Raw genomic sequence first — 144179 nt, forward strand, 5'->3', positions numbered from 1 at the left:
CAAAAAATAAGCATCATACAACTTAATCGACGGAAAAATTAAAAAGTTATGGCTCTCGGAATTTGGCGACTCAAAATAAATTTTCATTTTTATACTTAGGTTTTTACTTGTAAAAGTAGTAAAATATAGAAAAAAACTATATATATTTGGTATTGCCGTAATCGTATTGACCCACAGAATAAAATTAACATGTTGTTTTAATTGCACAGTGAATTCCGTAAAAACGACGCGCAAAAAACTATGGAGGAATCGCTGTTTTTTTAATTTTCTACCCCACAAATAATTTTTCCCTGTTTCCTAGTACATTATATAGCATAATAAATGGTGTTACGAAAAACTACAACTCGTCCCGCAAAAATCAAGCCCTCATAGGACTATATCGACGGAAAAATAAAGAAGTTATGGCTTTTGGTATGTGGGGAGGAAGAAACAAAAATTCAAATCTGAAATTTGTTTACGACGGGAAGGGGTTCAATAGTCCAGGGTATCCAGGGATAGGCTGGAGACACTACAGGCACAGGCGGGAGAGGAGGAGAGAGCAGAACATACCGGAATCCTTGGGAAGGGAGACACCGGCGAAGATGCACAGTCCTGCGGTCGCTGCTGCTGGTAAGAGGGAGATGCCGGCGGTCAGCAACTGCGGACATGACATGGTGAATACTTCAAGCTAAGCTTGGTCCACTGTACCCATTATGAACTAAATACATTTTAGAAACAGAGGCAGCACTCACATGGTTTTTGAAGTAAAAATGTGACATTAATAAGAACCATAGAGCCAAAATGTTGCCTCAATGGACTTTTAAGTTTACACAATTTACTATAGACTAATACTGCTTGAAATGACTAATTCAAAAATTATTATTCATTTATGACTACTAGGACCTATTTTCAGCAGGCAGTACGCAAGTGTCCTAACTGCAAATGCTAGAAGAGCATACTCAATTTTTCATGTTTAAACAATAATTATTTTTTAGATAAACTTTTGTAATTGTGTTAGCTCAGCTGAAACCAATTATTTTGTTCAATAGAGGAAGTAAATTGTCTACTCTTGAATTGCAAGGCATGTACAGTGACATTTCTAAATTACAATTCTGGGTCCAACATTGGTCAGACAAATAGCTTTTTCAAGAAACATGTATATCTAGAGTTGAGTTGTAACATTTCAAGCATCTGACAGTCAAGAACCTCAAGATTTCATACAAATCTCCCAATTTTTCCCTTCTTATCCCCGCAGGGAGGTATAGACTTTGTTAGTCGGATTCCCAAGTTGTGGTCCCCAGAAGAGTCACCAATTTGTGGCAGGTGTGCGCTATAGCAAAGAACTTGTAGTGAAGTCAGGAACATACCCAAGGATCCCCAACGGATTCATAGTCAGGATGTAGCAAGCTAAAGGATGAGACTAAACCAGAAGTTGATACCAGGATTGGAACTACAGGAACCAGAAGATAAACTCAAAGTGCGAGACAGGAGTGTAATCCAGGAACAAGACCGAGGTCAAGGGACGGGTCAGGAATAGAGTAAATATAAAAGCCAAGCAGAGGGTATACTATGATCTGCAAGGCCGAGGTCTTCTTTAACCACTTCTCACATCATGTACATGTACGTCATGTGATGTTGATCATGCAGGCACAGAAACCCGTCTGTTTAACCCCTCAAATGGCATAGTCAATGGTCACCATCACATTTAAGTGGTGACTCAATTGCTGTCCACCACTTGAGTTGTAATTGTTGCTGGGGGCCTAGCAAGGCCTGCAGCCCTGCCATGGCTGTATGTTTATTGACACAGTCTAATAAAAAGTGGTTTTATTTTTTAAAAGTGTAAAATAAATATAATGGCATTATCACTATTGGAACGACCCAGACAACAAAGTTAATATGTTAATTAAACCTCATGGTGAACGCCGTACAAAAAAAAAGTAAAAAACTATAGTGGAATTGCTTTTTTTTCTATCCCTGCAAAAAAATTAAAAAAGTTAATCAATAACCATCACATACCTGCCAGTTGTTACAAAGGCAACAAAAGGAACGTCCTTTGGAAGGAATTCAAGAGAAATATTGGTAGCAGGAAGATTTATCTTAATAATTTTTCCCTGTTTCCTAGTACATTATATAGCATAATAAATGGTGTTACGAAAAACTACAACTCGTCCCGCAAAAATCAAGCCCTCATAGGACTATATCGACGGAAAAATAAAGAAGTTACGGCTTTTGGTATGTGGGGAGGAAGAAACGAAAATTCAAATCTGAAATTTGTTTATGACGGGAAGAGGTTCAATAGTCCAGGGTATCCAGGGATAGGCTGGAGACACTACAGGCACAGGCGGGAGAAGAGGAGAGAGCAGAACATACCGGCATCCTTGGGAAGGGAGACACCGGCGAAGATGCACAGTCCTGCGGTCGCTGCTGCTGGTAAGAGGGAGATGCCGGTGGTCAGCAACCGCGGACATGACATGGTGAATACTTCTAGCTAAGCTTGGTCCACTGTACCCATTATGAACTAAATACATTTTAAAAACAGAGGCAGCACTCACATGGTTTTTGAAGTAAAAATGTGACATTAATAAGAACCATAGAGCCAAAATGTTGCCTCAATGGACTTTTAAGTTTACACAATTTACTATAGACTAATACTGCTTGAAATGACTAATTCAAAAATTATTATTCATTTATGACTACTAGGACCTATTTTCAGCAGGCAGTACGCAAGTGTCCTAACTGCAAATGCTAGAAGAGCATACTCAATTTTTCATGTTTAAACAATAATTATTTTTTAGATAAACTTTTGTAATTGTGTTAGCTCAGCTGAAACCAATTATTTTGTTCAATAGAGGAAGTAAATTGTCTACTCTTGAATTGCAAGGCATGTACAGTGACATTTCTAAATTACAATTCTGGGTCCAACATTGGTCAGACAAATAGCTTTTTCAAGAAACATGTATATCTAGAGTTGAGTTGTAAAATTTCAAGCATCTGACAGTCAAGAAACTCAAGATTTCATACAAATCTCCCAATTTTTCCCTTCTTATCCCCGCAGGGAGGTATAGACTTTGCTAGTCGGATTCCCAAGTTGTGGTCCCCAGAAGAGTCACCAATTTGTGGCAGGTGTGCGCTATAGCAAAGAACTTGTTGTGAAGTCAGGAACATACCCAAGGATCCCCAACGGATTCATAGTCAGGATGTAGCAAGCTGAAGGATGAGACTGAACCAGAAGTTGATACCAGGATTGGAACTACAGGAACCAGAAGATAAACTCAAAGTGCGAGACAGGAGTGTAATCCAGGAACAAGACCGAGGTCAAGGGACGGGTCAGGAATAGAGTAAATATAAAAGCCAAGCAGAGGGTATACTATGATCTGCAAGGCCGAGGTCTTCTTTAACCACTTCTCACATCATGTACATGTACGTCATGTGATGTTGATCATGCAGGCACAGAAACCCGTCTGTTTAACCCCTCAAATGGCATAGTCAATGGTCACCATCACTTTTAAGTGGTGACTCAATTGCTGTCCACCACTTGAGTTGTAATTGTTGCTGGGGGCCTAGCAAGGCCTGCAGCCCTGCCATGGCTGTATGTTTATTGACACAGTCTAATAAAAAGTGGTTTTATTTTTTAAAAGTGTAAAATAAATATAATGGCATTATCACTATTGGAACGACCCAGACAATAAAGTTAATATGTTAATTAAACCTCATGGTGAACGCCGTACAAAAAAAAAGTAAAAAACAATAGTGAAATTGCTTTTTTTTCTATCCCTGCAAAAAAATTAAAAAAGTTAATCAATAACCATCACATACCTCAAAATGGTACCAATAAAAACGAAATCTCGTCACACAAATTACAAGCCCACATCGACGGACAAATACTAAGTTTGTGGGTCTAAGTTTATGGGAATGCGGCAACACAACAACGTATTATTTTTGTATAAAAGTGAATTTTATTATGCAAAAGTAGTAAAATATTAAAGAAACTATACATATTTGGTATTGCCTTAAATGTACCAACCTATAAAATAAAGATAACACGTTATTTACTTAGTGGAGGCATAGCTGTATTGTTCGATCACCCCCCCCCAAGTTAATCAATAAAATCTGACCTACCAATAAACTTGTATTTAAATCGCTGTCACCACTGTTGCACTACCAATATAAAAGACAGTTATCAGATAACCTTAAAGGGATTCGGTCACCAGAAATTGCCCTATAAAAGCAGCACAGTAAGATAGTGTAGCCTCACCTGAATATAATGCTGTTTTCATTTTTCAGATGCGTGGCTCCGTTGCAGAAATATAAGTTAATTTGTAATATGCAAATTAGCGGTTTAGAGCAATGAGGGCATCACCGATATATAGTTCATTACACAAGAAAATTGTGACAAAACTGGGATCCTGTCCCAGCAGCTTATAGGCTGTGGGCCTAACGTGGCCTATAAGCCTAGTGAATTGCGGAGAAGGGAGCTGATAGTTCTCTGTTCTGCCATCTGCCATTTACAATTGAATTTGTCAGTCATCCGGCGACGCCACTGGTCCGGACAACTGGTGTCCTCGGTCAGACCGCGGTCCACCAGTTGAGGACCCCTGCTCTATATCTTTATGTACTTCAACCTAAAATGTGAATATACGCTAGAATTCTTGAACTACAAAACCATGCAAAGTCTTGATGACTTCATCTTCCCACACCCTACTCCCATCCTTCGGTTTGGTTTTGAACTGTTCTCCTTGTTTTCTGTGATTTATAAAACTACCTCCTGTGTGGGGATTTTCTGCCTATCTTGTGCTATCATTAATTTTTTTTCAATAAAAGCCCTTGAAACTAAAAGTTAACCAATAAATTATATGCACTCAAAATAGTGCCAAAAATGTGCAAGAAAAAAAAGCCCTCATACAACTATGTTCATGGAAAAATAAAAAAGTTATGGCTCTTGGAATGACATTGGTTTAAAATTAGCCATTTTCGAGAATCGATACACCACCACCCAAATGGTAGTAAATCTGTGGGCAGGAGGCAAATCATTGACAAAGTCCATCGAGATCATGGTCCAAGTTTCAGTTGGCATGGACAAAGGCTGAAGGAGACCCAATGGTGTTTGCCTTGACTGTTTGGACTGAGCACAGTTGGTACAGGAGGCAACAAATACTTTAACTTCTTGTTTCCATTCAGGCAGAGATTCAGGCTGTAACGCTGATGGACGCCTAACACTGGTATCCTACCACTCCTGGTGGCCGCCAGCGTCTCTCACCTCAATGTCGGCATCTCTCTCCTCCCTGGGGATGCCCGCGTGTGTTGCCTCCTGGTCTCTGCTCCCATAGGGTGCGCGCGCGCTCTGGCGGTCTCTTAAAGGGCCAGCATGTGCAGCTCTAAAAGTTTCCCTAGCCTATCCCTGCACTTTCTGGGATATATAATCTGGCCTGCCCTCTTCTCCTGTGCCTGAGCAATGTTGTGTCTTTCCTATGTTTGTCTTGCAAATGGTTCCTTAGCTGTATCCTTTATCCAGTATCCTGAATCCCGTTTCCCGTATCCAGTATCTGTGTCTAGTTCCAGTGCCTAAGTCGAGTGTCTGAGAAAACTTCACCATCTGTGTCCTGTGCCCGTGCCAAGCCAAGTGTCCGAGGCCACTTCACCATCTGTGTCTGGTATCCTAGCCAAGTCCAGTGTCTGAGACGACTGCATTACTCCAATCCGGTGTCCTAGCCAAGTCCAGTGTCCAAGACGACTGCACTACTCCAGTCCAGTGACCTAGCCAAACTTCATTATCCTGCACAGGCCTGCTTTCCCTTGACTGTCTGACATATACCCACTTCCAGGTACTTTATCATTACTTAATCTCACAGACTCAGTTGACCAGCAGCTGCTCCGTAATGGCGGAGTGGCCCAGTGGGTCCACATACCTGCCAGTTGTTACAGAGGCAACAAAAGGAACGTCCTTTGGAAGGAATTCAAAAGAAATATTGGTAGCAGGAAGATTTATCTTAGGCTCTTAGTTTATCATCCTTTGTGTTAAAAAAAAATAATCTATTAATATCTTGCATGTATCACTTTAATAGAGTTATTAGAGTGAAACCAGCCATGTTTTTATAATCCTAGACAAGCCCTTTAAGGATAATGTTATTTTTAGATAGAAAGTTTGTTTCCTGTAAAGGGTTTGCCAGACACAGGTTCTGTGTCGACGCCCGGGGTTAATCAGCCCTCATCAGCTCCAAGGTCTGCTACAGTGACGCGATCTGTTACCACTCAGGCTTGCAGGCTGAGGAGACGGAGAACCTATCACAGCCTGGCCTGCCAGTTCTATCTCCCGCCCTTGGTCTATTTATACCCTCACTTGCAGCATGCTCCTTGCCTGTGATCGTCTGGTTTCCTGGCTCTGCGATTCTTGCTATTCACCCGATTGACCAGTGTTACTTGTTGACCCTGACTTGCCTGACTATTCTCCTGCTCTGATTTGCTATTACGTACTCCCCTGGTTTGATTTGGCTTCGGTGTCTCCGTGGGCAACTGCCCCAACCTCCCCCCCTTGCTTCTGTGTGCCCTTGTCTTGTGTTGTCTGTCTTGCACTTACTGAGCGTAGGGACAGTCGCCCAGTTGTACGCCGTCACTTAGGACGTACAAGTAGGCAGGGACTGAGTTGCGGGTAGATTAGGGCTCACCTGTCCGTCTCCCTACCCTGATTCATTACATTTCCATTGCACCCCTGGACAGCCAGACATAATGTCGGGAAGATGACATCTTTATATGCCTGGGCTATTATGGATCCTTGTTCAAACACATGGAGGGGTGTACGTGAATCCAATATGATTCCCCCCACACACACAATGACACCATCACCATGATAATAGTCTTGATTAAGGATGCTGGAGTTGCTGTACTTACTCTCTGGTTCTCTGCAAATGAAAACACATCTTTAGGCCGGATTCACACGAGCATGTGCGTTTTGCGCATGCAAAAAACGCGGCATTTTGCGCACGAAAAAGGTCCATAAAAGCTTTGTGTGTCAGCAGCATATGATGCGTGACTGCGTGATTTTCGCGCAGCTGCAATTATTATGACACTCTGTTTTTATGTTTGTAAACAGAAAAGTACGTGGTGCTTTTCTGTTTTCATTCATAGTTTTGACTATTGTAGCGCGCATCATGCGCGGCACACGGAAGTGCGCCCGTGTGCCGTGCGCGGTTTTCCCGCACCCATTGACTTAAATGGGTGTGTGATGCTCGAAAAACTGGCAAATATAGGACATGTCATTCGTGAGTTGTACGCAGCGGACACACGCTGCGTGAAAATCGCTGACAGTCTGAACGGCCCCATTGACTAACATAGGTCCGTGCGACGCGCTTGAAAATCACACGCGTAGCACGGACGTATTATACGTTCGTCTGAATAAGCCCTTAATCACACTGCATAGTGAATCTGGACTCCAGGACATACCACAGCACATAGCCCCACTATTTATATGTTCAAGCCCAATGCTCAGCTACTCTGTTGGCAGCAGTCAATGGAACGCATATTGGAAACATAAATTCCCTACCAGTGTCTAATGCTGTGACTTAAATTTATACTAGACACCGTGGCATAAATAATGTATTATGATTATTTCATGGGTCGGTATGATTATGGCGAATCCAAATATGTATAGTTTTTTATGTATTCATATCCCTGCATTCTCAAAGCTATAATTGTTTTATTTTTCTTTAGCCATATGTGGGCTTGTTTTTTGTTTAACAAGTCATATTTTAATTAAAACTATTATGGGGTACATATAGATCATTCATTAAATTTTATTGTTTTTTTTGGGAGGGAATGGAAAAAAAGCAATGCCACTTTCATTTTTTGTGGAGTTTTTTTACGTTATTCATCACACGGTTTAAGCCTTTCCCTGCCCCCTGGGGTTTTTGTTCATTTTGCACCTCTAGCAGCCAGGGCAATTTTCTCACTTCTGACATGTACAAATAAAGCCTAAATTACCATATAAAAAAATCATACTAAACCACCATACCTTTATATACTCTGAAAACAGACACCTGGTGTATTGTCAAAATGCAACTCATCCCTTTATGTACATAGGCACCGTCATTAATTTTGTGTCAAAGTGTCTTTCATACAAAATGCATAAAAAATTATATTTGTGGCTAAAAGTGTGACCCAATCAGAAAATTAGATGCACCACATTTTCTAAAAATAAAAGTTCAATATGTGCAGAGTTCAAACATTCTACTTATGCCTACAGATGTAGCGATCTTTATCTTGACTCTTAACACATTAAATACACAGTGGCAAGAAACTTTAACTTAACTTTTTAATGACTTTTCAATGTTGTGTGGTATCATGCTGCAGCAAGTTATCAGTTAAGATAAACTTGACTTCATCTGTATGTCTACATGTATATATCTTCATAAAATCACCAGAATTGAACAGATCAAAAATATGGTTTTAAACTGGAAATGTTAAAAAAGTAACAGTGTATAATAGATATGAATCTTAGCTATACAATAAGACCTAAATCATAGCTGCAATCTAGCATGAACTAGGGACTTTAGTAGCAAGGACCTATCAGATATGTCCTAGGCTACTGAAGTATCTCCCTGCCACGACGTATAAGATACGTTTGATGCTGCAAGAAAAGGGTTAAATCACACATTAACGTGATTATATGGTTCGTTATGATTGTGATGATACCATACCACTTTTACAAAATCAAAACACTTTTTATAAAGAATAAAAACACCCATGATGTGGCGGTCGCTATTTAAGTCCAGCTCCTGCCACTGATCTTATGGGTGCCCTGACATTATTTGTGAGTTCACCATGATGAAAATGTACTTCACGGTACGGGAACTAGCATCCGACCGTGACATACATTTTCGTCATAGGTCATCAAGGGGTTAAACAAAGCCACTGAACTGATACAGAAACTTACAGACATCACTCGATTATAATGATCATTTTATCATAATGACAAAGTCTATCCCTGCAACATTACCATTAAGGCCTCATGCACACGACCGTAGCCATGTGCACGGCCATGATTTCCGGGTCGGCCGGCCACGGAGTGACAGCCGCAAGAAGCAAGCAAATCGCGGGCCGTGCACATGGCTGCGGCCATTATTTTTAATGAGCAGAACACGGCTGTAATAAGGCTTGCCCGTTCTTTCTGCGGTCCGGGCTCCGGGGCCATGCATGGACCGTGAAAACCACGGTCGTGTGCATGGCCCCATAGGAATGAATGGGGCCGCAATTCTCCCGTGGATTTTCGGGGGAATTGCGGCCGCAAAAGCACGTTCGTGTGCATGGGGCCTAAAGGTTTTGTATACTTTTGAAGCCTTTTTTTCTATGTAACGTATGTATTTTATGATTCTTAATATGTTTCTAAAATACATTTATTAAAACTTGTATTTTATTTAGACGTTGCAGTTTGTCTTTATGCACTTTCATAGAAGCTGCAGAACACTGTTGTAAGCCAACTCCATCTGACTGTCGGTTCTGCTGACAGCAGCTTCTGTGTGCATCTGACACACAATAATAGCCTAATATTAATCAAATCTAAGTTGATCAACTTAGAATTGATCGGTATTATGCCACTTTCACACAGCAGTATATTGGTCAGTATTTTGAATCAGTATTTGAAAGCCAAAACCAGGAGTGGGACCTAGACAGAAAAAGTATAATGGAAAGATTTGTACCTCTTCCGTGTTTTGGACCCACTTCTGGTTTTGGCTTCCAAATACTGATGCCAAATACTGACCTAAGTACTGCTATGTGAATGTGGCCTTAGGGTGATGGTATGTGTCAGAGGAACACACGAGCTTCCGTCAGTCCAGCTGATTGACGGATTTAGCTTACAGCGGTGTTATGCAGCTTCTATTTATTGTGGATACATAAAAAAATTAAATGCAATTTTGAATAAATGTATATTAGAAAAATATTAAGGATCACAAAACACATGCATTATATATAAAAAGGCTTCAAAAGGTTTACATAATCTTTAACAGTAATGTTGCAGCGTTTCGCCCGAATTGGCTTCTTCTTGTGCATCAATGGCTTGAAATAAGCTGTGAGGGTAAGACTCGAGTTGGACGTTTGAGTTTGATGACGCTGTTATTTTATATATGCTTTTATCTTTTTGGAATCCTTTGAGTATAAAAAATACCTTGCACTATATAGGCTGTTGTGTCGCAGTACTTCTCCACAGGAGCCACACTGTCCCAATTGTTAATCATATAGGAATTTTTGGAATCAAATATCTGCAGTCTGGTGATGTATCTAAAATCTGAGGATAGGAACTGCAGAGTCTCCTGTTAACCCACATATGCCAGTGTGGGGAAAATATCTGCTAACTTTTCTCAAGTTCTCTATTTGCACGGATCACTTTTTTTATTAATCTCTAAGGCCCCATGCACATGGCCGTAATTTTGATCCACAATTACGGACCATAATTGCGAATCAAAGTACGGACTCATTAATTTTTATTCCCCACGGATATCTTCCCGTATATTTACAGGAAGGTGTCCAGGCCGTAGAAAGGCTCTGCAAAAAATAGGACATGTCCTATTTTTTTATTTTACGGACCGTGCTCCCATGCTTTATAATGGGAGCGCAATCCGCAAATGCGGGTGACTGTCCGCGGCTGCAGTATTGATTCACATTTCCTCCTAGGAACGGATAGGTAGGGATTGTTGTACTACCTTGCCAATTTTGAATCCTCGATACTGGTTGAGCGCAACAAATACTGTAAATAAGTGTTAATATAAAATTTACTTTTTTTCCACTTTCATACCCTGGCATTGGGGATTTGAAAAACTTTATCTAGGCTTCCAAGTCAATTAGTTGAAAATCCTGCTAATGTTGGAACAATATTGTATTTGCATAAGCAACAAAGAGGACACATAATACAAACGTCACAAGGGCAAGGTTTCTCCACATCATACAAAGCTGTAAGTGAGCCCAACGATTGCATAACTAAGGTAAAACTGCTGCTTACAATACCATACCTGGAAATACAGCACAGATTCAGGCCAGAAACATGGTTTATGTGGTCTGCAGTGTACATTAACTTTCCCTACTAGTACATGATTAAAAGTCAACAAACCCAATACTTTTTTATTCCTTTTGTGTAAATCAAAATCTAATTGAAAGAAAAATTTTCGTTGTTATTTCGCATGGAGAAACAGGAGATGCAATAAAGCAGCTTGCAGAGTTATATCACCGTGCACAGGAATGAAACCTAAGATCTCATCAGCGATTGCAGCTACAGCTGATATGTTTTTTCTTTCCTTTCAATTCTGCAATGACATCTCCAAGCAATCAGGATTAAAAGTGTCCTTACTGAGGCTTAAAGCCTATTGAAGTATCTCATTGCGGGGCCTTTAAAAGCGGCTTGTAAGTGTGATAGAACATGGAACGCTCTTTATTCTAGTCACGTGCCAATACATTACATCAGACTGCGTGCTTTTGTGTGTGTGCACTTTTCATTTAGTTCTACAGCTTGTTACAATTGGAAACCAACTGTTAAAAATGGATATGGATAGAAATTGATTATGGTATTTCATTTAATCCTTGCTTCCTATGGTGTAAGTGGATGGAAAAAGAGAAACTGTGCTTTACCATACTCAATTTAAACTGCACATCCCAACTGATCATGAAGAATGTGTACGACAGTCATGCTAATATTAAATAGAATGCACAATAGATCTTGACTGTCTAAGCCATATGGGTAAGGCAATGCAGATTTAGACGTGATTTTAAAACAGCAGACAGGTTTCTGCCACAACAAAAGTTCAATTATACAATAGAAGGCAACAGGAACGCTTACTAGGGGTGCAAACAACTCAGCAGAGAGGTACAGTCTGTTAAACGTTACACAGTACAATGGCGGTCAAATGCAGGTACAGGCTGACATTAGTGGTTCACCACTTGGCTTCCGGATAGAGCTTTAATTCACCCGCTTTATCTTTAGGCCTTCTTTCTTTCTCTGGCCTTTAGTAATCTCTATCACGGTGGGGCTCCCTGGCAACCCCACCCACAAGTTCAGCAGTTCACTTTTGGGGAGACTCCCTGGTATCTGCTGCCACCAAATCTCTGTTACAGCTTGTGGGGAGGCTTCCTGGCAACTTGAAGTACCATCAATAAATCCGCTATAGATTTAGGGATCCATCTTTCCCATTTAGTGTTCACCAGCACTACCGCTTACCAATAGCTCTCTAGGGCTGTAGCCTGTATACTGTGCCTTATTACAACAAAGCACCGCCCCAGTGTGGGGCACGCAGCGTCCCTAAGCTGGACACATCCTCACACTGCTATTGATCCAGAAAATCTACTCCAAGATGGTGCCCTGGGCGTTCTTCCCATCGCCGCATGCAACAGCTACAGTGAGAGACCATTACCTATCAATAAACAAAGATCACATAAAATAGAGCAATCTCAAATATATATATATATATATATATATATATATATATAGAGAGAGAGAGAGAGAGAGAGAGAGAGAGGAGAAGGCAGCAGCACTCACAAAGCAATCATTGGTCGGGTGCCAAGCAAAAACGTCCCGATCCTTGGACGGAATGTCAAATATAGCAAAAAGAAACTTCGCAGCACTCCAAGTTTTAAAAATGGTGGTTTATTCAATCCAAATATAACAGCAACGTTTCAATCCTACAATAGGATCTTACTTGAAACGTTGCTGTTATATTTGGATTGAATAAACCACCATTTTTTCAACTCAACTTGGAGTGCTGCGAAGTTTCTTTTTGCTATATATATATATATATATATATATATATATATATATATATATATATATATATATTTAGCACAAGCAAAGCATATATAATAATATATATAATATATAATGAGCTCCTAAATATATAATGAGCTCCTAAAATATTAACACAAACATAAATCAATGCATTTGAAAGAAACAGTAGCATTTTTTTCACGAGGGGCTGCTTCACCTTCTTACAACTGCTCCACACTAACATCAGTACGTTTTTAGAGAAGGTGTTAGTAAACCTTTGCCAATATAAAAACAGCCATCTTGGTGCCCTGTTTCTCTCTGACTAAAACCTTGGATTATCACACACTTTGATTTTGCCTTTCTTCTGTTAGTGTTTATTTCTGTGTTATATGCAAATTCTGTAAAAAGGATAAGTTAGTTAGTGAGTGTCTTGTATTGTTACAAGCAGCAGGCCTGTTCCTTCATGCTTGTCATCTACTAGCTATTAATCAGAAGCTAGTTGTCCCGGCTATGGAGTATGTGGACCCGCTAGGCCGCTGCGGATTAGCAGAGTAGCAGCTGGCCAAACAGCAATCAACGATAGTCCTTAGGACAAGAGTACCTGTATAGAAGATTTGGCAGACACTTGGTGTAACAGATACATGGAGAAACGACTCCAACACTAGACTTTGCACTAGAGCAAACACAATTATTGGATACGGGATACGGGGTACAGGAAACGGGAACACTGGATACAGAATACAACTAAGGGACAATTTGCAATGACGAATATGGGCAGACACAACAACGCTCAGGCAAGGAGAGAAAGGGCAGAGCTCTTTTTTAAGTCCAGGGTGCATAGGGATTGGTTCGGGAACTTAACACTGGTGCGCGCGGTGGGCCCCTTAAGGCCGGAAATGAGCGCGCGAGCGCACCCTAGAGGACTGAGTGGGGAGCTGCAGCCACGTTTGCCTGCGTCTCTGGGGAACGAGACACCGGCATGAGAGTGTCCTGCGGTCGCGACTGCCAGTGAATAGGACGTATAAGCGGTCAGTGACCGCAGGCACAACAGTGGTGAAGTTACTAAGACAACTGCTGCCCAGCTAAATCGTCAGTGCAGGTCAGATGACCAGACTGATGTGAGCCACTAAGGCTTGTTTGGAGAGAGCAACCTGATAGTCCTGCCTCTACGTAAGAATCCTTGGCCTCAGCCTTCGGGTATCAGTTATAGCGTATGCTATGTGTGTTTGCCTGCACTTCTCTGTGCAAGATTGTGTATTACTAGCACAGTCCAGTGTTTTTCAAGCTCTGTCGTTTATTTCTTTATTCCTTGTTTGCTTAAGTGTTTGGTCTTGTTTAGTTGTTCGGTTTTATCCTGTCTTAATTGCTTTCTGTTTTTCTGGCCTTGTTTCACTGGGTTTTGGATCTTTTTAGTTTTGTTTTTGTTACCTTTGGTTCCTACTGTTTTCCAAGTGTTTTGTTAGGAACAGTGTATATAGATTAGGGACTCCATTAGGAACAATGTTTGGGACAGTGAGGATTAGTGGTTAGATATAGGGTGAGCTAAAGTTAAAAAGACAAGGAAATTGCAAAAAGTGTGCTCATCAGATGCATCTTATGTTACATAGTTAGTACGGTTGAAAAAAAAACACATGTCCATCAAGTTCAACCAAGGGATGGGAAAAGAGGAAGGGATGAAACAAAAAGTCTACACATTAACATAGGAGCTGATATTTTTTCATTCTAGGAAATTATTGATGTATTTTTTAAAGTCATCCACTGTAGCTACTGTGACCAGCTCCTGTGGTAGACTATTCCACAGTAAAGAAGGCTTGTCGCCTCTGCAGATTGAACCTTTTTTTCTCCAGACGGAGGGAGTGCCCCCTTGTTTTTTGAGGGAGTTTTTACATGGAACAGGATTTCACCATATTTTTTGTATGTGACATTCATATATTTATACAAGTTAATCATATAATGTGATATATTTAGTTGCTCAATGACGGAGTGCAATGGAGGGGTGCTTGCAGGCTAACATGAAAAATCCATGTATAGAAGGAGAAAAAGAAGGAATCCTCCGGTACATCCTTAAAAAGCATAAATTTATTTCGCAAACATAGTTAAAAGAGCACAGGCTAGGTGTGTGGGTTTAGCTCCTTCTATACATGAACTAAAGTTAAGGTCAGCTTGTTTCCATTACCCATCATCCGCTTGTTCCCATCATGTCTGACATCATCATCTTGTTACCATCCCTGTATTCAATTGGTGTGTTCCTGTTTCTTGTATTTCTGTTGCCTGTTAGCATTGGGATATATGGTCCATATTTCCCTTTCCTTCGACAATCCGGTTGACTCCCAATTCTTCGTTGCTGTAAGTCCTCGGGATAACTGAGTACTGGGAGACACTATTGGTCCCCAGGAAAGTGAATTGCTATAGGCCAAGACAGCCGGCATGGTTACAAGTATCTGGCTTAGGCTATTTTCACACCTGCGTTGTGCTGTTCTGTTGCTCTGCTTTGTCAGAGGAGCAGAACAAGGAAATAACGGAACCCATTGACTTTAATAGGTTTCGTCGGGGTGTCCGTGATTTTACCAGACACAATAGCGCCGTATGCATACTGCGCAATTATCTCCGGTATACCCTGCCGGATCTGCGACGTAGGCCTCTAACGGAGCCTCTGACGCAGATGTAAACAGTGCCTTATTCGTCCAAAATATTTTCAAATAGAGATGAGCAAATTGATTCAAAATTGAAACATCACATTTGTAAATTGAACTCATCACGAATGGAGCTGTGTGAATAGATTTTGAGATTTTATTTTTAACAATTAATTTTTTGCCTCCTTGAAAGACCTCATTTAGTATATGGAGATTGGATGTTGTCCATGCACTTGTAACATGACCCATCTGCGCTTTCAATTAAGATTTTACCAATGGAATTAAAAGTGATTAAACAAGTAAATATGCCTATGTTAGAATGATTGACAAAAAAAGTTTTAATTAATCAATTAATTTAATTGAGTAATATATTTCCATAAATAAGCTTTTATTAACTGCTATAAGATTTGAGTGCATGTTTTTATGTGGTATATACTGTAGTTGTTCTCTCTGATGTTGTGAATTAAAATATTTATAGAATGGCTTCTAATAATAAGTTCTAAATTACATCACACACAAATCCAGGAATTGTTGATTTTTCTTTTAGCATTTAAATAGGTAAAACTAAAGCCAGAAAATTGTCAATTCAGCAAAACACATAATTACTTAATTATGGTTTTAATTCAGTACCTTTATACAAATTTAAGATTATTAAAAACAGTGTATTGGTTATTAATGTTGTCTACCTTAGACTATATTCACACATGAGGTTTTGTTGCCTTTTTCTCTGCTATATTTTCAAAACTTTGGCAAAAATGCTGTGGTTTTGCTTAAATAAGAGCAAAAACATGACAAAAATGGCACATGTGAATACTGCTTTACTAAAATTATTGATTTTGACTTATTTAAATTTGTTCTAGTGGTTTTACAAGACATAGGACTTTTTTCCCTATACAACAACAATACCAAGTATCTAAAGAGTCAAACATCAGTGCCTGGTGTAAACAATAGTACGGGAGTGCATAAATCCCTGTAAACACAGGGAAAATACAGGACCAAGTAGGCCACAATGTCAGCCTGTTCAAGTGTCCCAATTGCAAACAGAGTAAAATAAAGTAACCTATAGAACTAGTAAGAAGTAAAGAGGAGAAGAGTGAGAGTATAGAAAGTAGAATATAGAGTAACAAGAGAGAATAGAAGACTAAGGAAAGAGAAGACAAGGAAGCAGGGAATCGTGAGGGTAGAGAGTGTACATAGCAAGGGCAAGTTCGAGATGCCAGCTGGCACAAGAGGGATTTTTAGAGACATTTTAAAGACTGGCTACATGCAGGGGATGTAATAAAATGACAAAATTAGTATTACTCGGTTAATCCAATGCCGCTCCGGTACTCCCCATTGGTATGTGTCTCACTGTCCAGCAGCCAGTCACTGTCCTCAGCGGTGGTATCATGGTGGGCACGTGAGCTCTGAGGACAGTGATTGGCTGCAGCAGTCACCTGCAGGTAGTCGGAACATCATCACTGCAAAAGAGACTGCTGGGGAGCACCTCAGCAAGGACGCTAAATCCTTATGGGATTTACCAGGTGAGTAGTACTTATTTTGTTATTTTTTCACATCCCCTGCTTGCAGCCAAGTCTTTAAAATGTCACGGACATTCCATTAAAGTTAGATTAGTTATAAGGCAGATGTCAAGCTTTCTCACATAGAAAATCATTCCCATCGTCACAGATGTATTCTCTTTTAACAACCATCATCCAGAACATTGAAACACAGGTAAGATTGGAGCAAATTGTTCCATCCATGACTAGGTTAAGCTGGCTTTATTATGTCCCACACATCTTTACTCCCTCATAGATTGTCATTTCACTGTCAAAAGTTGTAATTTGCTAATTTACCATGTATAATCATTAGACTTCTATAGCTACAGAGGGTTCATTCTGCTTCTTGCCCGCACTGTTTTTGTAAAATAAATTTTTGGGTATAGCCTGTATTGCTCATGCAGACAAATTATTAATTGCATGAAATATTATGTATCTGTCTATTTGTTTAGCCATGTACTGTGCCACATTTCTCCTATATGGTTTGCCCTATACCCTGTTATTTTCTATACTCTGTATTTTTTTGTATTGAATTTGCTAAATAATCAGTTTTCAAATAATAAACACAACTACAAGATGGCAACAAGACTAAAACTGCAAACCTCTACAATGACAAACAATTTTTGATCATTCATTAGTAGACATTTGATAAGTGGATATTCCTGCTATATATACACACATAGTTTATGACAGTTTTGCACCTGGAAAGTCCTACAGTTTTAAAATATTTAATGAACTATTTGCAGTAAAAAGAGATTTGTCTGTGATAAATAGCAGTGCATGTCATCAATCCATCCATACATTTTAAACTGCCTGGTGATAAATGATTATTAACTTGGTATTATTTTACGTATACTTACTAATTAAATTGATAAATGTCACAAACCTTTTGACAGGCTTATTACAAAACTATATTTTAAAACGATGTTAAAATTACTTTTTGATAGAGTCTGCAGAAAAAGTGATATGAACAGTTGACGTTTCTGAATCACTATTAAATGACTTAATCACTGCTGAATAATATGTAAAGAAAAGTTTTTGAAGATTTTATCTGTTTCAAAAAAAACTATTCAAAACAAGGGCTCCTGCAAACAGCGGTGTGGTATAGATTCCTAATACAGTGCCCATAGAATTCTATGGACACATACTGTATATCCAGATGCCTCAGGGATGTTATCCTAAAGAAGAGAGTGCCAGTGCTATAATGTTTGAAGAGGTAGTAAGCAGCGGAGGCGTCTGGTTTGCACAATATTTGCAATTGTAGTCATAAAACTGAAAGTACTTAGACTGCGTAAGTGAATAGGGACTGTGTGCAGAAAAAAAAAAGATACAGAAATTGAGGCACTTGTTGCATACAGGTTTAAGCAAATCGTTACCAAATAAAACTATATTACTATAAAAACAGATTTTATGTTACATCTATTCAATCCATGACTCAGCAAGTGCTCAACTTCAATATGATTGATCTGTAATAATGATCAAATATTATACGGTATGTTTATGAAAAAACTTTGCTCAATAAGCTTGAGAAAATTACTGATCAGTAATACTTGTGTGTTCCAGGGTCATCGCAAGTGTCTAAGGCCTAATCCACACAAAAGTATTTCTCGTCTTGTGCTGTTAAATTTAACAACAGACAACATGATGACCCATACAAGTCAACGGGGCTATTCACGCATCTGTTTTTTCAACGAAGCGAGTGTCCATTGCAAGAAACTCACAGCATGCCCTATTCTGGTATGTTTTGCTAACCAGTCTCGCCCTTTGAGGTCTATGTGTGCGGGAAAAAAACAGACAGCACACAGACGTCATCTGCGTGCTGTCTGTTTTTCATGAATCCGTTGCTTAGCCATGCAGGAAAAAATATCTCTATGCTGTAAAAGCAATAGAAAATGGCATCTCAATGATCATGTGACCTTCCTGTGGGTGTTTTCAGTGGGTTGGGACAAAATGATGCCAAAATTTACAAAACTAGACTTACTTCCGTTTTTCTGCAGATGAAAGAAAAGTTATAGCATTGGGGTGAAAATAAAATAAATAAAGGAAACAAGGAAGGCACACTGACACAACAAGGTCATTCCTATAGGCGAAAAATGGTCCGTAAAAGTCTAGACCCAAAATAATTTGCCCTGTTATAATAAGTAATCTATGTAGGTAACAGGAACACCTACTAGAGGTGTAAACAGGGGCGTAACTAGGAAAGACTGGGCCCCATAGCAAACTTTTGACTGGGGCCCCCCTCCGCTGGGTATCACACAACTCCCCCCCTTGTAGATAGTGCCTCCCTATAGATTCCACCACACAGCGCCCCCCTATAGATAGCACTATACACAGCCCTCTGTAGATTACGCCTAACAGCCTCCCTGTAGAACGTCTTACAGCCCCAAATCCCCCCTGTAGATAACGCCATACAGCCCCACTGTAGATAACGCCATACAGCCCCCCCTATAACGCCATACAGACACCCCCTGTAGATAACGCCATACAGACCCCCCTGTAGATAACGCCATACAGACCCCCCTGTAGATAACGCCATACAGACCCCCCTGTAGATAACGCCATACAGACCCCTGTAGATAACGCCATACATACCCCCTGTAGATAACGCCATACAGACCCCCCTGTAGATAACGCCATACAGACCCCCTGTAGATAACGCCATACAGACCCCGCTGTAGATAACGCCATAGAGACCCCCCTTGTACATAACACCATACCTACTCCCTGTATATAACGCCATACAGACCCCCCTGTAGATAACACCATACAATCCCCCTGTAGATAACGCCATATAGACCCCCTGTAGATAACGCCATACAGACCCCCTGTAGATAACACCATACAGAGTCCCCTGTATATAATGCCATACAGAGTCCCCCTGTACATAACCCCATACAGACCCCCCTGTAGATAATGTCATACAGACTCCCCCTGTAGATAACGCCATACAGACCCCCCCTGTAGATAACTCCAAACAGACCATCCTGTAGATAACGCAATACAGACCCCCCATGTAGATAACGCTATACAGACCCCCCATAGATAACACCATACAGACCCCCCCTGTAGATAATGCCATACAGACCCCCCTGTAGATAACGCCATACAGACCCCCCTGTAGATAACGCCATACAGTCCCCCCTGTACATAACGCCATACAGACCCCCCTCTAGATAACGCCATACAGACCCCCCTGTAGATAACACCATACAAACCCCCCTGTAGATAACGCCATACAGACCCCCCCTGTAGATAACTCCATACAGACCCCCTTGTAGATAATGCCATACAGACCCCCCTGTAGATAACGCCATACAGACCCCCGCGTAGATAACACCATACAGACCCCCCTGTAGATAACGCCATATAGCCCCCCCACAAAAAAAACGGCCTATAGTTTGTCCTACAAAAGAGATGTATCCCCTGTAGATAACACCATACAAACCCCCCTGTAGATAATGCCATACAGACCCCCCCCCCTGTAGATAACGCCATACAGACCCCCCCTGTAGATAACTCCATACATACCCCCCCTGTAGATAATGCCATACAGACCCCCCTGTAGATAACGCCATACAGACCCCAGTGTAGATAACACCATACAGACCCCCCTGTAGATAACGCCATATAGCCATAACTACGGCTGCTCTAGCGGTAGTTACGCCACTGGGTGTAAATACTTCTCCAATAGAGAGGTTCAGTCTCTTAAACGTTACACAGCAAAATAGCGTTAAAATGCAGACATAGGCAGGCAATGGGGGCTCATCACTTGACTTCTGGACAGAGCTTTCTCTCCTTGAACCAGTATCTCGCTCACAGGGAAGCTCCCTGGCAAATTCCACCCGTCTAACCACAATCACTCTCATGTTATTGAAAAAATTAGCAGAAAAGCCACGGTGTGTTCACCCAATTTATTCATTCTGGGATCTGTAGTTCCTCAATGGAGTGCAGTGAAGAGGGGGCTTGCAGGATGGCAAGTGATTCATATATAACAGGACAAAAGAAGGTTCCTCAGCACATCCCTAAATATAAAAAAAAAGAGCTTTATTCGTTCATCCTTAAAAACCCAAGGAGGGCACAGGTCAGGCGTGTTACAGATTACGTGTTTTGAACAAGACTGTTCTTACTCATAGCACTGCTTGCGGGGGAAGGGGTGTTCCGTGGGAACTACACCCACCATGAATGGACCTCTTTCATGGCAACCACTCCCACCTTTAATGACCCTGCTACAGCTTCAGGGTACGTCTCTCCCATTTAGTGCTCGCCTGCACTACAGAATCCCAACTATAGGGACGTTGCCCATGCACTACGTGGGAACTGCTGCCTTATATAAAATAAGCACCGCCCCCCAGTGTGAGGCAATAAGTGTACACACACTAAATGTGCTCTCACCCTGTTATGGCAAAAAATATATTTAAAGATGCCATGTGGGCCGAATCTCCCTGTGCCGCATTTAAAGACTAAGAGAGTCACCTGCTTCAAAGAACATATCACCATGAAATAAACAATTAGAAATATATACATAAATAACATCTTCGACAGTTCTTATCTTCACGATCTGCACCTGTGAAGGAAAAACGCGTGTCGAGGTGCTTTTTCATCCAATTCCTGATGCTGCCGTCTCCACTCCCCACTATGTCTCAGGGTATGTGCTTACTTTCACTTCTGAATTTTTTATTACTTCTGACGATTACCTTAGTTACAGCTTTGGCCTTTTTGCCTGCATTTTACGTCAGGATATCCCACGTTATCCATTGTGTATTCAGTTAGCACTCTTACCATACATATGTGGGCATAGTATCCTAGTACATACCATTCACTGATTTAATTTGCTGTGGGTAATGTGAGTGGATTTCAGCCACCTACGGTTGGTTGTTTCTGTTCGTCACTGGTCTTTTACATCTGACCTCATTGTCTTTTTCTTTGTATATGGTCCATCCTTTTTATTCCGTATTATGTTATTGTCATTATATTTAACTGGTTGCCGACACAGGACGAGTATGCTCGTCCTGAGCGGCGAGCACTTCGCGCATTAGGACGAGCATACTCATCCTGTGTGACAGCCGTCTGTGCGCGCGATCGAGAGCGGGGCAATGGCTGTAATACACAGCCACGGCCCCGCTCTGACAGCGGAGAGGAGAGAAACATCTTCTCTCCGCCGTTAACTCTTTGAACGCCGCGATGAAAGCATTCAAAGAGGGGGGACTAGACATTGATCGCGTCACAGAAAATAACTGTGACGCGATCAAAGCCCACAACTCATATGGCCAGACAGCCCAAGGTCCATTGAAGGACCCCAGGGCTGTCTGAACATATTTCCTGTTGTTAGGGCATACTGAGGTACGCCCTAACAACTGCCTGTGTACAATCAGTACATAGGCTAATGTACTGGCATATAGATCTATGCCAGTACATTACAGTTACAGTTACAAAATCAAAATGATAAATCCCTTTATGGGATTAAAAAAAAAAGTTAAATGAATGTAAAAAAAAAAATTATGATAAATAAATAAATAAAAAGTAAAAAAAATACACAGAAACACACATTTTTTTATAATAAATAAACTTTTTAAAATATAAGTCCCAAAACATTAAATAATATAGACATATTTGGTATTGCCACGACCGTAACAACCTGTACAACAAATGTATAACATTATTTATGATGATCGTTGTTTGGTGTAAGAAAAAATATTAAAACTGCAGCGGAACTGATTTTTTTCTGCATTTTCGCCAAAATAAATATTTATAGAAATTAAACGATAATGTATTTGTACCAAAAAATGGTACCTACATAAAGTACAACTCGTCCCGCAAAAAACAAAGTCTCATACAACTACGTCGTACAAAAAAATAAAAGAGTTATGTAACAAAAATTGCTCTGTCTTCAAGGCCAAAATTGGCCGTGTCCTTAAGGGCTTAATAAAGATTTTCTACTTTTGCATATACTTTTGCATATGATTCTTTCAGGGGTTATGTTCCCTTATGATTTGTGTTTAGGTTGTCTAGTTGTTTTATAGGGACCCCTCTTTGATTTGGTTAGAGGTTTTTGTAGGTTGCCCAGTCATCATGCTGCCTGGAGATGCAGTCTTGTAGATAGTTCGCCATGATCTGATTGATTCTCTCGACTTGACCATTGGACTGGAGGGGGTAGGCTGAGGAAAAGTCAAACTTTACATCGAGGAGTTTACAGAGGGCTCTCCAGAACTTTGAGGTGAAATGAACCCCCTGATCAAACACGATATGCAGAGGTAAGCCATGCAGGCGGAAGATGTGTTAAATCCATTTTCAATCCATTTTGAATCCATGAAGCTATTTTCAGGAATCGGTCCACCACCACCCAGACCGTACAGCATCCAGCAGAGGGAGGCTGATCCGTGACAAAGTCCATTGCTATATGATGCCAGTGAGCATTGGGCATCGGCAGCGGCTGGAGAAGGCCAGCAGGCTTGGAGTGAGCAACCTTGTTAGCCGCGCACACAGTGCAGGACGAGACAAAGTTCATGATGTCTTTTGGCAGCATTGGTCACCATAACTGACAGGCAACTAGGTCTCGGGTTTTACGGGCACCCACGTGACCTGCCAGTATGGAGCTGTGTCCATGGCAAAGAATTCTTCTTCTGTCTGCCAGGTGTACAAAAGTCCTCCCCGGAGGGATGTCTCTAATTTGCAGAGGGTTGACAGAGACAATGCAGGATGGATCATTGATGTTTTGCGGAGACTCCATGGCATCCTCAGTCTCGAACGACCTGGGCAATGCGTTGGCCCTCACATTTTTGTCGGTAGGGCAGTAGTGGAGCTCAAACTGGAACCGGCCAAAGAACAGAGACCACCTGGCTTGCCGGGGATTCAGCCATTGGGCCGACTGGAGATAGGTGAGGTTCTTGTGGTAGGTAAATATCCAATCCTCCAGAGCCAACTTGATGGCCAGTAATTCCTGATCCCCAATCGAGTAGTTGCGCTCTGCAGAAGAGAAAAGTTTAGAATAATAGCCACATACCACTTCCTTGCTTTTGGGTCCTCTCTGGAACAGAAGTGCGCCTGCACTAACCGAGGAGGCGTCCACCTCCAACGAAAACTGTCGAGACATCAGGATGACGGAGGGTAGAGGCTGACGCGAAGGCACTCTTCAAGCTATTAAACACGGATTTTGCCTCTGGAGTGAATACCTTGGTGTTCATGCCAATTTTGGTGAGGGTAGAGATGAGCTCTGTCAGTGAAGAGAAGTTGAGGGCGTGGCCATTCCAGGATGGACTTTACCTTCTCAAAATCCATCTTGACTCCTTGAGCCGAGATGATATAGCCCAGGAAGGGTAGAGAATTTCTCTCAAACATTTCTCCAACTTGGCATATAGGCGATTCTCCCTTAATCGCAGCAGAACTTGACAGACGTGTCTCTGATGAGTCGTCGGGTCTGGAGAAAAGAGCAAGATGTCATCGAGGTAGACCACGACAAAGACATAGAGGAGATCTCGGAAGATGTCATTGACGAACTCTTGGAAGACCACGGGAGCGTTACACATGCCAAAGGGCATTACCAGGTATTCATAGTTCCTGTCTCGGGTGTTGAATGCCGTCTTCCATTCGTCACACTGGTGGATCCGGATTAAGTTGTAACCCCTCCAAGGTCTAACTTGGAAAAAATCTTGGCTCCTCGTATGCGGGCAAACAGTTCAGAGATTAGTTTCAGTGGATATCTGTTCTTGACCGTGATCTGATTGAGACCCCGGTAGTCGATGCAAGGTCGAATAGATCCATCTTTCTTTTTGACAAAGAAGAACCCGGCCCCGGTTGGTGAGGAGGACTTTTGTATAAAACCCCTCACCAAATTCTCCTGGATATAAACGGACATAGACTGGGTCTCTTGCAAGGAGAGTGGGTATATCCATCCACGAGGAGGGGATGCATAAGGAACCAGTTCAATGGGACAGTTATATGCCTGGTGTGGGAGCAGCGTCTCAGCCTCCTTCTTGCTGAAGACATCCACAAACTGTGAGTCGTGAGGGGGTAATCCTGTCAACGACCAAGGAAGAGGAGGTTGGGCCAGATGAATCTGTCCCAGAGAGTGGTTGAGAGACTTGGGGCCTCACTGGAGAACCTCACCGGAATTCCAGTCCAGGACTGGGCCATGTAGTCGAAGCCAAGGCAAACCCAGTGGCCCAGTGTTGATGGCCCTGGGCAGGATGAGGAAATAAATTAGGTCTAAAGTAAAGGCCCCAACTTGGAACCTCAGCAGTTTGGTCTTAGATACGACTGGATCGGGCAGAGGCAGACCGTTCACTGAGGCAACAGCCAAAGACAGGGCAACTGTGGGCAACTGGAGGAGATCCACTAGGTCTCTCTGGATAAAATTGGCTGCGGATCCAGAGTCCAGATAGGCAGAGACCCCATGGGTCTTCCCGCTGGACACTATGGTCATGGGGTTGAACAGTTCTGAGGAGAGTTTTTTTATCCAGCGCTGTATCGCCTAGGGTTGTCTCCCCAACCAATCCTAGGCATCAGAGTTTTTGGGCTTTTGCGGACACAGACGCACAACATGGCCTCCGAGGCCGCAATACTGACAAAGTCCCGAAGTGCATCTGCATTGTTTCTCCTGGCCGGATAACTTAAGCCGGTCCACCTGCATAGGCTTCTCAGGTGGGCCAACTGGCGACAGCAACAGGCATTGCTGTCAAGTGGGGGGACAGCCTAGGGAATCTTCTCTCCCGACAAACCTCTTGAGATCATTCCCAGAGCCTCATGTCATCCCGGGTGGCAAGCAAGATGATGGCATCCAGGGTAGATGGCAGATCACGAGCGGCAAGTTCGTCCTTGATCTCGGACCACAGTCCCTGCCAGAATGTAGCCACCAGAGCCTCGTTGTTCCAGGACAGCTCTCCTGCTAGGGTGTGGAAGTGAATGGCGTACTTGCCCACGGAAGTGTCTCAGTGGTGAAGGTTCAGCAGGGAGGCAGCTGCTGACGAGACCCATCCTGGCTCCTCTAAATACTGTGCGAAATATCCGTAGGAACCCCTGGAAGTCACGAGTCTCTGGTCCTTGATGCTCCCAAATAGGATTTGCCCATACTTTCCTTCCAGAAAGAAGCGAGATAATGAAAGTGATCCTTGCGCCATTAGAAGGGAACGCTCTGGCATGTACCTAAGTCGGGAATCGACATCTCCTCCCATCCGAACGGGAACTCCCTCTGTATGTCCTGGCGCAATGCTGTAGGAATCGGTAGACCCAGTTTCTGAGACTTGGAGGCATTAATTTTATAATATGAAACCCTACCAAATTGCGACAGAATCTCTGAGACCTTTCTGAGTGAAGCCAATGGGTTCGTAAGAGTTAATATAACATCGTCAGCAAATAAACCGATTTTATGCTGGCTATGAACTGTAGAAATACCACACACCTCCATATCCATGGGTATAATTTCTGCCATAGGTTCCATCACCATAGTGAAAAGCAAGGGGGATAACGGGTATCCCTGCCTGGTACCGTTGGTGATTTGAAATGGAGGAGTAGAAGGCCCCAATCGCCCGAAGTATAGTACCGGAGAAACCAAATCTCTTCATAGTCAAAAAGGCAAAATCCCAGTGTATCCTGTCGAACGCCTTCTCCGCATCCAGGGTAAGGAGGAGAGAAGGCGTACAACTAATTTCTGCTTTGGAAATCAAGTTAATGATGCGTCTGGTACCGTCTGGGGCCCGTCTCCCTTGAGTAAAGCCCACCTAGTCATTATGTATAACAGTAGGCAATATAGCTAAAAGGCGTTGGGCCAATATTTTTGCATAAAGTTTTGTGTCACAATTTAGCAACGATATGGGCCTAAACTTAGCCGGAAGATTGGGAGGCTTCGCCTGTTTGTGAATAGTTACAATGGTGGCTTGGAGCATCTCAGTGGGAAGATTGCCCCTGGACATCGCGACATTAAAAATACGAGCTAGATGAGGGGCTAAAATAGACTAATTAAGTTGATAGTATTCGGAGGAAAACCCATCCGGCCCTGGAGCTTTATATGGTTTGGCTAGTCTAATGACTTTGGTCACTTCAGCAGGCAGAATAGGAGCGTTTAGTTGATCAAGTTGAAGAGGAGATATCTTAGGCAAATGGTCTGGTCTAGAAAACTGTCTATGGCCTCCGAAGTAAGGTGAAGGGGATTAGGATCGTCTATTAAATTATAAAGTTTGGAATAGAACAGGCTAAATCTATCTGCAATATCTTGGGGATTTGAAATTTTAGGATCACCCCCTCCGCTAACAAAAACGGTATCTTTGATTTTTGCTGTTTCTGTTTAACTCTTTTCGCCATCAATTTACTAGCTTTGTTATGCGAAGTATAATAGGTCATACGAAGGGAGGTTAAATGTTTGTCATAGTCCACTATTAAAAGCTTGGTCAAAGCATCGTGTAAAGTGTCTGAAAGGAAAGTTTGTTGTTGGGACTCCAGGGTCTTAATGTGGGCCAGAACTCTGTCAGTATCAGCCTGTTTTTGTTTTTTGTGGGCATTCCACAATACAAAGGGGTCTATGTCAGGGGAGTCATTAAGATGAAAATATTCCTGCAATTGAGAGGATATACGCAATTTATACCGGGAGTGGGCCTCTAAGAAGGTATTTTTACGCCAAGACCTGTAAGGTCGGAACAGGGGTGAAAGCGCAACTTGTATGGAAATGGGGGCATGGTCTGACCAAGTGATCACCCCTATCTCAGGTTTAATAACCGACTGAAGTAACCATTTATACAACAGGAATAAGTCTATCCTAGAAAAGGTATGGTGACATGACGAATAAAAAGTGAATTCCCTGGACAAAACATTGTGACATCTAAACACATCATAAACATCCTCCTCCTGAGCCCATGGTGATAGTGTAGGTGTCACGTTGCGGGGTGTGGACCCACTGGGCCGTACCGCGTAGCAGGATGGCAGCTGGCCAAACAGGTATGGTACAGAGTCTATAGTCCAGAAAGGTTACCTGAGGCAATGTAGACAGTAGCAAGGCAGGCTCGGCTGGGACCAGGCAGCAGGTAGACGTCAGGCGTGGAGTAGCAGAACAGGCGTGGAAATGCAGCACAGCACGACAACAGCTCAGCATGGCAGTAGACCAGGATAGTACTGGATAGCACGAGGCACAGGATACAGGTATGGGGAACACTGGGAAGCTGAAAGACACTTAGGAGACCATTTGCAAGACAAATTTTGGGAAATAACAACAACGCTCAGGCAAGGATTAGAAGGCCGGTGGCCTTCTTATAGTCCAGGAAATCATGTGAGTTGATGATGATTATTTTCATGCGCGCGCTGGCCCTTTAAGAGCGGGCACGAGTGTGCGCACCCTCTGGGAGACAGTCTCGATACCTGGAAGTTAACGCCGGCGCCTCACAGGGGGATGACACAGCACAGCAGCAGGATGTCCATGGCCGCGGTCGTCGAGGGGTAAGTTAGAACGACAGACCGCGGCCATAGACGTTACAGTAGGGAGAGATCTCTTGCTCCTACTAGTAGTGTCCAAAACCCTGTCTGGAATGATGTTGAAATTTCCACATAAAATGAGTTGGCCTTGTTGAATTTTGCAAATTTTCCACATGGTTTTGTTTAGGAATTGAATCTGAGAAGCATTGGGAGCATATATATTGACTAAGGTAAGTAAGGAATTGTTGATAGAACACACCAGAGCAAGAAATCTACCCCTAATGTCAACCAGAGAATCAATAAGTTTAAAATAAAGAGTGTTCCTAATCACAATTAAGACCCCGGCTCTTTTACGGTCTTAATTTGCCATAACCTGCGTCATCCTGAATAGACATTTTACTCTGCTTTCCCTCAAACCCCATCGATTTCGTTTAAAAAATGTACTCTTATTGTTACTCGCTCAGCGTCTGTCAAACCTAGCTTCATATTAGCATGGGATTTGGAACTTCAGACCTCATGGTCTCCTCCAGAGACAGTTGCCATACTAAGACACTCTTAGGGCATGACCAGACGTGGCATATTTTTTCCGCCACTGTCCTTATCAATGCCGCACATAATCTGCATTGCAGATTCTGTTGCGGCTCTGCCTAAAATGGGCATTAAATTGATGCGGACTAGCAGTTGCGTATTGAGGTGAAAGTACTTCCCTTTTCTCTATCAGTGCAGGATAGAGAGAAGGGACAGCCCTTTCCCTAGTAAAAGTAAAAGAAATTCATACTTACCCGGCCATTGCCTTCGTGACGCGTCCCTCTCTTGACATCCAGCCCGACCTCCCTGGATGACGCGGCAGTCCATGTGACCGCTGCAGCCTGTGATTGGCTGCAGCCGTCACTTGGACTGAAACGTCATCCCGGGAGGCCGGACTGGAGGAAGAAGCAGGGAGTTCTCGGTAAGTAGGAACTTCTATTTTTTTTACAAGTTCATATAAATTGCGATCGGTAGTCACTGTCCAGGGTGCTGAAACAGTTACTGCCGATCGTTTAACTCTTTCAGCACCCTGGACAGTTACTATTTACACACGTAGTCACCCGTAATTACGGGAGCCCCATTGACTTCTATGGGCCTGCACGTGCCGTAATAACGGCCCGTGATTACGGGCGTTTTTACGTTAGTGTGTATGGGGCCTCAGTCTGGCTGTAGACCTAGAAATACATAGATCCAGCCAGAATGAAGAAATGTCATGTTCGAAAAACACATAACATCTGCGGATTTCATTGCGGAATTTTGACTCTCCATTGAACTCAATGGAGAAATTCCGCAATGAGTCCGCAACAAGTCCGCTACACGTCCACAACAACCAGTGTATGCTGCGGACACCAAATTCCGCACCGCAGCCTATGGTCCGCAGCGGAGTTTTCCGCAACATGTAAACGAACCTCACTAAAAAGCTGTGGAAAGCAATGGAAAAACGTGTACGCTGCGGATTTCCGCAGCGGACTGTCCGCAGCGGAATTCCAGAGCAATTCCGCCACGTCTGGTCATGCCCTTATGGATTTTCTAGATGTGTGAGGATACAGGAGTACTCATTCAAGTCTCTGACTAGGTGGTATAGAACCCCTAAAATTCTGCATAGGATAGGCTTATCTCCTGATGGAATTTGTTGGTAGTGTGGTGGGGTACTAGCTCGCTTTCTCACATCTGGTGGGATTGTCCACTTATAAAAGCTTTTTGGTTGGAGGGTACAGACTTGGACTTGATTCAAAATACAACTGGGAAAATTGTACTCTTAAATGCCCCTCTAGTCTTGATTTGGGTGCCCACCCCTTCCTTCTGTCCAGCCAGAAACTACCTTATTACCGACATACTCACAGCTGCCAAGTTACTGATCCCCCTTAATTGGAGATCTAGAATCTCTCCAACTATGCACCAATTGTTCCACAAATTAGATCACATATGCAGAATGTAGGAATGGATTAGGTGTGAGCAGTGATCTCACTCAAAATTTGTGACTCTTTGGTCCCCTTGGAAACACTTTAGACATACTACTAACAATCAGCCAGCTCTTACTTTAACTGATGATTGTTCCCACCACTTAACATCCTTTCATTAGATCCCCCTCATGTGTCCTATGTCCTATGTCCTCTCACTCCCTTCATATTGATGAATCTGTGGATATGTGACATACTCGTCCCTTTGTCCTCATCAACTTCTGATGTTATGTATCTTCTCACTGAATGCACAGTATTTTGTATATATCGTTAATATTCCTGGTTTAGGATATGTTTTGATTCCTTTTCCCAAGATTTGCATTTAACAGATTAACATGGTAGTGCCTTTTCTGTATGTCATTTGCTACTTAAAACAGAATTATACAAAAAAGGCTGCCCAGGAAAAAAACAAACCTCCTATGCCTCCCATTGAAATTAATGGGGGGCGATAGAGGCCGTTTTTTGGCACTGATTCCAACGCAGATTCTGCGTCAAAATCAGCACCAAAAAAACTCTGTGTGAACTGACCCTTAAAATGAATACTGTATTATAATAGTCATGCCGTTTTCAGATTATTTTAAGTAGCATTTCAGGTGCTACACCTACTTCTGGGTCTACCACTATGACTAATCGTGAGTAAAAAATTATTTGTATAAAATTGAAGACAATCCATCAGGAATGTTAAATCTTGGTCTCTAATGTATAATTGTTACAAAGTATAGTAAAATATGAATATACCAGGTGATATGGTCTCAAAGAAATTGCTTCAGGAATTAGATGGATAATATACAAACTAGGTATGAAAGAGGTTCTAATATTAAAAACCTCTTTTACTATACTAGAATACAAATGATTACTATGGTATAAAATATGGCCTGATGTCAAAACCTAATATAATTAACAAGGGAAATTCATTATTACCAACCATGACTTTGTGGTGTTTCCACATTTATACAGTACCTATGGTATAATGGACTACCATCACAAAGTCAGGGTCATTGGCCTGAGGGGTAATCTATTAAACTATGTCAGTTTTGATTCTTATTCAACTTCTCGGTTAGTAGAAAACTAGTGCTCAAAAACTTATATTCACTTCAAATTGTACAGGTTAAAATTATTAGATTATATTGATATTTTAATTCTTGTAAACTATTGCTCATTTTACATATTAAACTAGTCGTTTTGTGTGCATTATTTAACGTTTTTTAGCTATGTGTTAATGCACCTAAAAACGCATAAAAAAACACACTATTAGGCTGGATTCACACGAGCATGTTCCGTCCGTAATGGACGGAACGTATTTTGGCCGCAAGTCCCGGACCGAACACACTGCAGGGAGCCGGGCTCCTAGCATCATAGTTATGTACGATGCTAGGAGTCCCTGCCTCGCTGCCGGACAACTGTCCTGTACTGTAATCATGTTTTCAGTATGGGACAGTAGTTCCATGGAGAGGCAGGGACTCCTAGCATCGTACATAACTATGATGCTAGGAGCCCGGCTCCCTGCAGTGTGGTCGGTCCGGGACTTGCGGCCGAAATATGTTCCGTCCATTACGGACGGAACATGCTCGTGTGAATCCAGCCTAATACCTACAGTTTTGATGACGATTTTCTTTACAAAATTCCGCAACGTGTGCATTTAGCCTAAGGCCTTATTCACATTAACGTTGAATACGTCCGTGTGACAGCCGTTAAAACAACAGCCGCAGTGTTTTTCACGCAGCGTATTTTCATTGCGTGAAACTCACTTCATGTCTTATTCTTGTGGGTTTTTTGCACATCATGCACCCACTGAAGTCAATGGGTGCGTTAAAATCACGGACAGCACGTGGACGCACATTCGTGTGCTGTCTGTGATTCACGCACTAGTTCATAAGAAATGAAGAGAGAAAAAAATTAAAATACATAAATGTGTACATAAACAGACATCAACAACTGATGCCACATGGAACACACACGGATGCCACACTGAACTGCAACGTATGACAAACGGACGCAAAACAGACACTTTTGTGTGAATTTAGCCTTAGAGTTTTTTAAATAGATCACTGGAGGTACGCTTTAGGTATCAGTGGTATCATGACTTGGTTTCAGTGACGTCTATTATTTCTGGATCTCAGCAGCAATCACTGCCATGTATTGACATATTAGGTCCTCTATACCCCTGTCAACTTTGAGTAATGGTCTTTACAATCCCCACACATTCCCACAACACATTTTAAAGGGAATGTGTTGCCAGAAAAACATGTTTTTTTTTTAAAAATTAAACATTTAGTGTGTGGGTGATTAAACATTGTTCAAATTTTTTTTATTTTTTTGCACGAGTCCATGTAATATTATAAATTACTTCTAATTTATAATACTACCCATTTTTGGTCACTAGATGGAGCTGTTCCCAAAATTGCAGCATTGCAACATTGGGTTAAAAGCCCTCGTTCTAGTGAGCTCTCAGCATCCCCCCTCCTTTATCCTGGCTAGTGCCGGGATAAACGAGGGGTTTGAACGATGTAACCTCCTACACTGTGTGTCGCCATTTTTTGAGCTAACCCACAGTGTAGTAGGTTTACATACAGTAGTAAACACACACAAACACGAACATACATTGAAATCTCTTACCTGCTCCTGCCGCCGCGGCTCCCTCCGGCCCGTCCGCTCCGTTTGCTGCCGCTGGTGCAAGTGCACAAATCCGGAAGCCGCGACCGGAAGTAGTAATATTACTGTCCGGCCGCGACTTCCGGTCCACAGGAAAATGGCGCCGGACGGCGCCATTTTCGAATAGGACTGTGTGGGGGCGGCGCATGCGCAGTTCCCACACAGACGCCGTACACTGCAGTCAATGGGACGGGAGCCGTTCGCAGTCCCTATGGGACTGTGGCTGCCGTATTCCATGTCTGTATGTGTCGTTAATCGACACACACAGAAATGGAACAAAAAATGGCAGCCCCCATAGGGAAGAAAAAGTGTAAAAATAAGAAAAAGTAAAACACAAACACACAAATGAATATAAACGTTTTTAATAAAGCACTAACATCTTTAACATATAAAAAAATAATTTGTGATGACACTGTTCCTTTAACTTACCTTAGAAATCTAACATCCTCAGCACTGTTTTATATGACTGCCAGACTCCCAAATAACAACATATTGATGGATCTTGCAACGGTTAATCACACAATAGAAGAAATGGGGCTACTAGTTGTATTGTAAGTCACTTAGTGTTTCACAGATGACAGCTACTAAAATAGCCAAAAGGGTGAAAAGGCCGTTACGGTCTATGGAAAAAATAAACTAGGGAAGAGGCTAAGGGAGCTATAGGTCCCTGAAATATTGGTTCTAAGCCAATTTTTTCAAGTTTTGAAGTTTTATATCTTGTACAAAACCAAGGAATCGTCCTGATGCAGAGAAAAATCGAATTCACAAACAATAGAACCAAAAATAGCTACGTGACAAATCCAGCTCTACTACTTTTGTATTCATTGTTCCCTATAATAGACAATTATGAAAAATACTATGAATTAAGAATGTGAAATCACAATTATGACGATAAAATGTCTGCATTCCCTAGGATAGACAATAAGAACAATATTTAGAATGGGTGACATTTTGCTGCTCTCCCTTTCATACATAAATTCTCTGGTAAATATATTTGTATTATTCAGCTAATTTAATGCTATCATTTGTGAAGTTAATTTTAATATAGATTTAATTAAAATGTATTGAAATGTGTTTTGTGTAATATAGTTACCGGAATAGGACAGTTCTATAGTTATTAATAAAACAAATCTGTACATATTACTATGCTGTTTCTGGAGGTTCTGTTTGTGTTTCCAGTGTATGGATAAATAGGTCTTGATTGGTAAAATAGGGCAGCATGTTATTTAAACCAGTATGTATATACGCCAGGTGTATTTATACGATTTTGGCATATTGCCTAAATCATCAACTTATTTACAGATTGCATGCGTTTTTATCATGATTAGGTGCACTTTTCTATGCTATTGTCGTAAATAACATAACCGCATCGAAAAACGCACCAGATCGCCGTAGAAAAGCATGCGTTTTTTTAATGTTTTTTTTAATGTGGTATTAAAGGGGTTATTCGGGGACCAAAAATTGCTTGGGCTTAATATTTTTTATGTGAAAAGAATTCACTTACTAATGTACTATCATTTTTAATTCTGTACTGAAAGTCTTGTAGCTTTACTAATATTGATGACGCGCTGACACAGCCCCACGTACTGAGGGCTTGCTTCCTGTGCCGTTCGTGTCGGTCTGTTTCAAGCACATTACCGCAAGGGGCTGGCACATTGCCTATGGCTGGAGTCCTCGAGCAAAGTATTAGCTGATGCTCTGCTCGGGGATGGACAATCACATCGGGAGCAGTACTGGAGTCCCTGGCAGATAGGAAACGCCTGGTGTCACTATCCATATATGGACAGTAACGTCGGGAGTAGAGCTGGAGTCCCGGGCAGAGCGCCAGCTAATTCTCTGCTCGGGGACTCCAGTGATAGGCAATGTGCCAGCCCCTTGCGGTCATTTGCTTGATACCATGTCATCAGTATTAGGAAAATGACAGGACTCCCGGCACCACTTCACCGGGTTTGAACTGCACGATTTAGTACAGAACTAAAAATAAAATGACATTAGTAAGTGACTTCTTTTCACATAAAAATATAAACCCCAAGCAATTTTTGATCCCCGGATAACCCCTTTAACCGCACCTCAACTGTAACGTCTGATTACACGCTTAAATAGTACAATATAGGGTGACTTGTCCACTGTACATAAAACATTAGTCTCATTTAAACTTTATACACCTGATAAACCAAAAAGTCTGATACTCCAGAACGTTTTTCTAGTACAGGACTGCAATCTAAAAAGGCATTTTACAAGACCAGATGCAAAAAAGGAAAATCCTGGGATTACAGAACAATGTTATCGCTGTACACTTTCTTTCTGAGGTTATCTAACCTTACAAGTGAGTTTTGTACTGCATACTTTTTTAATGACTTATAATCCAGAAGATTTGATAATCAGACACCAATTGATAATAATACCTCTTTTTTCACTAAAAGAAAAAAAAGATCAATTTTGATTGTTCTTTTAACTATTTATCTGAATGAATTATATCTCACACCTGTAGATGCTATAAAGTGCATTAAAAAAAGAATAAACTTTGTGCTAAGCAATTGATGTTCGCTGAACAATATTCAATGACAATAAACAAATGTTGCTCCACAGAGGTTTGTTTCTGGCAACAATCTGCATTTTACTATACTATATTGAACTACACAACTGATGTGATGGGGTGATCTTAAACAAGGCTTGACAATACAACTGTAATTAATATCATTCACTTGAACTACATTTTTTTACCAATTTTTCCAAGAAAAGACAACATAACATCTAAACCAACAAACACAACATCACATAATCTCCTTCTATTTCTTGCTGATGTTCTGTGCTATATCACAAGTTCAAAACTTGTAAAATAAATTAAAAAAGCCGTGAATACATGTTCTTTTAGGAGGAAACCCCTCCCCATGGCTAGTGCACGTTAGCCAGGAAGTTTAGGTGGGGGAGGCTCGATTTAGGCTGCATGCTTATTTTTTTCTACACCACAAGTGTGGCCATTTTGTCGGAAGGAATCTCTAGGAAACCAGTAGTACTAAGAGCCCCAAAAAGGATTTTACACACAGGGGCACCAGCCTCACTGACTAAGGGCCTGTTCACATCTGCATTGGAGTCTCCCTTAGGGGCCTGTGTCAAAGATCTATACACAAAAGGAGCTGCCTGCAACAGCCAAACCCAATTTCCCAGCCACCACTAATAATGAGAATAATAAACTTTAATAGCTACGTATAGCTGGACAAACCACAGTTATGATTTAAAAATATCACCAACCAAGATCGGACGTACAAGTATGTAACCTGATTGAACAGGCATGTATATGTGTAACATAGGAGTGTGTCGTCCCTAACCAGTTAAATTGTTTAGCAACTAGTAGGTAGCAGTAGGTCCGATCAACGGCAGTGTCTAAAACATTAGCAGCCCCCCCGACATGTTTCGCTACCAAGTAGCGTCTTCAGGGGCACACGGGGCTAATGGCGGCGCGGGGTAAAGTGGATCCTAATATAGACACACAAAATGACGTGTCTGAAGGTGTGTCCGGCCGAATGGCCTATGGCAGTGAGGGAGACATAGAAGTCTCTCAGCTGTGTTCAACCGACAAATGAACAACAGTGTAAGGTACTTCAATCAGAGACAGGTTGCGACGCATGCGCACAAAGATGAAAGAACGACTTGGTGTATTTAGACCAGCCGAGACCGCGACTCACCTAATGAGTTGCTTGCGCCTGCGCAGATGCGACAAACAGCGACTCAGTGCCAGAGGCTCGTTCTGGCTAGCGATGCTTACTGTCATATACACTGGTGCCCATTGCCGTCTATGTCATGCGAGCGGCACTCAACAAGTATGCATCCAGCAATAATGCGGGCACACGGAACAACCATACAGGAGGGACCTGCAGTCTATTAGGACATGTATAGAGTAATTGAGCCAGCATCGATACGGACTGCCGGAATCAAATAAAGGGGGAGGAAAAATAAAGGGAAATTGTCAATATCCCTCCTCATATAACCAAAACATACTCCCTGACAATTAGTTGCCATATCGATGTTTACGTCACGGTCCGGGTTCATGAACCCAGTGCTAGGTCCAGTTAGTATAAAGAATCAAGGTACATGTGCACCCGTATGAGTTAAGTCACAGGGACAAAGTCCCCATGTATAGACGCACATCAATAATATAATAGTTCTCCACAAGGAAAGAAGGGAGGAAAAAAGCCGTCATTCTCAAATAAAAAAGTGTCTCTAAAGTCCCCATTCTAGGATATGCCATATTTCTAAGGATCAATACAGGATCAATGAACATATATACACTATGTCAGTGATAACCAAACGCCTCCATTATGTGGTCGAAACCCTAATAATTGTCGATACGTAGATCATTCTAACCATTTGATCAGAATGGTTCTCACATTGTTAGATTATTTTATTATTTGTATCATTTGGAAGAGTCCTCCACATCACTGTGAAGAACACTATGGCAGAAAAGTATAAACTATGAGTAGTCCCTATAAGTATATACGTAATTCCACAGAGGTCCATAAATATGGACAATAATACCACCGAGAAGAATTCTCGATGTCCAACTGTAGAGCTAAAGAAACGCACTGAAGGTAAAACCCTCGTTCAGACCTAAAGGAGACATGGTATTAAGTCGGTGAATCCACCTCGCTTCCTCTTGCAGAAGTTTACGGTCCAAATTGCCCGCTCTAGGTCCCATTTTAACCTGGGCAATACCCCAAAATTTAAGCAACTTAGGGTTACCTCCGTGAAATTTTACAATGTGTCTAGAAAGAGCGGTATCCTCATTACAGGTCACCGCACTTACATGTCTAGACACACGTCTTCTCAATTCCTGAATGGTTTTGCCCACATATAGCTTGGGACAGGGACACTTGGCAACATAGATCACTCCATTGCTTTGACAATTCAAAAATTGTTCGATTCGATATAGCCTACCGTCGACAGGATTAGAAAAGTTTTTTACAGTCGGCATTAAGGGGCAGAAAGAACATCTGCCGCAAGGATGGAAGCCCTTCAAGGGTGACTTGAGCCATGTCGATGGGGTATTAGATTGTTTGGAATAATGGCTATGTACCAAAAATTCCCGTAGGTTCTTACCCCTACGGTAAGTGACACTAGGGTTGGCCATTATGGCATCTCTGAGATCAGGGTCAGCCGTGAGAATAGCCCAGTGTCTCTTTAAAATTTGGACAACCTGAGGAGAGCAGGCATCAAAGGTGCCAATGCATCGAATAACTCCAGATGACTTTGCCTTAGCAACTCCACCAGCACTCGACAATAAATCCCTCCTCTCAGAAGCCCTTGCTCTAGCGTATGCCCTATGCAGCCATTTTTTAGGATAGCCGCGTGCTGTAAACTTGTTGAAAAGGCCATCGCATTCAATTTGAAAGGCTAGTTCGCTCGAGCAATTGCGTCTGGCCCTCAAGTATTGGCCAATTGGTATGCCTCTCTTGAGGGCAGAGGGGTGATAGCTCTGCCAGTGCAGAAGGCTATTGGTCGCAGTAGCCTTACGGAAAACATCCGTTTGGACACCGCCACCAGGATCCAACGATATCTTGAGATCAAGAAAATTTACAGTATGATCATGAATTTCATATGTAAATTTCATGCCAATATTATTGGCATTGAGCATAGACATGAAGTCACGAAAAGTGTTGACATCCCCATCCCAGAGGATGAGAATGTCATCAATATATCTCCCCCAAAAAGAAATATGTGAGGTGAAGGAGGAGAAATCGTCAGAAAAAACTATAGTGTCTTCCCACCACCCTAAGAAAAGGTTCGCATAAGTGGGTGCACAGACCGTACCCATCGCCGTCCCCTTTATTTGGTGATAATATTTATGATCAAAAATAAAATAATTGTGAGTAAGTAGGAAACGTAAAAGTGACAGAACAAAGTTATTGTGACGTTGGAATTGAATGCCTTTAGTGTTTAGAAAGTGTTTTATAGCAGTGAGTCCTAATTCGTGCTGAATGTTAGTGTAAAGTGACTCCACGTCTATGCTCGCTATCATTGTGGTTGAGGTGACATTGATCTCATGGATCCTGGTGACGGTGTCCTTAGTGTCCCTAAGGTAAGAGGACAGAGAAGAAACAAATGGTATTAACATTTCGTTGACATAGTGGCTAATGCCCTGTGTCAGGCTGTCATTACCCGACACAATGGGTCTACCAGGGAGAGGAGAAGTTGCCTTGTGCACCTTTGGAAGCGCATAAAAGGTTGCCAAAGTGGGGGTGGAATTATAAAGGCATTTAAATTCGTCGGTAGTGATAAGGTTCTCATTCCTAGCGCCACTAAGGAGGAAGTATAGTTCGGCAAGATACTTGACCGTAGGGTTCGAATCCAGAGTGACATAGGTGGTATTATCATCAAGTAACCTATGAACCATGCGAACATAGTCGGCATGGCCCATAATTACAATATTGCCCCCCTTGTCAGAGGGTTTGAGGACTAGATTGTCATCTTTACACAAAGTGTCCAATGCCTGTCTCTCGTCGTTATTAAGATTACCGAAAATACAAGATTTCTTGGTTTTAAGTTTTTTAAGGTCACTGCACACCATCCTAACAAAGGTATCGATGTGGCTATATTGTGAGAATGGAGGTGTAAGCTTGGACTTAGGACGTAAAGTCGAAAGCGGTCCAACAACATCTGCCACACCGAATTCACTCTCATGGAGCAAGCTTTCAAGGTCCCTCAAGGTGTTACATTCTGTACGGTCCTGAGAGGTTTTCTCAGATATATTACCTTTGAAGTACTTATGTAGGGCCAATTTTCGTGCAAAAAGGTTGATATCCTTAACCCATGTGAATTCATCGTAAGATGGAGTAGGAGTATATGACAGGCCCTTTTTAAGTAAACTTAGTTGGTGAGAATCAAGCTGACATGAAGATAGATTTATTATTTGCATCTCATCACCTCTTTCTGCCTGTGTACTGGGTTTCACGACTTCATTCCCCAGTTCAGGCTGGGTGGGCCTAAAAAAAGGAAAAGCAGCTGGGGGACCAGTACATGATTTGTTTGCACTGTCCCCTCCATATATGCTTGGATTGGTGCGAGAGGAATGAGGAGTGGACAGTATATTCACAGGGTTTATTATGGATGAAGGGACCGGCATAGATGATGCAAAGGAGGAACTTGAGGTACTGGAGGGACATGTTGTGGCACGGTTAGGAACGTTAGTTGTAAATTGTTTGGACACAGTCGGGGTTCTTTTAGAGAAACTTGGTCTATTGTTTTTTATCTTCCGTTTGGTACCAAGTCTAAGACTGTCGGCACTATTTCTAAGTTCCTCCGTACCCGAGGTGTCTGACTCAGAAAAATCAGTAAAGTCAGCAAACACTGTATTACGTTTAGGCTTAGAGTATGAGTTGGTTTTATAAGTATAAACCTGTCCAAGATCAAAGTCTCTCCGATCGCGAACGTATTTACGGTGTTTACGTTCCTTTATTTCTCCCTGTAGCTTTTCTATGTTCTTCTGTAACTTAATCTCAGAGATCCCAAATTCAGGGCATGAACTAAAAGCCTGTATGTCCACAATCTCCTTTTCAAGTTGTGCACTGACAGTGCTATAGTTCTGTTTCTCAAACTCCAGTAAATACTGGAGCAAACGCATAGAACTGTCAGTGAGGAGTTCCTCCCAGCCCTTAACAAAGGCTGTGTTATCTCTATAGGAGTTCGGTGTGATGTTAATCCTCAAACCTCTATATATGATTTTTTGTTGCAAGTAGGTTTCTAAACTCGCCACTTCCCAACAGGATCTGATGTACTTCTGGTAAGTTTTTTGTAGGTCCCTGAATGCTGTTTGAACTTCAAATTGTTGTAGGGGGATATTACCCACAGAGAAGACAATTGCCGCGTCTGCAGATAAGGTCTCCAGGTCTGGCTTTCTAGATAAAAAACCTGCCATGCCAATTGAATTAGTAACTAGATGAATAAGCGTTCCTAATAGGAACAGGGTCAGATAGAAAGGGTAATTAACCCAGCAGTATTACAAAACGAACAAGGATGTGACCCCTGGTAGCTGGCGGGCACAATATATATATACACAAAAGGAGCTGCCTGCAACAGCCAAACCCAATTTCCCAGCCACCACTAATAATGAGAATAATAAACTTTAATAGCTACGTATAGCTGGACAAACCACAGTTATGATTTAAAAATATCACCAACCGAGATCGGACGTACAAGTATGTAACCTGATTGAACAGGCATGTATATGTGTAACATAGGAGTGTGTCGTCCCTAACCAGTTAAATTGTTTAGCAACTAGTAGGTAGCAGTAGGTCCGATCAACGGCAGTGTCTAAAACATTAGCAGCCCCCCCGACATGTTTCGCTACCAAGTAGCGTCTTCAGGGGCACACGGGGCTAATGGCGGCGCGGGGTAAAGTGGATCCTAATATAGACACACAAAATGACGTGTCTGAAGGTGTGTCCGGCCGAATGGCCTATGGCAGTGAGGGAGACATAGAAGTCTCTCAGCTGTGTTCAACCGACAAATGAACAACAGTGTAAGGTACTTCAATCAGAGACAGGTTGCGACGCATGCGCACAAAGATGAAAGAACGACTTGGTGTATTTAGACCAGCCGAGACCGCGACTCACCTAATGAGTTGCTTGCGCCTGCGCAGATGCGACAAACAGCGACTCAGTGCCAGAGGCTCGTTCTGGCTAGCGATGCTTACTGTCATATACACTGGTGCCCATTGCCGTCTATGTCATGCGAGCGGCACTCAACAAGTATGCATCCAGCAATAATGCGGGCACACGGAACAACCATACAGGAGGGACCTGCAGTCTATTAGGACATGTATAGAGTAATTGAGCCAGCATCGATACGGACTGCCGGAATCAAATAAAGGGGGAGGAAAAATAAAGGGAAATTGTCAATATCCCTCCTCATATAACCAAAACATACTCCCTGACAATTAGTTGCCATATCGATGTTTACGTCACGGTCCGGGTTCATGAACCCAGTGCTAGGTCCAGTTAGTATAAAGAATCAAGGTACATGTGCACCCGTATGAGTTAAGTCACAGGGACAAAGTCCCCATGTATAGACGCACATCAATAATATAATAGTTCTCGTTCTTTCATCTTTGTGCGCATGCGTCGCAACCTGTCTCTGATTGAAGTACCTTACACTGTTGTTCATTTGTCGGCCGGACACACCTTCAGACACGTCATTTTGTGTGTCTATATTAGGATCCACTTTACCCCGCGCCGCCATTAGCCCCGTGTGCCCCTGAAGACGCTACTTGGTAGCGAAACATGTCGGGGGGGCTGCTAATGTTTTAGACACTGCCGTTGATCGGACCTACTGCTACCTACTAGTTGCTAAACAATTTAACTGGTTAGGGACGACACACTCCTATGTTACACATATACATGCCTGTTCAATCAGGTTACATACTTGTACGTCCGATCTCGGTTGGTGATATTTTTAAATCATAACTGTGGTTTGTCCAGCTATACGTAGCTATTAAAGTTTATTATTCTCATTATTAGTGGTGGCTGGGAAATTGGGTTTGGCTGTTGCAGGCAGCTCCTTTTGTGTATATATATATTGTGTCCGCCAGCTACCAGGGGTCACTTGTTCGTTTTGTGTCAAAGATCTGGTCCAAAATGACGAAAACAATAGCGCAGCATTCTGTGCTATTATTTATGGTAAAATGACGGACACCATGACGGAAACATGACAGAACCCATTAAAGTCAATGGGTTATTTCGGACGCCTATGGTGTCTGTCAATTCTGATATTTTCATTGTTCTGCTCCTTTGATGGAGCAGAGAAATGGAAATACCAAACGCAGATGGGAACACGCGCTAACATTGGTACAGTAGAAAGAATTTTTGTGGTAGAAGAAATCTTACTGATTGCGCATACAGGGATAAAAGCAGCATACATGTAGCGGTGTCCCAATACTATATATACTGTACAAAAATATAGCATCAGGGCAGCAGTGCTTACACAGCAATTTGGGGCCTCCTTTAGAATTCTACAGAAGTCACCCTGCTTTCCAAAGCTCCTGAAATCTGCCTAGTTATGCAGTCAAATAATACCCATAATTTAGCATAGCTAGACAGATTTGCCATTCAGGGTCCTGGTCCAGGATATCCAATCATGTGGGGCTGTAAAAAAAAACTGCTCAGTGCTAAATCTACCTAAATAAATCCCCCATAAGAGTCTGTTTTCACAGGAGGGATATGCTGCAAATGTTTTGCAACAGAAAATCTGCAGCTGAATTTAACAAACCTTAGGTTATTCACTCACAGAAATCCGCAGCATAAAGTGTGTTTGTGTTGCGTTTCTTCTGCAGTGGTTTTAGTGTCGAGCATTAATTATAGCAAACCGCACCTGTAGATTTTTAGTGTTTTTTACTGCATTTCCACTGTGTAAATACTGTACAAAATGCAACTTGTATATTTAAGTACAGAATTTATGCCCCCCATTGAAGTCTGTTGGCCAAGCATGCAGCATTTTCGCACAGAATACGCAGCATAAATTAACATGCTGATTTAAAATTTGCACTGCAGAACACTTTCTTCACAACTTTTCTGCTTTGTTTTTTTGCAGCATCTCATAAATTTTGCTGCTACTGTAAATAAAGCGGAATTTCCGCACAGAATTCCATTGTGGAATTTTCGCAGTGTTTACGCTGTGTGGGAACCCTGCCTAATAGTATAATAGCTAGGCAGATTTGCCTTTTAAAAACCTGAGAAGTTTACGTGCACATGGAATCTGTAAGAGTATGTTCACATGTCACATGTTTTCAGCGTTTTACTATTGCAAATATGTCATTATGCTTTCCAGTCATTTTTACATGACAAGACTTAAAAAAGTATATAATTACAGATGCCCTACAAACAGCACACATATACTAACTTTACACAAAGTAAACTAAAACAACACAGAACATGTAAAACTTATCTATACCAGGTGTAATTCTTGCCTTGGAGTTGCACTGATTCCCTGCTTCAGTTCCTTTAGGCTATGTTCACACGGAGTATTTTGGGGGAGGAATATCTGCCTCAAAATTCAGTTTGGAACTTTGAGGAAGATATTCCTCTCTCTGCACGCCGATTTTCGCGGCAATTATCGCGCCGTTTTTCGCCCGCGGCCATTGAGCGCCGCGGGCATAAAACAGCGAGAAATACGCTTTCTCCTGCCTCCCATTGAAGTCAATGGGAGGTCAGAGGCGGAAGCGCCCGAAGATAGGGCATGTCGCTTCTTTTTCCCGCGAGGCAGTTTTACTGCTCGCGGGAAAAAGACGCCGACGCCTCCCATTGAAATCAATGGGAGGCGTTCTCGGGCCGTTTTTGCCGAGTTTTGCGACGCGGTTTCCGCGTCAAAAAACTCGGCAAAACACCCCGTGTGAACATAGCCTAAAGGGGTTTTCTCATCAGAGACATTTATGACATATCCACAGGATATTGATCCAAAAAGAAGGGTGATAAAGCAGCACAGGTCTCGATCACTGGAGCAGTGTCACGCTGTCAAGCCAGGTAAACCCACTCTGGCGTAATGCAATCTTCAAAAATGTAGTAGGACAACAGCACACCTCTCCAAGTCTTCAAAATAGTATATTTATTGTCAAGAGATCTGCAAAATACAGGCAACGTTTTGATCCATGGTGAGTGAAGGGTCTTTCTCAAGCCTAACATCATATCTAAGAACATCAGCTTAAATAGGTAGATGTAGATCATCACGTGATACATTTGAACCAGCGATAGTCACAATCAACATCTCACAGGTGATTTATACAGGTGTATGGTTAACATTGATAACATTATTTCATATTAAAAACATGTAAGGGCCTGTTCACATCACCGTTCATTTCCATTCCGGGGTTCCGTCGGAGGGTTCCGTCGGGTGAACCCCACATAGCCGACTACGCTATTGATTCCGTCAGAAAACCGGAAACCAGCCGGAATGGTGACGAACAGAAAGCATTAGCGATGTTTCCGTCACCATTGAGATCAATGGTGACTGAAACGGAAGCTGTGCTGTCAGTTTCACTTTCCGTTGCGGGGTTCACCCGACGGAAACCTCCGACGGAACCCCGGAACGGAAATGAACGGTGATGTTAACAGGCCCTAAGAAAGATTATGTATATTATATACATTCAATACAACAGTCAATATATATAGCTCAGTCATTATTTTACTAGAAGAAAAAAACAAAGAAGAAAGGGGGAGAGAAGCTCACCACACTACAGCACCCAGCAGCAATCACAGGATTATACTGCGCAAACCCCATGGTCAACAAAAATGCAGAGACACCGAAGTTTCCAAAAGTAGCAGGTATAACTCATCTGACTAAGTTAAACAAATCAGCAGTTAAGTAATCTAATTGAGCATGCATCTAACTCGCATGGATTTAAACCTAAACACCGATGTATCCATACAACCCAGATCACATGACCCTAATTCTACTTTAGGAAGTAAACCTAATGCTATAACCGAGGATGCCAAAACCAAGCAACCAAAGTCACATGCTAACAAGCGGCCAATGAAAATGGGGGAGAGAGCCACTATGTTCCTCTATGGTCAGATACAACACTGTGTTTTATACGTATTCTTATGTTCTCAATCTAAACATCCTCTAGTTAAAGTCCCCCTTACATTTCATATCACAAAAATGATTATAATATCCACAGGGAACGCCACAGGGGGCTCTATCTACAGGAAACACCACAGGGGGCTCCATCTACAGGGAACGCCACAGGGAGCTCTAGCTACAGGGAATGCCACAGGGGCTCTATCTACAGGGAATGCCACAGGGGGCTCTATCTACAAGGAACGCCACAGGGGGCTCTATCCACAGGGAACGCCACAGGGGGCCTATCTACAGGGGCAATATACAGGGAACGCTACAGGGGGCACTATACAGGGAACGCTACAGGGGGCACTATACAGGGAACGCTACAGTGAATGCCACAGGGGGCACTATCTACAGGGATTGCTACAGGGGTCCCTGTGTGCAGGGAATGCTACAGGGGGCACTATCTACAGGGAACGCTACTACCTACAAAGGGCTCTATGGGGAGAACAATCTATAGAGGGCTCTACTGGGAGCACTATCTACAGAGGGCTCTACTGGGAGCACTATCTACAGAGGGCTCTACTGGGAGCACTATCTACAGAGGGCTCTATGAGGGGCACTATCTACAGGGGCTACTGAGCGTGGTGCATTACTTTACAGTGTTTGACACAATTTTATTGAGGGGCATAGTGTATGTTACTATTATATTCAGGGGCATAGTGTGTAGCGCTATAATATTCGGGGACACAGTATATGATACTATTATATTTGGGGGGCATAGAGTGTGGTACCATAAGAGTTTGCTTTTCGTTTATAGATTCAGAAATGTTGAAAAAGTGAGCTTCCGATGACATCTGAGCAGCAAATTTACCCATTTCCGCAGAAATGGGTCACGGCCAGGAGGCATCATAGAGTTCTGGACCAGATGGAAAAGTAAAGAGAATGACTAGAATCTGAGAAGTCGTCACCCGTGAGTCACTAAATGTAACTAAATTCTCCCTGTGACTGCTCAGTCACTGTATGATCTGCAGGGAGATGATGTGTGTATCGTTCTTTTTTGTGAAACAGCAACTCCCAGCATATCCTTACCATCGTTCAGGCTATACTGGGAGCTATAGTTTTATGCCGTACAAACTTATATGCAGGGGTTAAACTAAATTTGCTAATTATCTCTGTACTGACCAGTATTTGTACTGGTGCTGTATGTATGTTCTGAGCTTGGTTCTGGTGCTGTGTACATATATGTACTGAGCTTGGTTCTAGAGTTATATTCATAATCAATACATATATACAGCACCAAAGAGAAGCTCTAAACATATATACAACTCCAAAACTAAGCTCTGCATATAAATACAGCACCAGACCCAAGCTCAGTACATATATACAGCACCACAACAAAGCTTAGTACATATATACAGCACCAGAACAAAGCTCAGTACATATATACAACACCAGAATCCAAGCTCAGAACATATACACAACTCCAGAACTAACCTCCGCATATAAATACAGCACCAGAATCAAGCTCAGTACATATATACAGCACCACAACAAAGCTTAGTATATATATATAATGCACCAGAATTAAGCTCAGTACATAAATACAGCCCCAGAACCAAGCTCAGTACATCTATACAGCACCAGAACAAAGCTCAGTACATATATATCAGAACAACCAAGCTCAAAACATATATATATATATATACAGTGTGTGTATGTATATATATATATATATATATATATATGTACTGAACTTTGTTCTGGTGCTGTATATATGTACTGAGCTTTGTTCTGGTGCTGTATATATGTCCCGAGCTTGGTTCTGGTGTTGTATATATGTTCTGAGCTTGGTTCTGGTGTTGTATTTATGTACTGAGCTTGGTTCTGGGGCTGTATATATGTACTGAGCTTGGTTCTGTTGTTGTATATATGTACTGAGCTTTGTGCTGGTGCTGTATATATGTACTGAGCTTTGTTATGGTGCTGTATTTATCTACTGGGCTTTGTTCTGGTGTTGTATATATGTACTGAGCTTGGTTCTGTTGTTGTATTTATGTACTGAGCTTGGTTCTGGTGTTGTATTTATGTACTGAGCTTTGTTCTGGTGCTATATTTATGTACTGAGCTTGGTTCTGGTGTTGTATATATTGTGACAACTTGGGGACCACTTAGCTTACAGGATCGCCATCTCCCGGGTGAGATGGTTGGCACACATAGAAAGTTCACTCCAACTCATGGAATAAAAGTTTAAACCAGCCGCAGCTAGCTTTATTGTCTTCACCACAGCAAGCAGTGTTACAACAAAAACATACAAAATAAACCCTAGGCCATCCAGCCTCTAACTAACACATTCAGTGTCCCTCACTACGAGACACTGATCCTTGTGCCCAGTACCTCACAACATAGGCAGCTTTACCTTACACGGTGGTGACTCTCACAGGCTAGCATGCCTGTCTTCCCCAGACTGAGAGCCCCTTACACGTTGGTGACTCTCACAGGCTAGCATGCCTGTCTTCCCCAGACTGAGAGCCCTGTGTGAGCTATACACACCTAAATTAAAGAGCCGTCTCAGGTGAAGCCTAACTAGGCTCATCCGACAGCCCAAGACATGGACTGTCTGTATGGAGTGGAAGCCGCCCTTCTTCTTCACACTCCAGCAAACCAGGCCCTATTCCGGGTTTTACACTCAAGCAACAGCAGAGAAAACGCTCTCTACTGTACATGTTCCCTGGTTGCTTGAAACTGGACAGTTTCTGCACTGTCCAGTAGCTGTACTACTACAATATGTACTGAGCTTGGTTCTAGTGTTGTATTTATGTACTGAGCTTGGTTCTGGTGTTGTATTTATGTACTGAGCTTGGTTCTGGTGCTGTATTTATGTACTGAGCTTTGTTCTGGTGTTGTACTAATGTACATGTTCCCTGGTTGCTTGAAACTGAACAGTTTCTGCACTGTCCAGTAGCTGCACTACTACAATATGTACTGAGCTTGGTTCTAGTGTTGTATTTATGTACTGAGCTTGGTTCTGGTGTTGTATTTATGTACTGAGCTTGGTTCTGGTGCTGTATTTATGTACTGAGCTTTGTTCTGGTGTTGTACTAATGTACTGAGCTTTGTTCTGGTGCTGTATTTTGTACTGAGTTTTGTTCTGATGCTGCATATACGTACTGAGCTTCGTTCTGGTGCTGTATATATGTACTGAGCTTGCTCCTGGCACCGTATCTGTGCATTAGCCGGGAGAGTTGTCGTGGCTTACTGCGCACGCCGCACTGTCCTCCACCCTTCTCATGTGCACAGCCTAACTAAATGGGCTGAGCACGCTTAGGTCTGTACGCCTATGCAATTATATAAATAGTGTGGCAATTCACACTAAAACATTCTGGACAGGGAATTTCTTTATTTAGAGTTCACTTTAATATAGGGGCTATTTGGAATATCATAATTGTTCTATTTTATTTTTAGAATCATTTTCAATGGCGCAATACACCGCAAAACACAGTGAACTCATCCCCCCCGCATGTCTTCGTCCGAAAAACAGGGAACCTGTTGTTAAAGTTTTGAATCCCACCCCTGTATTTATATACTTAGCTTGTTTCTGGTGCTGTGTTTATGCACTAAGCTTGGTTCTGGTGCTGTATTTATGTACGGAGCTTAACAAAAAGACAAGAGCATGGAAGCAGCACTCACGAAAAAAAGTTACGTTTATTCACCCAACAAATGCAACGTTTCACTTCCTCAATGGAAGCATTTTCAAGCATTTTGCTTGAAAATGCTTCCATTGAGGAAGTGAAACGTTGCATTTGTTGCGTGAATAAACTTCACTTTTTTTCGTGAGTGCTGCTTCCATGCTCTTGTCTTTTTGTTATACATCATATGGGGAGAAGTCACTCCTATCATTTGAAGCTTAGCACCGACCATTTATTTGTTAATTTGCACTTGTGCTGCTCCTACCTGCCTTACTTTTATGTACGGAGCTTTGTTCTGGTGCTGTATTTATGTACGGAGATTGATTCTGGTGCTGTATTTATGTAGGAGCTTGGTTCTGGTGCTGTATTTATGTACTTAGCTTTGTTCTGGTGCTGTATTTATGAACAGGGTGGCACTATATTCAAGGGGGGAGCAGGGTGGCACTTTATACAAGGGGGGCTGTGTGGCACCATACAGAGGGGGCTGTGTGGCACTATACACAAGGGAGAGCTGTTTGGCACTATATACAAGGGGCTGTGCAGCACTACTAAGGGGGGCTGAGTGGCACTACTAAGGGGTGGGCTGTGTGGCACCATCTACTGGGGGGGATGTATGGCACTATTTACAAGGGGGAAGGCTGTGGCACCATCTACAGGGGGCTGTGTGTGATGCAATCTACAGGGGTCTGTGTGTGGCACTATCTACAAATGGGGGGCTGTGTGGCACTATCTACTAAGGGGGGCTGTATGCCACTATCTACATAGGGGGTCCGTGTGGCACTATATACAGGGGGCTTTATGGCGATATATGCAGGGGTGCTGTATGGCACTATCTACAAGGGGGAGGTGGGGGCGCTATCTACATGTGGGGTGTGACACTGTCTACAGGGGGGATCTATAGCACTGTCTACAGGGGGCTGTATTCCACAATCTACAGGGGGCTACATCTATAAGGGGGGCTGCGTGTGGCACCTAGGGGAGGGGGCTCAGTTAACAGTTTTATATGGGGCCCAGTCTTTCCTAGTAACACCCCTGTCTGGGACCCACACCTATCTCTAGAACGGGCCCCCTGCACCCCGTTCTGCTGCTCTGTGTTGCAGCTAAAGCAGCACATTTCCTAGCATAAAGAAGAAATCAGCATAGCTTGCTGAACTACGCTGTTTTCGAAAGTCCCATAGAACTGAATGGTAGTTATGGAAATAGCATAGCTCACATGCTACGCTGCTTCTGTAAATGCCATTCACTACTATGGGACTTACGGAAACAGCGTAGCTCAGCGAGTTACGCTGTTTTCGCAACTCCCGACCATAAAGTCAGGAAGTGGCCAGGAGGCAGCGGGAGCAGAATAAGGTAGAATGGAGTTTAGGGGGTCTCGTTCTAGAGATAGGTGCGGGTCCCAGAGGTGGGACCTGCATCTATATGACATTTATGACATATCCTGTGGATATGTTATAAATGTCCCTTATGGGAAAGCCCCTTTAATCATTGATCAGCTAACTGTGTCCATTATAGTCAATAGACAAAAAGCCCGCCCCCCTTCCCCGAACTTTCAGCTTCAGTAGTAATGTCTTGCTCATTTATACTGTTGGTAGAGAGATCCTAGCTGGTCTCCAGCGAAAGATGTAGGAGACTGGGAAGAAAGGACTTTTGCAAGATTTCTGCAAAGCTGCTTGATTCTGCAGCTTGCTGAAAGCTTTAGGAGACATTATATATGTACTTAATTATAATTTTTTCAAGGTTTAGTGTCCCTTTAATCATTGTCAAAGAAAACTATATTATATAACTTTTCAAGCATTCAGTTAGACATCTGACAGCTAAACAATAGCGGATTGTTCTTTTTAACATCTCTAAAGCTGAGTAAAATCAGACACATTTACTATTTAGTTTTCTTGATCATGTTTGTATATTCAACACATACAAAAATGTGTTATTTGGTATTTTAGTATTTTAAATTGTTCTCTCATATAGTACAATTGTTTAGAGAACTCATTTATAGACTTTTTGTTTACATAGCACCTGAAACTGAATATATCCTGCATGCTCTGCTTCTATATATGATTATTATTATTACTATTATTATTTATAAATGTAAGCATTGTCTACAGTTGTGAACATTACTGCCTTGTACAAAAAGATCTTTATGTGTTCATGAACAAGCTAGCATCTGAAGTGATTTTAAATAATCCTGTTTTTGCAGTGGGTTATCTCCCTGTACTTAACCCCTTAATGACCAGCCTATTTTAAACCTTAACGACCAAGCTATTTTTTAAGTTTTTCCATTGTCGCATTCCAAGAGCTATAACTTTTTTATTTTTGCGCTGACATAGCTGTATAAGGTCTTGTTTTTTGCGGGACAGCTTGTATTTTTTTAACAGCACCATTTTGGGGTACATATAATTTATTAGAAATGACTCTACACAACTGACGTTGTATTGGTTTGTATAGATGTACGTTCACTTGTATTCAATATAAATATCACTGCCTATATGAACGATTAAGATATGAATTTTATTCTAGAAATCAAAAACTAAAATTGGGCTAGATAGCCAAGAAACTATTAAAGGCGTAAGCACGATGACCAGAAAGGGGGGTGCTGATGGGTACTATAATGTCCGTGTAACCACACAATGCATGAAGATATCTCCCCCTCTTGATTTATGTCATAGAAACCTGGTCAATACGTGCCACTAGAACTGTGTCCCTACGCGTTTCCGCACCACTTAGTTTATTTCATCAGGGGTCACAATGTTTATTGAATAAAAACACCTGTTGCGTGCTTAAAACATTAACCCGGCTCGTGCACGACACTGGTCAGCTGGTCGAACACGAGCAGAGTGAATGTCGAACATAAATAGTAATGGTCCCTCCACCACAGCGAAGACACGTCGCCCGGCCGGCCAATCCCCTACAAGCTGCGCCGATGACGTCACCTGAACAGGGCGAGTCCCCGGATGCACCCTGCAATCGCGGACGGGAGCAACCAAAGCGTCCCTAGTAACCAGGGATCATAAGGCGGCTAGATAACAAACTATGTGTTAAGGATCTGCCAGGCAGAGCTTCTGTTTCCACGCCCATAGGTAATCAGTCTGCACCTGCTTCTATGTCTATGAGACTGACTCCATCTTCCACCACTCAGGATGGCAGCCTTAGGAGTGGGAGAGCCTATCACAGCCTGGCCAGACGGAGCTAGCTCCCGCCCTCTGTCTATTTATACCTGCCTTTCCTGTTCCTCCTTGCTTGTGATTCTTCTCTGTTTGTTTCCTGGCCCTGCTGCAGCTTCTTGAACTACTTGTCCCTGCTTCTTATTGACCCTGGCTTACTGACTACTCTTCTGCTCTGCGTTTGGTACCTCGTACACTCCTGGTTTGACTCGGCTTGCTCACTACTCTCCTGCTCTACGTTTGGCACCTCATACTCTCCTGGTTTGACTCGGCTCGTTTACTACTCACGGTGTTGCCGTGGGCAACTGCCCCGTTTCCTTTGTTCTGCGTTTCCTTGTCTGGTTGTCTGTCGTGCACTTATTGAGTGTAGGGACCGTCGCCCAGTTGTACCCCATCGCCTAGGGCGGGTCGTTGCAAGTAGGCAGGGACTGAGTGGCGGGTAGATTAGGGCTCACTTGTCTGTTTCCCTATCCCTGTCATTACATAATCACAAGCCCATATACCTACTCTACCCTGGTCCCTCACACCACTATGAACCCCCTTGAGACCCTGGTTCAGCAAATGCACGGTCTCTCCCTACAGGTCCAGGCCCTGGCTCAGAGGGTCAACCAGCCTGATGCTACCATGGTAGTGCCCCTCACCTCACCTCTTGAACCCCACCTCAAGTTGCCTGACCAGTTCTCAGGGGACCGGAGGACTTTTCTCTCCTTTCGGGAGAGTTGTAGGCTCTATTTTCGTTTAAAGCCCCACTCCTCAGGTTCTGAGAGCCAGCGGGTGGGTATAATTATGTCCCAGCTCCAGGAAGGGCCCCAAGAATGGGCCTTCTCCTTGGCTTCAGACGCCCCTGAACTTTCCTCCGTTGATCTTTTCTTTTCTGCTCTCGGACTCATTTATGACGAGACTTACAGGACTGCCTTTGCCGAGAGTCAGCTGGTGACTTTACGTCAGGGTAAGAGACCTGTTGAGGAGTATTGCTCTGACTTTAGGAAGTGGTGCGTAGCTTCTCGGTGGAATGACCCTGCCTTAAGGTGCCAGTTTAGGTTGGGTCTGTCGAACGCCCTGAAAGACCTGCTAGTTAGCTATCCCTCTTCTGACTCCCTTGACCAGGTTATGGCTTTAGCGGTACGACTTGACCGACATCTCAGGGAACGACAACGTGAAAGTTTTTGTGTTTTCTCCTCTGACTCCCCCATGATGCCTCCCGAGGTTCTGTTGCTTCGTTCTTCCACGGAAGACTCGGAGGTACCTATGCAACTCGGGGCCTCCGTGTCCCCCCAACAACGTAGAGAGTTCCGCAGGAAGAATGGTCTCTGCTTCTATTGTGGGGATGACAAGCATCAAGTGAACACCTGTTCTAGGCGTAAGAATAAGCAGCCGGAAAACTTCCGCGCCTAAGTGATCATCGGGGAGGTCACTTGGGCGCACAGGTATTTCCCGTAAATATGAAACATAATAAAATCTTGCTTCCCTTTCAGGTCTCTTTTGGTGGTAGGTCTGCTACCGGCAGTGCCTTCGTGGATTCAGGGTCGTCTGCTAATATCATGTCTGTGGAATTTGCTATGTCTCTAGCTATGCCTTTGATTGATTTGCCTAAACCTGTCCCGGTAGTGGGTATCGACTCCACTCCTCTTGCTAATGGTTATTTTACACAGCATACCCCTGTTTTTGAACTCCTTGTTGGCTCCATGCATTTGGAGCAGTGCTCTGTACTGTTGATGCAGGGATTATCGTCCGATTTGGTTTTAGGCCTTCCCTGGTTGCAGTTGCATAATCCCACGTTTGACTGGAATACTGGGGATCTTACCAAATGGGGTAATGAATGTTTGACGTCATGTTTTTCTGTTAATTCTATTTCTCCCCCTGAGGAGGTGAACACGCTACCTGAGTTTGTTCAGGACTTCGCTGATGTTTTCTCTAAGGAGGCCTCCGAAGTGTTACCTCCTCATAGAGAATACGATTGCGCTATCGATTTGGTACCAGGAGCTAAGCTCCCTAAGGGTAGGATATTTAATCTCTCTTGTCCCGAACGTGAAGCCATGAGTGAGTATATCCAGGAATGCCTGGCCAAGGGTTACATTCGCCCCTCTACTTCCCCGGTAGGTGCTGGCTTCTTCTTCGTAGGGGAGAAGGATGGTGGTCTTAGGCCATGCATTGACTACCGTAACTTGAATAAGGTCACTGTAAGGAACCAGTATCCCTTTGATTCCTGATCTCTTTAATCAGGTTCAGGGGGCCCAATGGTTCTCTAAGTTTTATCTACGGGGGGCGTATAGCCTTATCCGCATCAAAGAGGGGGGTGAGTGGAAGACTGCGTTTAACACATCCGAAGGTCATTTCGAATGCCTCGTCATGCCCTTTGGGTTGTGTAATGCTCCCGCGGTCTTCCAGAATTTCATAAATGAGATTTTAAGAGATTACCTCGGGGTATTTCTTGTAGTGTACCTTGATGACATACTTGTGTTTTCCAAGGACTGGTCCTCCCACATTGAGCATGTCAGGAAGGTGCTCCAGGTCCTTCGGGAAAACAAACTGTTTGCGAAGACCGAAAAATGTGTGTTTGGGGTGCAGGAGATACCATTTTTGGGTCAAATCCTCACTCCTCATGAATTCCGCATGGACCCCGCCAAGGTCCAGGCTGTGGCGGAATGGGTCCAACCTGCCTCCCTGAAGGCATTACAGTGCTTCTTGGGGTTCGCTAATTATTACAGGAGATTTATTGCTAACTTCTCGGTCATCGCTAAGCCTCTTACGGACCTCACTTGCAAGGGTGCTGATCTCCTCCGCTGGCCTCCTGAGGCTGTCCAGGCTTTTGAGGTCCTTAAGAAGTGCTTTATCTCGGCCCCGGTGTTGGTTCAGCCCAAACAAATGGAGCCATTTATCGTGGAGATTGACGCGTCCGAGGTGGGAGTGGGGGCTGTCTTGTCCCAGGGTACCAGGTCCCTCACCCATCTCCGTCCCTGTGCCTTCTTCTCCAGGAAGTTTTCGCCCACTGAGAGTAACTATGATATTGGCAGCCGCAAACTCTTAGCCATTAAATGGGCATTTGAAGAGTGGCGCCACTTCCTGGAGGAGGCTAGGCACCAGGTAACGGTCCTTACCGACCACAAGAATCTGGTTTTCCTAGAATCGGCCCGGAGGCTAAACCCGAGACAAGCTCGATGGGCGTTATTTTTTACCAGATTCAATTTTTTGGTTACCTATAGGGCTGGGTCTAAAAATATTAAGGCTGATGCACTGTCGCGTAGCTTCATGGCCAGCCCTCCTTCGGAGGAAGATCCTGCTTGTATTTTGCCCCAGGTATAATCATTTCCTCTATTGATTCTGACTTAGTCTCTGAAATTGCTGCTGATCAAGGTTCAGCTCCCGGGAACCTTCCTGAGAACAAGCTGTTTGTTCCCCTGCAATTCCGGCTAAGGGTACTTAGGGAAAATCATGACTCCGCACTATCTGGTCATCCAGGCATCCTGGGTACCAAGCACCTCATTGATAGAAACTATTGGTGGCCTGGGTTGCCTAAAGACGTTAAGGCCTACGTCGCCGCTTGGAAGGTTTGTGCTAGGTCCAAGACTCCCAGGTCCCGACCAGTGGGCTTACTACGTTCTTTGCCCATTCCCCAGAGACCTTGGACCCATATCTCCATGGATTTTATCACCGATTTGCCTCCATCTCAAGGTAAGTCGGTGGTGGGGGTTGTAGTAGACCGCTTCAGTAAGATGTGCCACTTTGTGCCCCTCAAAAAACTACCCAATGCTAAGACGTTAGCTACCTTGTTTGTCAAACACATCCTGCGTCTCCATGGGGTCCCTGTCAATTTTGTTTCTGATAGAGGGGTACAATTTGTTTCTTTGTTTTGGAGAGCCTTCTGTAAAAAGTTGGAGATTGATCTGTCCTTCTCCTCTGCCTTCCATCCTGAAACTAATGGCCAAACCGAGAGGACTAATCAGTCTCTAGAACAATATTTAAGGTGTTTTATCTCTGACTGTCAATATGATTGTGTCTCATTCATTCCCTTCGCCGAATTTTCCCTTAATAACCGGGTCAGTAACTCGTCAGGGGTCTCCCCCTTTTTCTGTAATTTTGGGTTAAATCAACGGTTCTCCTCCGTTTCACCTGGTAGTTCCAATAATCCCGAGGTAGAGGTCGTTCATCGGGAACTGTGCACAGTCTGGGCCCAGGTTCAGAAGAACCTAGAGGCGTCCCAGAGCATACAAAAAACTCAGGCAGATAGAAGACGTTCTGCTAACCCCTTGTTTATAGTCGGGGATCTGGTGTGGCTATCGTCAAAGAACTTGCGCCTTAAAGTCCCGTCCAAGAAGTTTGCTCCCCGGTTTATAGGGCCGTACAAGGTCATTGAAGTCCTCAATCCTGTCTCCTTCCGACTGGAGTTGCCGCCATCTTTTCGAGTACACGACGTGTTTCATGCCTCCCTCCTTAAACGCTGCTCCCCGTCCTTGGCTCCCTCGAGGAAACCTCCTGTCCCCGTTCTCACCCCTGATAGGGTAGAATTCGAGGTGGCCAAGATTGTGGACAGCAAGATGGTCCAAGGCTCCCTCCAGTACCTGGTCCATTGGAGAGGATACGGGCCTGAGGAGAGGACTTGGGTACCCGCCCGGGATGTTCACGCTGCAGTATTGGTCAGGAGGTTCCACCTTCGTTTCCCCAATAAACCAGGTCCATCTAGAAAGGGTCCGGTGGCCCCTCATAAAAGGGGGGGTACTGTTAAGGATCTGCCAGGCACAGCTTCTGTATCCACGCCCATAGGTAATCAGTCTGCACCTGCTTCTATATCTGTGAGACTGACTCCATCTTCCACCACTCAGGATGGCAGGCTTAGGAGTGGGAGAGCCTATCACAGCCTGGCCAGACGGAGCTAGCTCCCGCCCTCTGTCTATTTATACCTGCCTTTCCTGTTCCTCCTTGCTTGTGATTCTTCTCTGTTGGTTTCCTTGCCCTGCTGCAGCTTCTTGAACTACTTGTCCCTGCTTCGTATTGACCCTGGCTTACTGACTACTCTTCTGCTCTGCGTTTGGTGCCTCGTACACTCCTGGTTTGACTTGGCTTGTTCACTACTCTCCTGCTCTACGTTTGGCACCTCGTACTCTCCTGGTTTGACTCGGCTCGTTTACTACTCTTGTTGCTCACGGTGTTGCCGTGGGCAACTGCCCCGTTTCCCTTTGTTCTGTGTTTCCATCTCTGGTTGTCTGTCGTGCACTTATTGAGTGTAGGGACCGTCGCCCACTTGTACCCCGTCGCCTAGGGCGGGTCGATGCAAGTAGGCAGGGACTGAGTGGCGGGTAGATTAGGGCTCACTTGTCTGTTTCCCTATCCCTGTCATTACACTATGAGAAGATTGCTGACATTGGATGAGTTTTTCTTTAATAAACATTGTGATCCCTGATGAAGCACCCTGCTAACTAAGTGATGTAGAAACACATAGGGACACGGTTCTAGTGGCACGTATTGACCAGGTGTTTATGATATAAATCAAGAGGGGGAGATATCTTCATGCATTGTGTGGTTACACGGACATTATAGTACCCATCAGCACCCCCCTTTCTGGTCATCGTGCTTACGCCTTTAATAGTTTCTTGGCTATCTAGCCCAATTTTAGTTTTTGATTTCTATAATAAAATTCATATCTTAATCGTTCATATAGGCAGTGATATTTATATTGAATACAAGTGAACGTACATCTATACAAACCAATACAACGTCAGTTGTGTAGTGTCAATTTGAATACTTTATTTATTCACAGTGGGGATGGCAGTCTTTCTCACTGGTGGGATTAATGTGGCTAAATGGATGAGTGATGCAAAAGAAGTTCTAAAAAAAAAACGAAGTTCTAAAAAAATTATATTAGCCCGGATTGCTGCTGAACTTTAAGAGGGGATTGAATTGGTCAGAAAATTCTCTAACACAGACTATGAAAGAAAATAATTAGTACTCCAGCAGGGTATAGAGAAATTCACCGGACATATAAAAGAAAGGAAGCATTTCCAATATGTATGTGATACTGCTGACTTTAAGGAGAGAAAAATCTTCGATTATAGTGTGAAAAATATGGGGGGTCATGAGCTGGACACAGAACCATCTTCCTCTGAACAAGAACAGTCAGATTCTGATAACCCCAGAATCCCCAGTAGAAGGCCTAGGGGCAATCAATACCAGGGAAGGAACCCTACCCATACAAATCAAAGGGGTAGGGGCAGAGGAAAGGGATCCAACAGGGATGATTTTTTAGCCAGGAACCATCCTATCTCAGAGTACCTCCTACGAGACAGGAGAGAAGTTTAATCTTCAGTCATCATGAGGACGACTTGCAGATAATGAATCTCTCATCATGAATTTTGACCACAGAAGAGACTAGTATTTTGAAAAAGGGTTTGTCTTTTGTGCCCTGATTGTGGATCTGAGTCAATATAATATCATGTGCCATTGCATTTTGGGGGATACGGCCTGATAGGATTCTACCGAGTGACCCAATGAAGATCTTTGGGAATAAACTAAAGGAATTAATAAATAAAGGCAAATCCCTGAATTTGTTGAGCGCTGATGAACTATGATTCACCCTCAATATGCCACCTTCTACAGTCTGCCAAAAGTGCATAAGGGCACGTCTCCCCTTAAAGGTCGCCCTATTGTCTCAGGGGTGGACAATTTGACCCAAAATGCTAGTCTTTAGATTGATCGTATCTTTAGTCCTTTTGTATTGGCCCTCCCATCCTACATTAGGGATACAATGGATGTACTTAGAAGGCTAGAGGGTATCAAATGCGATACCGGCATCCATTTGGCCTCCCTGGATGTTGAGGCCCTCTACAGCTCTATACCCCATACCTCTAGGTGCAGGGTTGTGCAGGACTTTTTGAGTGAAAGGGAACTACAGTTTCAGGCCCACAATGAGTTTGTGGTCAGCCTATTCAAATTTGTCCTTGAACATAACTTCTTCCTATTTGGTGGTAAATACTATCACCAGCTCAGGGGGGTGGCAATGGGAAGTCCTTGCGCCCCCTTCTATGCCAATATTTACCTGGGCTGGTGGGAGAAGGTTGTTTTTAGCAAGGAAATGGACAAATGGACATCCCTGATTCTCCTCTGGCTAAGATTCATTGATGACGTCCTGATTCTCTGGACGGGAACTAAGGAGGAGTTCAATTAATTTGTGGCCATCCTTAATATCAATGAAATGGGGCTCTTTTTTACGTTCGAAATTGCAAAATGACGTTTCTTGACATCAATATCGTTAAGACTGAACAAGGACATATTCAAACGAATATATATAGGAAGGACACAGTCTTCTTAGATGGGAGAGTTGGCACCCCGCACCACTGAAAAGGGGGATACCCAAGGGACAATACCTAAGGGCGCTGAGGAATTGCTCCACCATCACAGACTTTGGAATAGCTGCATCCGACTTACAGAACAGATTCCTTCAGAGGGGACATCCTCGTGAAATCCTTAGATCAGCATATAAAAACGCTTTGAGCTGCAACAGGAGTGACCTCCTTAATCCAAGGAAGCACTCGATTGATGATAAGTTACTCATTATAGTTACGTATGACTCAGCCAATAAGGAGGTGTTGAGGGTCCTACAGGCTTACTGGGGGATCCTTAAAACAGACCCTGATGTTGGAAGTCTGGTGAGTGAGACCACTGGTGACTTACAGGAGGGGGAAAAACATCAGAGATCGTCTAGTGCATAGCCACCTGCAGCCAACTTTACCTACCACTTGGCTTACACATGGCATTAAGGGAACTTTTAGGTGTGGATCATGTAAGGCCTGTGATTCCATACTTTGCCACAAAAACTTCTGTAGTCACACCACAGGTACGACGTTTGACAATAGGTCTTTTATTAATTGTGAAACAAGAGGCATTGTCTACCTTATTTCCTGTGTATGTGGACTGCAATATGTCGGCAAGACCATCAGAGAGTTCAGGAGACGGATCATGGACCACGTAGGTGATATTCGTAGAAGTAAGGATACTCCGGTGGCACGGTATGTTTGGGAATACCATGGTGGCGATACAAACATGATCAAATTCCAGGGGATCGAACATATACGACCATCTGCTAGGGGAGAGAATTTGGATAAAAGGATTTTACAGAAGGAGGCCCAATGGATCTTCCGCATGCATACCATGAAACCTGCGGTTTCCGATCGATCCTCATGCCTTCTTCAATTATGTCCTTCTGTGCCATGCATATACTTCTACAATTTAACCTTTGACCAAGTTTTCACTTTCAGTCTTTTAATCCTTCCATCATTCACCACTTGTCTATTTGGTAATGTGGGTAGCTTTTGGTTATTCCCTAATTGCTCCCTCGCTCCCTATCTTATAGTCTGATGGTGTTATAGGTATTTTTGCTCATAGCTTTTGCCAGCTGTTTTCCATAACTCATCCAATGTCAGCAATCGTCTCATAGTTTGTTATCTAGCCGCCTTATGATCCCTGGTTACTAGGGACGCTTTGGTTGCTCCCGTACGCGATTGCAGGGTGCATCCGGGAGCTCGCCCTGTTCAGGTGACGTCATCAGCGTAGCTTGTAGGGGATTGGCCGGCCGGGCGCCGTGTCTTCGCTGGGAGGAGGGACCATTACTATTTATGTCCGGTATTCACTCTGCTCGTGTTCGACCAGCTGACCAGTGTCGTGCACGAGCCGGGTTAATGTTTTAAGCACGCAATAGGTGCTTACCGGCCATTAGGTGTTTTTATTCAATAAACATTGTGATCCCTGATGAAGCACCCTGCTAACTAAGTGGTGCGGAAACGTAGGGACACAGCTGGTATCCACTATTGTAGCTAAGGGCTTGGCCAAGAGGCTTAAAATTTTTTCCTACTGTAGACATGGCAGAGGGGAGAGGCTCCTGCTGCAGCCAGTTATCTTTCAGCAAGAGACAGCATAGTAAGGAGGAGGAGGGGGAAAAAAGTATTGGGATACACCTCTTAATAATTGAGTTCAGGTGTTTTATTCAGTCCCATTGCCATAGGTGTATATGCCTTTACAAACATTTTTGAAAGAATGAGTCGTTCTAAAGAGCTCACTGAATTCGAGCGTGGTAATATCATAGAATGCCACAATTGCAACATGTCAGTTTGTGAAATGTCTTCCCTTCTAGATATTCCACGATGAACTGTAGGTGGTATTGCAGAGTGGTAGCGCTTAGGAACCAGTGGAGTGGTGTAAAGCACGCTGACACTGGATCAGTTAAAACATGATTTGTGGAGTGGCCTATCACTCTTCTCTATCTGGCAGTCTGATGGACAAGTTTAGGTTTGGCGAATGCCAAGAGAACGTTACCTGCCTTTCTGCATTGTGCCAACCGTAAAGTTGGTGGAGGAGGGATAATGCTATAGGGTTATTGTTCATGTGTTTATATAGGCCTCTTTATGCTCTAGGAAATCCTAATGCTTCAACATATGAAGACATTTTGGACAATTGTATGCTTACAACTTTGTGAGAACATATTGGGGAAGGCTCTTTTCTGTTCCAGCATGACTGTGCGCCTGTGCACAAGCAAGGTCCATAAAGGCATAGTTGAGTCAGTTTGGTGTGGTAGCGCTTGACTGGCCCACACAGAGCCCTGACCTCAACCACATTGAACCTGGCTGGAGGCGATGTATTTTTGTTCTCCCCACACTTCGGTAACATTACTGTGGGAGTAAGTGACAGCACAGCGTGATCTCGTGAGATCACGCTGTGCTGTGAGTACAGCTGAATATGAATGAAGAGAAGTGTATGACGCTGATTGGTCAGCGTCATACACTTCTCTTTACAACGCCCACTAGGTGAAAAGTTAAACAAACGCCCACTTGGCATTTTAGAAGAAATTAGCATAAAACGAAAAATAGTCATAACTCCGTCAAAAATAAACGTTTTAAAAAAACAAACAAAAAAAAACTGTTGTTATCTACATTACAGCGACTATCAGATTAGGTAGGAGATAGGGCACTTATAAACTGGTGAAAAAGCCTCTTTAAAACTGGGTGAGGAACTGCCAGGTTCACCATGGCAAGACTGAGCACAGCAATAACACACAAGATAGTTATAGTACATCAGCAAGGTCTCTCCCAGGCAAAGATTTCAAAGCAGACTGGGGTTTCAAGATATGCTGTTCAAGCCCTTTTGAAGAAGCACAAAGAAAATAGCAATGTTGAGGATCGTAGACTATGTGGTCGGCCAAGGAAACAGTGCAGTAGATCAAAGACACATCATGCTTACTTCCCTTTGAAATCGGAAGATGTCCAGCAATGCCATCAGCTTAGAACTGGCAGTGGGATCCAGGTACCCCATCTACTGTTTGGAGAAGTGTGGCCAGAACTGGAATTCATGAAAGAATTGTGGAAAAAAACAATACCTTCGAGGTGGAAGCCAACCGACTCAATTATACACGAAAATATAGGAACTGGGGTGCAGAAAAAGGGCAGCCGGTGTTCCGGATTGATGAGTCAAAGTTTGAAATATTTGTTTGTAACAGAAGGCAGTTTGTTCACCGAAGGGCTGGAGAGCAGTACAATAATGAGTGTCTGCAGTCAATGTTAAGAACTATATTCAATGTAAAGAAGAACAAGGAGCCCTGGAAGTAATGATATGGCTCCCACAGAGCCCTTATTTCAACATCATTGAGTATGTCTGGGATTACATAAATAGACAGAAGGATTTGAGAAAGCCTACATCCACAGAATATCTGTGGTTAAATCTCCAAGATGTTTGAAACAACCTCCCTACAGTTCCTTCAAAAACAGAGTGCAGGTGTCATGAACAAATACACAGTGAGGTCCCCGTTCTTACCAAACCCCTGTCCCTACCTACTTGTATGACCCGACCTAAATGACGGCGCACAACTGGGCGCGTTCCCTATACTGGTACAAGTGAAACTGACAGACAGATAAGACAGAGACAGTACGAAATAACAAAGGGTCACCTGGGAAGTATACAGAGGGAGAGGCAGTGCAATTGTGCCACGGACAAGTCCGGGCACAAAAGGCGGAGTCAGGCAGGCAGGGTCAAACCGGGAGAGTGCGGAAATAAAAGTTAGAAGGCAAATAAAAGTCAGGAGTCCAGCAGAGGTCAGGTCACAAGAAGTCAAAAAGCAAGTCGCACAGGGGAGTCTGAAACAAGGTAAAGCACCAGGCAAGGAAACTCTAATTACAGACAAAGGCCAAACTATCCCAGGCTGAACTAAATAAGGAGAGGGCGGGAGCTCCGGAACATTGGTCTGACGCTCCTGAGCTCCTATTAGCTGCAGACTGCCTCAGTCTGCCAGGCCGGGCGACACCCGAGCGAGTAACTCTCGATGTCCTGGAAACCGAGCGAGCCGCAGGCAGAGAGTACATGACAGTACCCCCCCTTTTACAAGAGGCAACTGGACCCTCAACCCCCGAACCAGGTTTATTCGGAAACTTTTTATGAAAGTTTTTTTATAAGGGTCCGAGTGTGATATCTCGGACTAGGACCCAAGTCCTCTCCTCTGGACCATATCCTTTCCAATGGACCAGGTACTAGATAGACGCCTGAACCTTTCTACTGTCCAGCAACCTGGCCACCTCGAACTCCTGTCCCTCGGGTGTCAATACTGGAACGGGGGATTTCCCTATGGGAAGGATGGGGGGAACAAATCTTTTCAGAAGGGAGGAATGAAACACATTGTGTATGCGGAAGGAGGGGGGCAATTTTAAGCGGAAGGAGACTGGGTTGATACTCGCCATGACTTCATAAGGACCGATGTACCTGGGGGCAAACTTTCTGGAGGGTACCCTCAGGCGGAGGTTCTTGGAAGATAACCAAATCTGATCTCCAACCAAGAAATCAGGATTAGCCGAACGCCTTTTATTGGCTTGTGGTCCTGGGCTGCCCTGAGATTACTCTGGACCTGGTCCCAGGTGACCCTCAAATTCCCATTAAGAAGCTCCACTTCAGGGTTATCTGATACACATGGGGAAAATTAAGAAAACCGGGGATTAAAACCATAATTAGCAAAGAATGGACAAACTCCTGACGATGTGCTGATGTGATTATTGAGGGAAAATTCAGCGAAAACCTGAACCATTTATCCTGAGTGTCGGCTACAAAACATCTGAGATACTGTTCCAGAGACTGATTGGTCCTCTCAGACTGGCCATTAGTTTCTGGATGGAAGGCCGATGAAAAGGACAAGTCTAGTCCTAACTGCTTGCAGAACGCCCTCCCTGTCAGAGACGATGTTAACAGGTACCCCGTGAAAACTTAAAATATGTTTAATAAAGAGGTTAACTAACTCTTTAGCATTGGGCAATTTCTTCAGGAGAATGAAGTGGGCCGTTTTACTAAACCAGTCTCCCACTACCCAGATCACCGACCTGCCCTGGGACGAAGGGAGATCGGTGATAAAATCCATGGCTAGATGGGTCCTGGGTCCTTGGAGCACCGGCAAAGGACACAGCAAGCCTGCAGGTCGGGATCTGGGAGTTTTAGACCGGGCGCAGATCTCACATGAGACCACGTAGGCTCGGACATCCCGTAGCAGCCCTGGCCACCAGAAACCAGGTCCTGGCTGGCCGCAATCTCTGTGGTCAGGTCAGAGCCTACGGTTGCCATTACCGCACCAGGAAGCAATACTCCTTCGAGTTTGATCCCAGGTGGAAGGGTGGCCAGAAAACTACGGGACAGAGCATCCGCTTTAATATTCTTTGAACCAGGCCTGTAGGTAACAAGAAAATTGAAGCTGGTAAAAAATAGAGCCCATCTAGCCTGTCTAGGATTGAGTCTCTTGGCTGATTCTAGAAAGACTAAAGAAAATGGCGCCATTCCTCCAAAGCCCATTTGATGGCCAGCAGTTCCCGATTACCCACATCGTATTTTTGCTCAGTGGGAGAGAACTTAGGGGAAAAAAAGGCACAGGGTCATAGGTGAGTGTGAGAAGCAGGACCCTGAGACAATACTGCTCCCACACCCACCTCAGAAGCATCTACTTCCACAATAAAGGGTTGAGTTTGATCTGGTTGGATTAGTACCGGGGCACCCCTTTAGCAGCTCGAAGGCTCGGACCGCCTCCAGAGACCAGTGGAGGAGAGCCACACCTTTACGGGTGAGGTCGGTAAGGGGTTTGGTGATTAGTGAAAAATTTTGGATAAAACGTCTGTAATAATTTGCGAACCCTAAAAACCTTTGGAGGGCTTTCAGGGAAGATGCCTAACCCAGTCAGATACCGCCTGGACCTTGGCAGGATCCATGCGGAAATCCTCAGGGGTAAGGATGTCCCAAGAAAGGCATCTCTTGAGTAACAAAACTACATTTTTCAAATTTAGCAAACAAATTATTCTCCCTGAGAATGTGCAGGACAGTCCTGATATGTTTGACGTGCGAGTCCCAGTCTTTGGAAAACACCAACAGGTCATCTAAGTATACCACCAAGAAGAGCCCCAGATAGTCTCTAAAAATATAATTTAGGAAAGTCTGGAACACAGCTGGCACATTACATAGACCGAAGGGCATCACCAGGTACTCAAAGTGGCCTTCGGGGGTGTTAAAGGCAGTCTTCCACTCATCCCCCTTACAAACTCTAATCAGGTTATATGCCCCCCGCAGGTCAAACTTAGAGAACCATTGGGCCCCCTGAACCTGAGTAAAGAGATTGGGGATGAGCGGAAGTGGGTGTTGGTTCTTTATGGTAATATTGTTAAGCTGACGGTAGTCGATACAGGGTCGGAGCCCCCCGTCTTTCTTCCCCACAAAGAAACCAGCACCAACAGGTGATGAGGAGGGGCAGATGTACCCCTTGGACAGGCTCTCCTGGATATACTCCCTCATCGCTTCCCGCTCAGGGCAAGATAGATTAAAGATTCTACCTTTGGGGAGCTTGGCTCCAGGTACCAGGTCGATTGCACAATCGTGTACTCGATGAGGAGGTAACTCTTCAGAGGCTTTTTTTTAAAAGATGTCACTGAAGTCCTGAATAAATTCAGGAAGAGTGTTCCCTTCCTCAACGAGACTGACCCTTAAAGTGGACATACAAGATTACAAACACTTCTTACCCAAAGTAACAAGTTCCCCCGTCACCCAATCTAAGATGGGGTTATGCTTGTGCAACCAGGGGAGACCTAATAAAATTTCGGTGGATAACCCCTTATGGAAAAACATAGTACATTCCTCCAAGTGAATTGAACCAATCTTTAAACAAAACACAGGGGTAGACTGGAAAACGTGCCCGCAAGCTAACAGGGAGGAGTCTACCCCTACCAGGGGAATAGGAACATACAAATCAATAAGGGGTAAACCAATCGACAAAGCAAAACTGTGGGAAATAAAATTGACAACGGACCCGGAGTCCACAAACGCAGAACCTATCCCAGTCTTGCCCAAAAATGACACCTGGGCTGGCCACAAGACCTTATTAAAACGAATGGGAGATACCTGTGCGCCCAAGTGACCTCTCCAATGACCACTTAGGCGCGGAAGTTTTCCAGAGTCTTCTTTTTTGCGTTTGGGACAGGCGCTGAGTAGATGGTCCGCGTCTCCACAGTAGAAGCATAAGGCATTTTTGCGGCAGAACTCCCTGCGAACTTTCGGATCTCCTGTGATCCCTATTTACATCTGTTCCTCCTGGTAGTCAGCTGAAGAAGAAGGCACTGGGACAGCTCGAGACCTAGGAGGATTGACTGGAGTAGGAGGACTGGACCATTCCTGCTGACACTCCCGGATGCGTCGACGGACAGCGAGATTCATGAGCTGATCTAGGGAGTCGGGGGGGGTAACCTTCTAGCAGGTCTTTCAGGGCGTCACTCAGTCCTAGCCTGAAGTGGTACTTCAGGGCTGAGTCACCCCAGGTAGATTCCACAGACCACTTCCTAAACTCAGAGCAGGACTCCTCTACCGGCCCCTTACCCTGTCGAAATCCCCCTAACTGAGTTACAGCGAACGCTGTCCTGTTGGGTCGGTCATAGAGATGTCCCAGGGCGGAAAATAAATCATCGATAGAGGAGCGTTGGGGACTAGTGGGAGATAAGTAAAATGCCCAATCCTGGGGGTCCCCCAGTAGACAGGATATAATGATCCCCACATGTTGAGACTCAGAGCCAGAAGAATGGGGCCGTAACTGCAGCTCTCACGAAAAGATGCAAAACATTTTTTATCGCCAGAGAAACGATCGGGTAACTGGATTTGGCGTTCCAGCACAGGTGCGGGAGTGTAGGCTGCCACGGGTAACACAGGCATGGCCACCTGCGGGGCATGCTCCTGCTGGTAGACTCTCTGGGTCAGATCCTGCACCAATTGGGTGAAACCCTGCATTTGCTCCGTTAACACTACCAAGGGGTCCATGGCAAACAAGGCCAGACAACAGGGAAGAGCAGGTAAAAGCTGTGTAATTCTGTCATGAACAAATACACAGTAAACAGTGAGGTCCCTGTTCATCCCAAAACTATACCAGGCTAAACTAAATAAGGATAGGGCGGGAGCTCAGGAACAACAGCCAGGTTCTGATTGGCCTGACGCTCCTGAGCTCCTATTGGCTGCAGACTGCCTCAGTCTGCCAGGCCGGGCGACGCCCGAGCGAGTAACTCTCGATGTCCTGGAGACCGAGGGAGCAGCAGGCAGAGAGTACGTGACAGCAGGTGTACCTAGAAGAATTGATGCTGTTTTGAAGGCAAAGGGTGGTTACACCAAATATTGATTTGATTTAGATTTCTCTGCTGTTCATTCACTTTGCATTTTGTTAATTGATAAAAAAAACAACCTATGGCCCTAGTATAACTGTGTTTTAACTGGTAAGTGCAAATTACAGATGCATACACAGATTTAAAAGTTAACATACTGCCTGGAGTCACCACTGGAAGGACCCAGTACATCTTATTGCATACGGTCTTCTCATTAAAGAAGACCTACAGAGGAAACTTTCCATGTCTGCATTGCCCACCTTACTGTATAACACATTGTATACTTATTTTATGTATTCTGTACCTACTTTTTGAACTGCTGCATTGTCTGTGCTTTAAAAAGCCTTCATCTTGATTCTTAGATTTCACCAGCTTTCTCTTTCTCTCTGCTTTGCATCAATCTCATGATACTTCAGCACAGCATCACGTGACCAGCTAAAGACCATACCATTTCTGCATGCTGGGGGACACCGTGATTATCATTTTCTCTATATTCTCCTAAATAAGCTGAGAAACTATAAGTATATAGACAGGAAGGCTGTGGTATATTCTTCTACTTTATACCTATGTGACAGGAATCTGTCTGTCAGTGGTAGCTAATGATAGAAGTTTCTGTCCCCCCTGTGCAAAACTAGTGTGGTACAGGAACTGCTGGAGCCTGTGATGGGTGACACATAGCACTCCATAGATTCAAGTAGAGAAAGCGTGTCACCGAGCCTCATTCACACTGCTGCTAAGCAACCATCCCAGTCTGATATATAGTGATAGAAGCAGCAAGAAAAATAACAGGTGAGAGACTGACACATGGAATACCATAATGGTACACACGGGAAAGTTTCGTTTTGGCCCTTTTAGTTCAATGTATAACAGTATGAGGTAGGCTCCTACGCTCCCTCTAGTTACGGCTACCAGAATGTTTTGATTTAAATTTATGTCTATTCAGGGTGTTTGAAGCTTTGTATCAGGAAACAGAGCTCCAGCTATTATAAAGATATATTAAGAACTTAAATGTGTCACTCATTAAGGTTAAACAAAATTTTGTTATTGAAGGTTGAATATTGACTTTCAGGCTAAAGTTGTCTGCAGAATTGCCCTGAAAACGTTATTAACCAACATTGAGGGATAGTCAGGATGCACTCATACATATTAGATTTTCGGTGCCTCACAATGGAAAGATCTGCAAACTATTATCTGATGTGTATGTTTGACTGAAGTTAATCATGCATTATATTATGGGTACTGGGGAGATGGCACTCAGCAATTTTTTGCCTATGGGCCTCCACTAACCTTGATCCAGCCTTGGATGATCACTGCTTGTATGTATAAAATAATTTACTTAAAGAGGTTGTCCAGTTTAGAAAACCCAGGTTCATATAGGATGTTAGGGAGTTTTGAGTTAATAAAGGGGAGTCCTCTGTTCAGTATCCTTATTTCTTCACCCGAGTGGGAAGTCGTTTCAAAAAGCATCTCTCGCTCTGGAGGACATTATAATAATGAGGATATTTACTGTCACAGTCAAATACAAGCATAAAAATAATATAAATAATGTTTAAATAAAACAAACAAAAAATTTAAACGCATAATTTTGAATCCTGTTTTCCCTTTATAAAAGAAACCAGGATGCTGTACTGGATCCATCATACAACGTATGCCACTGGCGCCCAACGGACCCCACTGACTTATAATGTCGTCCATAAAGTTCCTTTGTGGTGTTCGGTGTGTTGATTGGAAAAATTGCGCTTCTTGCAGTGATATTTTTCTCATCAAATTTGACAGAATCTACAGTGGAGGCTCTGAGCAGAGCCTCTGACGCACATGTAAGCATAGGAAATGTATTTATTGCATTTTAAATAACGTCACATGCTCTGTATGACATTATAGGGTCCGTCTGACATAACCTTCAGATAGCATTAAAGCTTCTAAATGACAGTTACAGATTTACTGAGTTCCCATCAATCCAAAGTTTGCTGTCTTCACATACCAAAACAGTAATAATGATTTGCCTTAATTATTAAAACTGCAGAATTATACACTAGCTGAATAAAATTTAGAAATTAAGGTACATTACGGCAATAAAAAACAATTGCCTCAACTGGATCATTTCAGGTTTTAGAGTTTTATTCCCCGGACTGCAGGCAGCTGGAAAACCACTTGGCATGTGTCATAAATTGTTCCCAGAGTTTATTACAGAGATCTAATGCACCTTTTTTTTATGTTTCTTTAGGCATTTTCTGATTTTGCTTTGACTCTTATCACCTTTCCTTGGCAAGTTCAATACTTGGTTGGCAGTTCTTGTATCATAAGGGAGTCTGTCTCATATCTCTGGGCAGCACTGGTATAGAACTGTTATCAGGTTAGAGTCTCTCGGCTGTGCTTTCAGAAGTTCTGTATAACAGAAAATATATTTTAGAGATCCAGAACTGCAGAAGTAAACTTGCATTAAGGGATTCTGCTTCTAAAGAAATTGAAACCTATAGATTCCTGAAATAGTTGGCAAATAATGCTGTTTCAGGTTGTTTCATCAGTAAAGCCTTGTACTTCATTTTACGGAGCTACAATGTTTTTTTCTTTTTGCAAGCCACAGCTTTTAAGTTAATTCAATATGTATCTAAATGCTGCAGTTGGATTGCATGTATTAAGTAGGTCCGAGGAAGAAATAGCAAAAAAGAAATAAACCGTAAACCTCCATTAATCTAACATTCGCAGGAGCAGCAGCTAGTGCAGAATTCTGCTGTTTTCACAATTACAGTATAGTGTTATTATTTCATTCGCAGTCTGTAGATACCAATATTTTGGATTGAAAACAAGTATATGCATACACTCCTTAAATATAAACCAAAATCAAACAAAAGGAGCATATAGACTAGAATATATATATATATATATATATATATATATATATATATATATATATATAGTATCAAAAAGATGTTTATTTATTCATTTAAGCAACAACAAAGATAAAACCACAAATATATAATATATTACAAAAATAAAAAAATGATATCAAACACCAAATATACAACGCCACATTGGTTTCCATGGAGTGAGATATGATATTATTTAGCTACATTAGGTAAAAGCAGCATAGCAAGGAATATACGTTGCGGATATACGTCTATATGTAAAGGTCAGTACATATCACAATAGAGGTGTATTGAATCATCACCTTGAAAAACCTCTGACATCAAATATGCATGCATATAGTACTGAAACCTTGCCAGGAAAAGAAAAGATTAAACTCTTACTCACATGAAATAAAAGTGCAGTGCAGTAACTGGCGTGTATTGCAGCCTCACCGCGCATTTCTAATTAGTTCTCCTCAGGAGGCGTGTTTATGAGGTGATCAAGGATGTCTTAAATATATGACTGGCGCCAATGGAAGTCAACATATCTGATTGACAGATTATGTGAGCCAGTGAATACGTAGGGAGTACAGCTTGTGTATAAATCTTGGAGGTGGCATGCAAAGCTGTAATTAGTTTATATCTCTAAATATGATTATTATGTGTATGTTTGGATATAAATATGTCATTTTAGGAGAAAGAAAAATGTTAGTATGAAATATATAATAGAACAGCAGGACATTAAATTACATTAGTTTAGATATCGTACCTCAGAGTTCGCAAGTCAGTGAGTATAAATGTATTTATAAAGATCGTAATATCAAAGTGGTGTTAATTGTGTATTTGTTATCTAAATGTAAGGAAACATAATACAAGTAGGGAAGTGAAAAAAAGGTGTGTTGAATTGCGATATACTGGCTGGAGTGAGTGTACAAAAGGTGATATACTTGTGTATTCAGCATTTAACTGATTATCATGACAAAAAATAATTGTATATGTGAAGTGGAAAAAGGAACCAGGAAAAGATCCCTTGGGAAAAGAAGAACGGAAGACTCCATCTACATCTGGTCCGTCCAGATCAGACCAGAGTATCATGGTGGTACAGCGTGCATCCAACCCGCGGGATTTTAAGTGAAATATAAATGTAGGTGATGAAGGTAAAAGATTAGTGAAAGGTGAGAACACAATAGATAATAAATAATCAATAAAAAGCTCTGCAAATAAATATATAAATTAGGAAGGGACATTCCTGAAGGGATTTGTGCGAAAGTAATATAGTGAATGTGAAATTTTGTATATTATTCTGGGTATTACTTATTGTAACACTAGCCCAATAAAGGAGTATTGCCGTATCATTAAAAAAGATTTCTATTTCATACTAAGAATTTTCAAAAGTATTAGGATCAGCCGAAGCTGCATGTCAAAGCTTGCCCATGCACCTCCCCATATATAAAATAAATAATATATATTGGAGTGAGAATGAAGGTATGGAATATATATAGTCAGTCTATTGAGGATTATATATGCCCCTGACGAACCAAAGAGAACATGATCTCCTGGTGAGCAGAGCTTCCCAATTCTCCCATTTGTTAATCTGCATCCAGCAAGGAGCAAAATTACTATCTTCACATTCCTTTGGAAAAAAAGATGGTAAAAGACCATCTATTTGGTTTTTATAGTTATCATATATGTTAAAATTCACCAAGGTTACATGCTTTAGATGCCCATGAAAGACTCTAGTAGATATAGACAGTATCTTAAAACAAAAGCGAAATGAGAGTTCTTACTGGATGTAAATTCATTACACATAAATCTAAATTGCATAAATCACAGGAGAACCAGAGAGAGCAATCTCTCCACAAAATAGGGCCCCTCCAACAAGACCCACTTATCCCTTCTGCATCTTGAAACAAGCAAAGTACTTTAGGAACATGATAGTCCCATATCTTCTCAGGCGCAGTGGAGACGAATCTTCTTATGGTTCCCCCATCCGATATCAGGTAGTATTTTCATGATGTTAAAAGATCTATATATTCCTGGAGTGTTTCTACTTATGGCTCTATCTTATATCATTGACATCCCTGAAGAAATAGCTTAGAAAGAAAATAAAGTATTAGTTATGAAAAAATAAATAGAAAATAATAAAAAAAATAAAATAAAAATAGAAGCGAAAGCTAAAAATGCGTATAGGTATAAGTATTCACTTAAAAACGCAAGATCCCTTATCCCAAGACTAAAAAAGGATATGTTAGATTAGAGGAATGCATTGAATCCAAAACTGTGATTGTGGCCCGCAGGAGACAGACTGCCCAACTTGTAGATCCAACTGGCTTCTAACTTGGAGATATCGGTCTCATTTTTAGCCTGTTTTTATCTTTGTTGTTGCTTAAATTAACAAATAAACATCTTTTTGATACAATATATATATTCTAGTCTATATGCTCCTTTTGTTCTATTTTGGTTTATATCATGTCTATTTGGGAGCCATAGGCTGTTCCCTTCTCATTCGAGACGGACTATTTATAGGAAAAACTATTCTATTTTCTGTGTTCATTCACAGACATTTCAGTCCGGTTTCCTTTTACAATGGACTTTAAGTCCAGAGAGCAGTCCTGGCAATTACAGCTCACAGAGCTGTTTAAGGATGGATTAACACTGTTTTTAAATGAGGAATCACAAAGAGGGGAAGAACGAATCCGCACTCTCAGAGAAGCATGGCATACACAAACGAAATTATGGTGGAATAAAGCATCCCTTGAGGGATATTTATCTAGGAACCTAATACCTAGGGGTCTTAGAATACAAATTTACCCCAGTACAGGAATGGAAAATGATGTAATTAAACAAAAATGGGAAGAATCGGTTACAATATGCTCTTGCACTCTCATCCAGCTGATCATAGAAACCAATACTCTGGATATAAAGAAAATTGGGAGTGAAATAGATAAACTAGAAAATCAGCTGGAAAAAGATCTCAAATGAGATCGTTTTAAAAGAGTCCAGTTAGACCTAGAAAAACATTTCAATATCTGGGAAAAGGAGATCTGTGAAAGTAAAACCAAAAAACTACAGAGAGATATTGGGGACTATGAGCAGAATAGGGTTTATAGGTGGCAAAAAAGACTACAGGATAATAGGTCAAGATCTACATTAGTATCCTCAACTTCTACCACAGCAGAGAGTAAACACTCAGCTTGGGGATCTTCCCATAGAATTAACTCAAATAGACAGGAAAAACGTCAAACGAGAAGCAAACATCCGTATAAACGAAAATCTGGTGAGACCACAAACAACGAAAGTAAAACTAGGAGGGGTGAAGGTCCACAGGTAATCAACCTTTCTCAACATACTTTAACTAGAGCACAAAATAATCTTCTGGCCAGAGGGCTTAATTTTTCCCCATGTAATAACTTCGATATATTTACAGTGATTAAAGACGTCCATCTCTTTGCCCGCAAACTGGTTCTGAAAAAAATATACAATAAAAAGGACACTGAAAACATATTTACAACCAGCGAAGAACTAGAAGCCCTAGCGGCTCTCAAATGTGTACAATCCGAATCAAACAACGAACAGTTAAGCAAATATCCCACCGCACTTAAATTGAAATCGGACAAATTCCCACCTCTTAGCTTATGTCCAGCGGTGGATATACCTAGTTACTAAATATCTGGAACAACTTAATTTTGAAAAACGTAGGGACAGTCTCTCGTTTGATGAACGGAAAGCTCTTAAAGAGCTCCAAATACTCAAACATGTTGATAATGTAGTCATCTGGCCAAAAAATGTATATGAGAAAGAAGCATATAAACTGCTCAAGGACAATACCTGTTACACAAGACTGACTTCCAACCCACTAGTATGATTCCAGAAACAACTTGTAGACATCCTACAACCGGCTTTGGACAAGGGAATAATACCTAAATACATTTTTGATGCCCTAGTGTTCAAAAATTTTTACATTCTATCTCATTCCCAAGATCCATAAGAATATTGTGGACCCTCCGGGAGGACCCATAATATCGGGTAATGAAAGTTTATTCGAAAATGTTTGTAAATTCATCGATTTTTATCCAAAACCTCTTGTTGCACACCAGCCTTCATCCATCCAAGACACCACAGCAGCACTTAAACATCTTGATGGTATTATCTTAGAAGATAATATGCTGCTAGTGACTGCGGATGTTGAGTCCCTCTACACTTCAATTCGGCACAAGGATGGGCTAAATGCTATAGCCTGGGCTCTCAGACCAAGTGATCTAGCTGAGGATTTATGCAAATTACTCTTGACACTCTTGGAGATTGTTCTGGAACACAACTTATTTTTATCTTTAAAGATCACTATTTCCAACAAATACAGGGTACGGCAATGGGCGCCACATACGCCCCATCCTATGCCAATCTCTTTTTGGGAGCATGGGAAAGGGAAGTCTTCATTTCGGACCCTCTCCAAGGTATAGGCAAAATCGACAATTGTATAAGGTATATAGATGACATGCTGTTCATCTGGGAGGGCACCACAGAGGACCTAAACCTCCTAATGTGTAATTTGAATAAAAATGATATTAATGTCAAATTACCTTCCAAATGAGGTAGAAAAATTTATATTTTGTGGACATCAATATACAAGCAAAAATAAGTGGTGAAATTGAAACGGATGTCTTTAGGAAGACTATATCTGTAAATTCCCTCCTCCATGCAGAATCTGCACATCTTCCATCTACCATTAGAGGAATACCTACGGTCTAATTTCTAAGAATGAAACGGATATGCTCTACAACTGCCCTTTTTGAAAAACAAGCTGAAGATTTAAAACTTAGATTTCAGGAAAGGGGCTATTCCAACAGATCCATCAAAAGAGGTTACAAACGAGCTCGATCTACTAATAGGGAGAATCTTCTTTCTCCCAACTCCAGGAAATTTAAAAACTGTCAGTCCCTTATCATTCCCAGTGTTCCCAAATGACCTCAATATTAAAAAGCCATTGGCATGTACTCCAGACGGACCCAACCCAAAGGGCTAATCTAACACCCTCACCCTTAATAACAGCTAAGAGAGCAAAAAAATTAAAAGATCTACTAGTCCACAGCCATTACGTATGGGAAAAAAACAACTTCTGAGGCTCAAAAGGTCCAGCATGGGGATGCTTCCCATGTGGATCTTGTAAAGCATGTAGTAACATTGAAAGAGCCTTTAATTTCACAGATACTAATGACCGCAAGGTCTTTAAAATTACACAACACATATCGTGCAGTTCGACGGGAATCATATACCGTGCGATCTGCCCATGCAAGAAAATCTACGTTGGCTTAACCATACGAGAATTTAGGGTGAGAGTGCGAGAACATATTTGCGATATTGAAAAGGCTAAAAATGAGACCGATATCTCCAAGTTAAAAACCCTACCCAAACATAATAAACTATTTCATCAGTGTAATTCCAAGCTTCTCAAGTTTAGGGGGATAGATCAAATACATCTGGGCTCCAGAGAAGGCAATATAATGAAGAACCTAGCCCAATTAGAAGCCAGTTGGATCTACAAGTTGGGCAGTCTGTCTCCTGCGGGCCACAATGACAGTTTTGGATTCAATGCATTCCTCTAATCTAACATATCCTTTTTTAACCCCTTCAGGACACAGCCTGTTTTGGCCTTGTGGACGCAGGCGATTTTTTCAAATCTGACATGTGTCTCTTTATGTGGTAATAACTCCGGAATGCTTTTACCTATCCAAGCGATTCTGAGATTGTTTTCTCATGACATGTTGTACTTTACGTCTGTGAAAAAGTTTGGTCGATAAATTCAATATTTGTTTGTGAAAAACACCAAAATTTATAGAAAATGTGCAAAAAATAGAATTTTTCTAAATTTGAATGTATCTGCTTGCAAAACAGATATTAATACCACACACAATAGTTACTAGTTAACATTCCCCATATGTCTACTTTATGTTGGCATAGTTTTTTGAACATCCTTTTATTTTTCTAGGACGTTACAAGGCTTAGAACTTTAGCAGCAATTTCTCACATTTTCAAGAAATTTCCAAAACCTATTTTTTCAGGGACCAGTTCAGTTCTGAAGTGGCTTTGAGGGCCTTATATATTAGAAACTCCCCATAATTCACCCCATTTTAAAAACTTCACCCCTCAAAGTATTCAAAACAGCATTCAGAAAGTTTCTTAACCCTTTAGGCATTTCACAGGAATTAAAGCAAAGTAGAGGTGTAATTTACAAATGTAATTTTTATTTGCAGAAATTCATTTGTAATAGAAAATTTTCTGTAACACAGAAGGTTTTACCAGAGAAACGCAACTCAATACTTATTGCCCAGATTCTGCAGTTTTTAGAAATATCCCACATGTGGCCCTAGTGTCCCAATGGACTGAAACACCGGCCTCAGAAGCAACGGAGAAACTAGTGGATTTTGAAGCCTCCTTTTTATTACAATATATTTTAGGCTCCATGTCTGGTTTGAAGAGGTCTTGTGGTACCTAAACAGTGGAAACCCCCAAAAAGTGACACCATTTTGGAAACTACACCCCTCAAGGAATTTATCTAGTTGTATAGTGAGCATTTTAACCCCACAGGTTTTTTGCTGAATTTATTGGCGTTAGTCAGTGAAAATGAAAATCTACATTTCTTCTGAAGAAACATAGACATTTTTTAATTTTTGCAAGGAATAAAGGAGAAAAGGCACCTCAACATTTGTAAAGAAATTTATCCTGATTACGGCAATACCCCACATGTGGTCATAAACTTATATTTGAACACATTACAGCCCTCAGAAGGGAAGGAGCGCCATTTGGGTTTTGGAGCTCAAATTTTGCTATAATGGTTTTCGGTGCCATGTCCCATTTGCAACGCCCTGGAGGGACCAAAACAGCAGAAACCCCCCAAAAGTGACCCCATTCACTATCAGAATCCAAGAGAGCAAATGCCTCTTAAGTGGTATATAACTTGCGTGCCATTTTTTACGTATTTTTTTTTAACTTATTTTTTGTAACAGTTTTAATAAAAGTAACAAAGAAAAAGTCCACTAATCCATTGATCAATAAATTTATGAACAACCCTCATGCCCTGTTCACACAGAGGTTTTTTTACGAGTTTTTCAGCGCGGAAACCGCTCCGCAAAACTCGTCAAAAACCGCCCGAAAATGTCTCCCATTTCAATGGGAGTTGGACAAGCTTTTTTACCATGAGCAAAAAAAACGCATCGCGGTAAAAAGAAGCGACATGACCTATCTTGAGGCGGTTTCCGCCTCCAAAACCCCATTTCAATCAGTCAGAAGGGTAAAAAAAACACCTCGACGAGTGTTTTGACGAGTTTTTGGCAAACCACTGTGCAAAGAACGTCTGGAGCAATTTTTGCAGGAGAAATTTTCCTCCTGCAAAAAACTCAGTGTGAACACAGCCTAACAATGAATCAATGTATTTAGAATTTAAAAAACGTGTAAATTATATGAAGAGATTTATATAAGTATATGTGTGTATACGTATATATTACATGTACATATATATCTATATGATTATATAGATATATAACATCCCTAATTATTAATTTTTAGTATTAACAAATTTAAAATATATGTCTATATATAATATATATTACGTGTGTGTGTGTGTGTATATATATATATATATATATATATATATATATAAATATATAATATAGACATGTATGTGTATATATATATATATATATATATATATATACACACACAGTATATAAATATATATATATATATCTATACGATTTTATATGTGTATATATATATATATATATATATATATATATATATTTATATAGAGAGAGAGAGACACAGAGAGAGAGAGAAAGATATATATATATATATATATATATATATATATATATATATATATATATATATATCTGTCTCTTTCTCTCTCTCTCTCTATATATAAAATCATATAGATATATATATTGTTTTTTACAGTATAGGTAAAATATAACTATATTGTACCAAACTTGACGTTCCCAACAAGCTCTGCATTATTAGAAATGACCAGATCCAACAGAGCTTCACCTCGAGTCGGGTCCACCACAAACTGGCCCATAAAATTTTCCTGCAACAGGTTGAGAAAATGTCTCCCCTTTGCAGTTGAAGCCGAACCACGACACCAGTTAATAACCCGGTAATTAATATCTCCCATGATCACTACAGTACCCGCCTGTGCAGCCCGCTCCATCTTTTTCTATAGCTGACCTTCCATCTCCTCAGTTATATTGGGGGGTCTATAGATTACACCAAAAGTAATTTTTTTCAGTGTTTACCTCCATTTGTAATTCCACCCACAAGGTTTCAACCTCCTCACAATCTTCACCCTCTAATGTCTCTTTCACACTCACCTTAATATCACGTCTCACATACAGACATACACCACCACCTTTCCTATTTGTCCTGTCTTTCCGAAACAGTGTAAAACCCTGTAGATTTACAGCCCAGTCATGTGAAGAGTCTAGCCATGTTTCAGCAACACCAACTATATCTATATGTTCTTCCAGTACCAAGGCCTCCAGCTCCCCCATTTTGCTTGCTAGACTTCTGGCATTTGTGAACATACACTTTAACTTGCCTTTACATTTTTCACTTTCAGTATCAGAAATGTGATTATTTGACATTATTTGGGCATTTTTATTTTCATTGCTGTTTTGTAACAAAAGGATCTCCTTATCTTGTTGCCTAGTCCTCTCCCCACAGTCTGTTTCTCCCCCCACCAATATAGTCTGACCCCTCTCTAACCTAACTACCCCTTTTTTTTCTACATTGGCCTCCCTCCTCAGCCCTAGTTTAAATACTCTGCCACCCCAGCTAGAATTCTCTCCCCCAGCACAGTGGAGCCCTTCCATTTAGGTGCAAATCATCTGCAGAATATAGTTTGTACCACAATGAAAAGTCAGCCCAGTGCTCTAGGAACCCTGAGCCTTCTCCTCTACACCAAGACTTAAGCCATGCATTTAACTCCCTGAGCTCCCACTGTCTTTCCTGTGGTGCGCATGGCACAGGCAGTATTCTTGAGAATACAACCTTGGAGGGCTTTCCCTTCAGCTTGTAGCCTAGTTCTTTAAAATTATTCTTAAGGCTCCTCCACCTACCATTTATTCTGTCATTGGTACCTACATGGACCACAACAGCTGGATCATCACCTGCCCCTCCCAGAAATTTGTCCACCCGTTCCACCACATGCCGAACCCTGGCACCAGGGAACCAGCAAACCATTCGGTTGAGGCGGTCATGGTGACAAATTATTCTATCCGCCTTCCTGATTATAGAATCCCCTATAATTATCAACTGTCTTGCCTTACCTGCATTACCATTCTGCCGACTACTAGCTGGACTGTTCTCCCGGCTGTTAGGGAGATCAGTATCCACTAGGGCTGCCATTTCTGAGACCGACACCCTCGCATCATCACCCAACTTGGCAATTTTGCTTGGAATATCAGAAACAGGATTGGTCTTCCTTTTCTTTCTACTGCCCCTAACTACATTAACCCAGCTACTTGCCTGGTCCTGCTGACCCATGTCTTCACCCTGCAATTCTACCCCACTAACTGCTTGTTCCGTCAGCAGCATGCTCCGCTCAAGATTGTCTATCGCCCTCAGTGTTGCATTTTGCTCCTCCAGATCTCTAATGCGAGCTTCCAGGTGACCAACATGCTCACATCTGCCACAGAGGTATTCACCCTGGAACTCAGGCTCCAGTCGTGCACACATATGGCAAACTGTGCACTGAAGAAAACCTCCAATCTTGCTATCCATTATCCCAGTTACAAAAAAAACAAAAACAGTTGTTAATGCAAAAGAAAAAAAGAGTACTTACTGGGGCTTTAACTCCTCTTTTTAACTCCGGTTTTGTAACTCCACTTGATATACAAACCACTTGTTTTACAAGCCCACTAGAGCCGGCTCTCTAGAGTCCTGAGGGCTAATTTATACCACCTGGGACCAGTTAACACCTCCCCCTAGTAAGCTGCTTAGCAAGAAGTAAGCTGCAAAGAAAAAATGGTTTTAAATTGTGTCAGTTTTGCAAACTTCTTTTAGCAAGCAAGCAATCAATTCATATATCACATACAATGGCCCCCACTTTGTCACACACAACACAGTAAGTCAATCCGGTTTTGTAACTCCACTTGATATACAAACCACTTGTTTTACAAGCCCACTAGAGCTGCTATGTTGAATCTGGCTGGTTTTTATTTTTTTTAAATAGAATAAACATTGTGCGGTCCCCCCCATGTTTTATAACTAGCCAGATTCAACATAGCAGCAGCTGGCTAGCATTTCCAGAGTGGGAAGGGCCACTGTTTTTGGCCTTTACCAGCCTAATAATACCAGCCTGCGTCTGCCCCAGAGCCCGACCTACACTACAAATGGTCGGGTACTGGATCGTACCCAGCTCTTCCCAGTGCCCCTGGTGGCGGTGGGTACAGGAGTAATAATAGGGGTTAGTTTTAGTCTTTGCACCGGCTAACACCAAGCATAGCCTTAGTAATGGACACTGTCAATCAGCCAACGGCTGTTACTAAGGGGGTAGTAATAAAGTTTAAAAAAAATACAAGGACATAGAAAAAATATTTTATTGAAATAAATAAAAACACATCTCTCATTAACCATTTTATTGAAAATAAAAAAAGCCGTATTCGAAGTAGTCCTCGAACCCGACGTAGTCCAACGACCGAACCTGTAAAAAAACACAAATACACCCAAAAAATTAGTAACACATAAAAAACCAAAACAATTATTATTCTTACCTTTTCTGGGCCCAGTGCTGGAGCCGCAATATCAGCGAGCTGAGACAAGGCGGGTATGTGGGACTACCTACAGGGGACTGCATAGCACTGTCTACAAGGGGGATGTATGGCAGGGGGACTGTGTGTAACCATACAGGGGGGTTGTGACACTATACACATGGGGCAGTTTGTGGGGAACTCTCTACAGGTGTTTTTGATTGGAGCCCCGAGTCATAACTTTGCTTGGGGCCCCAGAAATGCTAAATTTGCCTCTGAGGTTTAGTACAAGGATACTTACTACTGGGGCCCTGTTTTTAAAGTTACATTCACACATGCATGACAGATTTACGTGCGTAAAAAAATGCACGTAAATCTGTCCGTGTGCATTGCATTTTGCATGAATGTGCTTTGCGTGTGGCTTGTGCTTTTCACGCACTTGCGAACACTTTTTTTTTCAGTGTAATTGATTTTTGATACATGGACAGCACACGGATGTCGTCTGTGTGCTGTCTGTGGTTTTCACACACCCATTGACTTCAATGGGCGACTAGGTGCGTGAAATACACCAATATTGGACATGTAGTGAGTTTCACGCAACGGACACTTGCTGTGTGAAAACTCACGCATGTGTTTATGGCCCCATTGAAATTAATTGTTCCATGTGCTGTGCGTTGTTTCATCGCACAGCAGACGGACGAGAATCGCGCTCATCTGAATGAGCCCTAAGTCTATCATGTATGATACTGACTGCTGAGACAATGCATCCAATTCTATCCAGCGGTGTAGCTATAGGAGCCTTAGTCTTATAGATATGGTATGTCTGACATGCATGTAAAAATGTATTTATTTTTCGGGGGGGGGGGGGGTAAATATATGTCTCGGGGCTTGTGTCCCTTATCTTTTAAGACCCTAGCAACGTCCCTGCTGCATGGTCACTTCTGCTTGTTTCTATGCAGTCAGCCAAACTCATTCAGGTGCTTCTTAGCTCGCACGGTGCTCACGGAATGTGTTTATTATTCTTAAGAAGTCCCTTCATAATAAAATGATCACAGCTTGCAGCCACCACTAGGTGGAGCTTTCTGCATACAAATGTATACTGCATTTGACCAGTTCGGAGCTCTATAAATCTGTCTGCAGTAAGTTCATCCTAATGGCAGGTAAACACAATACTATCAATTAATGCAAAGAGATGTGAAGGGACTGAGCAGTTAGGTGCTGAACCCTCCCCCCCCCCCACCACAGGTCCCCATCACATTTGTATGGTTTGACTCCACAGTGGTTACATCACTGATTTGCATGCATTTTTACGGAAACAATGTAACGAAGCCTCTCTTATTTCTGCTGGATGCTTTACTGCATCTAAGATTTAACCCCTTAATGACCGCCGATATGCCTTTTCATGGCGGTCATTAGGGAGCTGTATTTTAGGCCGTCGCGATTTCACGGCGGCCTAATTAACGACCTGCACGGGTGTCATGTGCAGCCTGGAAACGGGGCTCGGCTGTCTAATGACAGCCGTGCTCCTACTCCAACCATAGCGATTGAAGTTTACTTTGATCGCGCCGTTTAACCCCTCAAATGCTGTGGTCATTAGCGATCGCTGCATATGAGTTGTTTACAGAGGGAGGGAGCTCCCTCTGTCACACATCGCCGGCCCGCAAATGCAATTGCGGGCATTCGATGGGGTGTCATGGCAGCCAGGGGCCTAACAAATGCCCCCAGGTCTGCCCTGGCTATATACCGATTAGGACGTGCCCGAGGCACGTCCTCATACACACAACCGTTGTGCCACTCGGGCCATTTCTGACGACATCCGAGTGGCACCCGATAGTCTTCACGGACACATTCACTTTAGCAGGTGAATAGGGTCCGTGAAAAATGATCCGAGTCTCCGATCCGAGGAAAGATAGGACATGTCCTATCTTTCCTCGGATCACTGACGGGACCCGGACGGCGCACACGGTTTTACACTGACAGGCAATAATGCTCTGGTAAACAAAGTATATCAAAGCATTATATCTGCGATCTAGAGATCACATAGTGAAGTTTCCTAGTGGGACTGAAAAAATAATTAATGTGAACAAAAAATGTATAAAAAGGTACACATTAAAATAAATAAAACCATTTTTTTCCCATAAAAAATGGTTTTATTTAGTAAAAGTGTAAAAATAAAATAAAAACGACACATCTATGCTATCCCCGCAATCGTAATGACCCAAAAAATAAAGTTAGCATATTATTTAAACCGCAAGGTGAACGCTGTAAAAAAAAAAACGCAAAAAAAACTGCAAAATTGCTATTTTTTCCCATTCCCCCCCAAAAATAATAATAAAAGGTCAATCAATAAGTCCCATGTACCCCAAAATGGTAGTAATGGAAAGCGGCGATGCAAAATAAAATTATTTTAGTTCAAAAGTGTTTTTATTCAGCAAAAGTAGTAAAACATAAAAAAAACTATACATATCGCCGTAATCGTACGGACCAATAGAATAAAGGTAGCATGTTTACGCCGCACAGTAAACGGCGTAAATGTAAAATGCATAGAACAATGGCTAAATTGCTGGTTTTTTTTATATCCCTCCCCAAAAAAAGTTATTAAAAATATTCTATATACCCCAAAATGGTGCCATTGAAAAATACAACTTATCTTGCAAAAAATAAGGCCTCATACAGCCATGTCCATCAGAAAAAGTTAGAGCTCTTTGAATGTGACGATGGAAAAACAAAAAAAAATTGCTTGGTCATTAGTGCCCAGAATGCATGTAGGGGGAAGGGGTTAAAATACTTCTTGGTCAATGCCCCAATTGTGTTTCTAAACGCTAAAATTCTTTTATTTTATTTTTTTTTAAATAGCGTTGAAGCTGTTTCCTGTTTCTTATGGCCTCATGCTAAATTTTTATTTGCATTAAATATTTAATATGCATTGCTATGGAGTTGTGAAGTAGCACGAACCTACATATATTTTAGGTAACGGAAAAAAAAATCTTCACTTGTTTTGCATAAAAATTCCTCTACAATCTTATGAATGATTTAGGCCATTAATGAGGCAAAATCTGATCACTGTTAGTCTAAATGAAGATCCAATTTTATTTTTACTAACATAGATACTTATAAAGAAGGAAGGCAAATCAAACTGTAGTTAATGCGGAAGTTTTGTTCAGTTTTTCCTGAGAGTACATGTGAAGTGAAGAGCACTGGAGTAAGATGCGGCTATTAAAAGGCACACGCTTCTTTAGGCGCATCTCCGGCCGGCCGTGCATCATAAAGGGAAGTCTACCCTGTAGCGCCCATGGCCGCGGGCCGTCGGGTTTACTCACCTCCCGACGCCCGCAGCCATGGATCTGTGAGCGCTGGCCTCCGTCTCCCTCCTAGGAGATGCCAGCGCTCACTTCCGCTCTGTTCGGCTGGATCCCGTAGGGTGTGCGCGCACGATCGCGCTGAGCCTTAAAGGACGAGCGCGCAATTAGGAAATCGTCATCACCATCAACTGCCACGATTTCCTGGTCTATAAGAAGGCCCCTGGCCTTCTAATCCTTGCCTGAGCGTTGTTAGTCTTTCCCAGTCTGTCTCGCAAATGGTTCCTTAGTGTCTCCCGTTCCAGCTGTTACCCGTGCCCTGTTACCGTTCCTGTATTCCGTATTGTTCCTGTGCCTACCCGCGTTCAAGTGTCTTCTGCCACGTCAAGTGCCATCTGCCACGTCAAGTGCCATCTGCCGCGTCAAGTGCCATCTGCCACGTCAAGTGCCATCTGCCACGTCAAGTGTCTTCTGCCACGTCAAGTGCCATCTGCCACGTCAAGTGCCATCGGATACTGCCCGCCACGTCTGGCGCCACTTGCCGCACCTGCCTCCATCCGTGCTGAAGCCACAGCCACCGCCCGGACTATTTCAGGTACCCAAGCATACTGTCTACCATTTACTTCTGCTTAGACTGTGACCTGGTCAGCTGCCTCCCCGCTATGGCGGAGCGGCCTAGTGGGTCCACATATCCTGTGCCCGTGACAGTACGCTCAGGCCATGGAACCCACTGGCCAGCCCAAGACCCCAGTACAGAAGATTCAGACAGAGATGCAGGACCTCCGCACGAGTCAGGATCAACTCCTTGAGGCGGTGAATTCTATCCTGGTCCGCCTGGATCTACTCGCTGTTCCACCCCCGGTTCTTCCCCCTGAAGCTGTTGCCGTGCCACTGCCTGTTGCTCCCCCTGTTTGTTCCGGATCCTCAGTTCCTCTGCCTCTTCCTCCTCGCTACGATGGTGACCCCAGAGCATGTAGAGGATTTCTCAATCAATGCACGGTGCATTTTAGGCTACGGCCTCATCTCTTCCCCTCCGAGGAAGCCAAAGTGGCATTTATTATCTCCCTCCTCGCTGGCAAGGCCCTCGCATGGGCGAACCCAATCTTGGAGCAACAAGGACCTGTATCCGCGGACCTAGCCTTGTTCCTGCAGTCCTTTCGTGCCGTGTTCGAGGAGCCGGGTCGAACATCCTCTGCCGCAGCCACTCTGTTGACCCTCAAGCAACAAGGCTCCACAGTAGGGGAGTATGCTATCTCCTTCCGTACCCTAGCAGCCGAGCTGGCATGGAACAATGAGGCACTGGTGGCGACCTTCTGGCAGGGACTGTCCTCTCACAAGGACGAACTGGCAGCCCGCGACCTTCCTTCTACCTTGGATGCCCTCATCCTGTTAGCCACCCGGGTTGATATGAGAATCCGGGAGCGCTCTCTAGAGGTTCGTCAGGAAAGCCGGGTCCACAGACCAGCACCCTCTGCCCAGAGACCACTATTGTCCACTCCTAGTGCACTACCTGAGGAACCCATGCAGGTAGACAGAGTCCGGGTATCTGAACAGGAGAAGCAGCGCAGACGCTCCTCTGGACTTTGTATGTATTGTGGCCTCAAGGGTTATTTTGTGCGCCAATGCCCACAGAAACCGGGAAACTCCAGTACCTAGGGTTGGTTGGAGAGGCAACTCTAGGTGGAACGTCTCCAAATGTTAAAACCTCTTCCAAATTGTCGATACCTGTGGCCATCGTCACCGGACAGACATCACATCCTTCCTCCGCCTATCTTGACGCTGGAGCGGCTGCTAATTTTATCCACCAGGATCTAGTGGATCGGTTTCAACTACCCACAGTCCATCTGGAGAGACCCCTGGCAGTTGCTTCTGTGAATGGTCTACCGTTGCCTGATCCGATCATGCTCATCACTGAGCCGTTGACATTACGGGTCGGAGCTCTTCACTCAGAACAGATCTCCTTCCTGGTACTACCCAAGGCTATCAATCCTATCCTGCTGGGTCTGCCATGGCTCCGTCTACATGCCCCGACACTCGACTGGAGTTCTGGAGAGGTTCTTCAATGGGGTTCCAGATGCCATAGCCATTGCCTGTCACAAGTCCGTCCTGTTGTGCCCCCTCTGTCTCAGTCACTCTCCGATCTACCTTCTCAGTATGCCAGTTTTGCGGATTTCTTTTGCAAACGATACGCTGAGACGTTGCCTCCACATCGGAATTATGACTGTCCCATTGAACTGGTTCCCAATGCTTCTCTTCCCCGTGAACGAGTATATCCTCTCTCCTTGCCAGAGACTTTATCGATGTCAGCCTATATCAAGGAGAACTTGGAGAGGGGTTTTATTCGAAAATCTTCCTCCCCGGCCGGGGCAGGATTCTTCTTCGTTAAAAAGAGAGATGGATCTCTCCGACCCTGCATTGATTACCGTGGTCTCAATCAGATCACGGTCAAGAACAAATACCCGTTGCCACTCATTTCCGAGCTGTTTGATCGCATACGAGGAGCCAAAAATTTTTCCAAGCTAGATCTGCGTGGGGCCTATAATCTAATACGGATTTGCCGGGGTGACGAATGGAAGACGGCATTTAACACCCGCGATGGGCACTACGAATACCTAGTGATGCCCTTCGGACTGTGTAACGCTCCCGCAGTATTTCAGGAGTTCGTTAATGACATCTTCCGAGATCTCCTCTATATGTGCGTTGTAGTTTATCTTGATGATATTCTAATTTTCTCCCCAGATCTGATGACCCATCGGAGGCATGTTCGTCAAGTTCTTCTGCGACTAAAAGAGAATCGCTTGTATGCCAAGTTAGAGAAATGCACCTTTGAAAATAGGTCTTTGCCCTTCCTGGGCTATGTCATCTCGGATCAAGGCCTTAAGATGGACCCTGAGAAGCTAAAGTCTGTCCTGGAATGACCACGTCCTCAAGGCCTAAGGGCCATACAGCGGTTCCTGGGTTTCGCCAATTTCTACCTGCAGTTTATTCCGAACTTTTCTTCTCTGACGGCCCCCATCTCTACCCTTACCAAGAAGGGTGTGAACGCCAAGGTATGGATTCCAGAGGCAGAGTCCGCATTCATTAGCCTCAAGAAAGCCTTCACTTCAGCTTCGATCCTCCATCACCCTGACGTATCTCAGCAGTTCTCACTGGAAGTGGACGCTTCCTCTGTTGGTGCAGGCGCACTTCTGTTCCAGAGGAGCTCCAAAGGAAAGGCAGTTGTATGTGGCTACTACTCAAGACTATTTTCCTCTGCTGAGCGCAATTATTCTATTGGAGATCGGGAGCTACTGGCTATCAAATTGGCCCTGGAGGAGTGGAGACATCTTCTGGAGGGCGCTGCTCACCACATCCTGACCGACCACAAGAATCTCACTTACCTTCAGTCTGCACAACGACTGAATCCTCGTCAAGCCAGGTGGTCACTGTTCTTCACCCATTTCCAATTTCTCCTCCACTACCGTCCCGCTGACAAGAATGTGAGGGCCGATGCCCTGTCCAGATCATTTGAGACGGAAGACACGGTGGAGTCCCTTCAGACGATCATAGACCCATCCTGCGTTGTCACCGCCAATCCTCTGCAGCTTAGAAATATCCCTCCGGGGAGAACTTTTGTTCGGGTGGCAGACAGAAAAAGAATTCTCCGCTGGGGACACAGTTCTAAACTGGCTGGGCACGCCGGTGTCCGTAAAACCCAAGACCTGGTCGCTCGTCACTTCTGGTGGCCCACGCTACCTAAGGATGTTCTGGACTTTGTCTCTACTTGCACGGTGTGTGCCTCCAACAAAGTGACTCACAGCAAGCCTGCCAGCCTGCTTCAACCCCTGCCTGTACCCAGTGCCCCCTGGCAGCACATTGCTATGGACTTCGTCACGGACCTTCCTCTCTCAGCAGGATGCAACACTATCTGGGTGGTGGTGGACCGGTTCTCTAAGATGGTACATTTTATCCCGCTGACCGGCCTACCCTCTGCTCCTCGACTGGCAAGTCTCTTCATTCTGCACATCTTCCGCTTGCATGGCTTGCCTTTTCACATTGTGTCCGACCGGGGGGGGTTCAGTTTACCTCCAAGTTCTGGAGAGCCCTCTGTAAACTCCTGGATGTGAGTTTGGATTTTTCCTCTGCCTATCACCCCCAGTCCAATGGGCAAGTTGAGAGGATCAACCAGATCATGGAAAATTACCTCCGCCACTTAATCTCTTCACAGCACGATAACTGGGTACAGCTTCTTCCATGGGCGGAGTTTTCATACAACAACCACACAAGTGAGTCCACCACTTCCACTCCGTTTCACATCGTGTACAGTCAACATCCCAGAGTCCCTCTTCCTGTGTCGACTTCATCTCAGGTACCCGCTGCTGACTCTGCATATGGGGACTTCCTGCAAATCTGGCAACAGACCCGGTCCTCTATTTTGCTGGCGGTCGAACGCATGAAGTGAAAGGCAGATACTAGGAGAAGAGAGCCGCCTCAGTATCTTCCGGGGACTAAAGTCTGGCTGTCCTCTCGGAACATTCGCTTGAGGGTGCCCTTATACAAGTTCGCTTCCAGGTTCCTTGGTCCTTTTCGAGGTCCTGCAACAAATGAATCCTGTCTCCTATAAGCTGCGGCTGCCTCCTACCCTCAGAATCCCTAACTCCTTCCATGTGTCCCTCCTGAAACCAGTGGTCCTGAACCGCTACAGCAAGACCTCTAGTCCCACAGTTGCTCCCAGCGGTCCTTCTGATGTATTTGAGGTAAAGGAGATCCTGGACCGCAAGAGAGTAGGAGGAAGGACTTTCTATTTGGTGGACTGGAGAGGGTTTGGTCCTGAGGAGAGGTCCTGGTAGCCAGAAGAGAACCTCAGTGCTCCTGCTCTTATTAAAAAGTTCCTCTCTCACTCTGGCCCCAAGAAGAGGGGGCGTAAGAGGAGGGATACTGTAGCGCCCATGGCCGCGGGCCGTCGGGTTTACTCACATCCCGATGCCCGCAGCCATGGATCTGTGAGCGCTGGCCTCCGTCTCCCTCCTAGGAGATGCCAGCGCTCACTTCCGCTCCGTTCGGTTGGATCCCGTAGGGTGCGCGCGCACGCTCGTGCCCGGTCTTAAAGGGCCAGCGCGCGCAATTAGGAAATTGTCATCACCATCAACTGCCACAATTTCCTGGTCTATAAGAAGGCCCCTGGCCTTCTAATCCTTGCCTGAGCGTTGTTAGTCTTTCCCAGTCTGTCTCGCAAATGGTTCCTTAGTGTCTCCCGTTCCAGCTGTTACCCGTGCCCTGTTACCGTTCCTGTATTCCGTATTTTTCCTGTGCCTACCCACGTTCAAGTGTCTTCTGCCATGTCAAGTGCCATCTGCCACGTCAAGTGCCATCTGCCACGTCAAGTGTCTTCTGCCACGTCAAGTGCCATCTGCCACGTCAAGTGCCATCTGCCACGTCAAGTGTCTTCTGCAATGTCAAGTGCCATCTGCCACGTCAAGTGCCATCTGCCACGTCAAGTGCCATCGGATACTGCCCGCCACGTCTGGCGTCACTTGCCGCACCTGCCTCCATCCGTGCTGAAGCCACAGCCACCGCCCGGACTATTTCAGGTACCCAAGCATACTGTCTACCATTTACTTCTGCTTAGACTGCGACCTGGTCAGCTGCCTCAACGCTACGGCTGAGCGGCCTAGTGGGTCCACAAACCCTGTGCCCGTGACATACCCCAGCTGCAAGCTGGCGTAAATTTCCGCTAAAATTGATGCCAGTTGCCAGGTGTTAATTAAAGTGAATTTGTTGAGCGGATGGCCCAGTTCCCTTATGGTAAACCACACTTAATTTTTTATAAAAAATGGTGGAGGCAGCTTAGAACTGGAAAAAGCCTCAAATAATTGCACAAATATGGTGGGCGCCCTAATTTGCAACTTTTCTAAGGCCATAATACTGGCGCCAAGCTGATTATAAATCCCCCCTTTAAGTATTAAATGGAAGACCACCTATCACACTTGTGTATGGAGGGTAGATCACATTGGTGTACACCACCTGAAATTCATGTATGTTCGAGGGAAGGGAAGGAGGACAGTGTGTGATCTATTAATATATAGCTTTTATTGGTATACATTAAAATGCTGGTAGCACACAACTACATGTAAATTTCACTGCAATATACATTGTTATACTGACTGTAGGACCAGCGAGTATGTGAGTTTGGGGGTCACTCGCACATACTCAATTGCACCATTGGATTTTTATTTCAAAACACATTTTAATGTATACCAATAAAAGCTATATATTAATAGATCACACACTGTCCTCCTTCCCTTCCCTCGAACATGCATAAATCCCCCCTTTGACTTCTACCCTCTTAGGGTATGCGCACACGTAGTGTTTTCAGCCGTTTTTCAGGCCATAAACGTACCGAAAAATGGCTGAAAAATCGGGAGGAGAACGCCTACAAACATCTGCCCATTGATTTCAATGGAAAATACGGTGTTCTGTTCCCAACAGGGCGTCTTTTTTTACGTAGCAGTTTTTCAAAACAGCCGCGTAAAAAAACGCCCGCGAAAAAGAACTGCATGTCACTTTTTGAGCCGTTTTTGGAGCAGTTGACTCTATAGACTCTATTGACTCTATAGCATTGACTCTATAGAAAAACAGCTCCAAAAAGGACGGAAAAAACGCTGCGAAAAACGCGAGTTTGCTTAAAAAACAGCTGAAAATAAGGAGCTGTTTTCCCTCAGAATCTAAAGATCATTGCCGCAGTGGCAACTTCAGCGCCTATGACAGCTCCGTAGTACAAACTACAAAGTGTCTTCTCAAAAAGCGATAAATTAGCTCATAAAGAATTAAGACATTGAGTATCCAAAATAAACTGACACTTATTGCAACTACCAAGGCCACCAAGGTGAAAATTGATGATGTCCATATAACTGTTCTTATATCATACTATGCATTGCAAGAGAAAGTTGAACATATGAAATTAATGGTATAGAAAAGTCAAGAAAAAACACAAATCATAGTAATGATGAAAAATGAAAACAGGAAAGGGTGATAAAAAAACAAAATGAATCGGTGTAAGATAGAACACAGAAAATAACAGACAATAAATGTCCCTGGTCTATTGCATAGAATAAACCATGACATGAATAAAGGACACATACCACACAATGCTTCCTCAATCTTCAACCACTATTCAGTGGAATACCTTTCAGGTGTGAATATCGATGGGCAAGCATATACTTTAAAGGCTTCTTTCACAGAATACTGACACAGTCATATGCCCACATGCATCAATATTAACTTATTCGGAGTCAGTCTTATTTTGTGGCAGGTATTTGGAGTTTATTTTGCAACAAAGTTATCAAATTTCACGTCATTTGTTAAATTGGTCACATTTTATATTGTAGGTGTGGTGCTTTTAGTATCGTTTTGTGGCTTACATTTTACACCAGCCTCCTTGCGCCGTGCAGAATAAAAAAAAAAATACTTTTATAAAAAGTTGCATTTCATAAATATGGCTAAAAAGTAACTCTGCCCATAACCAGACCCACAGAGCTAACATGAATCACAAAGTGATTTATCAGACATGTGGCAAAACAGATTAACAAGGTGTGGGAACACAGAATTTTCTCAAATGTAACCTGCAACATATCTCTATTCCCCTCAGATCACTATTTACCTTCAATTTGTTTTTCCTTTTTATAATATTTTATTTTGCAAAAAGTGATACATTATTAACTTTAAAAAGTACCCCAAACCCTCCCTCAAAGTTTTGGACAGAGAAAGACCATATAAAAATAAAACTATTCATTTTCTATAACCGATAACAACAATGTTTACAAATTTTTTCTGCCTTATTAGGGCATGACCACACGTGGCGGATTTCCTCCGCAACTGTCCGCATCAATGCCGCACAGAATCTGCGTTGCAGATTCTGCTGCGGATCTGCACAAAATGTGCAGAAAATTGATGCGGACTGGCGGCTGCGGACTGCAGGAAAAGTGCTTCCCTTCTCCCTATCAGTGCAGGATAGAGAGAAGGGACAGCACTTTCCCTAGTGAAAGTCAAAGAAATTCATACTTACCGCCCGTTGTCTTGGTGACGCGTCCCTCTTTCGGCATCCAGCCCGACCTCCCTGGATGACGCTCCAGTCCATGTGACCGCTGCAGCCTGTGCTTGGCCTGTGATTGGCTGCAGCCGTCACTTACACTGAAACGTCATCCTGGGAGGCCGGACTGGAGACAGACGCAGGGAGTTCTCGGTAAGTATGAACTTATATATTTTTTTACAGATACATGTATATTGAGATCGGTAGTCACTGTCCCGGGTGCAGAAACAATTACTGCCGATCGCGTAACTCTTTCAGCACCCTGGACAGTGACTATTTACAGACGTCTCCTAGCAACGCTCCCGTCATTACGGGAGCCCCATTGACTTCCTCAGTCTGGCTGTAGACCTAGAAATACATAGGTCCAGCCAGAATGAAGAAATGTCATGGTAGTAAAAACAATACGCTCCGCAGCACACATAAGATCTGCGGACTTCATTGTGGAATTTTGACTCTCCATTGAAGTCAATGGAGAAATTCCGCCATGAGTCCGCAACCAGTCCGCCACTGCTCCGCAACAGACAGAGCATGCTGCGGACACCAAATTCCGCTCCGCAGCCTATGCTCCGCAGCGGAATTTTACGCCTAGTCTAAACGAACACTGCTAAATTAAAGTGTAAGTCAATGGACAAACGGCACCGCTGCGGATTAACGCTGCGGAGTGTCCGCAGCGGAATTTCAGTGAAATTCCGCCACGTGTGAACCCGCCCTTATTTATATTCATATTCTTACTTAAATCCCTGCCTGTCCGATATTCTAGGTAACAACCAATTCCATAATATTAGGAGTCTTGCTATAAACAATACCTTGTTGCATATTATGTTTTTATTCTTCCCACTTTTATACATTGAGTCATCCCCCAGAACTCCTATTACCAGATAAAGGGGTCATTCTCGGTTGCATCGCGTGTGTATTTCTTGAAAAAAACACTTTCCAATATGGAATAACTTTAACACTCACAGTATGTGCAGTAATCCTGTCCCTTGTTTATTCAATCTAGGACTTTATTTTTTGCTACATGTATTGGACTACAGTAATTCTGAGTATATGTATAATGTTATACTCTATCAATCTATGGTTGTTATTCATTGAAACAGTTTTAACATTCTGATACACCATTTCCCCAAAAATATAGGATCTCCACCAGGTAAACCTGAGTTCAGTACAAATTGTACGGTGCCAACCAGGGAATAATGTAAACTATAAAAACAAAAAAGAGAGGAGGGGACAAAGGGAACGGGAAAAATAGGAGAACCCTGGTAAAGGTGGAGGCACTCGGCTCAGCAGTTATATAAAAATATCCAAAAGTTTATAAGCAAACTTTAAAGTGTAGCTAAACGTTTGACAAACTTCTGCCATGTCGTAGTGACATGTCAGAAGTTTGGATTGGTGGCGGTCCAAGCACTGAGACCCCCACCAATCGCTAGAACAAAGTAGCTGAAGCGCTCGTGTGAACGCTCAGCCGCTTCGTGTCTGTTCGGCTTTTTCCGGAAAGCCGATGTATCAGAGTACGGGCTCATAGACTTTCTATTTAGTCCGTACACGATACATTTATCTCCGGAAAAAGCCGAACAAACACGAAGCGGCTGAGCGCTCACAGGAGTGCTTCAGCTTCTTTGTTCTAGTGATTGGTGGGGGTCTCAAAGCTCGGACCCCCACCAATCCAAACTTCTGACATGTCACTATGACATGGCAGAAGTTTGTCAAACGTTTAGCTACACTTTAAATAAAAAAGAGAAAATAGCTCCATATGTGATCCTGCATCCAAAAACAACAAACATGGACATCACAGACCCGGCCGGGTGAAATATAGCACTGTTCATAAAACACAAGTGAAAATGTCATTTGCATAAACATATACTCCACACAAATATAGGCTGCACAGAAAGAGTATCTTAGCAAATACAAAATGCAGTGAACCCTTTCTCGTCGCTCTACCGCTGATTTACATCTGAAAAGGGTATTTAAATATGGCGCCACCTCAGAAGCAGAGCCGGCACCATAGCCTCCGGGTCTCTGCTGTGTTACACAGCAGGGACACAGTGGCAATGTTTGCGATCAGAAAAATGTCTGATCGCAAGCATTTAACCCCTCAGATGCCGGTGTCAGATGTGACCATCGGCATCTGAGGGGTTTTTACTGCCCCTTTCACTTCAGGGCCAGTCACCGACTACTGCATGGCAAGATCGCGGGAGCCGGTGTATTCCTCTAGCAGCTTGGAGCCTTCTGAACGCTCGCAGGCCTGCTATAGGAAGATTGCTATTGAGACCTGCCTATGGCAGGTCTCAATAGCAATGAACTGATTTTGCCATAGGATGCAATACTGTGATATTGCAGTCTTTGGCATAAGCGATCTAATGATTGCAGGTTCAAGCCCCCTAGGGGGGCTAAATTAAAGTAGAAAAAAATTTAAACATTTTGTTAAAAAAATATAAAATTCAAATCACCCCCCTTTCCCTAGATCACATATGAAAAAAATAATAAACATAAACACATTAGATATGCTCATGCCCGAAAATGCCCGAGCTATAAAAATATTTATCCAAGACGGTGAATATCGTAGCTGGGAAAAAAGGTAAAAATTGCCGAATTGCAGTTTTCTTCCTACTTCAACCCCCCCAAAAAAATTTAATAATAAAAAGTGATTGAAATGCCCGACATTCTCCAAAATGGTAAAACTACATCTTTCCACGTACAAAAAGACGCCTTACACAGCTCTGTAGACAGAAATATAAAAAAGTTATGGGGGTCACGATATGGCGATTTTAGTTTTTCAAACTTTTAAATTTTTTTAAAGGTACTAAAACATAACAAAAACTATATAAAAGGGTTCACTGCATTTTGCTAAGATACTCTTTCTGTGCAGCATATATTTATGTGCGGGGTATATGTTTATGCAAATGACATTCACTTGTGTTTTATGAACAGTGCTATATTTCACCTGGCCGGGTCTGTGATGTCCATGTTTGTTGTTTTTGGATGCAGGATCACATATGGAGCTATTTTCACTTTTTTATTTAAATTTTGCTAATAAACTATTTGATATTTTTATATAACTGCTGAGCCGAGTGCCCCCACCTTTACCAGGGTTCTCCTATTTTTCCCGTTCCCTTTTGCCCCCCCTCTCTTTTTTGTTTTTATAGTTTACCGACGAAAACTCCCTTAGATCCTGTCACCATTTAAATCAAATCCTATTTCTTCCTGTAATCCTTTATAATAATATAGAAATTATAATGAATTATGTCTTTTATAATTACGAAAGTGTTCTCAATATTAAAAGGTCATTTTTGCCCAGCTTTGCAGAGCCTGTTTAATAATAAGTAGGGAAGAGTTCGGATCCAGACAGGTTGTATTGAGTTCTGAGTAACTCCCATTATTTAATATTTTTCCCCCACCAGCACATAATTTACCAAACTGATACCCCTTTCACCAAACTACTCTAAGCTCCAAGTTTACAGAGTTCAGGAAGGTTAACATTGTCAGAAAGGGGTAAACGCAAATGAACCATACTCCAACATATTGCAGCATTTTTATATTCCTAATGGATTGGATTGCTCGTTGAACGTATTGTTTATGCAGCACAAAATATTATCGTTGTCGGCAGCACATCTCCTTTTGTCCCCATACATAGCTCCTTATAAAAGGAGCAAACGAGCGCCGATCAATGAGCTGTCTGGTTGATCGGCGTTCGTTTTTACGGCCAATATTGTGTGTAATGAAATAATTATCCTGAATATTTCCCACCTTCTTGCACATTCTGTATCAAAAGTGCTATTTTATTTTCTGGATTAACCATGTACATCAAAATATCTTTGTTGTATAACAATATGTTGTTCTCCTTCCCCCTACTCCAAACCGTATTATCAGGGGGCTATTTCATATCAGAATTGCCAAAGGCTCTATTGCCAAGTCAAACATCAGGGGAAAGAGGACAACCCTGTCTAGTACCACTTCTTAGGCCAAATTCCATTGAAAGATCTCCACTTACATTAATTCTTGCAGTAAAGAAATATGACCATCTTAAAGAGGCTCCAGATTATAAATGCACTATTCCCTTGCCTAATCTGATAGGTGCTGTAATGTACATAACAGTGGTTTTTATTTTGAAAAACGATAATTTTTGAGCAAGTTATGAACAATTTTAGATTTCTGCTAATTCGTTTCTTAATGGCCAACTGGGCGTTTTTTAACTTTTGACCAATTGGGCATTGTAAAGAGAAGTGTATGACCAATCAGCATCATACACTTCTCTCCATTAATTTCCATATGTACTCACAGACCAATCAGCAGGCCCCCATGCCGGCGATTGCTGTGATTGGTGAGTCTTCAGAAACTGACCAATCACAGCCATCTGTGACATCGTCTACAGGAGAAAGCTCCTGTCACTTTCTTTGATCTCCTCATTTCTGTGAAATCCGTGAGGAGATCAGAGAAAGACGTAAAAATTTTTTATTTTTTTTATTAACCCCTTCCCGCAAATGGGCGTATAGTAACGCCCTGAGGATGAAGCGGGCACAGGAGCTGTGCGCGCTTTATCTTCAGCGGATGTCGGCTGTAATATAATATAATAATATAATATAATGTCGGCATTTAAGTGATTGATACAGAGGGAGGGGGCTCCCTCTGCACCCCGTTGGCCCCCCGCAAAAGATCGCGGGCTGCCGATGGTTGCTATGGCAACCAGGAAGCATAGTAACTACTACCTGGTCGGCCAGGGACGGAAGACTATTAGGTCCTGCCAAAGGCAGGACCTAATAGACTGACTGTCAGTTGTAAAATGACAGTTACAATACACTGCACTACATAAGTAGTGCAGTGTATTGTACAGGGGATCAGATCAGATCTTCAAGTCCCCTAGTAAGGCCTAATTCAGACGAGCATGTTCAGTCCGTGATATACGGTCCGTGCGTCGGCCGCATTTGCCAGACCGAACACACTGCAGGCAGCCGGGCTCCTAGCATCATAGTTATCTATGACGCTAGGTGTCACTGCCTCTCCGTGGAACTACTGTCCCATACTGAAAAGATGATTACAGTATGGGACAATTGTCCCGCAGCGAGGCAGTGACACCTAGCATCTTAGATAACTATGATGCTAGGAGCCCGGCTCCCTGCAGTGTGTTCGGTCCGGGAAATGCGGCCGACGCACGGGCCGTATATCACGGACCGAACACGCTCGTCTGAATTAGGCCTTAGTGTAAAAAAAAAAAAGGTTTTAGAAAAATAAATAAATAAAAGTGTTATCTAATAAAAACTAATAATTATTATTCATCTAATAAAAACCCGCCCTGTTTCCTTGATCAAGTCCTTTATAATTTGAAAAAAATAAAAAATATATACATAATAGTTATCGCCTCATTCGTATCGACCTGTACTATAAAAATATCACATTATTTACCCCGCACGGTGAACACCGTAAAAAAAAAACAAAAAAAAACAATGGCAGGAATTCCTTTTTTGGTCACGTTGTTTACAAAAAAATAGAATAAAAAGTGATCATAAAGACGCAAGTACCCCAAAATGCTACCAATAAAAACTACAGTTTGTCACGCAAAAAACAAGCTCTCACTACGCTCCGTCAACAAAAAATTAAAAAAGTTATGGCTCTCAGGATATGGTGACACTAAAACATTATTTTATTTAGTAAAAAGCGTTTTTATTCTGTAAAAGTTGTAAAACATATAAAAACTATATAAATTTGGTATAGCCATAATCGTATCGAACCGCAGAATAAAGTAAACATGTTGTTTATACTGCACAGAGAATGCCGTTAAAAATTTATAAAAAACAGTGAGAGAATTTCTGTTTTTTTGCTTTCCTCACCTCCCAAAAAATTGAATAAAAACTTATAAAAAAAAATCGCATGTACCCCAAAATGATACTAATAAAAATCGACAGCTCATCCCATGAAAATCAAGCACTCACACAGCTCATCAACGGAAAAATAAAAAGTTATGACTCTCGGAACGCAATAATGCAAAACGACGGGCCAGACTAATTTATATGTGCAGCAGTTCTTCAACTAAAACCCCACATGATTATTTGCAGCCCCCACTGAAAGATCCTGTAAATGCAGCGGAAACTATGACATTTTGGGGGATGTGCTACATATGGGGCTAGTGCAGAAGTCAAAGATTAGGCAATGCTGGAGTTCGGATATTTTGTATAATACCATGGACACCCTTTAGAAGTGCGACTCCTGCACCCAAAAGTCTGGCCTGTGCATAAAGGATTGGTTCAAAGCGGACGTCACTATCTATGGATCATTTTATTATTAATTGACCGCATTATTACATCATCCTATTATGACCTGATGTTCTCCACCCAGCTTACATATACCCTGATGTACTCTGCACAGTTTACATATATCCTTATGCACTCCGCCCATCTTACATATACCCTGATGTACTCCGCCCAGATTACATATACCCTGATGTACTCCGCCCAGTTTACACATACCCTGATGTACTCCGCCCAGTTTACATATACCCTGATGTACTCCGCCCAGCTTGCATATACCCTGATGTATTCCACACAGCTTACATATACCCTGATGTACTCCACACAGCTTACATATACCCCGATGTACTCCGCACACCTTACATATACCCCGATGTACTCTGCACAGCTTACATATACCATGATGTACTCCAACCAGCTTACATATACCATGATGTACTCCGCCCAGCTTACATATACCATGATGTACTCCGCCCAGCTTACATATACCCTGATGTACTCCGCCCAGCTTACATATGCCCCCACATTATAAACTGAAATACCAGTAAAACACTAAACAAAACTACTACCAAGCAAAATGTGCTCTTTAAAAGCCAAATGGCGATCCATCTAGGGTATTACTGTACTCTGGAGAACCCACTTAACAATTTATGGAGCGTGTGTCTCTAGTGGCACAAGCTGAGCACAACACATTGGGCACTGAAATTGCATATATGTGGGAAATGACAATTTTCAATCTGCAACATCTATTGTGTACTAATTTCTGCAAAACCTGTGGGGTCAAAATGCTCACTACACCTCATGATAAAATTCCTTAAAGGGGTGTAGTTTCCCAAATGGGGTCACTTCTCAGGGGTTTTCCACTGTACTGCAACATGGCATCAAAAAACTATTTTGTAAAATCTCCACTCCAAAAACTAAATTGCCCTTTTTTCCTTTAGACCCTTGCCATGTGTCCAAATAGCAGTTTACAACCACATATGGGGTATTTCCGTACTCAGGAGGAATTGTGTAACAAATTTTGGGGTGTCTTTTCTTCTGTATTCCTTGTGGAAATGTAAAATGATGAGCTAAAACTACATATTATTGGGGAAATTTTTTTTTTTAACATTTTCACGCCCCGATTCTAATAAAATCTATAAAACAGGGATCAAAATGCTCACTACACCTCTAATTTAATTCTTTGAGGGCTATAGTCTCCAAAATGGGATCACACCTGGGGAATTTCTACTGTACTGGTACTTCAGGGGCTCTGCAAATGCGACATGGACCCCAGAAACCAATTCAGCAAAATCTGCGCTGCAAAATCCAAATGGCGCTCTTTTACTCCGGAGCCCTACCATGGGTCCAAACAGCAGTTTATTACCACATATGGGCAATTTTCGTAATCGAGAGAAATAGCTTTACAAATTTTGGGGTGCTTTTTCTCCTTTTTTCCTTGCAAAAATTAGAAAATTTTATATTTTTCCAGAAAAAAAAGTAGATTTTCATTTTCACAGACTAATTCAAATAAATTTAGCAAAACTGTTGGGTCAAAATGCTAACTATACCCCGAGATAAATTCCCTGAGGGGTGTAGTTTCCAAAATGGGGTCACAAACCTGACATGGTGCCTAAAATATATTCTAATAAATAGGAGGGCCCAAAATCCACTTGGTGCTCCTTTGCTTCTGAGGCTTGTGTTTCAGTCCTTTAGCACACTAGGGCCACATGTGGGATATTTCTAAAAACAATAGAATCTGGGCAATAAATATTGAGTTGCATTTCTTGGGTAAAACCATCTCTGTTACAGAAAAAAATGTTTTACAAATTAATTTTGGCAAAAAAAATGAAATTTATAAATTTCACCTCTAATTTGCTTCGATTCCTGTGAAACGCCTAAAGGGTTAAAACACTTTCTGAATGCTGTTTTGAATACTTTGAGGATTGCCTGAAAATATAGCCTTTTGAAATTTTCTTGAAAATTTCAGAAATTGCTGCTAAATTCTAAGCTTTGTAACGTCCTAGAAAAATAAAAAATGATGCCAACATAAAGTAGACATATGAAATATGTGAAATAGTAACTTTTTTTTGTGTGGTATTACTTATCTGTTTTACAAGCAGATACAGTTAAAATTAGAAAAATCATAATTTTTGCAAATGTTCTCAAAGCTTTTGGTGTTTTTCACAAATAACCAAATTTTTCCACTAAGATAAAGTACAATATGTCACGAGAAAACATTCTCAGAATCACTTGGACACATCAAAGCATTTCCAAGTTATTATCACATAAAGTGACACATGTCAGATTTGAAAAAATGGGTCTGGTCCTGAATGCCAAAATGAGCTTGGTCCTCAAGGGGTTAAGATTTGCTCTTAGTTTATACTCAACAAAATTCCTAATAGCAAATCTACATATCTTCTATATATTTACGAACAAAAGTCAACTGATCTTAGGGCTGTGTTTCCCTTTGTATTTTTATAGCTTTACTCAGCTCGTCTAAAGTAATAGGGGTATCTAACTTTTTTTCTGTGTTTCTGCAAGTTTCGGGATTTCAATATCATCTAAAAAAAATAATGACCATGTCATAATCTGGTTATGGTTTTTTTCAGTTGCTTCTTTATTATTACAAATAGTGTCATTATTAAATCTAATAGCTGAAATAGTGTGGGTTTCCTTCTGATTCTTGACTATTTACAAGCATCTGTCCAGGTTTTACCAATTCACAATTATTTATTGTTGCAACCTTTTTGATGTAATGTTTTTTGTTTTTTTTGTACTGACACTTTGCTTCCTCTCATTGAAATGTATTGTCATTTTTCTGGTCCGAGGCAAATCCCCTCTCAGCAAATATCAATATCTTCTATCTTACATAAGATCTCCTTAACTTGGTGATTTTTTCAAACAACCCTCAGAAAAATGCCTTGGCTGCATCCTAGATAAAAGGGGGTTTTGCTGTCCGCCAATTCTGTATGAAGAAGCTATTCATTTCAGTCTTTATTCAATTTTGATCCACTATCAAAGCGCCAGTGTGCATTCATCTTGTAACCCTAATTTTTTTTTCTGAAAGGCTATGTAAACCTTTGAAAGGCAATTTTTTTAATAAAAAGGTTAGTCAGTGTGATTAGTGCAACTTTCTAAATAGTTTTTAATAAAAATTGAGATACAGCTGCTCTGTATTCTCTAAACATAGCAGCTTTGAAACTCATATAATTAAAAAAAATAAAAAATAAACATAGCAGCTGTATCTTGCTCTAAATCCTTCTCCCGTCCGGTCCGGGGGATTGACAGGTTCAGTGACAGCGGGTCACACTGGATCCACCTGTAATCTATCACATCTAAGTTCATAACTGTATCTCAAAAAGTAACTTTTTAATATAAACTATTTAGAAGGTTTGCAATAATCATACTGACTAACCTTTTTATTAAAAAATAAATAAAATTGCCCTTAAGGTTTGCATAGCCTTTAAGATCTGTTGCCATCTTTACTTTTTAACAGACACTGATCGGATAAACTTTCTGGCTCATTTCCTTCTTTTTGGACACAGGGCAAGTCTGGTTGGTGCTGTAGGTAACCATTATTACAGGAGTAGACTTTTTTTTTATCTGTGTTTATAGCTCTCAATACAACTATTAGCCCAAGTGCCAGGCAGGCAGATCTCAGCTAGTGTGACTTTTGGATAAGGTTTATTACATTTCTTGATCTATATATTTGTTCGTCCATGACACAGTTTAGATCTCCAGCTACTGTGACTGGACAATTATTTTTCACATGAATAATTTAATACCATGGATGAATACAGAGGCAGATGTATAGGAACACTATTACACAGATTAACCTATCAAATTTACAGTGCAAAAAAATAAACAATCCTTCCTTATTTATTTCTTTTGAAATAATATTACATTTAATATTCTTGTGTATAAGTAGACTGACACATGTGAATATGATGAATATACCGAAAGACATTCTTGTGCTACCCAACTTTATGTGCTAAATAAGATTTATTATTTGTTAGGCCTCATGCACACGACCGTATTTTTTCCCACCCGTAAATACTGGCGTAAATACGGGTCCGGTGTCACACGTATTCGACCCGTTTTGCACCAGTATTTACGAACCCGTGCCCGTAAATATCGGTCCGGTGTCACCCGTATTCCGCCCGTATTTACGGGCACGTTTTTGGCGGCAAAATAGCACTGCACTAATCGGCAGCCACTTCTCTCTATCAGTGCAGGATAGAGAGAAGGGACAGCCCTTTCTGTAATAAAAGTTAAAGAAATTCATACTTACCCGGCCGTTGTCTTGGTGACGCGTCCCTCTCTTCACATCCAGCCCGACATCCCTGGATGACGCGGCAGTCCATGTGACCGCTGCAGCCTGTGATTGACCTGTGATTGGCTGCAGCGGTCACATGGCCTGAAACGTCATCCAGGACGTCGGGCCGGATGTCGAGAGGGACGCGTCACCAAGGCAACGGGCGGGAGACCGGACTGGAGGAAGCAGGAAGTTCTCGGTAAGTATGAACGTCTTTTATTTTTATTTTTTACAGGTTTATACTGATCGGTAGTCACTGTCCAGGGTGCTGAAAGAGTTACTGCCGATCAGTTAACTCTTTCAGCTCCCTGGACAGTGACTATTTACTGACGTCGCTTAGCAACGCTGCCGTAATGACGGGTGCACACATGTAGCCACCCGTCATTACGAGAGCTCCATAGACTTCTATGGACTGTCCGTGCCGTTATTACGGCCTGAAATAGGACATGTTCTATCTTTTTCAACGGCACGGGCACCTTCCCGTGAGAAAACGGGAAGGCACCCGTCGCCAATAGAAGTCTATGAGCCCGTTATTACGGGTCGTAATTACGACCCGTAATAACGGGAGTTTTTACGGTCGTGTGCATGAGGCCTTAGGTGTGCCTCAATTATACATTATATTACGTTCCATACAATAACATTCGTATCCAGCCATTATCAATATAGAAAATAAATACACCACTGTCTCCTGCCCAGGACTCTTCTCCTCCCAACAAGTCTTTACTTTGAGAATTTTCTCCCCCAACCCCTCTCAGGAGTCAATTCTGTTCTTGAATTGATCACTTTTTTTATGCCCTCTACATCCATTTATTTAAGTTTCTTCTAATGTACTAAAAAAAAAGTATTTTCCTGATATGACTTGTAATTTTGATGGGAGAAGTAAGGAGTACTAGACCCATCAGAATTTTAATCTCTTTTTGATATGGGGGAGCGTTTCTCTTTTTTTTAAGTTTCTATTGAGTAGTCTTGAAAGATTGCAATTTTATTTATTTTTTTTATAAGCTTTTGTCTTTCCCTTGCTATCTGTAAGATGCAGTCTCTGTCATTAGAACACAACTTTTGTGATCATTGCTCTGAGGTAACTACCGTGGGGGTGGGGGGCTTAAACGGCACCATGTGTGGCCCTTCAATTCCAAACAGTAGTGAAAAGATCTTCTTCCCAATGCTAGTTTTAATCCAATCTGTCATGGGGCCCACAGAGGAAGGCAACTGTCACAGGGCCAACAGAGGATGGTGTCCCACCCTCTGTGTTCTCAATGGATTTGGCATGAGGCTAAACTTAAGCAAGATCTAGGGGATTGCAACGTTTTCCCCATTTAACCTCCATCTGGAGATGTGGACTTGGCTCCAAGAATCCCTAGGTCATTACTGCCAGAGTAGTCTCTGTTAGCAACGGCTGAGGTGAACAGTCACATACAATTTGCTGAACCAGAGTTTAGGGCAGGCAACAGACGGTTGTCAAAGAAATCAGGCAAAAGGTCAGGACAGACAGCAATCAGGACATGGTCAAGTTCAAGCAGGGTCAGCAACAGATAATCCAATAGTAATAACAGCAAATATAGAGCTATCAAGCTAGGCTACACAATCTGTAGATCAGGCTCTGAGCAGAGGGGTAGGGTACCATATGTACCCAGGAAAGCTGGGTAGATTTGGCACACTGGCCCTTTAAGGGAGGAGGGGGTCACAATTCTGAAATTGCAGCGCCATGATCTGTCTGCTAGTTCAGTGATTTTAGAACGGAGACTCAGTATGCCCTTTCTAATATTCTTTAATTCCTCTGTAAGGGTGGAGTCAACTTTTTTCAGCTCCTCTTTATGACACTTTGTGTGATCTGATTTTTGATAGGTCATCTCTGATTAAGGATATATTGCTTCGGGGCGTGGCCTAGCGGTGAATGTGAGAGGACGTGTGTGACCGGAGCTCCTGCTGTATTCATCCTATAAGGTCCATATATCCCGTAAAATTCGGGGAAAATAGCTTCCCCAGGGTCTTACCAGAGTCTGGAGGTGGAGGAGCACGAGTACCCGGCCATAATGACGCGCTCAAAGAAGCAGAAGTCGCCGCCAGCGAGTCCCGGGTCCCGCGCTCAAGATGGCGCCGAGGAGAAGGAAGGCCGCAATAGAGGCCTCCGGCAGGAAGTAGTGGAGAAGCTGGAGAGGTTCGCCCGCACGCCGAGAGCAGGGGGGGCGGCTGCACAGCAGCGAAAGTCGGCTGGAGATCAGGCAGCTGGAGGCTCATCTTATGGATCCAGGTACTCTCCTTTGGCGGGGGACATGAGAAGTGAGGAGGAGGAGGAGGAGGAGGAGATGAGTGGCGCCATGCAGGATCAGCCAGGTGCTGGAGGGAAAAGTGGAGTAAGGAAGGAGGAACCCTCCCTAAAGGACATTTTGGCAGCGGTGAAGCAAAATTCTATGGTCCTTAATACCTTAGCAAGCCAGATGGGTGGATTGAAGGAGGACATTTTGCTGCTCAGGAATGATTTGCAGAAAGTTGCGAAACGCACCACTGCCGTGGAAGGGAGAGTCTCAGACATGGAGGATGCGATTCCTCACATAAAGCAGGATGTACAGGCACACTCGCAGGCAGTGGCGACATTGCTGGCTAAGACAGACGACATGGAAAATCGGCTGAGACGGAATAACGTTCGCCTTGTGGGGGTTCCGGAAAGAGTGGAGGGAACGAATCCGGATGACTTCTTTGAAAAGTGGCTGATAGACACATTTGGCAGAGAGGAATTGACCCCTTTATTTGCGGTGGAGAGAGCGCACAGGGTGCCGACCAGACCTGGCCCTCCGGGAAGGCCGCCGAGACCGGTGCTGATAAAGATTTTACATTATAAAGATAGAGACAAGATCCTGAGGAAAGCTAGAGAACGTCAAGACATCTCCTTTAATGGGGTGAAAGTGTCCTTCTTCCCGGATTTCTCTATGGAAGTACAACGGAAAAGATCACAGTTTATGGATATAAAGAGACGCCTAAGGGCGTTACAAGTGCAATATTCAATGATGTATCCTGCCCGTCTGAGAGTGGTGGCGCTGGGCACAACTTCCTTTTTCGAGACACCGAGAGAAGCGGTTAGATGGTTGGATAGCCATGAAAGTCAGCTGAGACCGGCGGAGGCAGAGGGACGGCGTTGATCCGGAACAGACCGGCTGACAAAAGGAGGCTGGGGTTGCGGGACTGAACCAGGTGTCGTAGAAAATTGCAAGATATGGCATTGAGGGTTTCTGGTCATGTTTGGACTTGGAGTTGGAGGGCATGGTTGCGGTGAACGCGGAAGACCGGAAGAGGAGGAATGTGTTTATGGACATTGAGGGGTACCGATATGTTGAAGGGATGGTAGTTTATTTGCAAGAAAATGGCAGCGGGAGGGATGGTCAGTTACGCGGGAAAAGTGCATAACGAGTTATGGTATTGTTGAATGTACGGTGGGCGGAGTTGACCTGCCGACGCTTGTTATGGGTAATGGCAGATACGTTCTGTCGCCCCAACCCTTGGAAAGGGGTAGGTTTACGGGGGAGGTTGCAGGGGGGGGAGGGGAGGGAGGGAAAGAGGACCCAGCCGGTCGGATATGTAAAATTACGAGAACAGGATGTGTTGGGATATGTTGAGGGATGATGGGATCACTTAATTGTTTGTCCTGGAATGTACGGGGCCTGCGGGAAGCCAGAAAACGACAGGCGGTATTTGATTTTATTAGGAAACAGGAGTCGAGGGTGATAGGATTACAGGAGACACATATGACTAGGGATTCAGTCTCCATGATGCATAGGGCCTGGGTAGGCCATAGTTTTCATTCTTACCATACTACATATTCAAGGGGGGTGAGTCTTCTCATACATAGGGCAGTGCCATTTATATGTCACGACTCCTTCCAGGATGGGGAGGGGCGGTATGTGGGGGTACACTGTACGATGTATCATTGGAATTGTGTGTTGGTGGTGTTGTATGTCCCCCCTCCATTTTCTAGCGGATGTATCAAGAAAGTGGTGGAGGAACTGGCTAGGTACCCGGAGGTGCCGTTACTAGTGATGGGGGATTTTAACGCAGTATTGAATACCAATATGGATAAATTCGGCATGACAGGGGGAGGTTTAACAGCGTTTGGCCATCTTGTTGCTGAAATGGGTTGGCGGGACATATGGAGGGATAAACATCCAAATAGCTTTCAGTATTCTTGTGCGTCTTCCACGTATCAGTCTTTATCCAGGATAGACTTGATCTTGTGCTCACCGGCAGCGGTACCATATGTAGCCCAGATAGAATACTTGCAAAGAGCGTTATCGGATCATTCTCCTTTGTTAATGAAGGTAGAGACGGAGGGGAGGACAGGGCGGGGGCAAGGGTGCTGGAAACTCAATGCCTTTTGGCTGAAGTTGATAGATCATAAACAAATTTTAGACCTCATAAAGGAATACTTTCAATTCAATTCGGGAACGGTACCGCAAGAGATACTGTGGGACGCGATGAAGGCGTGGCTGAGAGGGGTGTTCATCCAGCACATTTCAGCAGTAAAAACACGGTCTAGACAATTAGGAGAAGCGCTGTTGGAAAGGGTAACAGAGACAGAAAGGCTACATATAGCAGATAACACACCAGACACACTGAAGCATTGGGTGGAGGCGCAGCGGTTGTTAAAACAGCATCAGTTGGAGAGGGCAGATAACAAAAGGATGTTTTTAAAACGCCAATATTATGAGGAGGGGGAAACCACTGGACGGCTGTTGGCAAGGATGGCGCAGGCTCAGAGGGAGAATAATTACATACACACTATTAAAGGGGAGGGGGGGAAGTTGGAGACGGATACAGGACAGATTTTGAAAGTGTTTCAGCAGTTTTACTCAGATTTGTATGCCTCTAGGGCAGAGCACACACCTCAACAGCTGGAAGAGTATATAGGGGAGATAGAACTTCCCAGGTTGGGAGGGGAGGAGAGAGGGACATTGGAGGAGCCCATATCTCTGGAGGAGCTCCAGGCAGCTATAGGGATACTAGCCAGTGAAAAGGCGCCGGGGTCGGATGGTCTTCCGGTGGAAGTTTTTAAGGAATATGGGGAGGAGCTCGCACCGCAGTTATTGGCCACTCTTTTAGATAGCTTTGATAGGGGGCGGCTTCCGGAAACAATGTACGAAGCGACTATAGTCGTTCTGCCTAAAGAGGGGAAGGATCCCCAGCTCCCGGGCTCCTATAGACCAGTTTCTCTACTGACGGCGGATATTAAAATCATGGCGAAAGTATTGGCGCTTCGACTAGCTAAAGTAGTGGCTGGGGTGGTACATGGAGATCAGGCCGGCTTTATGCCATCCAAATCGACGGCGGTGAATCTGAGACGGCTGTTCTTGAATTTACAAGTTCTGCCGGATAATCGTGGGGGGAGAGCCATTATGTCCTTAGACGCGGCTAAAGCATTCGATTGCGTGGAGTGGAAATATTTGTGGTCAGTTCTGGAGAAAATGGGATTTGGCCCTAATTATATAAAATGGGTAAAGTTGTTGTATGTAGCCCCGACAGCAAAGATAAGGGTGAATGGGGTGCTATCGGATCGGTTCGCGCTGGAGCGGGGAACGCGTCAGGGATGTCCATTATCTCCATTGTTGTTTGCGTTGGCGGTGGAACCCTTGGCGTGCGCAGTGAGACAACATGAACATATTCAGGGGTTGAGATATGGGGGGGTGGAGGAACGAATTGCACTATACGCAGACGATATGCTGTTATTCATGGCGGATACCGAGCGCACACTACCGTTAGTGATGGCCCTAATTAAGCGGTTTGGGAAATATTCAGGACTACTCATTAATTGGTCAAAATCGGCTCTAATGCTCATGGACCCGGGGGTTATCCAGACTGGGGAAGAGGAGGTGGAGATACCGGTGGTCACGGAGTTTAAGTATTTGGGGGTTAGGGTGACGGCGAAAGCACAGGATTATATGTCCCTTAATGTAATGCCACTGTTAACAACGATAAAAGCCAAAGTAGAGGCGTGGAATAAGTTACCGCTATCGGCTCTGGGTAGGACGAATCTGATTAAAATGATCCTTATGCCCCAGGTGCTGTATGTCCTACATAACTCCCCGGTATGGATCCCCAAATATTGGTTCAGGAGGTTGCATAACCTTTTTAGGGACCTAGTTTGGAAGAAGGGGGTACCTAGGATTAAACTGGAGAAATTACAGCTGCCAAAAGAGGAGGGGGGCCTGGCTGTGCCCAATGCTTGGGTGTATTATTTAGCTGCCCAATGTCAACATTTCTGGGGGTGGGAGCAGGAAGAGACATGGGGGTCCAGTGCGCGCATCCTATCATATCTGGGGGGGGGGAGAACCCGTTGGCAGGACTGGAAGCGCACAGCTATAAACAGATGGCGAGTACCAGACCCACTCTGCTGCTCATACACAAGGTGTGGTGGCAGTGCAAGAAATTGCTGGGGATAGGAGAGTGCACTAAATATACACCACTCTGGAGGAATGCTTACTTGGGGGAATTGGGTAAATTGGAAGGGATGCAGGGGTGGGAGCAGCAAGGCATAATACGATTGAGTCAGTTGTACGAGGGAGGCATACTCAAATCCTTTCAGAAAATGAGGGAGGAGTTTCAACTGGACTCCCGCATGTTCTATCAGTACCTGCAGATTCGACACGCTGTGCAGACACAAGCGGTCAGTGTGGACCTGACGATGCATGCCGCGGGGGTGTTGGAGCATATTGCAAAAGCAGTAACGTCAAAAGGATTAATTTCATTGGTTTATCGCAGGTTATTGGTGGAACATCTGGGGGATCCTATGGCACCAGTGAAAGCTGTATGGGAGAGGGATGTGGGCCCTATTACAACAGACCACTGGGAGGCGGTATTGGCAGCAACATGTACTTTGTCCATTAATGTAGCACAACGAAGATCGCAGTTGTTTCTGATACATAGGGTGTATAGGACCCCGTGGGTGCTGAAACAAATGGGATTAAGAGCAGATGCCAAGTGCCCTAGGTGCCCGGAGGAAAAAGCAGACATCCTTCATATGTTCTGGACATGCGGGAGGTTGGGGATTCTGTGGACGGAAATATTGGAACTAGTGGGGAGAGTGTTTGAGGTACAGATTCCATGGGATCCTGTGGTAATGCTGCTAGGGTATGTTGGAGATTTGGTGGGGGATAGGATGTCAGGGTTGGCAATTGCTAAAATACTGTATCAAGTTAGGAAAGGAATAGCAAAGCACTGGCTGGATGCGGAGCCACCATCAAAACAAGAAATCATAGGGGCACTTAACTCACAGGTTCTGATGGAATATAGGATATACTCCAAGAGGGGGTCCAGGGTCAAGTTTGAAAAACAATGGGCTAGGTGGATTGATCAATCTGGGTATGCTTCTGTGGAGCTAATGACACTAAGGTCACACGTTCAGGTATAGGGCCACTGACGGGGGGGTACATACGGAGAGCAGGCGTAGGATGGGGAATGAAAAAGGGGAAGAGAAGGAGAGAGGATTGGAAAAGTGGTACTGAGAAGACCGGCTGGGGGGATACAAGGGGGAGTTGGGGGGAAGGGAATGTTTGGTTGGATGTAAATAATTGGGTCTGTTGAAATTTGCTTATACACTGTATGAGAACGTACAATGACCTGTAATAATGTGGAGTTTATTGAATAAAATTGAACTGATTAAAAAAAAAAAAAAAGGATATATTGCTTCGCATATTTCCAACTTGGTTAGCCACGTTGTTTATAGAGATTTTATTTATTTTTTTATGGCTTCTATACTACTTCCCAGGATAGGGCTTGTTGGACTAGGGTCCCAGCTGTCCATTCTGGGAGGATTACTACTTCCCTCTGCACGCTAATGCTTGTCTGGGTTTACCCATCAAGTTTGGTGAGCTCAAATCTTTATCTATTCTCCCAGTGAGGTCACTTTTTCTAAACTCTTTCGGAGATAAATTTATTATAAATTCCCCCAGTGGCATCAGCTATATTTCTAATGTATTTGAGAGATATATTACCCAAAGATTTCCTTCCTTTGGTGGACATGTGTACAAAATAGCCTCCACTTTCGCTGGCATGTTTCTGCTTTGTTTGTCTATACCTGGTCCACCCAAAATATTCTAACATTCACTGTACAGCTCTTCATCATGTTAATACAGCTCATGAGAAAGGTGAATCATGGAGCTCCGCTCGGCACTACCAAGCGTCACATGATCCTCCCTTGACTCCTCTGCATTTCTCTTTAATCTAAAGTTTAAGGATGGGGGAAAAAAAATAGAGCCTAACAAAAACGTACCTTCCATGGCTCCAAGCTGCCTGCATTCCTTTCTGGGGTGCTATGATTGCCTGGATTTTTCTGCTATACTACTCTTCACAGGCAGATTCCAGGCTTGGGCAGTTGCCACTATAACAAGCATGGACTACTACTCCACTCTTAGCATTTGAACATCACCGAGACCATAGAGCTGCCACAACCTCTTGATTTGATTCCCACTGTTCCATCTGCCCTGTTCTGAATCTTTTATGTACACCCAATTCTCCTGGCACCCACTACAATGCAAAAACCTGGAGAGGTGGGATCAACCTCATCCTCCTCCACAATCTGCGCCAACACCCTCTATTTCCTCAAATCGGCCTTTTACAGACCCACCTGCCTTCTCCCCTTCCATTGTGTGCCTATTGAACAAAAAAAACACGAAGGTCCCCTGAATTTTCCATGCCAACCTTCTCCCACTTGTTCCTAAGTGCCCTGTTTGTGGTTGACGAGGACCGTCTAATCAACAAACTATGGGGTCATTTTAAATCTAAAGGGGAATTTGAGGTGATGGCACAACGCTTGTCGACATCTTGGCTGACCTTGCAATTGTGGAGAGGTTGCTACACTACTAGTAAACACTCCTTGGACCAGAAAAATATCTCTTTTCACGCTTCTGTGGAAACACTGGGTCACCCCCTGCTTCTTCTCCACCATACTGTTGACAATCTAGACACTAAACACAAAATTCTGATAGACTATCTGACACTTCCAATGAGCAGCATCTAATTGATTCTATTGTGGCTCTGATTATGCAGATATTTAACTCACCCTTTTTCTCTCAGCTGGCTATTGAAGTTGCCTTTAGGGTCGACAAGAACCGACCCAGAGATGCCATTTTCCCCATACCTACTTGTCAGTTTAGAAATTACCTTCTCCCTATGGCTAAGAAGTCTCCGGGCTTTCAATTTTGGGGTGCTACCATCTTTCTTCTTAAATTTGCCTCAACATATTCTCCAGCTCCAATCTACTCTTAACCCCTTAGTGACCAGCCCATTTTAGGCCCTAATGACCAAGCTATTTTATTCGTTTTTCTATAGTCGCATTCAAAGAGCTATAGCTTTTTTATTTTTTCGTCTACATAGCTGTAAGAGGACTTGTTTTTTGCGGGATTAGTTGTGCTTTTTAATGGCACCATTTTTGGGTACATATAATTTTTATATTAACTTTTATTAACCTTTTTGGGGGGGATTATAAAAAAAACCTGAAATTCCGCCATTGTTCTATGCGTTTTTAAATTGACGCCGTTCACTATGCGACGTAAATAACATGTTACCTTTATTCTATGGGTCGGTACGATTACGGCGATACCACATATGTAGAGGTTTTTTTATGTTTTACGACTTTTGCAGAATAAAAACACTTTTGAACTAAAATTATTTGCTTTTGCATCGTCGCTTTCCAAGAGCCGTAATTTTTTTTATTTTTCCATCAATGTAGTGATTTTTTGGGCTTGTTTTCTGCGGGACAAGACGTAGTTTTGAATGGTACTGTTTTGGGGTGCATGGGACTTATTGATTCATTTTTATTATGACTTTTTTGGGGGGCAATGGAAAAAAATTGCAATTTCGCCATGTTTTTTTTTTTTTTTTTTTACGGTGTTCACTTTGCGGTTTAAATTACCTATTAACTTTATTAATGGAGTCATTACGGTCGCGGCGATACCACATATGTGTACTTTTTTTTTTTTTTTACACTTTTACTAAATAAAACCACTTTTTATGGAAAAAAATTGATTTATTTTTTTACTGTACTTTTTATTAATAATATTTATTTCACTTTGATGACTGATTTTATTAGTCCCACTAGGGGACTTTACTGTGCGATATTCCGATCGCTGCTATAATGCTCTGGTATACTTCGTATACCAGAGCATTATTGCCTGTCAGTGTAAATCTGACAGGCAATCTGTTAGGACGTGCCTCCGGCGCGTCCTAACAGGAATATGTCCAGGGCAGACCTGGGGGCTTTTATCAAGCCCCCGGCTGCCATGACAGCCCATCGGAGACCCGCGATTTAATTCGCGGGCCGCCGATGGGTGACAGAGGGAGCACACTCCCTCTGTAAACAAAGTTAAATGCCGCGGTCGCTATTGACGGCGGCATTTAACGGGTTAAACGGCCGCGATCGAAGTAAACTTCGATCGCGGGCGTTGGAGCAGGAGCTCAGCTGTCATCAGACAGCAGAGCCCCGGCTCCTGCCTGCACGGGAGACCCGTGCAGGACTTAGACTAGGCTGACGTGAAAAGGCGTCAGCCTAGCCTAAAGCCCATTAGTGAATCACGTGAAAAGGTGTATTGGTGGTCACTAAGGGGTTAAACCTCTCCTTGCAAACCTGGGAGAGAAGGCGGTCCCCTGGGCTCACCATTTGTGTTCATTGTAACTTGTTTACAATCTCCAGACACTCCAGTAAAAAAGACACATGTCCATCAAGTTCAACCAAGGGATTGGAAAAGGGAAGTAAAAAAAAAATTCTACACATAAGAGCTTATATTTTTTTGTTCTAGAAATACATGGAACAAGATTTCACCATATTTTTTGTATGTGCCATTCATATATTTATATAAGTTAATCATGTCCCCCCTTAGTCGTCATTTTTCAAGGCTAAATAGGTTTAGTTCTTTTAATCTTTCCTCATAACTTAGATTCTCCATGCCCCTTATTAGCTTCGTTGCTCTTCCTTGTATTTTTTTCTAACTCCAGGGCATCTTTTCTATGAACTGGAGCTCAGAACTGAACTGCATATTCTAGATGAGGCCTCACTAATACTTTGTAAAGTGGTAATATTACATCCCTGTCCCGCGAGTCCATGCTTATTTTAATACACAACAATATCTTGCTGGCCTTTGAAGCAGCTGATTGATATTGCATGCTGTTATTTAGTTTATGATTTACAAGCACACCCAGATCCTTCTCAAAAATAACTCCCCCAGTATAGTTCCTCCTAGGACATATGATGCATGCAGGTTGTTCGTACCCAGGTGCATAACTTCACATTTATCTACATTAAACCTCATTTACCAAGTGGACGCCCAAACACTCAGTTTGTTTAAATCCGCTTGCAATTCACAAACATCTTCCATAGACTGAACTATATTACATAGCTTGGTGTCATCTGCAAATTTAAAAATAATGCTATTAATCCCATCGTCTATATCATTAATAAATAAGTTGAATAATAGTGGTCCCAGCACTGAACCCTGGGGTCACCACTTATAACCGAGGACCATTCAGAGTAGGAATCATTGACCACAACTCTCTGGATACGATCCATGAGCCAATTCTCAATCCAATTACAAACAATCCTTTCTAAACCTATAGTCCTTAATTTACCTATTAGACGTCTATGAGGGACAGTGTCAAATGACTTTGCAAAGTCCAAAAACACTATATCCACAGCGGCCAATCTGTCTAGGCTTCTGCTCACCTCTTCCTAAAAACAAATCAGGTTGGTTTGACAGCTTCTGTCCTTAATAAAACCGTGCTGGCTGTCACTTATAATACTATTTTTTGTCACATAATCCTGTATATAGTCCCTCAATAGCCCCTTAAACATTTTCCCCACAATGGATGTTAAGCTTACTGGTCTATAATTACCCGGGGAAGACCAAGAGCTCTTTTTAAAAATAGGCACCACATTTACCCTGCGCTAATCCCTTGGCACTATACCAGTCACTAGAGAATCTCTAAATATTATGAAGAGGGGGACAGAAATCACTGAACTAAGCTCTTTAAGAACTTTAGGGTGTAATCCATCTGGTCCCGGGGCCTCGTGTACATTTATTTTGTTTAATTTAGCTTGGACCATCTCTACATTCATCCAATTCAGTATATCAACTGATATATTAACAGCACTGGCACCGGATACATCAGCTGCTCTTTCTTCTGTTGTATATACAGAACTAAAGAACCCATTTAGTAACTCTGCCTTCTCTTGATCCCCTGTGACCAACTTCCCATTACCACTATCTAGGGGTCCTAGATGTTCAGACCTTGGCTTTTTTGCATTTATATACTTGAAGAGTTTTTTGGGATTTGTTTTACTTTCCTTGGCCACCAGCCTTCCATTTTATATTTTTGCTGATTTTATTACCTTTTTACAAATTTTATTAAGCTCTTTATACTTTACAAAGGCTACAGATGTACCCTCAGATTTGTATTTTTCAAATGCCCTTTTTTTGTCATGTATTGCCCTTTTTACAGAAGGTGTAAGTCATGTGGGGTTTAATTTTAGTCGTTTATATTTGTTACCTGTGGGAATAAATTTTGCACTATAATTACCCAAAGTAGATTTGAAAATCTCCCATTTATCATTTGTACAATTATTTGACATTAGTTCTTTCCAGTCTATATCCTGAATTGCAGTCCTCAACCTGGAGAAATTGGCCTTCTTATAATTAAGTGTTTTTGCCCTCCCAGCCCGTGTTTGTTTTTTACAGTATAGGTAAAATGTAACTATATTGTGATCACTGTTACCGAGGTTTTCACGAAACTTGATGTTCCCAACAAGCTCTGCATTATTAGAAATGACCAGATCCAACAGAGCTACAGCTCGAGGCGGGTCTTCCACAAACTGGCCCATAAAATTTTCCTGCAACAGGTTGAGAAAAATGTCTCCCCTTTGCAGTTGAAGCCGAACCATGACACCAATTAATATCCCGGTAATTAAAATCTCCCATAATCACTACAGTACTGGCCTGTGCAGCCCGCTCCATCTGTTTATATAGCTGAACTTCCATCTCCTCAGTTATATTGGGGGGGGGGGGGTCTATAGATTACACCAAAAGTAATTTTTTTCAGTGTTTACCTCCCTTTGTAATTCCACCCACAAGGTTTCAACCTCCTCACAATCTTCACCCTCTAATGTCTCTTTCACACTCACCTTCATATCACTTCTCACATACAGACATACACCACCACCTTTCCTATTTGTCCTGTCTTTCCGAAACAGTGTAAAACCCTGTAGATTTACAGCCCAGTCGTGTGAAGAGTCTAGCCATGTTTCAGCAACACCAACTATATCTATATTTTCTTCCAGTACCAAGGCCTCCAGCTCCCCCATTTTGCTTGCTAGACTTCTGGCATTTGTGAACATACACTTTAACTTGCCTTTAAATTTTTCACTTTCAGTATCAGAAATGTGATTATTTGACATTATTTGGGCATTTTTATTTTCATTGCTGTTTTGTAACGAAAGGATCTCCTTATCTTGTTGCCTAGTCCTCTCCCCACAGTCTGTTTCTCCCCCACCAATATAGTCTGACCCCTCTCTAACCTAACTACCCTGTTATTTTCTACATTGGCCACGCTCCTCAGCCCTAGTTTAAAAACTCTGCCACCCCAGCTAGAATACTCTCCCCCAGCACAGAGAACCCACTTCCATTTAGGTGCAAATCATCTGCAGAATATAGTTTGTACCCCAATGAAAAGTCAGCCCAGTGCTCTAGGAACCCAAAGCCTTCTCCTCTACACCAAGACTTAAGCCATGCATTTAACTCCCTGAGCTCCCACTGTCTTTCCTGTGATGCGCATGGCACAGGCAGTTTTCCTGAGAATACTACTTTGGAGGTCCTTCCCTTCAGCTTGTAGCCTAGTTCTTTAAAATTATTCTTAAAGAGGCTCTGTCACCAGATTATAAGTGCCCTGTCTCCTACATAATCTGATCGGCGCTGTAATGTAGATAACAGCAGTGGTTTTTATTTTGCAAAACGATCATTTTTGAGCAAGTTATGAGCAATTTTAGATTTAGTTTCTTAACCCCTTCCCGCTCCTTGACGGCAGCTGTATCGTTCGCGCTCCATGCCGTAATAGTACGTTTCGGGAGTAACGGCCGTTTCGGCCGTCCTCCCGACACATACAGGAGCTGTGACGCTGCTGTCTTGTTCAGCAGCTGTCACAGCTCCTACAGCGGGGACCGATCGATGTGTCCCCGCTGATTAACCCCTTAAAAGCCGCGTTCTATAGAGATCGCGGCTTTTTAGGGGTTAAGCTGCCATCGCCGGCCTGCTACGCGACAGCGGCCGGCGATGGTGACTATGGCAACCGGACACCAAACAATGGCGTCCGGCTATGCCATAGACGGAAGCCTAGTGGGTCCTGACAACGTCAGGACCCACTATGCTTGCTGTCAGTGAGTAGCTGACAGTTCTAATACACTGCACTATGCATGTAGTGCAGTGTATTAGAATAGCAATCAGGGCCTCCTGCCCTCATGTCCCCTAGTGGGACAAAGTAATAAAGTTAAAAAAAAGTTAAAAAAAGATGTGTAAAAATAAGAAAATAAAAGATTTAAAAGTATTAAAAGTAAAAATCCCCCTTTTTACCTTATCAGTCATTTATTATTAATAAAAATATATAAACAAACAAATAAACTATACATAATTGGTATCGCCGCGTCCGTAACGGCCTGAACTTCAAAATTATTTCATTATTTATCCCGCACGGTGAACGCCGTAAAATAAAATAATAATAAACCGAACCACAATCACAATTCTTTGGTCACTTCACCTCCCAAAAAATGGAATAAAAAGAGATCAAAAAGTCACATGTAACTAAAAATGGTACTGATCGAAACTACAGTTCGTTTCGCAAAAAATAAGTCCTCGCACGGCTTTATTGATTGAAAAATAAAAAAGTTCTGTCTCTTAGAATAAGGTAACACAAAAAGTGAATGATTGTTTACAAAACGTATTTTATTGTGCTAACGCCATAAGACATAAAAAAAAACTATAAACATCTGGTATCGCCGTAATCGTATCGCCCCGCAGAATAAAGTGAACATGTCAATTATAGCGCACGGTGAACGCCGTAAAAAAAACCGAAAAAAACAAAAACGTACAATTGCTGTTTTTTAGTCACCACGCCACCTAAAAATAGAATAAAAACTGATCAAAAAGCCACATGCACCCCAAGAAAACTACAATGGATTCCTCAAGGGGTCTAGTTTCCAAATTGGGGTCACTTTTGGGGGGTTCCCAATGTTTTGGCACCACAAGACCTCTTCAAACCGGACATGGTGCCTAATAAAAAAGAGGCTTCAAAATCCACTAAGTGCTCCTTTGCTTCGGAGGCCGGTGCTTCAGTCCATTACCGCACTAGGGCCACATGTGGGATATTTCTCAAAACTGCAGAATCTGGGTAATAAGTATTAAGTTGCGTTTCTCTGATAAATCCTTTTGTGTTATAAAAAAAATGGTATAAAGAGGATTTTCTGACAAAAAAAAATATGTAAATTTCACTCTACTTTGCTCTAAATTTTTGTGAAACACCTAAAGGGTTCATAAACTTTCTAAATGCTGTTGTGAATACTTTGAGGGGTTTAGTTTCTAAAATTGGGTATTTGATAGGGGTTTCTAATATATGGGTCCCTCAAAGCAACTTCAGAACTGAACTGGAACCTAAAAAAATAAATAAATGAGGCAATACTTAATTTCTTACATTATACTGATAATGAGCCGTGCCCACCCCGAGATGACCCCAGTTTTGACCGTTTGTATAAACGGAGACCCCTATTAGACCGTTCCAGTGCCCGGTTTTCCCAAGCATACACCCCCGAGAAGTGTATTTCTATTGATGAGTCCCTGGTACATTTTAAAGGGAGGGTTCAATTCCGCGAGTACCTGCCGGGTAAGAGGGCAAGGTATGGCGTGAAGATGTATAAGCTGTGAGAGTGCATCAGGGTATACCTACAGGTTTAGGATATATGAAGGAAAGGCCACCCCCAAACCAGACTATCCTGGACTACAATAGCTACATGGGAGGGATGGACTTGTAAGATCAAGCCCTGAAGCCCTACAGCGCCATGCGGTGTGGTATAAGAAGCTGGCCGTGCACATCATACAGATGGCATTGTACAATGCGTACATGCTACGTCGATGTGCAGGCCAGACGGGAACTTTCCTGGAATTTCAAGAGGTGATTATCAAGAACCTAATCTTTAGGGACCAAGAAGGGGGGGGCACCCAGTACTTCTGGAAGCGAGCCCACATGCATCGTACCAGGGCAACACTTTCCAGGAGAAGTTCCCCAAACTGGCAAGAAGGGAAAAAGTCAAAAGAGGTGCAAAGTCTGCTATAAGAGGGCGATAATGGATGACACAATATATCAATGTGACACGTGTCCCGAATAACCAGAGCTCTGTATGAAAGTGTTTAAAAATTTATCATACATCCCTTGGTTTATAATTTACCCCAATTTTACTTACCCTGATGCACTCCACACAGCTTATCCCCCCTCGTCTTTCCCCTCTTAGCCCTGCTGTGTGTCCAGGCAGCTGATAACAGCCACATGTAGGGTATTTCCATACCCGGGAGAACCCACATTACAGTTTATGGGGTGTAGGTCTCCGGTCAAAATGCTCACTACACCTCTAGATGAATGCCTTAAGGGTGTAGTTTTTAAAACGGGGTCACTTCTTGCGGGTTTCAACTGTACTGGTACCTCAGGGGCTTCTGCATACATGACTTCGCACTAGAAAATCCCCAGTAGGCCAAATGGTGGTCCTTTCCTTCTGAGCCCTCCCATGGGCCCAAACGGCAGTTTATCACAACAAATGGGGTATTGCGGCACTCAGAACAAATTGCGCAACAGAATGGGGTATTTTGTTTCTTGTGAAAATAAGAAATTTTCAGCCAAAACTACATATTATTTGAAAAAAATAATTTAGTTTTCATTCCCAGCCCAATTCAAATAAGTTCTGTGAAAAAACTATGGGGTCAAAATGGTCACAACACCCATAAATGAATTCCTTGAGGGGTGTAGTTTCCAAAATTGGGTCATTTGTGGTTGGTTTCTATTGCTTTGATACCTCTGGGGCTCTGCAAATGCGACATGGCACCCGAAAACCAATCCAGCAAAATCTGTACTCCAAAGAACACACAGCGCTCCTTTCCTTCTGAGCCCTCCCATGGGCCCAAACGGCAGTATATCACCACAAATGGGGTATTGCCGCACTCAGGACAAATTGGGCAACAAAATGGAGTATTTTATTTCTTGTGAAAATAAGAATTTTTGAGCTAAAATGACATATTATTGGAAAAAATATATATTTTTTTAATTCCCAGCCCAATTCAAATAAGTTCTGTGAAGAAACTATGGAGTCTAAATGGTCACATTACCCATAAATGAATTCCTTGAGGGGTGTAGTTTCCAAAATGGGGTCACTTATGGTGGGTTTCCATTTCTTTGATACCTCTGGGGCTCTGCAAATGCGACACGGCACCCGAAAACCAAACCAGCAAAATCTGTACTCCAAAGAACACACAGCGCTCCTTCCCTTCTGAGGCCTCCCATGGGCCCAAACGGCAGTTAATTGCCACAAATGGGGTATTGATGCACTCAGGAGAAATTGGGCAACAAAATTGAGTATTTTGTTCCCTGTGAAAATAAGAAATTTTGGTAAAAAATTACATCTTATTGGAAAAAATGTCATTTTTTTAATGTCACAGCCCAATTGAAATAGGTGCTGTGAAAAAACTGTGTGGTAAAAATGCTAACAACAACCATAAATGAATTCCTTGAGGGGTGTAGTTTCCAAAATGGGGTCACTTTTGGTGGGTTTCCATTGCTTTGATACCTCTGAGGCTCTGCAAATGCGACATGGCACCCGAAAACCAATCCAACAAAATCTGGACTCCAACAAACATATAGCGCTCCTTTCCTTCTGAGCCCTCCCATGGGCCCAAACGGCAGTTTATCACCACAAATGGGGTATTGCCACACTAAGGACAAATTGGGCAACAAAATGGGGTATTTTGTTCCCTGTGAAAATAAGAAATTTTGATCACAAATGACATTTTATTGGAAAAAATGACATTTTTTTCATTTCAGAGCCCAATTCAAATACGTGCTGTGAAAAAACTGTGCGGTCAAAATGGTAACAACAACCCTAAATGAATTCCTTGAGGGGTGTAGTTTCCAAAATGGGGTCACTATTGGGGGATTCCTACTGTTTTGGCACCTCAACACCTCTTCAAACCTGGCATGCTGCCTAAAATATATTCTAATAAAAAAGAGGACTCAAAATGCACTAGGTGCTTCTTTGCTTCTAGGGCTTGTGTTTTAGTCCACGAGCGCAGTAGGGCCACATGTGGGACATTTCTAAAAACTGCAGAATCCGGACAATACATATTTAGTAGTGTTTCTCTGGTAAAACCTTCTGTGTTACAGAAAAAAAAATGAATAAAATTGAAATTCAGCAAGAAAAATGAAATTTGCAAATTTCACCTCCACTTTGCTTTAATTCCTGTGAAATGCCTGAAGGGTTAAAAAACTTTCTAACTGCTGTTTTGAATACTTTGAGGGGTCTAGTTTTTAAAATGGGGTGTTTTATCAGGGTTTCTAATACATAGGCCCCACAAAGCCACTTCAGAACTCAAGAGGTACCTTAAAAAAAGGCTTTTGAAATTTTCTTAAAAATATGAGAAATTGCTGTTTATGTTCTAAGCCTTGTAACGTCCAAGAAAAATAAAAGAATGTTCAAAAAACGATGCCAATCTAAAGTAGACATATGGGAAATGTGAACTAGTAACTATTGTGGGTGGTATAACCGTCTGTTTTACAAGCAGATGCATTTCAATTCTGAAAAATGCTATTTTTTTCTAAATTTTCTCTACATTTTGCAATTTTTCACCAATAAACACTGAATATATCGACCAAATTTTACCACGAACATGAAGCCCAATGTGTCACGAGAAAACAGTCTCAGAATCGCTTGGGTAGGTTTAAGCATTCCGACGTTATTACCACATAAAGTGAAATATGTCAGATTTGAAAAATGGGCTCTGAGCCTTAAGGCCAAAACTAGGCTGCGTCCTTAAGGGGTTAAAGACCAACTGGGCGTGTTTTTACTTTTGACCAAGTGGGTGTTGTAAAGAACTGTATAAGGCTGACCAATCAGTGACCAATCAGCTTCATACACTTCTCATTGTTCCATCCCAGCTTCTTTCACTGCACAATCACACTGTGCTGTGGATCATGCTGGGCTGGAACAATGAGAAGTGTATGAGGCTGATTGGTCACTGATTGGTCAGCCTCATACACTTCTTTACAACACCCACTTGGTCAAAAGAAAAAACACGCCCAGTTGGTCTTTAAGAAACTAAATCTAAAATTGCTCATAACTTGCTAAAAAAGAATCGTTTTTCAAAATAAAAACCACTGTTGTTATCTACATTACAGCGCTGATCAGACTATGTAGGAGATAGGGCACTTATAATCTGGTGACAGAGCCTCTTTAAGACTCCTCCACCTACCAATTATTCTGTCGTTGGTACCTACATGGACCACAACAGCTGGATCATCACCAGCCCCTCCCAACAATTTTTCCACCCGTTCCACCACATGCCGAACCCTGGCCCAGGGAGACAGCAAAACATTCGGTTAAGGCGGTCTTGGCAACAAATTATTCTATCCGTCTTCCTGATTATAGAATCCCCTACAACTATCAACTGTCTTGCCTTACCTGCATTACCATCCCGCCGACTACTAGCTGGACTGTTCTCCTGGCTGTTAGGGAGATCAGTATCCACTAGGGAAGCCATTTCTGAGACCGACACCCTCGCATCATCACCCAACTTGGCAATTTTGCTTGGAATATCAGAAACAGGATTGGCCTTCCTTTTCTTGGACCCAATTCTACTGCCCCTAACTACATTAACCCAGCTACTTGACTAGTCCTGCTGACCCATGTCTTCACCCTCCTATTCTACCCCACTAACTGTTTGTTTCGTCAGCAGCATGCTCCGCTCAAGATTGTCTATCGCCCTCAGTGTTGCATTTTGCTCCTCCAGATCTCTAATGCTAGCTTCCAGGTGACCAACATGCTCACATCTGCCACAGAGGTATTCACCCTGGAACTCCGACTCCAGTCGTGCATACATATGGCAAACTGTGCACTGAAGAAAACCTCCAATCTTGCTGTCCATTATCCCAGTTACAAAAAAACAGTGAACAATTGTTAAAGGAACAGTGTTACCACAACATTTTTTTTAATATGTTAAAGATGTTAGTGCTTTATTAAAAACGTTTGGATTAAATTGTGTGTTTGTGTGTTACTTTTTCTTATTTTTACACTTTTTCTTCCCTATGGGGGCTGCCATTTTTTTTTCCATTTCTGTATGTGTCGATTAACGACACATACAGACATGGAATACGGCAGCCACAGTCCCATAGGGACTGTGAACGGGTCCCGTCCCATCCACTTCTGTGTACGCCGTCTGTGTGGGAACTGCGCATGCGCCGCTCCCACACAGTCCAATTTGAAATGCGCGCCGTCCGGCGCCATTTTCCTGTGGACCGGAAGTCGCAGCCGGACAGTAAGATTACTACTTCCGGTCGCGGCTTCCGGACTTGTGCACTTGGACCAGCGGCAGCAGACGGAGCGGACGGGCCGGAGGGAGCCGCGGCGGCAGGAGCAGGTAAGAGATTTCTATGTATGTTCGTGTTTGTGTGTGTTTACTACTGTATGTAAACCTACTACACTGTGTGTTAGCTCAAAAAATGGCGACACACAGTGTAGGAGGTTAGACCGTTCAATCCCCTCGTTTATCCCGGCACTAGCCAGGATAAAGGAGGGGGGGATTCTCAGAGCTCACTAGAGCGAGTGCTTTTTACCCAATTTTGCAGCAAAAAGCAATGTGGTTGCTTTACCACATGCAATGCTGCAATTTTGGGAATAGCTCCATCTAGTGACCAGCAATGGGAAATATTATAAATTAGAATCTAATTTATAATATTTCCTGACTCGTGAAAAAAATAAAAAAAATGTGAACAATGTTTAAACACCTACACACTAAATGTTTAATTAAAAAAAAAAAAACATGTTTTGCTGGCCACACATTCCCTTTAAAGTAAAAGAAAAGAAGAGTACTTACAAGGGCTTTAACTCCTCTTTTTAACTGTGGTTTAGTAACTCCACTTATATCACAAGCCACTTAATTTAGCTAGCCCAGAACAGAGGATCTATCTACAGGGGGCATTATCTACAGAGGGCATTGTAACTGGCACTATCTACAGGGGGCATTATCTACAGTGAGCATTGTGACTGGAGCTATCTACAGGAGGCATTGTGACTGGAGCTATCTACAGGGGACCTTATCTACAGTGCACAATGGAAAAAGGTGAGGGATCAACGGCGCTCCTCCGAGGCTATGGGAGGAATGAAATGGTATAGGTTGCCAGCTGCCACCCACTGCAGTCCCTCGGTACTAATTCCTTAGCCCCGGGGACAGGGTATGTAGAGGAAAAAAGTGTAGGAAAAGAGCAATATAGTATCGGTATCGGCTCTTTTATCCTCTACATTATCTACAGTGGACATTGTGACTGGCGCTATCTACAGGAGGCATTGTGACTGGCACCATCTACAAGCTGCATTATCTACAGAGGGCATTGTAACTGGCACTATCTACAGGGGGCATTGTGTCTGGTGCTATGTACAGGGAGCATTGTTAATGTGTGTTGTTTTACTTTATAGTGTTTGACAATTTAATTATATTCAGGGGGCAGTGTATAATACTATTATATTCAGGAGCACAGTGTATAATAATATTATATTTAGGGACACAGTGTATAGTACTATTATATTCAGGGGCACAGTGTATAGTACTATTATATTCAGGGCACAGTGTATAATATTATTATATTCAGGGGCACAGTGTATAGTACTATTATATTCATTGTATGATACTATTATATTTAGAAGCATAGAGTGTGGCATCATGAGAATTTTATCTTCATTTACAAGTGCGGAAATGTTGGAAAAGTGAGGAGCCGAAGACATCTGAGCTGTGAACTGCAGAAAGGGGCCATGCCCGGGAGAAGTCATCATAGAGGTCTGGACTGGATGGAGAAAAAAAGAGAAAAATAATCTAAGACGTCACCTGTGAGTCACTCAATGTAAATTTTATTCTCCCTGTGACTGATCAGTACTGTAGTCTCTGCAGCGAGATCACGGATGGTAGCATTCTTTTTTTGTTTAACAGCAACTCTCAGCATATCCTAACCATTGTTCAGGCTATACTGGGAGCTGTCGTTTTATGTCATACAAATTTATACAGCAGGGGTTAAACTCAATTTGCTAATTATCTCTGTACTGAACTGTATTTGTTCTGGTACTGTATATATGTACTGAGCTTGGTTCTGGTGCTGTGTATATATATATACACAGAGTTTGGTTCTGGAGTTATATATATATGTACTAAGCTTGGTTCTAGTGCTGTATATATGTACGGAGCTTGGTTCTGGGTCTGTATATTTGTACTAAGCCTGGTTCTGGGTCTGTATATTTGTACTGAGCTTGATTCTGGGTCTATATATATTTACCTTCTCTTAAGGTAAAAGTATATGTTAAATCTACTTTTACCATGAGAAGGTAAATATATACAGTAAAAACTAAACCCCAAAAAAACATCTCCGTTTTTTCCAATTCACCCATTATATGGTACTTTACATGGTGCCAATAAAAACTACAACTCCTCCGCAAAATAAATATCCTTCACACACCACTCCATTGACATAAAAATAAAAAAGTTATAAAGCTGCTGACCACTTTAGTGTCTCAAAGTATTCTGCTTTTTCTCTTCTATATGGCTCATTCTGCTTTTACAGCTAATTTAAAACGGTGACAGATCTGTGTCCGCCTAAACAGAAATCTGCAAATATATACGTTACAGTGTCTTCAAGGTTTTGTCTTCGGAGTTTGGGGGGGGGGGGCAGACTTGAAAAAGTGCCTGGGGCCCATGGTGCCCTTAATCCACCCCTGGATACAGATATCAATCTCATCCGTTCGAGCAGGGATGCCCCCAGCCCTTAGCTACCTCTGGTAGCTGAGAGCAGGGAGATTTTTCGGCTCCCTGCTCTGCTTATTTATTCTGATGCAGGGCCGTGAAAAGGCGTATGCATCAGAATAAAGCCCATTAGTGGCCGCCGTTAAAAAGGCGTATTGGCGTTCACTAACTGGTTAAAGAGGACCTATCAGTTCTGAGAAAAACACAAAGAGTGTATACATCATTAGCAGAAGAGTAAATTATCTTTAGTATTACAAGGACATATGAATGTTAAGGTGTAGCCTTGTGCTCTAATCTGCTTAGGACTAGGAGTGAGCAAATCAATGCTCCTGTTTTGTCAATTTGGTGCTACATAGAATATAACAAGAGAATAGATTCCCCTTTTTGTCTCATGAATTTGCCAAAAGCAAATCTCTAAATTTGTGTGTTTTTTACATTACTCTTCTCCCTCGGATACAGCTCTCTAGAGCTGTATCACAGAGCTAAATGCCACCAGGGAGCGCCAAACAGTGTAAATCTGAAGGACGTTCTACGTCCTTGCAGAGATAGGTTCGAACCACATGGAAGTTTAGAGTCTATGAGCGTTAACATGGGAATCTATGGGCGACAGATGGCTGACAGGTGGCTTCTATCAGAGGCATTCGTTGGAGGCATATGTTTTTTTTTACATGTTTGGCTCTGCTTACATCTGCAATACGATTTCCGTTATACTGTTCCATCAGAATAACAGAATACCAGGAAAAAACGTCGCCCGGGTTTTCATCATGGTTTGCATCACTTTGCCGGACAAAATAGCGCTGCATGCTGCACTATTTTGTGCGGCAAACATGATGGAATCTGGAATTGATACTCCTAAAGGAGTCTTCAAAGCATATGTGAAGAGAGCCTTAATTTAAAATTCTGGATTTTGTTAGATTTAAAGAGAAAGTAAGGGAGGACACATCTGTGTATAGGGGATTAGATCTATATAGAACATATATAATTCATCATTAAATTTGAATGCAAAAATCGGTTGGTGTATTTGGTGGGTTTTGCATTTATTTAACACTCAAAAGAGTGAACATAGACATGTGTGGTATGTATCAACTCCTCATATCTTACAGGTTTTTGAAGAGTATGTCTAAGGTTTGTCTTAGGGTATGTTCACACGCAAACTCAGAAACGTCTGAAAATACGGAGCTGTTTTCAAGGGAAAACAGCTCCTGATTTTCAGAAGTTTTTTGAGCAACTGGCGTTTTTCGCAGTGTTTTTTACGGCCGATTTTGGAGCTGTTTTCAATAGTCTATGAAAACCACCTCCAAAAACGTCCCAAGAAGTGACCTGCACTTCTTCGCGGCCATTTTTTTTACATGGCCGTTTTTAAAAACGACTGCGCGAAAAAACGACCCGTCGGAACCGAATGCTTCCGATTTTTCATCCGTTTACGGCCCAAAAAAACGGCCAAAAATAGGCCGTGTGAACATACCCTAAGGGGTCTGCTTTAGTAAGTATTTTAGTCGCAAAGGTTAATTTCTGCCTATAATCAATGTTTGATGCAATGTTGCATGAAGTAGGTTGAGCATCTACCTTTTTAAGTTGTATTTTTATACATGGCATGCTGTGTACTTTTTAAAAACATTTTTTTAGCTGTCTGGGGTGTGCACTATTTTTTTAATTAAAGAAGGGATAGCAATCGTGGCACTCTCCACTTAGCACAACATTTTCTATGTGGAATAACGTACAGCTTACAACCGGTTCATGTGATCCCATGCTTTGTCGAAGCCCTCACATTTTATCTTTTGTGGAAGTACAAATGTGGCCTCTGTTTTAATTTTTTGGAGCGCACAAGCTCTTGTTGATGAAGATGTTTGTAATATACAAGCGTAAATTCTTTATATCTTGAACTTTTTTTAAGAAAGTATTGTGTGTTTTGTTTTTTTTTACCAAAAATTACACAACGATGGAAAATTGCATGAAAGTGCCTGTGTGCATGAAGCGCTGAATGTCATTTTGACAATGTGCTAGGTGTCTTATTTCACAATATATTTGGGTATGGGGGGGTTTAGTATAAATATTTCATTTTATAACTTTTTATTCGTACATGTCAAAAGAGTCAAAATTGTCCGGGCTACCAGAGGTGCAAAACGTCCAGAAACCCCTGGCCAGTGAAAGGGTTAAAGAGCTAGAACTTTTGTCACTAAATTAGAAAGGACATTTTATAATTCTGATGTATAAAATATGTATGTATTTCCATTAAAATTAGTTTAAGCTGTAATTATGAGATGAGTACTATCCCATGTGAGATTATTTATCTTTGTTACCAGTTTCTAGGGGCCTCATTTATCATATTATGGGGGTACTTTGAGACATGTTGATGACTCAGGATAATGATGCTTTATGAGTGAACAACATCCCATGCGAAAAAATATCACGTTTTGACAAATATTCCCTTTCTTCTATTCATGCTGCCTTGGAATCTCACATTGCTTGAACACACTATATGACATTAATTAATCTGAACATTCCTGCCAGGGATTTTGTTTTTTAGCTGTAGAGTTGAGGCTTTTTTGCCTGTAAGATCAGCTATGTTCTTTGAACCTGCTCTTACCCTGTTTGACTCTGCTTTTAGCAGTTTCTTTTCTCCATTTTTAAATTGCTTTGACATAGTATGACATCAATTACTCTAAATACCCTCCGAGTCGAAGATCTTCTCTGTTTAGATACATAACTCACGTCTGGCAAACAGAAATAATACAGCATAATATCATGCACCCATTATACACAAAGCCAAATAAGTGCTGTTTATCATCACCCAAAAAGAGTGAATTCCATTCAGAGGGGAGACAGAAGCAGTAAAACAATATATATTTTAATACTATACAAAAGTTTTTTTTTAGATATATTACATTTCATCTATTTTCTGTAATTTTCCTTTTAAAGCAAACTGTTATATCATACAGTATATGCTTACAATATTTTCTACATAAAAAGTATGACTGTGAATGTCAAGGACATGTCAAATATTTTGGTATCTGGGTCCTATTATTACCAGCCGTAGTAATATAACACAATAATTCTATGTTGTGGGAAATAACATTCTTTTCTATACTTGGTACAAGCCATATATCTTGTGGCAGGGTAAACAGAACTTCAACCTCAGTATGACATGATCTGCATGATCAGGGTTGCAAACCGTCTATAAATTAATGGACAATCTGTAAAAATGGCCAATGTATCTAGTAATTAGTTTTGACATATGGAAAAGAAAGAATGGTGCTATAACTCCAATCCAATTACAAAGAATCAACATATTTTATTGAAGATAAAACTGCCACATTTAAAAAACCATGATGATGTGATGGACCACTCTCATAAACATCAAGGTCCAGACCCCACAACCTTCAATAAGAGGTAAACTGTAGCAATAAACCCTATTAACCCATTGATGCCCCTGTGTCCTGGTCAAATTTTCCATTTTTTATATTCACTTCTTTAAACGATAATATCTTCGGAACCGCTTTGAATATCACAACTATTTTTACTTTGCCTTTTACAAGATTTATGAAGCTTTAATTTTCTAGATTAGTTTAATTAATTCAGTGTTTTTAATTTTTATTATGAGCATGCAAATCACTTAACATGTGTGTGTGTGTGTGTGTGTGTGTGTGTGTGTGTGTGTGTATGTGTGTGGGGTGAGATGGTTGAAACACACAGAAAGTTCCCTCCAACTCATTGAATAAAAGTTTAAACCAGCCACAGCTAGCTTTATTGTCTTCACATATGAAAGATGGTTTTACAGAGCAGTTCAAAACAAACCCTAGGCCGTCCAGCCTCTAGCTAAACATTAAGTGTCCCTCACTAAGAGACCCTGAGCCTTGTACCCAGTACCACAAAACATAGGCAGTTTTATATTACACGGTGGTGACTCTCACAGGCTAGCATGCCTGTCTTCACCAGACTGAGAGCCCAGTGTGAACAGTACACACCTCAATTAAAGAGCCGCCTCAGGTGAAGCCTAACTAGGCTCATCAGACAGCCCAAGACACGGACTGTCTGTATGGAGTGGAAACCGCCCTTCTCCTTCACATACTATCAAACCATGCCCTATTTCGGGTTTTACACCCAAGCAACAGCAGAGAAAACACACTCTGCTGTACATGTTCCCTCGCTGCTTAAAACCAGACAGTTTCTGCACTGTCCAGTAGCTGCACTGCTACAATATACATACACTACCTGTAACGACGGGGGTAGGGAAACGAACAAGTGAGCCCTAATCTACCCGCCACTCTGTCCCTGCCTACTTGCAACGACCCGCCCTAGGCGACGGGGTACAACTGGGCGGCGGTCCCTACGCTCAGTAAGTGCACGAGACAAAAATACAAGGGAAAACAAAGCAAAGGGAAAGGGGCAGTTGCCCACGGAAACACCGTGAGCAACCAGAGTGGTGAACGAGCCAAGTCAAACCAGGAGAGCACGAGGTACCAAACGCAGAGCAGGAGAGTAGTCAGTAAGCCAGGGTCAATATGAAGCAGGATCAAATAGTTAGGAGCTGTAGCTGGGCCAGGAAACCACACGGAAAGAATCACAAGCAAAGGAGGAACAGGAAAGGCAGGTATAAATAGACAGAGGGCGGGAGCTAGCTCCGTCTGGCCAGGCTGCGATAGGCTCTCCCACTCCTAAGCCTGCCATCCTGAGTGGTGGAAGATGGAGTCAGTCTCAGAGACGTAGATTCAGGTGCAGACTGATTACCTATGGGAGTTAACCCCGAAGCTGTGCCTGGCAGATCCTTTACACTACCGTTCAAAAGTTTGGGGTCACCCAGACAATTGTGTGTTTTCCATGAAAACTCACACTTTATCAAATGAGTTGCAAAATGACTAGAAAATATAGTCAAGACATTGACAAGGTTAGAAATAATGATTTTTATTTCAAATAATGATTTTCTCCTTCAAACTTTGCTTTCGTCAAAGAATGCTCCATTTGCAGCAATTACAGCATTGCAGACCTTTGGCGTTCTAGCTATTAATTTGCTGAGGTAATCGGGAGAAATTTCACCCCATGCTTCCAGAAGCCCCTCCCACAAGTTGGATTGGCTTGATGGGCACTTCTTGCGTACCATACGGTCAAGCTGCTCCCACAACAGCTCTATGGGGTTGAAATCTGGTCGCTGCGCTGGCCACTCCATTACAGATAGAATACCAGCTGCCTGCTTCTTCCCTAAATAGTTCTTGCATAATTTGGAGGTGTGCTTTGGGTCATTGTCCTGTTGTAGGATGAAATTGGCTCCAATCAAGCGCTGTCCACAGGGTATGGCATGGCATTGCAAAATGGAGTGATAGCCTTCCTTATTCAAAATCCATTTTACCTTGTACAAATCTCCCACTTTACCAGCACCAAAGCAACCCCAGACCATCACATTACCTCCACCATGTTTGACAGATGGCGTCAGGCACTCTTCCAGCATCTTTTCAGTTGTTCTGCATCTCACAAATGTTCTTCTGTGTAATCCAAACACCTCAAACTTCGATTCGTCTGTCCATAACACTTTTTTTCAATCTTCCTCTGTCCAATGTCTGTATGCTTTTGCCCATATTAATCTTTTCCTTTTATTAGCCAGTCTCAGATATGGCTTTTTCTTTGCCACTCTGCCCTGAAGGCCAGCATCCCGGAGTCGCCTCTTCACTGTAGACGTTGACACTGGCGTTTTGCGAGTACTATTTAATGAAGCTGCTAGTTGAGGACCTGTGAGGCGTCTATTTCTCAAACTAGAGACTCTAATGTACTGTTGCTCAGTTGTGCAGCGGGGCCTCCCACTTCTCTTTCTACTCTGGTTAGAGCCTGTTTGTGCTGTCCTCTGAAGGGAGTAGTACACACCGTTGTAGGAAATCTTCAGTTTCTTGGCAATTTCTCGCATGGAATAGGCTTCATTTCTAAGAACAAGAATAGACTGTCGAGTTTCACATGAAAGCTCTCTTTTTCTTGTCATTTTGAGAGTTTAATCGAACCCACAAATGTAATGCTCCAGATTCTCAACTAGCTCAAAGGAAGGTCAGTTTTATAGCTCCTCTAAGCAGCAAAACTGTTTACAGCGGTAATAACATAATTGCACAAGGGTTTTCAAGTGTTTTCTAATCATCCATTAGCATTCTAACACAGTTAGCAAACACAATGTACAATTAGAACACTGGAGTGATGGTTGCTGGAAATGGGCCTTTATACACCTATGTAGATATTGCATTAAAAACCAGACGTTTGCAGCTAGAATAGTCATTTAGCACATTAACAATGTATAGAGTGTATTTCTGATTCATTTAATGTTATCTTCATTGAAAAAAATTGTGCTTTTCTTGCAAAAATAAGGAGATTTCTAAGTGACCCTAAACTTTTGAACGGTAGTGTACATACATACACTGTAGAGCTCTGTTAGGGTATGTTCACACAATGTGTTTTCAGACGTAATTCGGGCGGTTTACGCCTCAAATTACGCCTGAAAAAACGGCACCATTACGCCTCCAAACATCTGCCCATTGCTTGCAATGGGATTTACGGTGTTCTGTTGCCACGAGGTGTAGTTTTACGCGTCGTTTTCAAAATACGGCGCGTAAAAAGACGCTGCATCAAAGAAGTGCAGGTCATTTCTTGTGACATTTTAGGAGCGTTTTTTCATTGACTCCATTGAAAAACAGCTCCAAAAACGATCGTAAAATTTGCAACAAAAAACGCGAGCTGCTACAAAAATGTCTGAAAATCAGGAGCTGTTTTCAAGCGAATTTTACGATCGTTTTTGGAGCTGTTTTTCAATGGAGTCTGAATTTTCAGACATTTTTGACTCAGCGTGTGAACATACCCTAACAATTAGTACTCTTCTCTCTGTCACCCTGCATCGCTGTGAGGGGTGAGTGAAGAGGGCTATGCACACACGACCGTGAAAAAAAATAGCAGTCAACAACTAATCAACTGTCAGATTTTCATAGCTGTTTTGCATCAATGTGTCTCAAAATTTGAATCCATTTCCCGGCCGTCTGATCGTTTTTAACCGGCATTTGCCATCCGTTTTTCATGGTCGTTTAAAAAATGGATGAATTTTATTTGTTAATGGCACCCCTTTCTGTAAATAGCTACACTGTAGCTCTCTGTAGGAGAGGAATCCATCTGGCTGAAGATCCGCTCCTACAGGAAGCCCCAGATGTCTCTGTCCATATATAGACAATGACGTCATGGGTTAAATCTAAGAGTGCTATTTACAGTGGGGGGTGTGATGCTAGATAGCAACCCTCTGCTGTAGATACCATCACACCCCCCACTGTAAATAGCACCACTTGAACTGACTCTAGGAGCGGAATCCCGGGTGTCAGATCGCACTGGCCGGGGATTCTGCTTCTAGACAGAGCCCCTGATGTCACTGTCCATTTAGACAGTGACATTAGTGGCTCTGTCTAGGAGGGGAATCCCCGGCCAGTGCGATCTGACACCAGGGATTCCGCTCCCAGACTCAGTTCAGGTGGTGCTATTTACAGTGGGGGGTGTGAAGCTATCTACAGCGGGATGGGGGTTGGGGGGTTCACTATCTGCAGGGAGGTGGCAGTATCTACAGCGGGGATGGAAAGACTCCGGGGGCTCCATCTAGAAAGGGAATCCTCGACCAGGGCGCTTGCCGGGGATTCCGATGCTGGAGGGAGCTTATGTGGCGCTATTTATAGAGTGTTTTGCGGGGGCTGTGGGTGGCACGATTTACAATGGGGGGTGTATTCTGGGGCTCTCAAAGCCCTGGCACACATGAGTGCAGTGCTGCTCACGCTGAAGCAGCACTGCACTCCTTAAACCCTTTCCAGGCTGCCGATGTCTATGCACGTGCTAACTGCACGGGACATCGGCAGTTACAACGTATATAGCCGTATGGCAGTCGTGAAGGGGTTATAATAGCAATATGATAATGCCTATATATGCTCAATCAATTAGGCCTCATGCACACGGCCGTAATAAAGCCCATAGTGTATTTTTTTTATGATCCTCATGTTGAGGAGAAGGCCTTGATTTTTTTTATTTCAATTTCATTTGTGGAATTCCAAAACCTGGCATAAAGAGACGAAGGTTTGTTTGCAATGTACTGTCTGGCATACAAATTTGTTTCCTTCACAATATGGTCCACAACTTGGTCGGTAATAAAAATGTTAAAAAAATGTAGTGGTGAAAATTATTGACAACTAACTGTGCCGCCTCCTATATCACTGGTACTGGGTCTCATTTTACTCAAATCACTGTCACTTTCAAGTAAAATGTCAACTTCAGATGCTGAATTAATATCTAAACATAGCATCTGATAGGCTTCCTCAACACGGTCTCTTCTGGCAGCCATAATGACTATACAGTCTAAACCGCAGATAATATACAGTCTAAGGCCTCATGCACACGGCCGTGCCCGTAATCACGGCCCATGATTACGGGCACGGCTGGCTGTCCACACACGCAGGCCGCGGGCCGCGTTTTTGGGCCGGGCTCCTATACAAAGTATGGGAGGACGGCGCGCAAAAAACGAAAAGTAGGACATGCTCCATATTACCCGGAATGGTTCTATGGCACGGGCACTCTTCCGTAGCGATACGTAAAGGTGTCCGTGGCTAATCTAACCGGGCGGGTCCATAATTTGTGAGTGAGGATAAACATACATTTTTGGCTGTCACAGTAGTCACATGATGTCTAGATCAAATTGGCGGTTCCTGATTGCTGCTCTAAGAACTGGACTTGATACTTACAGCTGGTTCTTAGAGCAGATTTCATCAGAGCACCGCTAAACCCCCTCTACTACAGCGACGCCAAAAGACGTCGCTGTAGATTGAGTACCTGCACCACCTGCCGTCGAAAGACGGTGGGCGGTCGTTAAAGGGTTAAGTAAACCAAGAATCCAATAAGAAATTTAGAGACTTTTGTTGTTGTTGTTTTTTATACAAATATTAATTTCAATGTAATGCTGCATCTAAATCAAGATATAACTGCCTGTCTATGGTAACTAAGGCTCTGTTCACACTCAGTTCTTTGCCAGAAACCGCATCGAAAACCACGGCAAAAAACGGCCGAAAATGCCTCCAATTGATTTCAGTGGGAGGCGGAGGTGTTTTTTTCCCGTGGGCAACATGCCCTTTCATCTGGCGTTTCCGTCTCTGACCTCTTATTGACATCAATGGGAGGCAGAGAAAGAGTTTTTCGAAGCGTTTTGTACCTGTGGCGCTAATTGTCTGCGGCTGAAAAACACAGTGAAAAACGCGATAAACAGCGTGCAGGCAGGTCAAAATCTGCATCAAAATTCCAGATGAGTTTTTGAGGCAGATTTTTCAGCCTGCAAAAACTCTGTGTGAACAGGGCCTAAGAGGAGAGCACTAGAGTTTATTTCCTCAGTTGAGACAAACATTTAAATTATGGATGAGCTATTTTCTCTGGGTATAGGGTTATTCCCATCTTAGACATTTATGGCATTATCCCAGGGTATGTCAAACCAGTCTGATAGATGCGGGTCCCAGATTTAAGACTCGCACCTATGTCCATAATGTGGGTCCCCTGATCCCGCACTTCCTGGTGAGGCGGCCTCTGGATTCTGCAGCTTCTATGTATCAGTGTACATAGCAGGCTGTGGAATGCCATTATTAGTAATCAATGCAGAAACCTAGGTAATTCCCAAGTGTTCACTTACTTTTTCTGGCAATGGTATATTATTGAATTGCTGCTATTGCAGTAATACAATATATCATATAAAAGGGACGTCAAAGCAGAGCTCATGAAACCAAGATAATCATTGCCTTCATCTGGCAGTAAACATTTAAAACCAACTCTCAACACTAATATGTTTAACAAAATGTGTAATTTCATCGGGACCGAACATAATAGCGTTATTTAAAACAATCACATCCTGCTAGCTGAAAATATATGTCTTTAACTCTTAATTACTCAGATATTGCAAAGCAGCCGCTCCTTGAGCCTTATGTTTTAATTTTCTTGTTGCATAAATTATTTATGTTTATCAACATGCATAATGATGAATAAATAATAGGATAAGGAAAGTTCATAATAAAGTAAGTATACACATATTTGTGGTGTATATAGCTTTTAGCAGCACATGTGATACTGCTCTGGTAAAATGGTTTCCGTCTTATAGGTTTAATGAGTAGCAGAACAGATGAATATAAGTTATGGAATATATTGGTCTCTAAATATCTAAACCTTACGCAGCACTGTCATGATGCACTTTAAAAAAGGTTGCCCAGGAAGGTTTAAGGCTATGTTCACACGGGGTATTTTGCCGAGTTTTTTGACGCGGAAACCGGCCCGAGAACGCCTCCCATTGATTTCAATGGGAGGTGTCGGCGTCTTTTTCCCGCGAGCAGTAAAACTGCCTCGCGGGAAAAAGAAGCAACATGCCCTATCTTCGGGCGCTTCCGCCTCTGACCTCCCATTTACTTCAATGGGAGGCAGGAGAAAGGGTATTTCTCTCTGTTTTATGCCCGCGGCGCTCAATGGCCGCGGGCGAAAAACGGCGCGATAATCGCCGCGAAAATCGGCGTGCAGGGAGAGGAATATCTGCCTCAAAGTTCCAAACGGAATTTTGAGACAGATATTCCTCCCCCAAAATACTCCGTGTGAACATAGCCTTAAACTAGTGGATACATAGAGCTCCGACTATACTGCGCCATGTCTCTGAGAGGCCTGGCATGTAGATAAAAAAAAACTTTTATGTAGCAGCATTCTAAAAACAACATTAAACGGATGCTTAACAGTAGCATCCATCACCTATAGGCTATAATAGTATCCGTTTAATGAATACATCATGAAAGGGGTTGAGAGGGCTCATGACGTATCCGTTAAACGCATACCATTATAGCCCAAGGGTGACAGATGCCATTGATATGCATGCATCACAGTCAGGGGCATAGCTATAAGCGGTGCACAGGTAGCAGTTGCACCTGGGTCCTGGTGTCTGTGGGGGCCCAAAGCCCCATCTGCCACAAAAGTATTAAAAATGGCCCATGGTAGATGGGGGGCCCTGCCCCAGATTTTGCTTTTGGGCACAGGAGCTTCAAGTTACGCCTCTGTGGCTGAGTGTTTCCGCCCCTTTCGTTTAAGTGATCAGTGGGAATCTTAGTACCCAGATCCCCATCGATCAAAACTTCTGAAATGTCTGTATAATATATCAAAAGTTTACTGAAAATACAGTTACTCTTTAAAGCTTCCAATTGACTTCAATGGGAATAAGTGCTGCTAGTGCATACAACGTTTTTTTTAATTATTATTTGTATGTGGACGCAATTAAATCAAACAGTGCAATTAAAAAAAGGAAAATGTAAATTATTGGTGCACTTTCCGCTCCGAAAATGTGGCCAATTTCCCCATTGAAGCCAATGGGAGGCTTTAGAAAGCTACCAAAAAATGCTTGGTTGCTCTTGAGAGTTTTTGCATGCGTAAATGTGCACAAAATACGTGGCACAGTTTTTGACCAGTACATTTTTAAACATACACCAAAGGTATTTAGGTACATTATTTAAAATAAGCTGCATGAAAAAGCAGTGAAAAAAAACCACATCAAAATACACGTGTACAATACAATCAGCGCAAAAAATCACATGCATTTTTTACGCAGATTACGCATTGGATTTTTTCTGCCTAGAAATGACTCAATGTGAACTCCATTTGTAACATTTGTTTTTTCTAGAGCATGCTGTTTGTTGTGTGTTTTATATTTCAGTAAAAAAAAATCTGTGAGACACTGAGGGCAGCTTGGGGGTAGTAATGCAGGAGGTTAAAGTATTTTGTTGTTTTTCGGGCCTGGAAATAAACTGGAGTAAATTTGTTTTGCTCTCCCTGGATCTGGATTTAAAAATGGAAACAGAGGTACAGCTGGTAAGCTTTGGGGGCTTCTGTCAGCATCATGCCACTGTTGGATAGGGTGAAAATTAGGGTTGGTATATGGAACAAGTTACCATTGTCTAAAGAGGACAGGTTAGGACTAATTAAGATGGTATTGCTCTTACAGCTATTATGTTTTAAGCAATTCCCCAGTTTGAATAGGTGATAATTATTTATTTTTTTAAATAGATAGGCTTCTAAATGTGCTAATATGGAACAGAAAACGTATCTGCATTAAGGCGAGGATAGCGACACTCCCAGAAGAAAAGGAGGGGTATGGCTATAACAAATATGTGTTATTTTATTTTTTATCAGCTTTGCTGGTTAAATGGAAAGAAACAGACTATTGGTCTAAGTGGAAGAACAGCACAGAGTGGCACAAAATATTTTTGATGTGTTAGAAATGAAGAGGGGCAATAAGGGTATAAAAAAGTTCATTGATGAGATCAATAAATTAAGTCTGGCACCACATTAGGAAAATTTCAGGGGTGGTAAGTTCTCTGAGTTTTACACCTATATTATGTAAGAGTTCCCTTCCGCAATTTGGAAAAGTATTCAATCCGAATTATTGGGTGGGCCAAGGGCTGATAAAGATATCACAATTTTGTGTGGATGGGAAATTTAAAGTATATGAGGATATGAGCTGTCATCTTGACAGATATCTCAGCTGAGATACATACAGATGAGGAGTGTGGTGATAGCAACATGAGAGAATGATGTATTGAAGATAGGAAATTCAAATAGTATGGTACAAATAACGGGAATTAAGGGAAATACTAAGGAAAGACTGGCTAGAATTTATAAAATCTTGAATATAAATTTGAAATATACACTAAGAAGTAATGGGAAAGAGTTATTGGGAGTAAAGAGGTGAGTTATTGGGATAAGATTTATCAAATGAGTACTAATCTTCTCACAATTTTTAATAACCCATAGTTTATATTATTTGGCTACAATGCTTTATAGGAATGGAGCAAAGGAGTCTGTGACCTGTAATAGCTGAGCTGATCTGGAGCATGAATGGTGGTAATGTGATTTAAATATTGTATTTTTTTATTTTTTTAAAATAATGGACAGAATATATAAAGTATAGTTTAGGTATGATTGTGCATTGTTAGGGGATTTGAATGGTTTGAAGATAAATAATGTTAAATTATGGATTGTATATAACCTGTTCTTTGCTGCTCGATTGATAATAGCAAGAGGGTGGTTATCAACAAAGGCACCTAATTTGCTTGAGTGCCGAGAAGTGGGGAACAAAATCTTGAGATATGAGAACATAATAAACAAACCCAAGAAGACTGGCAAATAAATATGGAAATATCGGGAGGAGTGGTTTAAATTCTGGCAAAACAATTGGGGTAATTGTTTAATTGATTGGCTTGAGATTAACGGAGGAGAAGGGGTTGTTGTTTTTTTTGTTTGTTTTTTTTCACTTTTCCTTTTGTTGAGGTCCCATCATCGGAGGCGGTTGGGTGGGTAATAGAGTGATAGGTAGAGGTGGGAATATCTGGAGAGATAAAAGGACTGAGCTTATGCCCTATGGGATATAAGGGGGGGGGGGCTATAGTGATCCCCTTTTTATAGAACTGTTTATTGAAGTTTTTTCCTCTTATCCTCCTTAGAGTGAATGCAGGGTGGTGGTGGGGAGTAGATGTGTAAATTAAAAAAAAAAAAATACTTTGCATGCCCTGCGAGGAAAAATGTTTGTAATCTTTTGTAATGGAAATAAAAATATGTTACATTTTTTTTTAGTCAGGTGGTTGTACGCCACTTCTTTGTTTAGGTGAATTGTGTCACGTGTCACGTGATGTGACAGAACACCTGTATATGGATTAGCAGCTCACTTGGCTGTTCAGTTCTACTGATAAATCTGAAAATGTTCTTCTTTTGCTGAACTTCATTAACATCCTGTTTTTCTTGCAAACTTAGAACACAACAAAACTCTTCAGTCATCTCGATCTGGAACACTATTTTGCCAGATTCTGGATCTCTGGACTGAAGGCCAAGGTACAATTACTGTCTCTTCTTTGTTGGTAACTGGATAGCCCAATTATATTTCAGTTGTACTGGATACGTTTTCCATGTTGTCACAAGTTACTGGCTCAGGCTGAGCTACTGGTGTGATTTCAGGAGATGTTAGTGACATAAAGCCAAAGTCAATCACCACACTTTGGCTAAATGTTACCTTGTTTTTATGCACAATTCTCTCTAATTTTTCTTGTACCCTACCAGAATTTCTTCCTAGGCATGAGTGTCCCATTAAACTATTGTGAAACATAAACGTAGGCTTTACATCCATAAATAATGTCTTACAGTTCAGGTTTGTTTTTAAAGATAAATTGATTCAATAATCGCTTCACTCCTGCATATTGTTATAAAATCGGAATAAAAAAGCATATATTGTTAACTTTTACATTTAGTTACTTTTTTTCTCCCTTTACTACACCATTCAGTTTAAAGTTATACGGTAGGGTGAGCCGGACACAAGTCTATTATGTTTTAAAATAGTTGGATTCTTTAACAAGATATGTTTCAATTAGCTTAGATGGGAAGTATGTAGACGATTGTGCATCCTATATAGGCTGGGACTCTTGTCGAGGCTTAAAATGAACGGGGACTTTGTTTATTTACTTTACACTGGCGGCTCTCGAATATCATTAAGTACAGCAATGCTGTGTTCTTGATGATACCTTGATGGTGCATCAACAGACCCCATACAATACAAAGGACCTGCAACCACATACTGCCTATGAAATAGGTGCAGCACCTTGAAATGTGATGCAATGTGTTTTGTGTTTTTTTGTGGGCTTTTTCCATTTTAACAAGGTGAATAAGTTTATTTTCAATAGTTTTTTTGCTGCTTAAGAGAAAATGGACAGTTGAGTTTCCCTCCTCTTAATATGCATATTATATCTGAGTTCACTACTTGCGAAACCAGGGTCTGAAACCACCTGAACCTCCAAAGGACAAGAACAGCCCTTGTATGAGCTTTTTTTCTTCACCCTCTTATGTAGTTGAAGTCCTATTTAGAGCAATAATCTAGTAAACACTTTCAATTAGTTGTTCCATTAGAGCTCCCTATTTTGAGGTTTGTGTTTTTCTTTTAGTAAAAGCACAACCACAAAACCCACATCCAATATACAGTTATGTCGCTGTGGTAAATGACTTACCGCAACGCCACGCAACTGTACGTTGAGGTGATGGAACAGGCTCAGAAGCTGAGCCTGCGCCATCAGCCGCAGGTGTCATCTGTATGTTCCAGCTGACAACCTGCTGTAATGGCTGGAACCGGAGCTAGCTCCGACCCACCCATTAACCCCTTAGATGCAATGGTCAAAAGCGACAGCTCCATCTATTTGGTTTGTAGCCTATTTCGATGGTTCCTAAGGCAACCGGTGCCTAACAATGGCTTCCTGGTCTGCCATGAACAGAAGCCTTTTAGGACCCGCCCAGAGGTAGGACCTAATAGGCTTACTGTCAGTGTACAGTATAACTATGTAGGCAGTGCAGTGTATTAGAATAGCGATCAGGGCTTCATGCTTTCAAGTTTCCTGGTGGGACAAAAAGTTTATAAAAGTTAATAAAAATGTATAAAAATAAAAAAAGTTTCACGTTAAAAAAAAGAAAACACCTTATTTTCCCATACGTTTTTTATTATAGGAAAAAAATGGACAGCTTTACGAAAAGTATAAAACCAAACTATAAAACCATAATGTTATTTTTCCGACACAGTGAATGTCGTAAAATAAAATAATAAAAACAATACCAGAATTTCTATCCATATATGGACAGTGACGTCATGGGCTCCTCCAACTATAAAACTAAAACATAATTTTTCCCGCACGGCAAACGCCATACTAAAAAACAATGCCAGAATCGTAGCCGACAATGGTACCAATAAAAACTACAGCTCATCCTGCAAAAAACAAGTCCTTACACAGTCTTGGCAACGCAAAAATAAATAAGGTATGGCTCTTAGAATATGGCAACACCAAAAAATTTTATTCAAAAAAAATAATTTGATTGTGCTAACGCTGTAAAACATAAATAAACAATATACATTTGTTATCGCCGTAATCGCACTGACCCGCAGAATAAAGTAAATGTCATTTTTAGCACTTTGTGAGGACCGTAAAAAATAAAATAAAAAACAATACCAGACTATTTTTAATTACCTTGCTTCCTGAAAAATGTAATAAAAAGTAATCAAAAAGTAGTATCCCAAAATAGTACCAATAAAAATTACAACCTGTCCTGTAAAAAACAAGCCCTTACACAGCTTTTTTGACCAAAAAATAAGATTTAATAAAAAAATATTGTGCTAATGCTGTAAAACATAAAAAAATGATATACATTTGGTATCGCCGTAATCGTATCCACCAGCAGAATAAAGTTAATATGTCATTTATAGTCCAAAGTGAACACTGTAAAAAAAAGTTATAAAAAGTGAACAAAGTCACATGTACCCTATGGTACCAATGAAGACTACAGATTGTCCTGCAAAAAATAAGCCCTGACACAGCTCTGTTGGAAAAAAAAATAAAAAAGTTCTGGCTCTATATAACGACACAAAAGGTGCAGAGTGTTCCAAAAGAGGGATACGATTGGGAACCATTTATCAGTGTGACACTGGCCACACATCTGAGAATTATTATTAATTTACCCCATTATTATACCACCTTATTATGCCCTGATGTACTCCGCAAAGCTTATATATGTCCCCACATTATAAACTGAAATACCAATAAAACCCCAGACAGAACTACTACTAAGCAAAATCCACACTCCAAAAGCCAAATCACGGTCCTTCCCTTCTGAGCCCTACAGTATGCCCAAACAGTGGTTTACTTCTACATATATGGCATTCCCATACCGGGAAGAACCCGCTTAGCAGTTTATTAGGTATTTGTAGATTGCACAATTTTCACTTTGCACAATCTGCTGCGCATTACTTTCTAATGAAAAAACACCTGTGGGGTCAAAATGCTCACTACATCCCTTAAAATGCCTTAAGAGGTGTCGTTTTCAAAATATGGGTCACTACTTGGGGGTCTGTTTTACTATTTGACCTCAGAGCCCTGCAATTGTGGGTCAATGCTGCGAAAATCACCAAAATAGACATCAAATGCGCATGGTGCTCTTTCATTCCTAAGCCCTGTCATTTGTCCAGGCAAATGATAAATGCCTTGAGGGGTGTAGTTTCCAAAATTTGGTCGCTTCTCAGGGGTTTGCACTGTACTCTGGTATACCTAAGAGAGCTTTGCAAATGCGACATGGCGCCCGAACACCAATCCAGCAAAATCTGCGCTCCAAAAGCCAAATGGCGCTCCTTCCAATTTGAGCCATGCCATGTGCCCAAACAGCAGTTTTGGGTCACATATGAGGTATTACCATAATCGGGAGAAATTGAGTAACAAATTGTGATGAATGCCCTGAGGGGTGTAGTTTCCAAAATGGAGTCACTTTTCAGGGGTTTCCACTGTACCTCAGGGGCTCTGCAAATACAAAATGGCACCCCAAAAACAATCCAGCTAAATCTGCATGCCAAATAACGCTCCTGCCTTTCTGAGCTCTGCCGTGTGTCCAAACAGCAGTTTATGACCACATATAGGGTACTGCCGTACTTGGGAGAAATTGCTTTACAATTTTTGGGGTGCATTTTCTCTTTTATTTCATGTGAAAATTAAAAAATTCCACATTTTAGTGGAATAAAATATTGCTTTTCAATTTGATGGACTAATTCTAATAAATTCAGCAAAAAACCTGTGGGGTTAATATGCTCACTATACCCCTCAATAAA

The sequence above is a fragment of the Rhinoderma darwinii genome, chromosome 1, assembly GCF_050947455.1.
Source record: "Rhinoderma darwinii isolate aRhiDar2 chromosome 1, aRhiDar2.hap1, whole genome shotgun sequence".
Lineage (NCBI taxonomy): Eukaryota > Metazoa > Chordata > Amphibia > Anura > Rhinodermatidae > Rhinoderma > Rhinoderma darwinii.